The sequence below is a fragment of the Drosophila miranda genome, chromosome XR (genome assembly GCF_003369915.1).
Source record: "Drosophila miranda strain MSH22 chromosome XR, D.miranda_PacBio2.1, whole genome shotgun sequence".
In the NCBI taxonomy this organism is placed as follows: Eukaryota; Metazoa; Arthropoda; class Insecta; order Diptera; family Drosophilidae; genus Drosophila; species Drosophila miranda.
The window spans coordinates 50,772,159-50,916,337 of record NC_046674.1 but is presented as its reverse complement, the minus strand read 5'-3'; the positions used below and the strand labels follow the sequence as shown (position 1 = coordinate 50,916,337).

Here is a 144,179-nt window from a genome sequence, read left to right as displayed (position 1 = left end):
GAGTCTCCGGGAGGCTCTCCTCGCAGCGCTTGCTGCGACTTAGTCTCCGCCCGAACACAATTAGCCAGCATCCTGGCAGACACATGACCGTACCAGGGGCGTATAGTCGCATTTCCACCGGTGTGTACAGTTACGGCAGGTGCCGATTCGTTCGTGACTCCCTGTATCCTGGGAGGTGAAGCACAGTCGCCTCTGATTCAGGGCAAGCCATGAGCCCGAGACGCCTGTGTCCCGTTCCGAGTTTACAGCTGTGAAAAGCCGACTCGTCATCCGATTGTCCTCCTGTAGCACCCTATGGCTGACGGCCAATAGGCTAAATAAGATTGTAGACATAATTTTTGTTAGTTCGGATATAGACTGCCATGTTACATGTTGCGAACAGCCTATCGCAGACTGTGACATGCATAAAATGCCGTTAGAATTCTCAGGTAATTTCCATTCTTACTCGCCTTTGGCGGAACCATATTATGAATACTTCTTTTCTTCTCTAAGCCTGAATGCTATTCGGGGTAGTTTGTTAACCGTTAATTGGGCTTATGTTCTCTCGCATCCTAGTGCTGGCACTTCCTATAGTGTTTTTCTGCATACGGTCCGTCGTATTATTGTTAACAATGCTTCCAAAAGGGTGCAAGGCTCCTATAGGTTACCATGGTATACGAAGGGTCTTGTAAAATATAAGAATCTGCATAACAAGTACTTTAAACGATTTGGTAAGACCCGAGACCCTGTGGACTGGACGAGATATGTGCAGCATAAGAGGGAGTTTGATTTCTTAAGGAAACCTTTGTATAGCCAATATATTCACGACGTTGAAAGGTTACTTAAAATCAATCCCAGGTTGTTTTGGCATTTCATAAATTCCAAAAGGTCGACGAGCTCTCTTCCTTCAGCTATGAACCTGGGTGGCTTGAGCGCTAATACGGATAGTGGTATCGCAAACTTTTTTGATTCTTTTTTTGGCTCAAATTTTGAGCCATACGCAGATTGGCATAGTTTTGATGTATTAAACGGTATTCCCTCGGTGGTCAATATTGGCGCACTTGATGTATTGATGGAGGTGGATATTTTGGAGGCAATTAATCAAATTCAATAATTCTAAGAATGAGAATAATTTACAGTCGGGTGTGATGGCATTTCTGTCTTCCTGCTTCCTGACGTTGCATTCTGTGAACCTCTTAAAATTCTTTTTACAAACTCGCTGCTAACGGGTCGGCTTATTGGCAAGTGGAAAGCTGCCACGATTACGCCAATTTTCAAGAAAGGTACCAAAAGTCTCATCTCCAATTGTAGACCAATCGCCAAACTCAGCAATGTTTCAAAACTTCTAAAGGGAATCATTGACAGAAAGATCACTTACCACATGAAGTCGTACATTAGCCCAAATCAGCATGGTTTTATGCCGGGTAGATCAACGACCACCAATCTCATCGCTTTCAGTAATTTCTGCACTCGTGTCTGTGAAATGCACTCGCAAGTAGATATTGTATATACTGACTTTGCTAAGGCCTTTGACAAAGTCTCCCACTGTACCTTAATAGCCAAGCTTCATCGATTAGGGATTAATTCCTTCCTGCTCAACTGGCTTAGGTCATATGTTGAGCGGCGAGAGTATGTCATGTTGGTAAATGGAAAGCCTTTGGACCCATTCTTGGCTTCTTCTGGCCTTCCACAGGAAATCTGTGCACTTGGTCCACTGCTGTTCGCAATATTTATTAATGACATATGTCTCAGCATTTTATCTTCCTAGCATTTTCTTTATGCTGAAGATCTTAAAATCGTCCGATCTATCAACACCTTAGGCGACAGTATCCTTCTGCAGCGTGACCTGGATGGAGTTGACCGTTGGCGCAGATTTAACACTCTCCCACTCAACATTAGATAATGTTACTTTGTTTCTTTAAGAAAGTTTGTCTCCAATGTGCTGGCCTCATTATCAATAGATGGCCATCACCTCTTAAAGCAGACTGAGATACATGACCAACGGGTCTTATTCGAATCAAAATTTATTTTTGTCGAGCATTTGAAATTTATTTTGCTAAAAGTTCATCGCAGTTCAGGGACACGGGATATGTCTGTACTTATTCCTTATGCGATCGCGCCTTGATTACGCTTCAATGGTCTGGAGTCCCACTGGGGTCGTTCGGATTGCACGCATCGAGAGACTGCACAGAGATCTAAACCGCACGTTTCTATATGATATTAAGCAGATAGTTTACAAATGTAACCCTAACAAACATGGAATGCAAATAATAACGAGGGGGAACGTTGTGAATTGCTGCGGAGACCGCAACTCTACATTTATACACGATACTTAGTCAGTATGGCTCTCCTTCGGCAGACGCCGCGAACATTAAACGACACGACAAATAGTGCGTGCAAGAGAGACAGAAAATCAGTCTGAGCGTGACGTCGGACGCTGCATAGCCACTGCAAATAGATTTGTTCCTTTTGGCTCTAAAATTGATCCGATCTGATCCAGATTCAGCAACCGGATAGATATGGTCATTCTCTATGATTGTGCGTTTTTAGTTTTCTCGAATCTGCAATATTGTGGATGCAACAGATTCTCGTCCTTTGTGGGGGCGGAAGAGGTGAGGCGAAATTTTGAGATATACGTTTTATAGTGAGATCAAACAGGAGTGTGGATACCAAATTTTGTTACTCTAGCCTGAATAGTCTCTGAGATTTGTGGATGCCCCAGATTTTCGTCCTTTGCGGGGGCGGAAGGGGGTGTGCGAAATTTTGAAATTAACTTGTCAAGGTCCGATATCACAGGAGTGTGAATACCAAATTTGGTTGCTCGAGCTCTTATAGTCTCTGAGATCCTTTAACTCACATTTTACAATTGGCAAAACCGACCATAAAACCTGTGTGTTAGAGAGAGACAGAGCGAGAGAGAATGAAATTGTTTTCTTGATTCTGGCTATAATAATTATACGACCTGGTTCAGATTTTGCATTCTAGAAGACATAGTCATCCTCTACGATTCTGTGTTTTCTGTTTTCTCGTATCTTTGAAATTGTGGATGCCACAGATTTTCGCTCTTTGTGGGGGTGGAAGTGGGTGGGGCAAAGTTTTGAAACATTCTTGTAACAGTGACATATCACAAAAGTCCGGCTTGAAATGTCGTTGCTCTAGCTCTTATAGTCTTTGAGCAATAGGCACTGATAGGGACGGACATACGGACAGACGGACCGACGGACCGACAGACAGACAGACAGGGCTCAATCGACTCGGCTATTGATGCTGATCAAGAATAAAAATACTTTATGGGGTCGGAAACGATTCCTTCTGGACGTTACACTCATCAATTTTCACCACAAATCTAATATACCCCAACACTCATTTTGAGTATCGGGTAAAAAAGCGAGGGGAACCTTGTGAGTTGCTGCGGAGACCGCAACTCTACATTTATACCCGATACTTAGTCAGTATGGCTCTCCTTCGGCAGACGCCGCGAGCATTAAACGACACGACAAAGAGTGCGTGCGAGAGAGACAGAAAATCAGTCTGCGCGTGACGTCGGACGCTGCATAGCCACTGCAAATAGATTTGTTCCTTTTTGGCTATAAAAATGATCCGATCTGATCCAGATTCAGCAACCGAATAGGTATGGTCATACTCTATGATTGTGCGTTTTTAGTTTTCTCGAACTTGCAATATTGTGGATGCAACAGATTTTCGTCCTTTGTGGGGGACCTGGCTCAGATTTTGCATTCTAGAAGACCTAGTCATCCTCTACGATTCTGTGTTTTCTGTTTTCTCGTATCTTTGAAATTGTGGATGCCACAGATTTTCGCTCTTTGTGGGGGCGGAAGTGGGTGGGGCAAAGTTTTGAAACATTCTTGTAACAGTGACTGTTCGGAGCAGAACCCAGCCGATTAGCTGCTTGCCAAATAGCACCTAATTCTTGGCCCTCAGCCGCTTATTTTGTTTGTTACTTATGTCTATGTCACTCATTTGTTTGTTAAAGCTTTGCGCTTGCTTGCCCTGCTAAACGCTCTCTGCCAGCTCGCTCTTCGCTATCTCCGCTTTGCGTCTGCCTACCGACGTCGGCCGAGCGAAGCTGCGCTTAGCGATCGGAGCGGCAATGTAAAGGGCAGGCAAGCCACACTTGCAATTTGGATGTCACGCATTAAAGAACATATCGTAATTTTATTTCTGCGCCGAGTTTTATTTAATTCGAAATAATTAGTCGGCCGATTGGGGATAAAAAACATTATCTCCACATAAAATTTGGTGACCCCGACGTGATCTCTGTCATTCGCGATCGACATTCGTTAGCCCTAGCAAATTTTCGGCGGTTAAGCACAATTCGGTGCTAAAACACACTTACATACACGCATTGCTGGCTATTAATTTCTCTGTCGCGACAATTCGGTCAGTGCAGTGCGGTAGGCAGTGCAGCGAACTCACTAATACACACAAGCGGAGTACAAAGCGGAATCGGACAGCTCGCACAGCCGCACAGCTAAAGGCATTAGCTGTAATCCCTTTGCTTTCGGTTCCCACGTTTATACGTATACAGGGTGTCTTTTTCGGTCGTGCTGAGAGACTCTTTTAAAACCTCAACATGGCAGCACCTGAGCCTACCAATGTCGCGAACGCAGCAATGCCGAGTGATGTAGATTTCTACAAGCACAAGGCCGAGTCCATCGCGCGCCAACTAAAGGCCATGGATCGCTTTCTTACCATGGAAGAGCTTGCCGAGTTAGATGAGGCAGAACTTCAAGCTCGCTTAGAGCAAATCGAGCGAATGAATGCGGATTTCGATGCCGCTCAAACGAGCCTTGAAAGGCTGGATTTCCTGCAGTTAGCCCATGATGCCCGGCTGGACTTTTCGAATGTTTATGTCAAGGTTAGGTCCAGGCTGTCGCGGGAGTTGATGGCTGCTCGCACGGTAAATGTTGCCAGTTCAACGGCTCGGCATACTCTCGAGGGGAATTCGTCGTTGTTCGCCTATAATAGTATAGGCCGTTCTCGAATGCCCGAGTTGCAGCTTCCGCGATTCGGTGGGAACTACATGGATTGGCCAGAATTCCACTCGATGTTCTCGACAATGGTGCACAAAGACCATCGTATACCAATCATCGAAAAATTCCAATATCTTCGTGGATGTCTAGATGGTGCTGCGCTGGATACGATTCGTTCCTTGGAACTTTCTGAGGAGAATTACGACAAGGCGTTGAATTTACTAATGTTGCGATTCGATAATAAACTGTTACATTTTCAGGCACACGTCAAGGCTATTTTCGGGCTGCAAGGGGTGGAGAAGGGCTCGGCTATCGGCTTGCGCGCGCTCAGCGACAAAATCAATTCGCACTTGCGTGCACTTCAGACCTTGGCGACCCCGCAGGAGATATCCGATGGGTTGCTGATCTTCATCATAGGCACGAAACTGGACCACAAAACAAAGGAGAAATGGGAAGAGAACTTGCCGACGTCAGGATTGCCTCGGTGGTCAAGCATGGCCTCATTTCTGGAAGCGAGATGTCGGATGCTGGAGAATTTGGGATCAGCCATGGCAACAAGTCCTAGTCAACAGGTGGGAGAAGACAAACCTGTCACCCTTATCACCTCCAGTAACGACCATCCTAACCCCATATGTAACCATTGCAATTCCTCCGAGCATTACATATCTAGATGTCAGGCATTCCTGAATCTCTCTGCGTTTGAACGATACAAAGAAGCAAAGAAGAGCCGCTTGTGTTTGAACTGCCTCAACAAAGGCCATGAATTGCAGAGGTGCAGGTCAGGACTTTGCAGGCATTGCCAGGCCAAACATCACACGCTACTCCACATTCCATCGGAAACTGGTGCTTCATCTTCCTCTTCACCGGCCGAGGAATCGATCCAGCAAGAGGCCGCGACTGTGCTTCTAGCAAGCGGGTGTTCCAGCCCTCCCCCTCGATCCAGAAATCTCAGCCTAGCCAGAACGTGTTGCTACCTACTGCCCTCGTCCATGTAACAGATCGTTATGGAGCACTTATCCCATGTCGTGCCATTTTGGATTCTGCATCACAGGCAAACTTTGTAACATCTAGACTTGCTGATCAGTTGCAGTTGGATCATCGCTCGTCTTATGTTCACATCTCTGGAATCGGAGATTCCATTCTACCTTCGAGCAAGTCTGTACATATAGTTGTACAATCCCAGGACGCAAGCTATCGAGCTTCCTTCGCTGCAATTGTCACCAACTCAATTACGGAAATGCAGCCTAACTTCGGCGTAGACGCAAAGGATTGGCCAATGCCGAATAATCTAAAACTAGCTGATCCTAATTTCTCCAAGCCCCAACGTATCGATCTGTTGATAGGTTCTGGTTTGTTCTTCGATTTAATGTGCGTCGGACAGATTCGACTATCAGCCCAATTGCCAACATTGCAGGAGACAAAACTTGGTTGGATAGTATCAGGAAGCATTGATAGCTCGGAGAATAAGCGTGCAGCTTTAGCCGCTTTTGAAAATTCCTCGTGCATCTCTATTGACGATTTTCGACCCACAACGCTGGAGTACCAAAACTTAGAGCAGCAATGCAGGAAGCAGCTGCTCGAGTGCCAGGTGCAAGTGGAAAAACTGCGATCGGAGAATCAGGAACTGCAGCGCGAACTTTTCCATATATTAAAAACCTACATATCCACGCTAAATGAAATTCAACTTTCAACAATTTCTACATTGCCAAATTTCCTGCCATTCTATACAATTACAGAGGTTCCCGATGATCAAGACGTAATCACGACAAGCTGCCTTCGTAAAGAAGCGCCGATTGCTGCGTTCGACGATCATCCCAGCGTAGCCGCCAGCTGCGCCCAAGCAAGCATCTTCAAGAGGGCCGTTGGAAAAATAGCGGTTCTGCCCCTTCAGGATGGATCTGTTGAAAGCCTTTGCCTTCCAACGGGGGGTGAATGTTCGGAGCAGAACCCAGCCGATTAGCTGCTTGCCAAATAGCACCTAATTCTTGGCCCTCAGCCGCTTATTTTGTTTGTTACTTATGTCTATGTCACTCATTTGTTTGTTAAAGCTTTGCGCTTGCTTGCCCTGCTAAACGCTCTCTGCCAGCTCGCTCTTCGCTATCTCCGCTTTGCGTCTGCCTACCGACGTCGGCCGAGCGAAGCTGCGCTTAGCGATCGGAGCGGCAATGTAAAGGGGCAGGCAAGCCACACTTGCAATTTGGATGTCACGCATTAAAGAACATATCGTAATTTTATTTCTGCGCCGAGTTTTATTTAATTCGAAATAATTAGTCGGCCGATTGGGGATAAAAAACATTATCTCCACAGTGACTATCACAAAAGTCCGGATTTGAAATGTTGTTGCTTTAGCTCTTATAGTCTTTGAGCAATAGGCACTGATAGGGATGGACATACGGACAGACGGACCGACGGACCGACGGACAGACAGACAGGGCTCAATCGACTCGGCTATTGATGCTGATCAAGAATACAAATACTTTATGGGGTCGGAAACGATTCCTTCAGGACGTTACACACATCAATTTTCACCACAAATCTAATATACCCCAATACTCAGTTTGAGTATCGGGTAAAAAAACGAGGGGGAACGTTGTGAGTTGCTGCGGAGACCGCAACTCTATATTGATACCCGATACTTAGTCAGTATGGCTCTCCTTCGGCAAACGCCGCGAACATTAAACGACACGACAAAGAGTGCCTGCGAGAGAGACAGAAAATCAGTCTGCGCGTGACGTCGGACGCTGCATAGCCACTGCAAATAGATTTGTTCCTTTTGGCTATAAAAATGATCCGATCTGATCCAGATTCAGCAACCGAATAGGTATGGTCATACTCTATGATTGTGCGTTTTTAGTTGTCTCGAATCTGCAATATTGTGGATGCAACAGATTTTCGTCCTTTGTGGGGGCTGAAGAGGTGAGGCGAAATTTTGAGATATACGTTTTATAGTGAGCTCTAACAGGAGGGCGGATACCAAATTTGGTTGCCCTAGCCTTAATAGTTTTCGAGATTTGTAGATGCCCCAGATTTTCGTCCTTTGCGGGGCGGAAGGGGGTGTGGCGAAATTTTGACACGAAACGGTCAAGGTCCGATATCACAGGAGTATCCACACTCCATCCAAATTTGGTTGCTCGAGCTCTTATAGTCTCTGAGATCCTTTAACTCACATTTTACAATTGGCAAAACCGACCATAAAACCTGTGTGTTAGAGAGAGACAGAGCGAGAGACAATGAAATTGTTTTCTTGATTCTGGCTATAATAATTATACGATCTGGTTCAGATTTTGCATTCTAGAAGACATAGTCATCCTCTACGACTCTGCGTTTTCTGTTTTCTCGTATCTTTGAAATTGTGGATGCCATAGATTTTCGCTCTTTGTGGGGACGGAAGTGGGCGGGGCAAAGTTTTGAAACATTCTTGTAACTATCACAAAAGTACGGATTTGAAATGTTGTTGCTTTAGCTCTTATAGTCTTTGAGCAATAGGCACTGATAGGGACGGACATACGGACAGACGGACCGACGGACAGACAGACAGGGCTCAATCGACTCGGCTATTGGTGCTGATCAAGAATACAAATACTTTATGGGGTCGGAAACGATTCCTTCTGGACGTTACACACATCAATTTTCACCACAAATCTAATATACCCCAATACTCAGTTTGAGTATCGGGTAAAAAAACGAGGGGGAACGTTGTGAGTTGCTGCGGAGACCGCAACTCTACATTTATACACGATACTTAGTCAGTATGGCTCTCCTTCGGCAGACGCCGCGAACATTAAACGACCCGACAAAGAGTGCGTGCGAGAGAGACAGAAAATCAGTCTGCGCGTGACGTCGGACGCTGCATAGCCACTGCAAATAGATTTGTTCCTTTTTGGCTATAAAAATAATCCGATCTGATCCAGATTCAGCAACCGAATAGGTATGGTCATTCTCTATGATTGTGCGTTTTTAGTTTTCTCAAATTTGCAATATTGTGGATGCAACAGATTTTCGTCCTTTGTGGGGGCGGAAGAGGTGAGGCGACATTTTGAAATATACGTTTTATAGTAAGCTCTAACAGGAGGGCGGATACCAAATTTGGTTGCTCTAGCCTTAATAGTTTTCGAGATTTGTGGATGCCCCAGGTTTTCGTCCTTTGCGGAAGCGGAAGGGGGTGTGGCGAAAGTTTGACACGAAACGGTCAAGGTCCGATATCACAGGAGTGTGGATACCAAATTTGGTTGCTCGAGCTCTTATAGTCTCTGAGATCCTTTAACTCACATTTTACAATTGGCAAAACCGACCATAAAACCTGTGTGTTAGAGAGAGACAGAGCGAGAGAGAATGAAATTGTTTTCTTGATTCTGGCTATAATAATTATACGACCTGGTTCAGATTTTGCATTCTAGAAGACATAGTCATCCTCTACGATTCTGTGTTTTCTGTTTTCTCATATCTTTGAAATTGTGGATGCCACAGATTTTCGCTCTTTGTGGGGGCGGAAGTGGGTGGGGCAAAGTTTTGAAACATTCTTGTAACAGTGACATATCACAAAAGTCCGGCTTGAAATGTCGTTGCTCTAGCTCTTATAGTCTTTGAGCAATAGGAACTGATAGGGACGGACCGACGGACCGACAGACAGACAGACAGGGCTCAATCGACTCGGCTATTGATGCTGATCAAGAATAAAAATACTTTATGGAGTCGGAAACGATTCCTTCTGGACGTTACACTCATCAATTTTCACCACAAATCTAATATACCCCAACACTCATTTTGAGTATCGGGTAAAATAGCGAGGGGAAACGTTGTGAGTTGCTGCGGAGACCGCAACTCTACATTTATACCCGATACTTAGTCAGTATGGCTCTCCTTCGGCAGACGCCGCGAGCATTAAACGACACGACAAAGAGTGCGTGCGAGAGAGACAGAAAATCAGTCTGCGCGTGACGTCGGACGCTGCATAGCCACTGCAAATAGATTTGTTCCTTTTTGGCTATAAAAATGATCCGATCTGATCCAGATTCAGCAACCGAATAGGTATGGTCATACTCTATGATTGTGCGTTTTTAGTTTTCTCGAACTTGCAATATTGTGGATGCAACAGATTTTCGTCCTTTGTGGGGGACCTGGCTCAGATTTTGCATTCTAGAAGACCTAGTCATCCTCTACGATTCTGTGTTTTCTGTTTTCTCGTATCTTTGAAATTGTGGATGCCACAGATTTTCGCTCTTTGTGGGGGCGGAAGTGGGTGGGGCAAAGTTTTGAAACATTCTTGTAACAGTGACTGTTCGGAGCAGAACCCAGCCGATTAGCTGCTTGCCAAATAGCACCTAATTCTTGGCCCTCAGCCGCTTATTTTGTTTGTTACTTATGTCTATGTCACTCATTTGTTTGTTAAAGCTTTGCGCTTGCTTGCCCTGCTAAACGCTCTCTGCCAGCTCGCTCTTCGCTATCTCCGCTTTGCGTCTGCCTACCGACGTCGGCCGAGCGAAGCTGCGCTTAGCGATCGGAGCGGCAATGTAAAGGGCAGGCAAGCCACACTTGCAATTTGGATGTCACGCATTAAAGAACATATCGTAATTTTATTTCTGCGCCGAGTTTTATTTAATTCGAAATAATTAGTCGGCCGATTGGGGATAAAAAACATTATCTCCACATAAAATTTGGTGACCCCGACGTGATCTCTGAGTTGCAGTGTCAATTAATAATCATTCGCGATCGACATTCGTTAGCCCTAGCAAATTTTCGGCGGTTAAGCACAATTCGGTGCTAAAACACACTTACATACACTTACATACACGCATTGCTGGCTATTAATTTCTCTGTCGCGACAATTCGGTCAGTGCAGTGCGGTAGGCAGTGCAGCGAACTCACTAATACACACAAGCGGAGTACAAAGCGGAATCGGACAGCTCGCACAGCCGCACAGCTAAAGGCATTAGCTGTAATCCCTTTGCTTTCGGTTCCCACGTTTATACGTATACAGGGTGTCTTTTTCGGTCGTGCTGAGAGACTCTTTTAAAACCTCAACATGGCAGCACCTGAGCCTACCAATGTCGCGAACGCAGCAATGCCGAGTGATGTAGATTTCTACAAGCACAAGGCCGAGTCCATCGCGCGCCAACTAAAGGCCATGGATCGCTTTCTTACCATGGAAGAGCTTGCCGAGTTAGATGAGGCAGAACTTCAAGCTCGCTTAGAGCAAATCGAGCGAATGAATGCGGATTTCGATGCCGCTCAAACGAGCCTTGAAAGGCTGGATTTCCTGCAGTTAGCCCATGATGCCCGGCTGGACTTTTCGAATGTTTATGTCAAGGTTAGGTCCAGGCTGTCGCGGGAGTTGATGGCTGCTCGCACGGTAAATGTTGCCAGTTCAACGGCTCGGCATACTCTCGAGGGGAATTCGTCGTTGTTCGCCTATAATAGTATAGGCCGTTCTCGAATGCCCGAGTTGCAGCTTCCGCGATTCGGTGGGAACTACATGGATTGGCCAGAATTCCACTCGATGTTCTCGACAATGGTGCACAAAGACCATCGTATACCAATCATCGAAAAATTCCAATATCTTCGTGGATGTCTAGATGGTGCTGCGCTGGATACGATTCGTTCCTTGGAACTTTCTGAGGAGAATTACGACAAGGCGTTGAATTTACTAATGTTGCGATTCGATAATAAACTGTTACATTTTCAGGCACACGTCAAGGCTATTTTCGGGCTGCAAGGGGTGGAGAAGGGCTCGGCTATCGGCTTGCGCGCGCTCAGCGACAAAATCAATTCGCACTTGCGTGCACTTCAGACCTTGGCGACCCCGCAGGAGATATCCGATGGGTTGCTGATCTTCATCATAGGCACGAAACTGGACCACAAAACAAAGGAGAAATGGGAAGAGAACTTGCCGACGTCAGGATTGCCTCGGTGGTCAAGCATGGCCTCATTTCTGGAAGCGAGATGTCGGATGCTGGAGAATTTGGGATCAGCCATGGCAACAAGTCCTAGTCAACAGGTGGGAGAAGACAAACCTGTCACCCTTATCACCTCCAGTAACGACCATCCTAACCCCATATGTAACCATTGCAATTCCTCCGAGCATTACATATCTAGATGTCAGGCATTCCTGAATCTCTCTGCGTTTGAACGATACAAAGAAGCAAAGAAGAGCCGCTTGTGTTTGAACTGCCTCAACAAAGGCCATGAATTGCAGAGGTGCAGGTCAGGACTTTGCAGGCATTGCCAGGCCAAACATCACACGCTACTCCACATTCCATCGGAAACTGGTGCTTCATCTTCCTCTTCACCGGCCGAGGAATCGATCCAGCAAGAGGCCGCGACTGTGCTTCTAGCAAGAGGGTGTTCCAGCCCTCCCCCCTCGATCCAGAAATCTCAGCCTAGCCAGAACGTGTTGCTACCTACTGCCCTCGTCCATGTAACAGATCGTTATGGAGCACTTATCCCATGTCGTGCCATTTTGGATTCTGCATCACAGGCAAACTTTGTAACATCTAGACTTGCTGATCAGTTGCAGTTGGATCATCGCTCGTCTTATGTTCACATCTCTGGAATCGGAGATTCCATTCTACCTTCGAGCAAGTCTGTACATATAGTTGTACAATCCCAGGACGCAAGCTATCGAGCTTCCTTCGCTGCAATTGTCACCAACTCAATTACGGAAATGCAGCCTAACTTCGGCGTAGACGCAAAGGATTGGCCAATGCCGAATAATCTAAAACTAGCTGATCCTAATTTCTCCAAGCCCCAACGTATCGATCTGTTGATAGGTTCTGGTTTGTTCTTCGATTTAATGTGCGTCGGACAGATTCGACTATCAGCCCAATTGCCAACATTGCAGGAGACAAAACTTGGTTGGATAGTATCAGGAAGCATTGATAGCTCGGAGAATAAGCGTGCAGCTTTAGCCGCTTTTGAAAATTCCTCGTGCATCTCTATTGACGATTTTCGACCCACAACGCTGGAGTACCAAAACTTAGAGCAGCAATGCAGGAAGCAGCTGCTCGAGTGCCAGGTGCAAGTGGAAAAACTGCGATCGGAGAATCAGGAACTGCAGCGCGAACTTTTCCATATATTAAAAACCTACATACCCACGCTAAATGAAATTCAACTTTCAACAATTTCTACATTGCCAAATTTCCTGCCATTCTATACAATTACAGAGGTTCCCGATGATCAAGACGTAATCACGACAAGCCGCCTTCGTAAAGAAGCGCCGATTGCTGCGTTCGACGATCATCCCAGCGTAGCCGCCAGCTGCGCCCAAGCAAGCATCTTCAAGAGGGCCGTTGGAAAAATAGCGGTTCTGCCCCTTCAGGATGGATCTGTTGAAAGCCTTTGCCTTCCAACGGGGGGTGAATGTTCGGAGCAGAACCCAGCCGATTAGCTGCTTGCCAAATAGCACCTAATTCTTGGCCCTCAGCCGCTTATTTTGTTTGTTACTTATGTCTATGTCACTCATTTGTTTGTTAAAGCTTTGCGCTTGCTTGCCCTGCTAAACGCTCTCTGCCAGCTCGCTCTTCGCTATCTCCGCTTTGCGTCTGCCTACCGACGTCGGCCGAGCGAAGCTGCGCTTAGCGATCGGAGCGGCAATGTAAAGGGCAGGCAAGCCACACTTGCAATTTGGATGTCACGCATTAAAGAACATATCGTAATTTTATTTCTGCGCCGAGTTTTATTTAATTCGAAATAATTAGTCGGCCGATTGGGGATAAAAAACATTATCTCCACAGTGACTATCACAAAAGTCCGGATTTGAAATGTTGTTGCTTTAGCTCTTATAGTCTTTGAGCAATAGGCACTGATAGGGATGGACATACGGACAGACGGACCGACGGACCGACGGACAGACAGACAGGGCTCAATCGACTCGGCTATTGATGCTGATCAAGAATACAAATACTTTATGGGGTCGGAAACGATTCCTTCAGGACGTTACACACATCAATTTTCACCACAAATCTAATATACCCCAATACTCAGTTTGAGTATCGGGTAAAAAAACGAGGGGGAACGTTGTGAGTTGCTGCGGAGACCGCAACTCTATATTGATACCCGATACTTAGTCAGTATGGCTCTCCTTCGGCAGACGCCGCGAACATTAAACGACACGACAAAGAGTGCGTGCGAGAGAGACAGAAAATCAGTCTGCGCGTGACGTCGGACGCTGCATAGCCACTGCAAATAGATTTGTTCCTTTTGGCTATAAAAATGATCCGATCTGATCCAGATTCAGCAACCGAATAGGTATGGTCATTCTCTATGATTGTGCGTTTTTAGTTTTCTCGAATCTGCAATATTGTGGATGCAACAGATTTTCGTCCTTTGTGGGGGCTGAAGAGGTGAGGCGAAATTTTGATATATACGTTTTATAGTGAGCTCTAACAGGAGGGCGGATACCAAATTTGGTTGCCCTAGCCTTAATAGTTTCCGAGATTTGTATATGCCCCAGATTTTCGTCCTTTGCGGGGCGGAAGGGGGTGTGGCGAAATTTTGACACGAAACGGTCAAGGTCCGATATCACAGGAGTATCCACACTCCATCCAAATTTGGTTGCTCGAGTTCTTATAGTCTCTGAGATCCTTTAACTCACATTTTACAATTGGCAAAACCGACCATAAAACCTGTGTGTTAGAGAGAGACAGAGCGAGAGACAATGAAATTGTTTTCTTGATTCTGGCTATAATAATTATACGATCTGGTTCAGATTTTGCATTCTAGAAGACATAGTCATATTCTACGAATCTGCGTTTTCTGTTTTCTCGTATCTTTGAAATTGTGGATGCCATAGATTTTCGCTCTTTGTGGGGGCGGAAGTGGGCGGGGCAAAGTTTTGAAACATTCTTGTAACTATCACAAAAGTACGGATTTGAAATGTTGTTGCTTTAGCTCTTATAGTCTTTGAGCAATAGGCACTGATAGGGACGGACATACGGACAGACGGACCGACGGACAGACAGACAGGGCTCAATCGACTCGGCTATTGGTGCTGATCAAGAATACAAATACTTTATGGGGTCGGAAACGATTCCTTCTGGACGTTACACACATCAATTTTCACCACAAATCTAATATACCCCAATACTCAGTTTGAGTATCGGGTAAAAAAGCGAGGGGGAACGTTGTGAGTTGCTGCGGAGACCGCAACTCTATATTTATACCCGATACTTAGTCAGTATGGCTCTCCTTCGGCAGACGCCGCGAACATTAAACGACACGACAAAGAGTGCGTGCGAGAGAGACAGAAAATCAGTCTGCGCGTGACGTCGGACGCTGCATAGCCACTGCAAATAGATTTGTTCCTTTTGGCTATAAAAATGATCCGATCTGATCCAGATTCAGCAACCGAATAGGTATGGTCATTCTCTATGATTGTGCGTTTTTAGTTTTCTCGAATCTGCAATATTGTGGATGCAACAGATTTTCGTCCTTTGTGGGGGCTGAAGAGGTGAGGCGAAATTTTGAGATATACGTTTTATAGTGAGCTCTAACAGGAGGGCGGATACCAAATTTGGATGCCCTAGGGGGTGTGGCGAAATTTTGACACGAAACGGTCAAGGTCCGATATCACAGGCGTATCCACACTCCATCCAAATTTGGTTGCTCGAGCTCTTATAGTCTCTGAGATCCTTTAACTCACATTTTACAATTGGCAAAACCGACCATAAAACCTGTGTGTTAGAGAGAGACAGAGCGAGAGACAATGAAATTGTTTTCTTGATTCTGGCTATAATAATTATACGATCTGGTTCAGATTTTGCATTCTAGAAGACATAGTCATCCTCTACGATTCTGCGTTTTCTGTTTTCTCGTATCTTTGAAATTGTGGATGCCATAGATTTTCGCTCTTTGTGGGGGCGGAAGTGGGCGGGGAAAAGTTTTGAAACATTCTTGTAACTATCTCAAAAGTCCGGATTTGAAATGTTGTTGCTTTAGCTCTTGTAGTCTTTGAGCAATAGGCACTGATAGGGACGGACATACAGGCAGACGGACCGACGGACAGACAGACAGGGCTCAATCGACTCGGCTATTGATGCTTATCAAGAATACAAATACTTTATGGGGTCGGAAACGATTCCTTCTGGACGTTACACACATCAATTTTCACCACAAATCTAATATACCCCAATACTCAGTTTGAGTATCGGGTAAAAAAACGAGGGGGAACGTTGTGAGTTGCTGCGGAGACCGCAACTCTATATTTATACCCGATACTTAGTCAGTATGTCTCTCCTTCGGCAGACGCCGCGAACATTAAACGACACGACAAAGAGTGCGTGCGAGAGAGACAGAAAATCAGTCTGCGCGTGACGTCGGACGCTGCATAGCCACTGCAAATAGATTTGTTCCTTTTGGCTATAAAAATGATCCGTTCTGATAATAATTATACGATCTGGTTCAGATTTTGCATTCTAGAAGACATAGTCATCCTCTACGATTCTGCGTTTTCTGTTTTCTCGTATCCTTGAAATTGTGGATGCCATTGATTTTCGCTCTTTGTGGGGGCGGAAGTGGGCGGGGCAAAGTTTTGAAACATTCTTGTAACTATCACAAAAGTCCGGATTTGAAATGTTGTTGCTTTAGCTCTTATAGTCTTTGAGCAATAGGCACTGATAGGGACGGACATACGGACAGACGGACCGACGGACAGACAGACAGGGCTCAATCGACTCGGCTATTGGTGCTGATCAAGAATACAAATACTTTATGGGGTCGGAAACGATTCCTTCTGGACGTTACACACATCAATTTTCACCACAAATCTAATATACCCCAATACTCAGTTTGAGTATCGGGTAAAAAAGCGAGGGGGAACGTTGTGAGTTGCTGCGGAGACCGCAACTCTATATTTATACCCGATACTTAGTCAGTATGGCTCTCCTTCGGCAGACGCCGCGAACATTAAACGACACGACAAAGAGTGCGTGCGAGAGAGACAGAAAATCAGTCTGCGCGTGACGTCGGACGCTGCATAGCAACTGCAAATAGATTTGTTCCTTTTGGCTATAAAAATGATCCGATCTGATCCAGATTCAGCAACCGAATAGGTATGGTCATTCTCTATGATTGTGCGTTTTTAGTTTTCTCGAATCTGCAATATTGTGGATGCAACAGATTTTCGTCCTTTGTGGGGGCGGAAGAGGTGAGGCGAAATTTTGAGATATACGTTTTATAGTGAGCTCTAACAGGAGGGCGGATACCAAATTTGGTTGCCCTAGCCTTAATAGTTTCCGAGATTTGTAGATGCCCCAGATTTTCGTCCTTTGCGTGGCGGAAGGTGGTGTGGCGAAATTTTGACACGAAACGGTCAAGGTCCGATATCACAGGAGTATCCACACTCCATCCAAGTTTGGTTGCTCGAGCTCTTATAGTCTCTGAGATCCTTTAACTCACACTTTACAATTGGCAAAACCGACCATAAAACCTGTGTGTTAGAGAGAGACAGAGCGAGAGACAATGAAATTGTTTTCTTGATTCTGGCTATAATAATTATACGATCTGGTTCAGATTTTGCATTCTAGAAGACATAGTCATATTCTACGAATCTGCGTTTTCTGTTTTCTCGTATCTTTGAAATTGTGGATGCCACAGATTTTCGCTCTTTGTGGGGGCGGAAGTGGGCGGGGCAAAGTTTTGAAACATTCTTGTAACTATCACAAAAGTACGGATTTGAAATGTTGTTGCTTTAGCTCTTATAGTCTTTGAGCAATAGGCACTGATAGGGACGGACATACGGACAGACGGACCGACGGACAGACAGACAGGGCTCAATCGACTCGGCTATTGGTGCTGATCAAGAATACAAACACTTTATGGGGTCGGAAACGATTCCTTCTGGACGTTACACTCATCAATTTTCACCACAAATCTAATATACCCCAATACTCAGTTTGAGTATCGGGTAAAAAAACGAGGGGGAACGTTGTGAGTTGCTGCGGAGACCGCAACTCTATATTTATACCCGATACTTAGTCAGTATGGCTCTCCTTCGGCAGACGCCGCGAACATTAAACGACACGACAAAGAGTGCGTGCGACAGAGACAGAAAATCAGTCTGCGCGTGACGTCGGACGCTGCATAGCAACTGCAAATAGATTTGTTCCTTGTGGCTATAAAAATGATCCGATCTGATCCAGATTCAGCAACCGAATAGGTATGGTCATTCTCTATGATTGTGCGTTTTTAGTTTTCTCGAATTTGCCATATTGTGGATGCAACAGATTTTCGTCCTTTGTGGGGGCGGAAGAGGTGAGGCGGAATTTTGAGATATACGTTTTATAGTGAGATCTAACAGGAGGGCGGATACCAAATTTGGTTGCTCCAGCTTTAATAGTTTCCGAGATTTGTAGATGCCCCAGATTTTCGTCCTTGGCGGAGGCGGAAGGGGGTGTGGCGAAATTTTGACACGAAACGGTCAAGGTCCGATATCACAGGAGTATCCACACTCCATCCAAATTTGGTTGCTCGAGCTCTTATAGTCTCTGAGATCCTTTAACTCACATTTTACAATTGGCAAAACCGACCATAAAACCTGTGTGTTAGAGAGAGACAGAGCGAGAGACAATGAAATTGTTTTCTTGATTCTGGCTATAATAATTATACGATCTGGCTCAGATTTTGCATTCTAGAAGACATAGTCATCCTCTACGATTCTGCGTTTTCTGTTTTCTCGTATCTTTGAAATTGTGGATGCCATAGATTTTCGCTCTTTGTGGGGGCGAAAGTGGGCGGGGAAAAGTTTTGAAACATTCTTGTAACTATCACAAAAGTCCGGATCTGAAATGTTGTTGCTTTAGCTCTTATAGTCTTTGAGCAATAGGCACTGATAGGGACGGACATACGGACAGACGGACCGACGGACAGACAGACAGGGCTCAATCGACTCGGTTATTGATGCTGATCAAGAATACAAACACTTTATGGGGTCGGAAACGATTCCTTCTGGACGTTACACACATCAATTTTCACCACAAATCTAATATACCCCAATACTCAGTTTGAGTATCGGGTAAAAAAACGAGGGGGAACGTTGTGAGTTGCTGCGGAGACCGCAACTCTATATTTATACCCGATACTTAGTCAGTATGTCTCTCCTTCGGCAGACGCCGCGAACATTAAACGACACGACAAAGAGTGCGTGCGAGAGAGACAGAAAATCAGTCTGCGCGTGACGTCGGACGCTGCATAGCCACTGCAAATAGATTTGTTCCTTTTGGCTATAAAAATGATCCGATCTGATCCAGATTCAGCAACCGAATAGGTATGGTCATTCTCTATGATTGTGCGTTTTTAGTTTTCTCGAATTTGCCATATTGTGGATGCAACAGATTTTCGTCCTTTGTGGGGGCGGAAGAGGTGAGGCGAAATTTTGAGATATACGTTTTATAGTGAGCTCCAACAGGAGGGCGGATACCAAATTTGGTTGCCCTAGCCTTAATAGTTTCCGAGATTTGTAGATGCCCCAGATTTTCGTCCTTTGCGTGGCGGAAGGTGGTGTGGCGAAATTTTGACACGAAACGGTCAAGGTCCGATATCACAGGAGTATCCACACTCCATCCAAGTTTGGTTGCTCGAGCTCTTATAGTCTCTGAGATCCTTTAACTCACATTTTACAATTGGCAAAACCGACCATAAAACCTGTGTGTTAGAGAGAGACAGAGCGAGAGACAATGAAATTGTTTTCTTGATTCTGGCTATAATAATTATACGATCTGGTTCAGATTTTGCATTCTAGAAGACATAGTCATATTCTACGAATCTGCGTTTTCTGTTTTCTCGTATCTTTGAAATTGTGGATGCCATAGATTTTCGCTCTTTGTGGGGGCGGAAGTGGGCGGGGCAAAGTTTTGAAACATTCTTGTAACTATCACAAAAGTACGGATTTGAAATGTTGTTGCTTTAGCTCTTATAGTCTTTGAGCAATAGGCACTGATAGGGACGGACATACGGACAGACGGACCGACGGACAGACAGACAGGGCTCAATCGACTCGGCTATTGGTGCTGATCAAGAATACAAATACTTTATGGGGTCGGAAACGATTCCTTCTGGACGTTACACACATCAATTTTCACCACAAATCTAATATACCCCAATACTCAGTTTGAGTATCGGGTAAAAAAACGAGGGGGAACGTTGTGAGTTGCTGCGGAGACCGCAACTCTATATTTATACCCGATACTTAGTCAGTATGGCTCTCCTTCGGCAGACGCCGCGAACATTAAACGACACGACAAAGAGTGCGTGCGAGAGAGACAGAAAATCAGTCTGCGCGTGACGTCGGACGCTGCATAGCCACTGCAAATAGATTTGTTCCTTTTGGCTATAAAAATGAACCGATCTGATCCAGATTCAGCAACCAAATAGATATGGTCAGTCTCTATGATTGTGCGTTTTTAGTTTTCTCGAATCTGCAATATTGTAGATGTAACAGATTTTCGTCCTTTGTGGGGGCGGAAGAGGTGAGGCGGAATTTTGAGATATGCGTTTTATAGTGAGCTCTAACAGGAGGGCGGATACCAAATTTGGTTGCTCTAGCCTTAATAATTTCCGAGATTTGTGGATGCCCCAGATTTTCGTCCTTTGCGGAAGCGGAAGAGGGTGTGGCGAAATTTTGACACGAAACGTTCAAGGTCCGATATCACAGGAGTGTGGATACCAAATTTGGTTGCTCGAGCTCTTATAGTCTCTGAGATCCTTTAACTCACATTTTACAATTGGCAAAACCGACCATGAAACCTGTGTGTTAGAGAGAGACAGAGCGAGAGAGAATGAAATTGTTTTCTTGATTTTGGCTATAATAATTATACGATCTTATTCAGATTTTGCATTCTAGAAGACATAGTCATCCTCTACGATTCTGCGTTTTCTGTTTTGTCGTATCTTTGAAATTGTGGATGCCACAGATTTTCGTTCTTTGTGGGGGCGGAAGTGGGTGGGGCACAGTTTTGAAACATTCTTGTAACAGTGACATATCACAAAAGTCCGGCTTGAAATGTCGTTGCTCTAGTCTTATAGTCTTTGAGCAATAGGCACTGTTGCGGACGGACCTACGTACAGACGGACCGACGGATAAGAATAAAAATACTTTATGGGGTCGGAAACGATTCCTTCTGGACGTTACACACATCAATTTTCACCACAAATCTAATATACCCCAATACTCAGTTTGAGTATCGGGTAAAAAAACGAGGGGGAACGTTGTGAGTTGCTGCGAAGACCGCAACTCTACATTTATACCCGATACTTAGTCAGTATGGCTCTCCTCCGGCAGACGCCGCTAATATTGAACGACCCGACAAAGAGTGCTTGCGAGAGAGACAGAAAATCAGTCTGCGCGTGACGTCGGACGCTGCATAGCCACTGCAAATAGATTTGTTCCTTTTTGGCTATACAAATGATCCGATCTGACCCAGAGTCAGCAACCGGCTAGATATGGTCATTCTCTATGATTGTGCGTTTTTAGTTTTCTCGAATCTGCAATATTGTGGATGCAACAGATTTTCGTTCTTTGTGGGGGCGGAAGAGGTGAGGCGAAATTTTGAGATATACGTTTTATAGTGAGCTCTAACAGGAGGGCGGATACCAAATTTGGTTGCTCTAGCCTTAATAGTTTCCGAGATTTGTGGATGCCCCAGATTTTCGTCCTTTGCGGGGGCGGAAGGGGGTGTAGCGAAACTTTGACACGAAACGTTCAAGGTCCGATATCACAGGAGTGTGGATACCAAATTTGGTTGCTCGAGCTCTTATAGTCTCTGAGATCCTTTAACTCACATTTTACAATTGGCAAAACCGACCATGAAACCTGTGTGTTAGAGAGAGACAGAGCGAGAGAGAATGAAATTGTTTTCTTGATTTTGGCTATAATAATTATACGATCTGGTTCAGATTTTGCATTCTAGAAGACATAGTCATCCTCTACGATTCTGCGTTTTCTGTTTTCTCGTATCTTTGAAATTGTGGATGCCACAGAATTTCGCTCTTTGTGGGTGCGGAAGTGGGCGGAAGTTTTGAAACATTCTTGTATCAGTGACATATCACAAAAGTCCGGCTGGAAATGTCGTTGCTCTAGCTCTTATAGTCTTTGAGCACTACGTGCTGATAGGGCCGGACAGACGGACGGACGGACAGACAGGGCTCAATCGACTCGGCTATAGATGCTGATCAAGAATATATATACTTTATGGGGTCGGAAACGATTCCTTCTGGACGTTACACGCATCTACTTTTACCACAAATCTAATATACCCCAATACTCATTTTGAGTATCGGGTATAAAAATGGAGCGACCAGCAATTGGTGGTATTAAGTAAACATAAGTATGCATGAATTTGCTTGTTTTATGATCAGTGTTTTGCAGCCTTTAAATAAACGAATAATACACGCCGGTCGAAATGGACTTCATAGATGGAAAATCCCACTATATAAGCATTTGGCATGATATTACTGCGGATTTCCGGTGCACCCGAAATAATTCCGTTATTGTCGACCAGGAAACATACAACAACACCTTTAATATTCATTCTGCGAGAGACATTCCAGCAAATTGCGAGTAGCCAAGCCAAAGCCAACTTCCAAACAGAGCTGCTGCAACTCTTAAGGGAGTCAAAAGCGTGACATTATATAGTAATTATCAGCCAGGATCTGGTTTTCATGTTAACAAAAGTATTCCGATTCGCTTTTGAAACCATATTGATGCTCTGGTTTTCACGAGAAAACGAAAACATTTTTCTCCACAAAATGAAAAGTAAACGGCTTTTTATACAACCTCCGCCTAGAACACTACACACCGTCACTACAGTGATCCGTGAGCTTGAAGCAATGACTGATGTTCAGCTCGCTACAGTAGACTCCGCCTCCCACGCGGCCATCTAACTTTGAGCCATCAGTGTAGAAGTGGAACGCACTTGCAGGTCTTGGTTCGCCCATCTCCCAGTCCTCCCTAAGTGGGATAGATACCTGGAAAGGCGTCGAAGGTTGATCACTAGAGATACAGTAATCTGCCCTCTCTGGTAATTGCGGGAGTCTCATCAGGATTCCCGAGTGCCCAACCGAGGACGCTTTCCAAAGTTTGGCTTCTCTCATTCTGAGGGCAGAATGTGTTGCCACCGATATGGCCATATCAATCTTAAGATTTTACAGGAAACGGTTTGCTGCCATTTCCTATTGGCATTTTGCTCGAACAATTCGTGCGTGAGGAGCCTGCACGTAGCCAAAGGCATCGCTACTTTCTCCCTCTTCGATAAGAGAGGAATCGTAGTACCCTGCCTGGCTAGCTCGTCGGAGGCGTCGTTCCCCTCGGAACGGGCGGAATACTCGCCGTGAGATTTAGCCTCAGCAGCCGTTCCATCGAGTTCAAAAGGAAAGACGATAGACTAATGGGTCTGAAATCTTTTGAGGCAGTGTGCGAGGGCTTGCCTGCCTTGGGAATGAAAACGACTTTGGCCTGAAGCCAGGTGTCATGGATGCACCTGTGGGAGGAGATTACCTCGTAAATTATTTTGAGCCAATTAATGTCTTTATGTCCCGCGTGAATCAGTTGGGCAGGGAAAATGCCGTTTGGTCCCGCGTACTTGTAAGGTTTAAGGCTTTTGATCGCCCAGGAAATGTTCTCCTAACTTGTGCATTCCTTTTGAATCATTTTTTCTTAACCCATATTTGGGTCGGACATAATTGGTCAGAGCAACAACCCTTTTCGGATTCGTGCGAACAGCTGACGCAGTCCAATTTGGTTATCGGAATGTAGGAAAGAAACAGCGTGTCAGACATATTTTAAATACACAGGGGTGCATCTTCGATGTCTTGATCTTCTTAACTCGCTCACTTTCTGCCGTCTTTTTTGCTTCATGGAGAACAATTGAAAAAATTAAACCATTTTCATCACTTTGAATTATTTTTGAAGCAAACAGGTCAGCTGTTTTTGTTTGTCAGAATCAATGAGAAAATCAATACAAAAAATGTTTGAAAACGGGAGCACTTAATAACGAAAACGAAAAGTTTTGCCTGAAAACATAATCCACAAAATAAATTTAAAACTGGAGTTTTCATAGTAGCATAGTATTTTACCCTGTTTCTTTGATAACATCAATTTCGTCGATGAAATTAATTGGTGTTTGGTACATGCTGATGTTTTCTTTTTCGAAGAATTTGTAAATTCAAATCATTATGAGCTATTTACACTAACGACCAGCCACCATTCATTTCGAGGATAGTCCGTAAGCTTTTGCCGTTCCGAAAATTTCCCACTTAGTCCACCATCCATTTTGGATGCTCCTAGGCCGCACGTTTCTATGCGGTAGTCAACCCATGGTTTTCAAATGCAACTTTAAATAATTGTCACTCACAACAAAAGAGGGTATTTTACTGCGAAAACGTAAGCAATGATTGTTACCAAAAAATAAAAAAGCAACAACAATAAAAGCAAAAATCAGACCAATAGAGCATAAATATAAAATGAAAGAAGCAGCAGAAAATTCCAGTGGTAAGTTTAATAGTAAATATTGCGTTTGCCAATCAAAAAATTTTGAAACCTATTTTATTTTCATAATTTGCAGGCTTAAAAAATATATAATTTCACCAAGCGGGGTGCTCCATCTGGATGGCAGTATTTCGATAAACTCGTTCCTGGGATCTCTGCGTGTCCACAATATGGAGCAGAAACCATGGGACAACCACAGCAAGTTAAATGAAATATATTTTTTTACAAATATATTAAAAGGTATTCATTACAGATGTTGCTGAATTCTTTACGGATCCTGCAGCTCCAGCAGTTTTTCTGTCAGCAATGGGCCCCCACCAAAGCGCTCTAAAAAGGATGACACTACATGGCGAGCATAGAACGCTTAAGATTTCCTAGAAGAGCAGAAGGAGGAGCATAATGAAAGGCAGGAAAAGCTCCTTCAGGACCTGATCAGCACCCAACAAATATTTAACAATGATCTGTTGGAAGTGTAAATAAAAAAAATTTGAATATAGTCGGGTCTACACAATATTTTGCGATTGCAGATCGTATCTGTTCTACTGACTGATTAGTATTCCTGGCTTTTGTTTTTTTAGGGAAGATACCCAGCATCTCATCCTCGTCAAAGTTATAGTCTTCATCATCATTGTTATTCATTTCCAGTAACACTATCAGTTGGTGCAATAAAATATTTTCTGTTGAATCACAGCCAAAATAATTGCTTAATCTTCATTTTGAGACAACAACAAATTAAAAAATTAATAATATTAATAAAATTATGAACTTGCTATTGGCATCAGCTGTTTTTGATGGATGGTGTATGGTTCCAGTGTAAATCGGAGTTTCACATTTTTAAAAAAATCCCACCGTTCCACAGGGATGTTTTCAGTGTGCAGAGACTATATGTCGCGTTCATTGTGGGAAATGTAATGCAGGTTTATAAGACGTCACAATAAACATCGAAAGAATCGATTGGTGTTTGGTGAAACCAAAGAATCGATAATATCGATGTTTGAATTGATTTTTGCCCAGCTCTATTAAGCAGGCTGCTGTTGGTTATATAAGTAACATGATTCAGAGTGTTGTGTTTCAGCTCGCGAGGCTCCGGTTGGAAACATCTTTCAAATTATCTTTTTCTATATGTTAGCCTATAAATATTTCTTTTTATTAGGCTTGGCAGCTGTATCTTTCCTAGTCCACAAGTACGAGGTAAGGGCTATTTGAGCCGACCCCGCTTAAGGAATCCGTACTGGAATCTTCGAAAAGAACGCACCGTAAGCAAAGTCTCAAAACTTACAATTAGCCATTTTGACATTGATTCTTGAATTTTAAAGAATACGGAAGATTTTGTGACTGCAGAAAATCAACATTTTGTCAATGAGCTAGTTTATGACAAATACGATACTCCAGCTCTTATCAAGACCATACAAGCCCATGCCAATAAATTTATCCAGACCTATGATCCGGAAGATGGCATTCGTCCCTGGACCCCGCAAACTAGGCGTTGCGGTGTAATAGCACGTAAGATTGGTCAGTACCCGCTATGGCTTAAAAATGGCAAAAAAGTGCGCACCACATTGTTGCAGATAGTTGATAACCATGTTATTAAGTACATGCCACATGCAGAATGTCGGCCTCAAAAGAATTTGAGCCGTGTTCATAATTCGAACCAGTATGGCTGTCTCCTCGTGGGCGCTGAAAGTACGAACCCATCCATGCTGACTAAAGAATACTGCGGGATATTTCGAGATGCAGGCGTCGTACCAAAAAAAAATATCATGCGTTTTATGGTCTCACCAGATGGAGCACTAGCACCCGGAACACCTTTAAATATTTCCCGCTTTCGCGTTGGAGAATATGTGGATGTTCGCGGCAAAACGTGAGTATTACGGAGCACTAATAGTTCGAAATAAATAGGACATACATATGTGTAAATATATACAGTGGGGAGCAAAAGTGAGAACATACTCATAATCACTGACTTTCGCTGTTAACAGCCATAACAGCCAAACGAATAAAGCCAAGCAAACCAAATTTTTTCCCCATATAAATACTTGTATTCTTAACAAATAAACAATAATTACAAGAACAAATACAAATTTTTTAAAGACTGAAAAATAAAAAGCGAAAAAAAAACGCATAGACCCATATTAGAAATTGCTTTTCTAATACGGTTTGGAATGCTCTCTAAATTCACAAGAATATCTATTGGAATACGATTGCGTTCCGCATCTACACGTCCTTAGAGATCGCTTAGGGCTCGCGCACACTGTAGCTGAAATCGGAGCTGAGGGCTCGCGCACACTATAGCTGAAAGCGGAGCTGAAAGCTCAGCTGATCTGAGAGCTTTTTTCAGGCAGAATCAGCTTGCAGGTGCGTACATTGTCGGCTGATCTGATTGCTGAAAGCTAAAAGCCACTGCGAATTAATATTACATTTTTCAATTATTATTTATTTTGTATAATAATAAACATTGTGATGTCTTTCGAGCGTTTACTGTACTTGGGGACATAGTATATTATATTTATTATTGACATATGAAAATGGTAATAATAAAACTTTTTTGCCCAATTTATCGCCTTCCAGAAATTATAGAAATAAAACTATTATTCAAATATTTTTAATATATAAATATTATTTATATTATTCATATGTCAATAATAAATATAATATACTATGTCCCCAAGTACAGTAAACGCTCGAAAGACATCACAATGTTTGTTATTATTGTGGAGATAATGTTTTTTATCCCCAATCGGCCGACTAATTATTTCGAATTAAATAAAACTCGGCGCAGAAATAAAATTACGATATGTTCTTTAATGCGTGACATCCAAATTGCAAGTGTGGCTTGCCTGCCCTTTACATTGCCGCTCCGATCGCTAAGCGCAGCTTCGCTCGGCCGACGTCGGTAGGCAGACGCAAAGCGGAGATAGCGAAGAGCGAGCTGGCAGAGAGCGTTTAGCAGGGCAAGCAAGCGCAAAGCTTTAACAAACAAATGAGTGACATAGACATAAGTAACAAACAAAATGAGCGGCTGAGGGCCAAGAATTAGGTGCTATTTGGCAAGCAGCTAGGTTGGGTTCGGCTGGGTTCTGCTCCGAACAATTATAAAAAATAAATAATAATTGAAAAATGTAATAATAATTCGTAAAATAAAAGAAATACGAATATAAACTCAACGGAAATGTGGTTAAAATACACGGAATTTAAAAAAAACGAGGGGGAACGTTGTGAGTTGCAGCGGACACCGCAACTCTACAGTTATACCCGATACTTAGTCAGTATGGCTCTCCTCCGGCAGCCGCCGCTAATATTGAACGAACGAGCGTGACGTCGGGGGCTGCGTAGCCAGTGCAAATTGATTTGTTCCTTTTGGCTATAAAAATGATCTGATCTGATCCAGATTCAGCAATCTGATAGATATGATCATTATCTATGATTCTGCGTTTTTAGTTTTCTCGTATCCTCAATATTGTGGATGCAACCGATTTTCGTCCTTTGTGGGGGCGGAAGGGGGTGGGGCGAAATTTTGAGATATACGTTTTAAAGTGAGATCTAACAGGAGTGCGGATACCAAATTTGGTTACTCTAGCCTTAATAGTCTCTGAGATTTGTGAATATCCCCAGATTTTCATCCTCTGGGGGGGCGGAAGGGGGTGTGGCGAAATTTTGAAGCAAACTCGTCTCGGTCCGATATATTAGGAGTGTGGATACCAAATTTGGTTTCTCTAGCTTTTATAGTCTCTGAGATCTAGGCGCTAATGTTTTACTCTAAGCAAAGCCGGCTATGCTACGTGTGTGTTAGAGAGAGACAGGGCGAGAAAAAATGAAATTGTTTTCTTGATGCTGGCTATAATAATAATACGATCTTATTCAAATTCTGCAGTTTAAAAGATATGGTCATTCTCTACGATTTAGCGTTTTTGGTTTTCTCGTATCTTTAAAATTGTGGATGCCACAGATTTTCGTCCTTTGTGGGGCGGAAGTGGGCGGGGCGAAGTTTTGAAATATTTTTGTAGCAGTGACATATCCCAGAAGTCTGGATCCAAAACATCGTTGCTCTAGCTCTTATAATCTTTGAGCACTAGGCGCTAATAGGGACGGACAGACGGACGGACGGACAGACGGACAGACGGACGGACGGACAGACGGCCAGACAGACATGGCTCAATCGACTCGGCTATTGATGCTGATCAAGAATATATATACTTTATGGGGTCGGAAACGATTCCTTCTGGACGTTACACACATCCACTTTTACCACAAATCTAATATACCCCAATACTCATTTTGAGTATCGGGTATAAAAAACGAAGAAAACTTCCGTCTGGCTACTGTACGTGCTGTGAAGTAATAATTAATTAACAATATAATAATAATAATTATAATGATTTTTATAGATGCCACTTAAGGAGATAGACAAAGGGAGGCAGTGGCTTTCAGCAATCAGATCAGCCGACAATGTACGCACCTGATTCTGCCTGAAAAAAAGCTCTCAGATCAGCTGAGCTTTCAGCTCCGATTTCAGAGCCGATTTCAGGTCCGCTTTCAGCTATAGTGTGCGCGAGCCCTTAGATTAGATGGCCAATCCCCAGCCGTCGTTTCACGATTGACCATAAGTTTTCAATCGGATTAAGTTCGGTTCTTTGAGATGGCCACTCCATCAACTTAAAATTTTGATTAACCAGCCATTCTCGAAAATTTTTCGCAATTTGCTTCGGATTCCTGTCTTGTTAAAAAGTTATTTAAATTCGGGATAAATAAATTTCTCCGGAAAATTAAAAAGTTGGTCTTGCAGAAGTTTTAAATAGTCCTCTTTGAACATAATACCATCAATTATTTGTAGAGGACCAACCTGCTACCATGTAAAGCATCTTTAAACCATAGTAATATGAAATAATCAGGCAGGCTCCGTTTTTCTTTTACGTTTTCAGCTAAAACGTTTCGTTTTGGTTTTAAGGCTCTCCAGTTTTCACATATTTTTGCTGTTTGCACCAAAACAAAAATTGTTGTTGCCCTGGCACATTTTTTCCGAGCCAAATTTGAGGTTGGGTTAAAATAAATTTATTTATAAAGACAGCAAAAGTTAAATTACCCTGATATAGGTGTCAAGTTTATGTTAATGCATCAATAAGTCATCTATTTTATTTCCTTTTGCAATTAAGGTTCGTTTCGTTGTATAAAATGCCGTTTACTTTTCATTTCGTCAAAGAAAATGTTTTCGTTTTGAAAACGAAAAAATTTTGCAGAATGTGAAAACGGGAGCACCAATTTATGCGATTTCAAAAGTAAACCGAAAAAACTTTTGTGAAAACCGGAGCCTGGCTGTATTAGAGCTAGAGCAACCAAATTGTGTGTGCAGACTCCTGTGAGATCATACTGAAACAAGTGCTACGGGAAAACCGAAAACGCAGAATCAAAAACGAGGGGGAACGTTGTGAGTTGCTGCGGATACCGCAACTCTACATATATACCCGATACTTAGTCAGTATGGCTCTCCTCCGGCAGACGCCGCTAATATTAAACGACACGACAAAGAGTGCGTGCGAGAGAGACAGAAAATCAGTCTGAGCGTGACGTCGGGCGCTGCGTAGCCACTGCAAATTGATTTGTTGCTTTTGGCTATACAAATTATCCGATCTGATCCAGATTCCGCAACCGGATAGATATGGTCATTCTCTATGATTCTGCGATTTTAGTTTTCTCGAATCTGCAATATTGCGGATGCAACAGATTTTCGTCCTTTGTTGGGCGAAAGGGGTGGGGAAAAATTTTGAGATATACGTTTTATAGTGAGATCTAACAGAAGTGCGGATACCAAATTTGGTTACTCTAGCCTTAATAGTCTCTGAGATTTGTGGATGCCCCAGATTTTCGTCCCTTGCGGGGGCGGAAGGGGGTGTGGCGAAATTTTGACACAAAACGGTCAAGGTCCGATATCACAGGAGTGTGGATACCAAATTTGGTTGCTCTAGCTCTTATAGGTTCTGAGATCTTTGAACACACATTTTACAATTGGCAAAACCGACCATGAAACCTGTGTTTAAGAGAGAGACAGAGCGAGAGAGAATGAAAAGGTTTTCTTGATTCTGGCTATAATAATTATACGATCTGGTTCAGATTTTACACTCTAGAACATATAGTCATCTTCTACGATTCGGCGTTTTCTGTTTTCTCGTATCTTTGAAATTGTGGATGCCACAGATTTTCGCCTTTTGTGGGGGCGAAAGTAGGCGGGGCAAAGTTTTGAAACATTCTTGTAACAGTGACATATCACAAAAGTCCGGATTTGAAATGTCGTTGCTCTAGCTCTTATAGTCTTTGAGCAATAGGCACTGATAGGGACGGAAATACGGACAGGGGTCTGTAGTTTATGCCCGCAAAGAACGGTCAACACTTTTTAGACCCGATACTCAAAATGAGTATTGGGGTATATTAGATTTGTGGTGAAAATGGATGTGTGTAACGTGCAGAAGGAAGCGTTTCCGACCCCATAAAGCATATATATTCTTGATCAGCATCAATAGCCGAGTCGATTGTGCCATGTCTGTCCGTCCCTGTGAGCGCCTAGTGCTCAAAGACTATAAGAGCTAGAGCAACGACATTTTGTATCCAGACCTCTGTGATATGTCACTGTAACAAGTATATTTCAAAACTTCGCCCCGCCCACTTCCGCCCCACAAACGGCGAAAATCTGTGGCATCCACAATTTCAAAGATACGAGAATGACTATATCTTCTAGACTGCAGAATCTGAACCAGATCGTATTATTATTTTAGCCAGAATGATGAAAACAATTTCGTTCTTTCTCGCTCTGTCTCTCTCTAACACACGTTTCATGGTCTGCTTTGCCTATTGCAAAAAGTGAGCGCCTGGATCTCAGAGAATGATATCGGACTTTGGCAGGTTCATTTTCAAAATTTCGCCCCACCCCCTTCCGCGCCCACAAAAGACGAAAATCTGTGGCATCCACAATATTGAATATACGAGAAAACTAAAAACGCACAATTATAAAAAATGACCAAATCTACCAGATTGTCGAATCTGGATCAGAACGGATGACTTTTATAGCTAAAAGTAACAAATCAATTTGAAGGGGCTACGCAACGCCCGACGACACGTTTTCTGTCTCTCCCGCACGAACTCTTTGTCCGTCAATGTAGCCATACTGACTACTCACAACGTTCCCCCTCGTTTTCTTTGCTGTCTGGTCACTGACAATTTCTCGAATTGTTTCTTGTATCTGTTCTGGGCCTGCTGAATATTTTCTTTTGCCTCTTGTCACATCTTCTGTCTCTCGTCTTCAAAATTATCAACCATCTCCATTTCTATCAGCTGAAGTATGTCGCTATCCGGTCCACAACTCATTTTTACCCCGATCATCAGCTCAAATGGGCATCGCTTTGTAGACACATGAACAGTGCTGTTAATAGCTCTCTGAGCTCGAGGTACGAACTTATAGCATCTTCCAGGTTTCTGCGAAGACAATTTGGAAATGACGCTCAGAATATATCGGTTTACGCGTTCAATTTTTCCGTTTCCTCTTGGTACCCCTGTGGGACTCCATACGTGTTCTTTTCCTTCACAAATTCCTCAGAGCTCGAAGATGTAAACGCTTCAACTCCCTGAGAACTTCGTCTGCTCCTGTTGTTTTTATGGGATACATCCATACGAACTTACTAAAGCTATCAACCATTGCGGAGATGTACTTGTACTGCTTTGAAGTAGCATCCATAGGCCCAAGGTGATCCACATGTATAGTGTACAGCGGCTGTGATCCTTTGTCGATTTGATGCAGAAATCCCTCTTTTTTGCCAAGCTTTTTGTTGTAGATTATACATTTCATACAGTTTCCTATGATCTGCATTACTTTTCCTTCCAGATGTGGAATCCAATAACTCTGCTCTACAGCATGCATTTTTTTTTGGGCGGCAAAGTGTCCTGCGTTGTGAGCATCGGTTATTATTTCTTTCTCTAATGATTTCGGTATTGCCAGCCTCCTGCCTCCTGCTGAGCTTTCTTAATTCTTGCAGTGACTTCCGACGATACCATCATGACATCAATTGGGTACTCAGGCAATCCACATGCTTCAGTCGTTCTCCTGGTCTATGTTCCACCTCAAAATCGATGTCCTGAAGGTACAAGAGCAATTGGGCTACGTCCCGCGAAACGTCCTTCTTGCTTAACGTTTACTTAAAATCAGCGCAATCCGTTACGAGCTTAAAGTTGGTTCCAAGTATGTACTGACGAAATTTTTTGCACGCGATGAAAATTGCTTTGGCTTCTTGTATATAGCTATGCCGTCGTGCGTCAGACTCCGAGGTTTTCTTACTCCAGAATAAGATCGGATGCAATTGTTCTTCGTGCAATTGTAACAACGCCGCTGCAAACCACTGACGCATCAGTGTGTATCTCGGTTTTTGCATTCCTGCGATAGAGTCTCAAGCCCGGCTCTTTAACCAATGCTTCCTTTAATGTGGAAAATGCCTGCTGCTCCTTCAAACTCATTTTAAATTAGACATCTTTTCGCAGCAGATTCGTCAATGGTTTGGCGATTAGCGAATAGTTTCTTATGAATTATCGAAAAACCAGAGTTAATCCTAAAAACGACTGTACAGCCTTTTTGTTTTTCGGCATCGGGAACCTGCTGACAGCTTTGGTTTTCTCCAATCTTTGATTTTGCCTCCTCCAACTTGTTGACCCGGAAATGTAATGGCCGACTGCAGAAATCGGCACTTCATCTTTAGCCCGTATTCAGCTGCTGCATCAAAAACCTTCTTCAGCTTTCCCAGGCATTCGTCGGCATTTCAGCGTGTATAACAATATCGTCCATGTACAGATCAATAATGTTTTCATTTATGAGGTTTTGAAATACAAAACTTATAAAGCGGATGAAAACTGCTGGCGAATTGCAAAAACCGAAAGGCGCACGGTTGAACTCAAAGAGGTCTTCCTTCGTTATGAACGCCGTATATTTTGTGCTGCTTTCCTCCACAGGATGGGAGAACCCATTTTCTAAGTCAATGATGGCGAACACCTTCGCATTTTCCAGTTTCTCCAGCACCTCTTCAACGATTGGAACTGGAAAGCAATCTTTCAAAACCACCTTGTTCAACTGACGATAGTCCACGCAGACCCGACTGCTCCCATCCTTTTTCTTGACAATTACTGTACGACTGGCGAAATTTGATGATGAGCGTCGATTTATCCCAGCGTTGGCCCATTTATCGATCTGCTGCCTAACAACGTCGGCTTCGCTGATGGCCACTCGACTTGGCGAATGTCGAACCGGCGCTATTTTCTTATCCGCTACGATCTTCAGCATGATCGGGCACACCGCAGTCTGCTTCTTTTAAGTAAAGTCCTGAAGCATAGATTGGACGGCATCTCTGTACTGCGAGGGAACGTCTATATCAGTATTTGCTGCAATCACGTTGTAAATACTTATCTGTTTGGTGTCCACAGTTTCCTGCCCAGGCTGGGTAGAAAACGTATATCCTCCTGGCGTTGAAGTCATTGAAGTCGTGTCCCAGTAACAATTCGCATCCGAAGGCATGATCGGCCACCACAAGGAACTTGTGTACTAGACCCATTCCGTCGATCTCCACGTCTGCCATGAACTGCAGTCCCCACAAAGTTGACGAGCTGGCTTTCAGATGGGCACCACTCCTTTTTCCGAGCACAGACATCTTTAATAGGGAAACCTCTGCACCGGTGTCGATGAGCTCCTTGGCTTGCACGTCGTTCATTTTGAGAGACCAGGCGTTTTTCTTCGTATGCAACGTTTACGGTAGCAGCACTCTGGCAATCCTTAGACATGTGTCCAGTCTGATTGCAACGGAAACACTTTAATGCAGCTCTGCAATCCTTGCGTAGATGCTCCTAGGATCCACAATTGTAGCAGTGTTCCTTCCTCTCATATTTGGTGTAATTGGACTTCTTTACGAACGGCTGTGTCTTTTTGTTTAAAAACACCCATCGGCCGCGAGCGTTCTTTCGTAGATTTGGCATTTCTCTCTCAGCTCCTTGTATGCGCTGCATCCAAATAAAGTGTACTTGTAATCCGTTTTTAAATTTAATCCATCGACAATGTATCGAATCACCGACTCCGTGTCTGTTGTCCCACGTGCAGCAATGCTTCAGCGTTCAGTTCGAAGTTATTAAACCACTGCTATACTGACATATATTCTCCACTGAATTCTGGAATAATTTTGGCAAAATTTTCCACTACCAGATTTCCATCATTTTTCTTGTTTATTTAATCAGCACTTATTTTCTTCGACAGAAGTTGAACCAGCTGTTGGAGCGCTGTGTGTTTTCTTCTAGGACTGATGACCTCATCGCTTCCTCGTTTGAATTTTTTTTGGCGATTGATCCTGTCTGCCCCTGATCCACTTGGCCCTTCGTCTTGGTGCATATTCCCGGTTGGTGGTCCCCATTAGTTTTTGTCCATTACCGTTTTTTCTCGATTCTTCTTTTCACCGATTTGCTGTCCCGCTTCCTCTGCTGGCGACTTATGAGAAATGCGACACACAATTTTTGTTTATTCTTATTATTATCGCGGTGGAATGGTATGTGTGATTAAAAATGTTCTTAAGGTTACGACTTATTTCTGCTGAGTTTCTGCTGCTGCTTGAGTCGCGTCCGTATACTGATGTTCTCTCTTTCGACTGCCTTTCTCGGTTCCTCTTTTTCTCTGCTATTGCTGCTTATTATCTGTTCATCTGCTGCTGTTATTACTGCTGTTGCTATGCTGTCGATCCGCCGTTACTGCTGTCAACCACTGCTCCCGCAATGTGTCAGCTTGCCCACTACTTCATACATGTATTGTAATAAATTTTTATAGTTTTGCTTTTTTTTTCAAACTGAAGAGAGATGATGAAGATTTGCGATGATAATGAAGGTTATGCCCGTTAGAAATTCAACTGCATTTTGCATATCTGAAAAATCGATATCAAACATTAAACGTGCACATTATTGTATATGTAGATATATTTATTTTATATATATACAGGGTGCCCCATCTTTTAGTTATATAAACATTGAATAACTTAAAAAAAAAACAACCGATTTCCATAAGTAAGGTATTTTATTTGGTTTGGTTCTTTACAATGTATTTAGACTATGTTTTGAATACAATATCAATTAGGTGGCCTATTAGCAATTACAAATTGGGCTCTCTTTCTTCCTCGACCATCTCGGGTTTTATAACGTTGATTTCGGCACGAATGTTTGCCTTAAGCTGGTCTATACCATGAGACTTGTTGTCGTAAACCTACCTTTTTAGAAAGCCCCACAAAAAGAAGTCGGGGGGCGGGTTTAAAGAAGGCGAACTTTGTGGCTAGTCAATATCGCCTCTTTTTGACAGCAGACGTCCTGGGAATTTTCTTTGGCCTGTTTTGAATATTTAGCCGTACTCCAAGCGACGTGGATGGAACACAAAATTGGTTTGTGTTAATTACACTTTATACGGAAACAATTGTAAATCATCCTTCAAAATACGCCGTGTTGTGCGGCACACATACATACGCAAAAGACAGTTTTTTCGTTCGCTCGCGACAAAATGCTCAGTGAAACACAGTAACAAAAGAGAAGTAAAAAAATTGAAGCGAAGAGCGAATTGAGAAAAAAAATGATTTGATCGGGTCTTTTCTGTCTCTTTTCTCAATGTATCTGTAAGTGAGACTTTTTTCGGACACCCCGAAAGTGTCAACCGTTATTTGCGAGGTCTGAGCTCTAGGTTATTCAGAATTCTTAATATTGTACGAATATCCCATAACTAGCTGAGGAACTGTTTTAGTTTTTAAATTGGTAAGGAATTTCAGAAGATATTTCATAATACTAGTTTCTTGGAGTAAAAAAAGGACGTTTTTTGTCGATTTTTCGGTGTTAAATTAGTTAAGAGTGGAAGAAGATCAAAAGGTTAAAAAAGTAGATGAAAAGATAAGCAATTGTTCAAAATGTGTTAAATTTTTTTTATTGGGGTTACTGCAGAATTTAATGGGTTTATGGCGGTTGGAAGAATCTTTTTTTATGCATCAACCTTGTAAGACCAAGGCGTAGCCGTATATTTATACCCGATACTCAAAATGAGTATAGGGGTATATTAGATTTGTAGTGAAAATGGATGTCTGTAACGTCCAGAAGGAATCGTTTCCGACCCCATAATATATATATATTCTTGATCAGCATCTATAGCCGAATCGATTGAGCCCTGTCCGTCTTTCCGTCCCTATAAGCGCCTAGTGCTCAAAGACTATAAGAGCTAGAGCAACGACATTTTTTATCCGGACTTCTGTGATATTTTATTGTCACAATTATATTTCAAAACTTCACCCCGCCCACTTCCGCCCCCACAAAGGCGAAAATCTGTGGCATCCACAATTTCAAAGATACGAGAATCGTAGAGGATGACTATGTCTTCTAGAATGCAAAATCTGAACCAGATCGTATAATTATTATAGCCAGAATCAAGAAAACAATTTCATTGTCATCGGACCATGACCGTTTCGTGTCAAAATATCGCCACACCCCCTTCCGCCCAGCAAAGGACGAAAATCTGGGGCATCTACAAATCTCGGAAACTATTAAGGCTAGGGCAACCAAATTTGGTATCCGCCCTCCTGTTAGAGCTCACTATAAAACGTATGTCTCAAAATTTCGCCTCACCTCTTCCGCCCCCACAAAGGACGAAAATCTGTTGCATCCACAATATTGCAAATTCGAGAAAACTAAAAAAAACACACAATCATAGAGAATGACCATACCTATCCGGTTGCTGAATCTGGATCAGATCGGATTATTTTTATAGCCAAAAGGAACAAATCTATTTGCAGTGTCTACGCAGCGCCCGACGTCACGCTCAGACTGATTTTCTGTCTCTCTCGCACGCACTCTTTGTCGTGTCGTTTAATATTCGCGGCGTCTGCCGAAGGAGAGTCATACTGACTAAGTATCGGGTATAAATGTAGAGTTGCGGTCGCCGCAGCAACTCACAACGTTCCCCCTTGTTTTTGTTTGTTTATTGGGTTTTTCGTGTACTCAGCAACTCAAAGCCGCCTGCCATTAATTGTTTGTTACCAGTAAGAGGTTTGAGAGATCTAATCAAAGGTATTATTTGGAAACATTAAAATCTTACCTGTAATACCTACATGGCTCGGTAGTATTTTCAGTTTTGAAAGTTCTTGATTATGTGATCAATAGCATTATATCAATAACATTCAGGATTGCAATAGCTTTGGCTGCATATACTGATGCCGGGGGCTCCTATTTTAATTACCGAGGTCTCCGATTACATACATATTTGGATAGTAAGCCGTCTGTGTACAGAAAGCTGTAGTTATTAACATGATCTTTGTTTCCATAAGTTATTTGATGGAATTCTTTCACACACTTTTTGGGGTCATTGAGTTTTCGTACTTTGAGGTTTTGCTTTCGGAGGTTTTCTACCGGGATTATTGTAAGGCCTAATGAATAATTGCATTGTATAATTTTGCATTTGCTAAGGGAATTGGGGAAAATCCAGAAAAACCTAGTTCGTCCAATAAAAACATAAAATTCGTTCGTTCTCTTTCGTAGATCAGACGCGTTTTTGTTTTGCGCTCCGCCTATTATACCCGATACTCAAAATGAGTATTGGGGTATATTAGATTTGTGGTAAAAGTGGATGTGTGTAACGTCCAGAAGGAATCGTTTCCGACCCCATAAAGTATATATATTCTTGATCAGCATCAATAGCCGAGTCGATTGAGCCATGTCTGTCTGTCCGTCTGTCCGTCCCCTTCAGCGCCTAGTGCTCAAAGACTATAAGAGCTAGAGCAACGATGTTTTGTATCCAGACTTCTGTGATATGCCACTGCTACAAAAATATTTCAAAACTTCGCCCCGCCCACTTCCGCCCCCACAAAGGACGAAAATCTGTGGCATCCACATTTTTAAAGATACGATAAAGCCAAAAACGCAGAATCGTAGAGGATGACTATATGTTCTAGAGTGTAAAATCTCAACCAGATCGTATAATTATTATAGCCAGAATCAAGAAAACAATTTCATTCTTTCTCGCTCTGTCTCTCTCTAACACACAGGTTTCATGGTCGGCTTTGCCAATTGCAAAATATGAGTTCAAGGATCTCAGAACCTATAAGAGCCAGAGCAACCAAATTTGGTATCCACACTCCTGTGATATCGGACCTTGACCGTTTCGTGTCCAAATTTCGCCACACCCCCTTCCGCCCCAGCAAAGGACGAAAATCTGTTGCATCCACAATATTGCACATTCGAGAAAACTAAAAACGCAGAATCATAGATAATGACCATATCTATCAGACTGCTGAATCTGGATCAGATCGGATAATTTGTATACCCAAAAGGAACAAATCAATTTGCACTGGCTACGCAGCGCCCGACGTCACGCTCAGACTGATTTTCTGTCTCTCTCGCACGCACTCTTTGTCGTGTCGTTTAATATTAGCGGCGTCTGCCGGAGGAGAGCCATACTGACTAAGTATCGGGTATAACTGTAGAGTTGCGGTGTCCGCAGCAACTCACAACGTTCCCCCTCGTTTTTCCTTTGTTTTACATAAACAACCGGTGTTTTCATAAATAAACATTACATACTTTCCTAATCCACCTACTATCTGGAAATCTATTCTATTCCGCGAGTGCATGCCTTTTGATTTGTGTTTAATTATTATTTATTGTACTTAAAATTTTTCAACGTCGGCTTGTTGTGTTTGTGTTGTTGCCGTGAGTACATTACATTGCATTACATCTCTCGTCTTGTAGCTTTTGTTGTTTTATCACTCTCTCACTATCACCTCAACTTCAATAACTGTTCTTTCTCTCTCACTCTTTAAACTTTCTGAGCAATAGCGCTCTCTGCTTGGTACACTATCACCTCAACTTCAATAACTGTTCTTTCTCTCTCACTCTTTAAACTTTCTGAGCAATAGCGCTCTCTGCTTGGTACCTCTCGCTATAACCGCTCTCCACTCTGCTCTCTTTTTTTACCAATTCCGCTTTGAGCGTTGTCTGGCATATTGGTCTGGTACCAATTTGTTTTGGAAATTTTCTTTCTTTTTTCGCAAATTTTCTTTAGTAAATAAATAAATAATAAAAATGGAATACGCTGTGGTCTGCGCCAAAAAAACCTGTAAGAAGCAGATCAGCCGAATGTCCCCTTCTGGCTCTACGACAGCGTAGTGCACGCAAAATGCGCTGGATTTTCTGGCCTCGTGAGTGATGCTATAGCCAAACGTAATGGGTTGCATTAAAGTTGCGAGGCATGCCGTGCGGTGGAGAATGACATGGTGGCTTTTATGAGGCAGACGCGGAAGGGCTTTAAGGAGCTGACCGTTGGCTTTAAAAAGCAATACGATCGGCTCCTAGCCATGGAATCTCAATATGGCAGTCTGCAACTGCTGAATGAGTCTCCGAGGCGTAAAAAGGTCACTCCGCGGGATCTGCAAGTGCCAACCGTCACTCAGCCGTGTGCCGCCGAAAAACTGACTCCGACCACGCCAAGTGTGCAGCAGTTGATCTCGTTTGCCACTCCAAGGGCAACGACAGCTGCTGGCGATGCAGATTCGGTAGCCGAATTCATCGCCTCGGAGAATGTGCAGCCAAGTACGTCTGCAGCGTCCGTGTCCGCAAAGTTCGCTAGTTGTCCCGTCTATCCCGATCCCATCAGTAAATAGACGTTCCGGACCTCCGGATATTGCCACCACAGGTACTAGGCCTGTGGTGACTAAACCACTGGTGGGAGTCCCACCAAAACGACAAGTTTTTGTTCAAAGCAAAATAGAATCCGTGGAATTAAAGGTGGAGAAATTCAACTTATCTTATGCCAGGGAGATAGCCTCGTTTAAGATAAGCATCTCCCCAACTTAATTTGACACCATTTGCTCCGCCAAATTTTGGCCGGACCATTTGGTGGTGAAGGAGTTTAAGGCTAAGAAGAAGAATAGGCCCCCCATATCCCTTACAAATCTTTCCAGTGTGCCACCCTCAGCCTCAACTTCCTCTTCCTCAACTTCCCGTCTTGCTTCCACTTTTCCAAAAAACTAACTTCTCTTTCAGTAACCTATCAGAATGTTAGAGGCTTACGTAGTAAGCTCAGCATTCTTTTCCGGGATAGTGTGGCATTTGCTTCCCACGTTATTGTGTTTACTGAATCCTGGTTAAAACCGGACATTCTTAGTTCCGAGGTTTTGGCAGGTCGGTACACAACTTTTAGAAAGAACCGTTCGTCTCGACGTGCAGAAGGAGTTCTGATTGCAGTGGAATCTAACTTCACGTCGGAACACTTCACAGTCCAAGTTCAACCGGAACTGGAATTCCTGTGTGTAAAACTGATTCTTCCCGCTTTCGCTATATTCATTACTTGCTCGTATATTCCACCTTCTTCGGATATCTCTATTTATGAGCAGCATTTGTCCGCTTTAACTGCTGTTTCTTCCTCGCTATCAGATAAAGATCGTATGATAGTTGGTGACTTCAACTTGCCAGGAACTGTTTGGTAAACGAGTCTAGTAACCTAGTGCCCATATCACGACATGACTATGTTGACGGCTTGCTTGACCTGTCCCTATCTCAAGTCAACCATGTGAAAAATTCCTTGGGTCGATTGCTTGATCTGTGCTTTGTATCGGATCCGACCATAGTGTTGTCAACCCGAGACCTTCCGCTCACTATACCTGAAGACGCCTACCATCCTACTTTCGAAGTGTCGCTAGATATAGGACCAACTGTATTGGATCGGTCGAGTAGGCCACCTGAACGTTTCCGTTGCTTTCGTAAAGCCAAATTTTAGAAGCTTAATAATCTAATTAGGGATTTTTATTGGTCCGCTTTGTACTTGTGCACTGATGTCAGAAAAGGCACAAACATTTTTTACAATGCTCTTGGCACATTTTTTGATTCTTGTGTCCCGCTTTCTTGTCCGATTAGATCTGTAAAACCCCCTTGGTTTACCAAAGAGTTATCCAGCCTAAAAAAATTAAAATCAAGACGTTATACAAAATTTCAGGAAGTTGGTTCTCCTCCTTCTCACTCTCGCTATGTAATAGCACGGTAAAACTTTTCAGTTCTTAATGCACAATGCTATAAGAACTACCTATCTCGATGCAGGAGACGTTTTTCTCAGGACCCTAAACAGAACCCTAACTGCTTCGTAAACAGTAAGCGTAGAATGTCCGCACACCCATCCTCGCTGTCATTTTGTAATACGTCGGCAAATAATGATCTTTTTGCCCAATTTTTCCAAACCACCTATTCTGAAGAAAGCTACTCTGGTTATCCGTACCCATACGGTTTACCGAGGTCGAACGGCATTTTCCGTCCCTTGTTAAATGAATATTCTTTACTTCATGATCGTCGACTAGTTAAGCCGGTGTTTTCACCGGGTCCAGACGGGGTTCCAGGTTGTGTACTCAGGTACTGCGCCGAGGCTCTGTGTGGACCCTTGCTTAAACTATTCACCCTGTCCATTGAATCTTCTTGCTTCCCCCCGATCTGGAAGGAATTGTTTATTATTCCTCTCCATAAAAAGGGTATCAAGTCTGAAGCAAAAAATTATAGAGGTATAGCAAAGTTATCCGCCATTCCCAAAATGTTTGAGAAGGTTTTAACTCCGCACTTGCAACATCTCTGCAAGTCACTTATATCTCCCCCTCAGCATGGATTTATAAGGCGGCGATCAACCACCACGAACTTGTTAGAGTTTACCTCTTTCATTATTAAAGGCTTTCAAGGTAACTTACAGACGGATGTTATTTACACCGACTTTAGTAAAGCATTCGACTCTGTAAACCACTTCTTTCTAGCGCACAAACTTGACCTTTTGGGGTTTCCGCCCAACCTCCTGGGATGGATGTCTAGATATCTTTGTTCCAGGTTTCAAAGAGTCCTCTTCAAAAACTCCCTCTCTTCACCAGTAAAGGTTTCTTTGGGAGTACCACAGGGCAGCCATTTAGGCCCCTTATTCTTGGTGGTCAAAGGAATTTGACGACCCCTATGTAACAAAGACTCTATACCTCGCTTGTTCGTCCGATCTTAGAATACGGCTCCTCTGTATGGTGCCCTCAATACAAAGTACACCAGGACCGTATAGAATCAGTACAGAAAAACTTTTTACTATTTGCTCTGCGGGGCCTTAGCTGGGATGAAGGTGTGAGACTCCCATCTTACTCTAGTGATTGCTATTAGTAAACCTCCCATCCTTAGTTAACCGTATAAAAATATTTGGTGTGATTTTTATGCACAACTTGATCAGAGGTGACATAGACAGCCCTGATCTGTTGAGCCGCATAAACTTCCCGACTCCTATTAGACTTACTAGAAATTTTATACCGTTGCTCCTTCCACTGTGTAGATCGAATTATTCCTTGCATGAACCGTTTAGGGTCTTATTCTCGGATTATAATTCCCTCTACCATATCATATCCACCACTAATTCTCTTCCTCTTATTAAATTACTAATCCTTATACACCTTTCTAGTAATTAGAAATTGTAGTGGTATTTTCATTTTTATTTTGAATGCATGCCCAGTTATCTTAGAAACTTTAGTGCTAATCTTCCTCGAATATTAGTCTAACAGCTATCTTTCCTGCATGCTCGCGTAACAGCCTTCTGCTGGTGTCACACTTGACGGTGCAGTAATTGCATCGCCTCTTGAAAGATGCAGTCATTGCATGTCAACGTCCACGGAAAAAAATTGTTATTACATCGAAATAACGTTTCTAAATTATAGTTTCTTTAAATTCAGTAATTAACAAGTCTTGAAACATAAAAATAGTAATACATTTGTAGTTAACTAATTTAAATATCTTAATTTGCATTTTAAATTGAGTAAATTCAATTAATCTGTAATAAAGTTTTTATTTTTTTTTGCGAGGTGCCTTTATTCTTTAATCATAATTGGCGTCTTAAAGTGAGAAATCTAACTGCTGGTAGCGGTTTCGTCAGAACATCAGCCAATTGCTCATCTGTATAAATATATTTGACAGAAATTAGATTCTTTTTAATTTTTTCTCGATTGAAGTGATATTTAATATCGATATGCTTAGTTCTCTTGTGGCAGGTGGGATTATTCGCTAAACTTATGCAACCCTGGTTGTCTTCAAATACAGTGATTGGTTCATTAAACTCGAGATTTATTTCGAGTAAAGCCCTGTATTCCGCTTCAGTAGATAAAGCAGCTACCGATTTTGAATTCATGGTAATTCAGCAAATAAGATATTTTTCTAAAATTTTAAATAAGTTGTATCTGTCTGTTTCAATTCCCACCCAATTAGAATCAGCATACACAATAATAATATTTTCAGAATTCACATTCTTTGTAAAAATAAATTTAAATTAGCTGTACCTTTTAGATATCTTAGTACTGTGTTAGACAGTGTCATATTCTTTATTATAATTGTTGGTGTACCTACTTACTTACTTACTTGGTTATGAATAAGTGGACTGTATAAATTTTACTAGGTTTTATTTAATATATTTGGTGATTATATAATATCGGTGATTAGTTATGTGTGAATAGCGGGGGTTGATTTGCGGCTGCACAGCGATGCGGGCTGAAGGAGGTTATGCTTCTATTTTCCAACTAACTTCCACTCAACAAAAGAAGTCGAGCCAAAAGGGAATTGAAAGATCGGTACACATCGATGTATGCGTGTGCAGCTGAGGGCTTTAGCTATACGTGTGAGAACGTTACAGCTAAGTTTTGGGACACAAGCAATAACAACAAAGCTATGCGCGTAAAAATAGTTACTTAAGCGGTGCAATACAATCATGAGCATGTCGTAATATAAATGAACATTGAACTAAAACTACCCGGCTAATTTCTCAACATACCGGCCCCCCTGAACGATTCTTCAGAACTTGTAAACTCCTCGGGCGGTGATCACGGTGACCACTCGAACCCTCTCGTCTTGGCCAAGATGAACTTCGGTGATTCGCCCAAGCAGCCACTTGCTAGGCGGTTGACTCGGCTCCTTCAGTACCACAACAGTGTCCACGGCTATGTTGTTGGACTCCTGCTGCCATTTCGTGCGAGGTTGCCAGGAAGCAACCTGGGCTTGCAGCTGTCTCCAACACTGCACTCTGTTAATGTTGACGTCTAACAAGGACGGCTCCGGCACCAACGTGTGAAGTTCACCTGTAAGAAAATGAGCGGGGGTAAGGGGATCCAAGCTGTGATCGCTGGGCGCACACAGTGGAGGAGAGTTGAGTAAGCCTCCAAAATGCGGGGCAGACGGCGGAATGAAGTGCCAGTTTATTTCCTGACTCGTCAGAAAATTAGCAATCTCCTCGTCCTGACTTTGAGATACAGCTATCCATTGCATCTCCGTTAGTTCCTTTCTGGCTCCATGGATTGTAGTGCCATTGTCTGAGTAAAAATCGGATATATGGCTACGTGGTGACCAAAACCGTTTGAAAGCGGCGATAAATGCAGGAGTCGTCAAATCACTGACGAGCTCGTTATGAATTGCTTTGGTGGACAGATAAACAAAGATGGCAAACCAGGCTTTGCCAAACTTCAGTGTCCGGCCTGCTGATGTCTTGATGGTAACTGGTCCAGCGTAATCCAATCCAGAAAGTAGAAAGCAGCGGGTGGGCTGAACGCGAAAGGCGGGAAGATCAGCCATGAATTGTGTGCTCGCACCTTTGCGCTGGAGGAAACAAATCTTGCAGTTGAATACAATTTTGCGGACTATGTTACGGGCTCCAGGCTATTTCTGTCTCAACGTGTGGAACATAAATTCGACTCCAGCGTGTAGCGATGTGACGTGCTGGTGTCTAGCTAGTAAAACCGCGCCTGGTGATTCCTTTGGAAGAAGTATGGGATTTTTTACATAATAGGTTGCTAAGAACAAGGCACTAACCTGACACCAATCCTCGTATCTGCCCGAAAAGTCGGAATGCGTATTCTTTTGAAGTGCAGCTCTGCGATTCTCGGTGATTCTCCAAAAGTTACATTTGTCCCTCAAATAGGCGTTCCACAGTGTTTGATAGCTATAGATTCGAGTTGTCGTGCTCATTATCGTGACTGCTCCGGTCACGTATGGCTTCATTGCGCACTAAAGAACTTTCTCTCATATTCGAGGATATAGAAGTCCGGATCCACATATTCATCTTCATCATTATATTGGACCAGCTCTTCAGAGAGCTCCATAAAGCGGTTGAAAGTTGCAACCAGTCGGTCCAACTTGTGCTCTAATGTTTGCACAGAAGTACATTACTGTACAAACTCTTGCGCTTCCGTAGTTATCTGGAATTTGCAGGCACCACGTTGCTGAATTAGACTATACACTAGGGCCTTCATGGCGAACAGCGGTCAACGATATCACTCAATTTATAAAATAAAATCAGAAGCGTATGATCCGGCTCGAAAGACCAAAATGTTGTATGTTTATGAATGAGTGAACAGTATAAATTTTACTAGGTTTTATCAAAGACTATACAATACCAAGATGTTGCATGAGCGACCAAAAAGCTGTTCTATGGCGGGTCCTAACATTAGGACCCAAAAGGCACGAGGGAGCGCGCGGGGTTTCAATTCCCTTTTCGCCTGTACTTCGTCTCTACCGCGACCCCGCTGCCCATCGGTTTCGTCTGTTCGGCAATGCCTTCACCAGCAACGAAATAATTCTGGACTCTCGAGCCTCAGCACCGTCGAAGCGGTGGTCGCGGATCGCCGATGTCTTTGGAGCGGCACAGTGGGACCTTTGACCGTCTCAGCTTGCTAAATTAGTTAGTGAATATGAGTTCAATAAATATTTGCACACTGAAAAAATGTTAAACTTTGAGTGCTTATATCTCCTAAACTAAAACTATCTTGAAAATTCGATTGGAAAATTCTCTATTAGATGCGTACATTAAATTTATCTAAAGCACTCATACAATTTTTTGACTATTTCGGCTGAGTCCCCACTGTGCCGCGCCAAAGACATCAGCGACCACGCTGCCCTACGGTTTCGGCACGCAGACACTGACATGCTTTCACACCGACTCGACGCTGACCGAGGCATTGACGAAGCCGAGTAGCATTTCGGAGGCGAAGGTAGCGTAAAAGAGAATTGAAGTACTAGTCCCGCGCGCCCGTACCATGAAGCGTCAAACGAAAATTGAAAAAGCACTTGTTCCTCATGCAACATCTTGGTATATAGTCTTTGGTTTTATTTAATATATTTGGTGATTATATAATATCGGTGATTAGTTATGTGTGAAAAGCGGGGGTTGATTTGCGGCGGTACAGCGATTTGTGGGCGTTTGCTTCTATTTTCCTACTAACTTCCACTCCACAAAAGAAGTCGAGCCAATAGGGAATTGAAAGATCATGCGATGCGACGGTCCAATGCAAAACGGTACACATCGATGTATGCGTGTGCAGCTGCGGGCTCTAGCTATACGTGTGAGAACGTTACAGCTATGTTTTGGACACTAGCAATAACAACACAGCTATGCGCAGTAGGGAAGTCGTAATATAAATGAACATTGAACTATAACTACGAGTCTAATTTCTCAACAATACTTATTGATGTACCTAAATATTTTTCATTAAGCATCCAATTAAGTTACGACACTGCAAATCATGTGTTTTTTTACATTTTATTTTGGCTTCATAGTTCAATTTGCTTGGTGGTGGTGTAATAACTGGATTAAAATCTTCCATATTACATTTCTTAAAACATTTATATGAACTGACTGACTGACATATAATTGATCACCATCACCACCTATCAATTTTTATGTCAATGAAATGTCAGATGTATTTTAAATTACTCATTTTAGATTTTTTCATCAAATAAGATTTGAACTTTTAAATTATTTCAATCTTTTGAGTGACTATCATGCACATTCAAGAGTACATTCAGTGCCGCTCAACTGAATAGGTTCAAAAATTTTCAAGAGTCAAACCACTATATCTTTTTAACCAACTTACCGATTTATATGAAATAATTGTTTTTGCATAAATTGATTCATTGTTAATATAGCAAGAAAGTTTGTGGTTTCCAGGACACGTTATTAAAGGCTATTTATTAATACTTTCAAAAGCATTGCAAAAAATGCCTATTTATTCTAGCTCAACTGAATAGGTTCAGGAATTTAAAAAATTAAAAAAGCACATATTTGGCTGATTTTAACATACAAAAATAACCATGAAGTCTAATTTAGTATTTGGTAGTCCCACCTTGGCTTGGTATTACTTCATATATTCGATCTGTTAAAGACTTGTAATAATTTTCTAGAATATTGATCGATATAGTTGCCCAGGCTGATTTAATGGATTCGATTAGGGTCTCAGTGTCTTGAAATTGCTTTCCGCCCTGATATACTTTTCGAGACAATAGCCCCCAAACGTTTTCTATAATATTTAAGGCCAGTCTAGCAATTCCACATTTTGTTGACTTATCCACTGTTTTACCACTCTAGCAGTATGAATGGGGGAATTGTCGTGCTGGTATTTCTATGGATTCGATCAAAAAATATTTCAAAAATGTGGGAATGCCTTTTGTTTGTATGACATTTTTGTACACATTTGCATTCATTTCCGATGAAAACTGTAGCTCACAAGTCCCATAATAGGAAATCGCAGCCCAATATCATTATGCCTCCCGCGCAGCTGTGGTTTCGACTCAAAAAATATTCCAGGTTGAACTTTTTTTCATCGGAAAGTTCTAATGATAAGTCGTCTGTCTGCTGATGTTGTCGCGTGCTGAGACCCACCTTTCATATTTCTTCATTACGAATAAAGTTGCCAATTAGGCCAGAATTTATATAACCTTTTATTTGACCTTTTTTAAAGTCGTTTAAATGCTTTCCGCGACCCATTTTACAAAAATATCAACGTAAATTACTTTGACTGCAATTTGCACATAAAAAATGACGTCGTTTACTAAGCGATAAGGACGTCAAACACAACAATGCACTTGAACCTATTCAGTTGAGCTAGAATAAATACGCATTTTTATACCCGATACTCAAAATGAGTATTGGGGTATATTAGATTTGTGGTGAAAATGGATGTGTGTAACGTCCAGAAGGAATCGTTTCCGACCCCATAAAGTATATATATTCTTGATCAGCATCAATAGCCGAGTCGATTGAGCCCTGTCTGTCTGTCCGTCGGTCCGTGTGTCCGTATTTCCGTCCCTATCAGTGCCTATTGCTCAAAGACTATAAGAGCTAGAGCAACGACACTTTATATCCGGACTACTGTGATATGTCACTGTTACTAGAATGTTTCAAAACTTTGCCCCGCCTACTTTCGCCCCCACAAAAGGCGAAAATCTGTAACATCCACAACTTCAAAGATACGAGAAAACAGAAAACGCCGATCGTAGAGGATGACTATATCTTCTAGAGTGTAAAATCTGAACCAGATCGTATTATTATTATAGCCAGAATCACGAAAAAAATTTCATTTTCTCTCGCTCTGTCTCTCCCTAACACACAGGTGTTATGGTCGGCTTTGCCTATTGCAAAATATGAGTTCAAGGATCTCAGAGACTATAAGAGCTAAAGCAACCAAATTTGGTATCCACACTCCTGTGATATCGGACCTTGACCTTTTGGTCTCAAAATTTCGCCACACCCCTTCCGCCCCCGCAAAGGACGAAAATCTGGGGCATCCACAAATCTCAGAGACTATTAAGGCTAAAGTAACCAAATTTGGTATCCGCACTTCTGTTAGACTTCACTATAAAACGCCCCACCCGCTTCCGCCCCCACAAAGGACGAAAATCTGTTGCATCTACAATATTGCAGATTCGAGAAAACTAAAAACGCACAACCATAGAGAATGACCATATCTATCCGGTTGCTGGATCTGGATCAGATCGGATAACTTTTATTGCCAAAAGGAAAAAATCTATTTGCAGTGGCTACGCAGCACCCGACGACACGTTCTGACTGATTTTCTGTCTCTCTCGCACGCACTCTTTGTCATGTCGTTCAATATTAGCGGCGTCTGCTGGAGGAGAGCCATACTGACTAAGTATCGGGTATAAATGTAGAGTTGCGGTCTCCGCAGCAACTCACAACGTTCCCCCTCGTTTTTAAATTATAATTCATGTATTTATTTTGTTATTTATTTAAAACTTGATCATTCTGGGTGACCGTTACCACCATCAGAATTAAATTCGACAGTCATTCCAGAATTTTGTATTTGGCGCACAGAGAACAGATTATGCGGGATATGTTTGCAAAATAGCACATCCTCTATCGTTATCTCATTACCTTGAGATTTAATTGAACAATTCCTTTAGCTGTTGCATTGATACTTTCTCCGCATTTGGCAATTGCATTTTCCGTAGGCTTTTCCAAAATGGTATAAAAGGAACACAATATTTTTTCTTGTATTAAATGATTCGAAGCTCCTGAGTCTAAGTTAGAGCCTGGTTGTATTGTACTTTGCAATTCTGGAAAGCTGGTAAATTCAGCTATAAATCGGACTTCAAGCACTTTGAAGCTTAAGCTTACCGTCTGGAAAATATTAAGCTTTCTAATTCAGAACTGATTTTTTCTTGTATATTTTTTCAAAAGTTTGAGTTTAAAAACTCGGGAAAAGTCGAACAAAAATTAATTTCCTTTGTTTTGTTTCTTGGGAGTTACAAAAATCAATTTAAGTGCACTGCTCAGTGCAAAGTGTTCAGGGGTATATTAGATTTGTGCGGAAAATGGATGTGATCAAAGTTAAAAAATAAGATATTTGGCCAATGGTTCCTATAGCAGCTATTCTATATATTGCTCTGATCGGATTACATTTTTTTGTGACTTAGAACATTAAAATATAATCCAGCCCCCAAAATTTTAACTCGAATGGTTAACATTTAAGCCAAAAATAAATAGTTAACATTCAACTTCTCATACTAATGTGCAAATTACACGTGCAGTGTATTTGTCCAATATTGCACACGCAGATGCCATGTCGATGATGCCAATTGAATCGTTTCATTTAATGCCGGCAGTAAGATTATTAGTATATTTTATACATTTTTTTACGTAAACCATCAATATCTGCAGGACGTTTAATATATTCTGGAAGTGAGTGCGAATCTAGCGATTATTCGATGCATAATCATCTGGAAATGGAAATTTCGGATACCGAAACTGAACCGCCTGCAGCGAAAAAAGCACGAAAAATTTGTTTACCCAAAGAGCTTTAATTTTTTTTATATAACTGGAGGATCACTAATAATGCAGCCATGCACTTGATTTCCGCTATAGCTGAAGCTTTAGGCCACGAAATCAGTGAATATGCTATGAATAGGAGAGCAATACAGCGGCTGCGAGAAGATAACAGACAAAAACATCTCTGTCGGCAAAAAAAAACTATCAAAATTTGGTAAAAGAACTTTATATTATTTACTTACGTATTCTTTTACAAGTTAGTCACGTTTATTCTCAGATGTCAGCAGTGGTTCATTGGGATGGTAAAATGCTTCCTGAACTGACTGGGCACGGCAAAGTTGAACGATTGTCAATCATTATTTCACAAATGGAAGGCAAAAACTTCTAGGAGTGCCAAAAATAAGTGCATCTACAGGAGTGGAAATTTCACACGCAACTTTTAGTTTGTTGACCGAATGGGGAATAGTTGGTAAAATCAAAGCAGCCTGTTTTGATACAACTGCATCCAATTCTGGATGACTTAATGGCGCTGCATTCCGTCTAGAGCAACTATTAGACCGAAACCTTTTATACCTCCCGTGCAGACATCACATCAGTGAAATATACTTGCGGGCAGCCTTTGAATCATGTGCCGAATCTATGTATATCAGGTACAAACATTCCACTCTTTGCCAGAAGAAATGCAATAATTAACATCTGTCAAGTTGAATTGAAGCATCATGCGCGTACTGATTATGTTGAGTTGTTGGAGCTAACTCTATTTTTTTTGTGATCGGTTCCGAAAGGTCATCGTTTCCGACTACCTGGATCAATGCACCATGCTCGCTGGATGTCTAAGGTGATTTATACCTTAAAAATATATATTTTTCGAGAGGAGTTTACGTTGACAGCTCGAGAAGAAAAATATTTGCGCGATCTGGACTTTTAATTCATATACGAAATGTACACCTATGATTCGAAAATTGCAAACGTCGTTTTAAAAAAGACTTGCAGCCATTTGTGGTCTGATGAAAATATCGCACTTGCATTGTTTGACGATAAAGTTACTTTTACATACATGGAGAAACGAGAAAAAAAAAATGGTGAAGCAACCTTTGGCACTTTGTGTTGACCATGATGATGTCGAAACTTCTGCAAAACGCCTAATTTTGAAAGAAAAAGATTTGCCTACGTTCAAGACTCTTTGCCTAAAAAGAGACTATCTGATTTTGTGAGACCTAGTTCTGCTACATTTTTTCATCGCTTAAATATTGCCAAAGATTTTTTAACTGACGACCCTTCAGAATGGCATAGACATGAAGATTTTTAAAATGCCGAACGTTCTGTTAAACTTATGCAAGACTATAACCAAATACTAACCAAAACGAGGTGGAACGTTGTGAGTTGCTGCGGACACCGCAACTCTACAGTTATACCCGATACTAAGTCAGTATGGCTCTCCTGCGGCAGACGCCGCTAATATTGAACCACACGACAAAGAGTGCGTGCGAGAGAGACAGAAAATCAGTGTGAGCGTGACGTCGGGCGCTGCGTAGCCACTGAAAATTGATTTCTTGCTTTTGGCTACAAAAATGATCCGATCTGATCCAGATTCAGCATTCTGATAGATATGGTCATTATCTATGATTCTGCGTTTTTAGTTTTCTCGAATGTGCAATATTGTGGATGCAACAGATTTTCGTCTTTTGTTGGGGCGGAAGGGGGTGGGGCGAAATTCTGAGATATACGTTTTATAGTGAGATCTAACAGAAGTGCGGATATCAAATTTGGTTACTCTAGCCTTAATAGTCTCTGAGATTTGTGGATGCCCCAGATTTTCGTCCTTTGCGGGGGCGGAAGGGGGTGTGGCGAAATTTGGACACGAAACGGTCAAGGTCCGATATCACAGGAGTGTGGATACCAAATTTGGTTGCTCTGGCTCTTATAGGTTCTGAGATCCTTGAACTCATATTTTGCAATTGGCAAAGCCGACCATGAAACCTGTGTGTTAGAGAGAGACAGAGCGAGAAAATATGAAATTGTTTTCTTGATTCTGGCTATAATAATTATACGATCTGGTTGAGATTTTACACTCTAGAACATATAGTCATCCTCTACGATTCTGCGTTTTTGGTTTTATCGTATCTTTAAAAATGTGGATGCCACAGATTTTCGTCTTTTGTGGGGGCGGAAGTGGGCGGGGCGAAGTTTTGAAATATTTTTGTAGCAGTGACATATCACAGAAGTCTGGATCCAAAACATCGTTGCTCTAGCTCTTATAGTCTTTGAGCACTAGGCGCTGAAGGGGACGGACAGACAGACATGGCTCAATCGACTCGGCTATTGATGCTGATCAAGAATATATGTACTTTATGGGGTCGGAAACGATTCCTTCTGGACGTTACACACATCCACTTTTACCACAAATCTAATATACCCCAATACTCATTTTGAGTATCGGGTTTAAAAAAAAAAAAAAAAAGTTTCAGAAGTTGCTAAACGTCGCAAAAGAATATGCTAGTCAATATCCACTGAATAATAAAAATGCCTTAATATAATACAAAATGGTCGTTTAACTATTTGTTGATGGCTTAAATGTTAACCAATCGAAATTTTGGGGTCTGGATTATATTTTAATGTTCTAAATCACAAAAAATTCAATCCGATCAGAGCAATATATAGTATAGCTGCCATATAAACCATTGGCCAAATATCGTATTTTTGAACTTTGATCTCAAGTCGCCACCTCTAAGCGTTGTCAAATCAGACTGAAACTTTATATTTTATTATTATTATTATTTTTTTTTATTTTTATATTAAATGTAAGGCTAATATAAAATATTAACTTAAAAAACTAGAAAAACGAGCACTAGATACTAGGGCCTTCAGCTCTGCTTTTTAACAGCTGCTGTTAGATAAGATCGTTTATTTTAAATTTTTGTAAAAATAGGTTAATTAATGTTTTGAAGCTTAGTATGCTCAAGAAATGCTGACGGCTTTTTATTTTTAAAGAGTTACTGTCTTATCCTTGACCATTTTGTACAAACATCTAACAGATGATCCACTGAGAAAGTGTCCCCGCAGGGACAACGTTGTGCGATTTCGCCGGTTAACAGGTGTTCATGAGTCAATTTTGCATGGCCGATACGTAGGCGGATTTTGTACATTTTGCTGGATAGATCGTGGGTGAACCACTTGGGTTAAACATCTTGTATCGGTGGAGGAATTGGTTCCAATCTTCAGAGTGTCTTTGGGTTGAGATCTGGGTGATGAGCCTTTTTATATAATTTACCTCAGTGGTAGTATGTAGGAAAGTTGGGGCCTTTGTGACGTGATTTGCAGCTAAATCCGCATACTCATTTCCTTGGATACCCTGATGACTGGTTACCCAGAAAAGAGTAAAGCTTTTTTTTTACGAATCTCGGCAATTATTTTAGTGCGGTAGTTTAAATTTTTGACAGCTTCTATAGTGGAGAGGCTATCTGTGCAGATCGTAAATAGACCAGGGTTTTCCTTTGCGTATGTGCATGCTTTACGAATGGCGAAAGCCTCTGCAGTGAATATTGAGGAATAATCACAAGGTAAGCCTCCAGCGATTGTGATGTTTTCGCTATTAACCACGGCAAAGACGGAACCAGAGATGTTTTTTGATGCATCGGTGAATAGCCAGCAAGAGTAACTCCTTTTGGAAATGAGGAATTGGAAAACTCCACGCATAGTATTTCCTTTTTATACCCGATACTCAAAATGAGTATTGGGGTATATTAGATTTGTGGTAAAATGGATCTATCCGGACCTCTGTGATATGTCACTGTTACAAGTATATTTCAAAAGTTCGCCCCGCCCACTTCCGCCCCCACAAAGGGCAAAAATCTGTGGCATCCACAATTTCAAAGATATGAGAAAACAGAAAAAGCCGAATCGTAGAAAATTACTATATCTTCTAGAATGCGAAATCTGAACCAGATCGAATAATTATTATAGCCAGAATCAAGAAAACAATTTCATTCTTGCTCGCTTTTTGCTCTTTGCCTATTGTAAAATATGAGTTCCTAGATCTCAGAGACTATAAGAGCTAGAGCAACCAAATGTTTGATCCACACTCCTGTGATGTCGGACCTTGACGAGTTAGTTTCAAAACTTCGCCACGCCCCCTTCCGCCCCCGCAAAGGACGAAAATCTGGGGCATCCACAAATCTCAGAGACTATTAAGGCTAGAGTAACCAAATTTGGTATCCGCACTTCTGTTAGATTTCACTATAAAACGTATATCTCAAAATATCGCTCCACCCCATTCCGCCACCATAAAGGACGAAAATCTGTGGCATCCACAATATTGAAGATACGAGAAAACTAAAAAAGCACTCTATCCACTGAATAATAAAAATGCCTTAATATAATACAATAATACATTCGCTTCTAGCTCTTGCTTAAGCCGGTTGTGTTTTTTTCTTGCTCCCGCATTCTCCGCCCTTTGCCTAAATATCATACAACATTGTTGTGTCTTTGTTTTGATTTATTATCGCATCTCTTTAATTTGATTCTACTTTGTGTTAACCACCAGTGTTTTGTTTGTAAACAAGTGTTTAATATAAATTCAATATTGCAACGTAACACATCGGACTCGTGCAGGCAATTTGTTATTGTTTTTTGCCCAGTCTGCTTTTCGTTATCGCTTCTTCGGTTTGCACTGTTCTCGCGCATCAGCGTTTGCATCGCCCACACTCTCTCGTGAGCATACGCGGGCTTCTCGCATTGTTGCTCTCACTCTCTCTGGATTGCCTATACTCTCCCTCTCTGTGGACTTTTCTTTTGTGTCTCTGCTTTGGTGAGTTTACTGCTCGTTTTCTGCACTTCGTTGGATCATCTGCTTTGAATTATTGCCGCTGCAGCTGATTGTCTGGCTCGCTCTGCTGTCTGCTCTCCTACTTTACCTGCGATCTAACTCCGTTCTCTTATTATTCGTGCACAGTGATTCTACTGCTGTCAATAATGGCAATCGTTTGTAGTGCAAAGAAATGTGAATTCGGTGGTGTTATCATTGGTGATTCATTCCTTAGCTGCTGGCTGTGCGACAATTTTGCCCACATAAAATGTGCTGGTGGCGGAAATTTTGGCCGGCTAAATGATCTGATCTCGAAACGCATGGGCCTGTCTTGGTCATGTCTGGCTTGTCGGGAGATTGAGGCCGAAATGCGCACATTTATGAGACAGACTCGAACTGGGTTTCTGGATGTCCGGAAACAATTTGTGGCTCTCAACGAGAAATTTCTTGCCCTTGAATCACAGTTTCTTGGGCTCAAACTCTTGAGCGAATCGCCTAGACGGAAAATTCCGCATAATGATACCAATCTCTTGCAACCTAATCCGATTGGTACGCCTGCCTCCCACCTTCATCCATCGGAAGCATTTCCGTGTAGTCATGCCACGCCGTTGTCTGTAAATCCGCCAACGGTGGCTCCGGAGTTCTTTACACCGAGCAATGTGCTTCCTTCGAGCACCCAACTCCCCAACAGCATCAATCCCATCCCTGCAGTTTCTGTGGCCGTCACTTCTGACGCGGTGAGTGCTCCTTGTGCGGGTGTGCTGGTTGCTGACGACGTCTTGCCAATTCCTGCTCCAATTCCTGCTCCAATTCCTGCTCCATTTCCTACTCCAATTCCTGCTACAGCCATTGCTGCCAATTCCTCTGCCCTTGTACCGAGATCTCTTTTAGGAGTGGCTCCACCATCTCGATCTCGCTCGGGACTTCAACTTAAAGCAGTGGTCCCTCGGAAAGCAATATTTGTTTCTCGTCTTATTCCTGAGGCTACAACGGAGGATGTTAAACAACATCTTGCCGCTAAACTTAACACTTCGCCTGTCGATATAGTTGTGACTAAATTTACATTTAAACATAAGCGCAACATATCATCCTTTAAAATTCTTCTCCCTGATTCTTTACTATCCTGTTCTCTAGAACCGTCAATATGGCCTGAGCATACAATTGTGCATGAGTTCCTTCTCAAAGATTCGAACTCGAATCCAAGAATTACCGAACATGCTCCAAAAAACTGATGTACTATTTTTCCATGCACTATCAGAACGTTCGCAGTTTGCTGGAAAATTGCGTCAAATTCATACTAATAGCGCGTCCTTTGATTTCGATGCCATCGCGTTTACCGAAACCTGGCTTAACTCCTCTGTCAATGATCACGAAATTTTCATTGATAGTTACACTATTTATAGAATGGACCGCCCATCTTTTGCAGGTGGGGTTCTGATTGCAGTTAAATCTGTTTTCTCATCTGAGTTATTCCCATTCAATAACATTCATGGAATTGAATTTGTTGCAGTCAAAGTTCGTGTTGGCTCCGCATTTTTCTATTTAACCTGCTCTTACATTCCTCCCAGGTCTGATGCTGAGCTTTACTTACACCACCTTTCAGCAATTAATAATGTTGTTTCTACATTAGGGTGCAATGATCGAATTATTGTCATGGGGGACTTTATCCTCCCATTTCTTTCTTGGCTGCCTTGTAATGACGCTAACCTGTTGTTTCCCAATTGCCATAATGACTTTATCAATGGGCTAACGGATATTTCCCTTGTCCAAATTAATGCCGTTAAAAACATTAGGGACAGACTTCTTGACCTCGTTTTTGTTAACGATGGTTCTCTTGCTACTGTATCTAGAGCAAGCCCAATATCTCTCCCTGAAGATCCTTACCATCCAACTTTGTTGATATCACTGGAGTGTACACAATCTGGAGGTGCTGACAGTTCCATGGCTCCTTGTCACATAAAGTGTTTTCGCAAAACAAACTTTATTGATTTAGATCTACATCTCTCGCGTGTTGATTGGTCGTTTCTTTATTCATTACCGAACATAGATGCAACTGTTAACTCGTTTTATAGTTCTATTTACTCCGCCCTTAATACGTTTGTTCCAGATATCACTGTACCTGTATCGTCCAAGCCTCCCTGGTTCTCCAAGTATTTGTCATACTTAAAAAATAATAAATCCCGGCTCTATAAAAAGTACCAGAAGTCGGGCTCCACGTTGGCCTTAGCTCTATACTCCTCCGCTCGCTCTCTGTTCCTTGCCGTCAATAGTCAGTGTTATAATCATTACCTTTCACAATGTAGTAGTAACTTTCGTAGTGATCCTAAAAAATTCTATTCGTTCGTTAATTCTAAGCGCAAGTCAAACGTTTTTCCTCCGTCCCTTCATTACCAGAACAAAACAGAAGCTTCTGCTGTTGGTATTGCAAATTTATTCGCTAACTTTTTCCAAACAACGTACTCGTCTCATATTTACAACGCATCCACTCCGTATCCGTACCAGCTACCTCAAGCTAACAGCATTTTTCTGCCCTTTTTCGAGGAAAGCGTTGTTCTGGAAGGTTTGTCATTTATGGACATATCGTTTTCTGCGGGTCCAGATAAGGTACCAAGTTGCATCTTAAAACACTGTGCCCAGTCCCTTTGCAAACCCTTGACCTTTCTCTTCAACCTCTCCTTGGAACAGTCTTGTCTCCCAGTAATTTGGAATGAGTCCTACATCATTCCGCTTCACAAAAAAGGTTCAAGATCAAACATTGAAAACTATCGTGATATCGCAAAGCTTTCCGCCATCCCGAAGCTTCTTGAGTTCCTGGTCACCCGGCAACTGCAACATCTTTGTTGCAGCTTGATATCTCCGTCGCAACACGGTTTTTTCAGACATCGTTCAACATCGACTAACCTTTTTGAGTTTTCTAACCTAATCCCCCGTGGTTTTCAAATTGGTTTGCAGACGGATGTAGTTTTTACGGACTTCAGCAAGGCATTCGATTCTGTGAACCATGCTCTGCTTATTCAAAAGCTCTCTTTATTAGGGTTCCCAACGAATCTTCTAGATTGGATTTTGTCCTATCTCTCTAACCGTACTCAACGTGTTTTGTTTTCTAACGTGTTGTCAAATACTGTTAATGTTATTTCAGGTGTGCCACAGGGAAGTCATCTGGGTCCGCTTCTGTTTATTTTATTTGTGAATGACCTTCCTCAAGTTATAACATACTCTACTCACTAATGTATGCTGATGATGTCAAAATCTGTCTTTCTTACTCTGATTGGTATTTGCACACACGCCTTCAACTTGATCTAAGTGAACTACTATTGTGGTGTTCAACTTCTTTTTCTGAACCTTTCCAAATGCAAACTTATGACATTTTACCGTCGCGCTCCTCATTTTGTCCCATATGTTCTAGGAAATCATGTCCTTGAGCGAATTTCGAATTAAAATGACCTCGGAGTCCTTTTTGATCATAAGATGTGTTTTAACACCCATATAGCTGCAACTGTAAATAAAGCTAAGGGTGTTTTAGCGTTCATCAAGCGTTGGTCCAAGGAGTTTGACGACCCGTACGTTACGAAAAAACTGTACATCTCGTTAGTACGTCCTATATTGGAGTATTGTTCTTGTGTGTGGAGCCCGCAGTATAAAGAGCAGCAGGCTGTTATTGAATCCGTGCAAAAGCAATTTTTAATTTTTGCCCTTCGGAACTTTAACTGGGACTCGGGTAGAATCTTGCCACCCTACCGGTCTAGGCTAAATCTTATTGACCTGCCGTCGTTGCACCATCGCAGAATATGCAATGGCGTAATGTTCGTGCACAAGCTCCTTCTTGGGACTGTTGACTCCCAAACTCTCTTGGGTCAGATTGACTTGGCCGTTCCATCCAGACCTACCCGTACTTTTAGGCCTATCCGTCTACCCATATGTAGGTCTAATTATGCTGATCATGAACCTTTTAGGGTTTTATGCCATAATTATAACTCCCTCTGTCAAACCCTATCCCCTGAACTGTCTCTTAAACTAATTGCATGCAATATTTATAATCATTTAAATTTAGCTAACTTTTAACTTATCTTTTTCCGCCTTTAGTAACTAAGTACCATTATTAACAGATAATTTGTTAATTTAATAAATAAATAAATATCCGGACCTCTGTGATATGTCACTGTTACAAGTATATTTCAATAGTTCGCCCCGCCCACTTCCGCCCCCACAAAGGGCAAAAATCTGTGGCATCCACAATTTCAAAGATATGAGAAAACAGAAAAAGCCGAATCGTAGAAAATTACTATATCTTCTAGAATGCGAAATCTGAACCAGATCGAATAATTATTATAGCCAGAATCAAGAAAACAATTTCATTCTTGCTCGCTTTTTGCTCTTTGCCTATTGTAAAATATGAGTTCCTAGATCTCAGAGACTATAAGAGCTAGAGCAACCAAATTTTTGATCCACACTCATGTGATGTCGGACCTTGACGAGTTAGTTTCAAAACTTCGCCACGCCCCCTTCCGCCCCCGCAAAGGACGAAAATCTGGGGCATCCACAAATCTCAGAGACTATTAAGGCTAGAGTAACCAAATTTGGTATCCGCACTTCTGTTAGATTTCACTATTAAACGTATATCTCAAAATATCGCTCCACCCCCTTCCGCCGCCACAAAGTACGAAAATCTGGGGCATCCATAAATCGCAGCGACTATTAGACCTGACTGTAGAGCTCTCACTGTTACAAAACTATTTGTAATTTTTCACTTCAGAACTCACTGTTACAAGTGTATTTATTTTTGCTCACTGTAGAGAGCTCACTGCTACAAGTGTGTTTCAAAATTTACGCCAACACAAAGGACGAAAATCTGTGGCAACCACAATTTTGAAGATAGGAGATTATAGAGGTATAGCAAAGTTATCCGCCATTCCCAAAATGTTTGAGAAGGTTTTAACTCCGCACTTGCAACATCTCTGCAAGTCACTTATATCTCCCCCTCAGCATGGATTTATAAGGCGGCGATCAACCACCACGAACTTGTTAGAGTTTACCTCTTTCATTATTAAAGGCTTTCAAGGTAACTTACAGACGGATGTTATTTACACCGACTTTAGTAAAGCATTCGACTCTGTAAACCACTTCTTTCTAGCGCACAAACTTGACCTTTTGGGGTTTCCGCCCAACCTCCTGGGATGGATGTCTAGATATCTTTGTTCCAGGTTTCAAAGAGTCCTCTTCAAAAACTCCCTCTCTTCACCAGTAAAGGTTTCTTTGGGAGTACCACAGGGCAGCCATTTAGGCCCCTTATTCTTGGTGGTCAAAGGAATTTGACGACCCCTATGTAACAAAGACTCTATACCTCGCTTGTTCGTCCGATCTTAGAATACGGCTCCTCTGTATGGTGCCCTCAATACAAAGTACACCAGGACCGTATAGAATCAGTACAGAAAAACTTTTTACTATTTGCTCTGCGGGGCCTTAGCTGGGATGAAGGTGTGAGACTCCCATCTTACTCTAGTGATTGCTATTAGTAAACCTCCCATCCTTAGTTAACCGTATAAAAATATTTGGTGTGATTTTTATGCACAACTTGATCAGAGGTGACATAGACAGCCCTGATCTGTTGAGCCGCATAAACTTCACGACTCCTATTAGACTTACTAGAAATTTTATACCGTTGCTCCTTCCACTGTGTAGATCGAATTATTCCTTGCATGAACCGTTTAGGGTCTTATTCTCGGATTATAATTCCCTCTACCATATCATATCCACCACTAATTCTCTTCCTCTTATTAAATTACTAATCCTTATACACCTTTCTAGTAATTAGAAATTGTAGTGGTATTTTCATTTTTATTTTGAATGCATGCCCAGTTATCTTAGAAACTTTAGTGCTAATCTTCCTCGAATATTAGTCTAACAGCTATCTTTCCTGCATGCTCGCGTAACAGCCTTCTGCTGGTGTCACACTTGACGGTGCAGTAATTGCATCGCCTCTTGAAAGATGCAGTCATTGCATGTCAACGTCCACGGAAAAAAATTGTTATTACATCGAAATAACGTTTCTAAATTATAGTTTCTTTAAATTCAGTAATTAACAAGTCTTGAAACATAAAAATAGTAATACATTTGTAGTTAACTAATTTAAATATCTTAATTTGCATTTTAAATTGAGTAAATTCAATTAATCTGTAATAAAGTTTTTATTTTTTTTTGCGAGGTGCCTTTATTCTTTAATCATAATTGGCGTCTTAAAGTGAGAAATCTAACTGCTGGTAGCGGTTTCGTCAGAACATCAGCCAATTGCTCATCTGTATAAATATATTTGACAGAAATTAGATTCTTTTTAATTTTTTCTCGATTGAAGTGATATTTAATATCGATATGCTTAGTTCTCTTGTGGCAGGTGGGATTATTCGCTAAACTTATGCAACCCTGGTTGTCTTCAAATACAGTGATTGGTTCATTAAACTCGAGATTTATTTCGAGTAAAGCCCTGTATTCCGCTTCAGTAGATAAAGCAGCTACCGATTTTGAATTCATGGTAATTCAGCAAATAAGATATTTTTCTAAAATTTTAAATAAGTTGTATCTGTCTGTTTCAATTCCCACCCAATTAGAATCAGCATACACAATAATAATATTTTCAGAATTCACATTCTTTGTAAAAATAAATTTAAATTAGCTGTACCTTTTAGATATCTTAGTACTGTGTTAGACATTGTCATATTCTTTATTATAATTGTTGGTGTACCTACTTACTTACTTACTTGGTTATGAATAAGTGGACTGTATAAATTTTACTAGGTTTTATTTAATATATTTGGTGATTATATAATATCGGTGATTAGTTATGTGTGAATAGCGGGGGTTGATTTGCGGCTGCACAGCGATGCGGGCTGAAGGAGGTTATGCTTCTATTTTCCAACTAACTTCCACTCAACAAAAGAAGTCGAGCCAAAAGGGAATTGAAAGATCGGTACACATCGATGTATGCGTGTGCAGCTGAGGGCTTTAGCTATACGTGTGAGAACGTTACAGCTAAGTTTTGGGACACAAGCAATAACAACAAAGCTATGCGCGTAAAAATAGTTACTTAAGCGGTGCAATACAATCATGAGCATGTCGTAATATAAATGAACATTGAACTAAAACTACCCGGCTAATTTCTCAACATACCGGCCCCCCTGAACGATTCTTCAGAACTTGTAAACTCCTCGGGCGGTGATCACGGTGACCACTCGAACCCTCTCGTCTTGGCCAAGATGAACTTCGGTGATTCGCCCAAGCAGCCACTTGCTAGGCGGTTGACTCGGCTCCTTCAGTACCACAACAGTGTCCACGGCTATGTTGTTGGACTCCTGCTGCCATTTCGTGCGAGGTTGCCAGGAAGCAACCTGGGCTTGCAGCTGTCTCCAACACTGCACTCTGTTAATGTTGACGTCTAACAAGGACGGCTCCGGCACCAACGTGTGAAGTTCACCTGTAAGAAAATGAGCGGGGGTAAGGGGATCCAAGCTGTGATCGCTGGGCGCACACAGTGGAGGAGAGTTGAGTAAGCCTCCAAAATGCGGGGCAGACGGCGGAATGAAGTGCCAGTTTATTTCCTGACTCGTCAGAAAATTAGCAATCTCCTCGTCCTGACTTTGAGATACAGCTATCCATTGCATCTCCGTTAGTTCCTTTCTGGCTCCATGGATTGTAGTGCCATTGTCTGAGTAAAAATCGGATATATGGCTACGTGGTGACCAAAACCGTTTCAAAGCGGCGATAAATGCAGGAGTCGTCAAATCACTGACGAGCTCGTTATGAATTGCTTTGGTGGACAGATAAACAAAGATGGCAAACCAGGCTTTGCCAAACTTCAGTGTCCGGCCTGCTGATGTATTGATGGTAACTGGTCCAGCGTAATCCAATCCAGAAAGTAGAAAGCAGCGGGTGGGCTGAACGCGAAAGGCGGGAAGATCAGCCATGAATTGTGTGCTCGCACCTTTGCGCTGGAGGAAACAAATCTTGCAGTTGAATACAATTTTGCGGACTATGTTACGGGCTCCAGGCTATTTCTGTCTCAACGTGTGGAACATAAATTCGACTCCAGCGTGTAGCGATGTGACGTGCTGGTGTCTAGCTAGTAAAACCGCGCCTGGTGATTCCTTTGGAAGAAGTATGGGATTTTTTACATAATAGGTTGCTAAGAACAAGGCACTAAACTGACACCAATCCTCGTATCTGCCCGAAAAGTCGGAATGCGTATTCTTTTGAAGTGCAGCTCTGCGATTCTCGGTGATTCTCCAAAAGTTACATTTGTCCCTCAAATAGGCGTTCCACAGTGTTTGATAGCTATAGATTCGAGTTGTCGTGCTCATTATCGTGACTGCTCCGGTCACGTATGGCTTCATTGCGCACTAAAGAACTTTCTCTCATATTCGAGGATATAGAAGTCCGGATCCACATATTCATCTTCATCATTATATTGGACCAGCTCTTCAGAGAGCTCCATAAAGCGGTTGAAAGTTGCAACCAGTCGGTCCAACTTGTGCTCTAATGTTTGCACAGAAGTACATTACTGTACAAACTCTTGCGCTTCCGTAGTTATCTGGAATTTGCAGGCACCACGTTGCTGAATTAGACTATACACTAGGGCCTTCATGGCGAACAGCGGTCAACGATATCACTCAATTTATAAAATAAAATCAGAAGCGTATGATCCGGCTCGAAAGACCAAAATGTTGTATGTTTATGAATGAGTGAACAGTATAAATTTTACTAGGTTTTATCAAAGACTATACAATACCAAGATGTTGCATGAGCGACCAAAAAGCTGTTCTATGGCGGGTCCTAACATTAGGACCCAAAAGGCACGAGGGAGCGCGCGGGGTTTCAATTCCCTTTTCGCCTGTACTTCGTCTCTACCGCGACCCCGCTGCCCATCGGTTTCGTCTGTTCGGCAATGCCTTCACCAGCAACGAAATAATTCTGGACTCTCGAGCCTCAGCACCGTCGAAGCGGTGGTCGCGGATCGCCGATGTCTTTGGAGCGGCACAGTGGGACCTTTGACCGTCTCAGCTTGCTAAATTAGTTAGTGAATATGAGTTCAATAAATATTTGCACACTGAAAAAATGTTAAACTTTGAGTGCTTATATCTCCTAAACTAAAACTATCTTGAAAATTCGATTGGAAAATTCTCTATTAGATGCGTACATTAAATTTATCTAAAGCACTCATAGTATTTTTTGACTATTTCGGCTGAGTCCCCACTGTGCCGCGCCAAAGACATCAGCGACCACGCTGCCCTACGGTTTCGGCACGCAGACACTGACATGCTTTCACACCGACTCGACGCTGACCGAGGCATTGACGAAGCCGAGTAGCATTTCGGAGGCGAAGGTAGCGTAAAAGAGAATTGAAGTACTAGTCCCGCGCGCCCGTACCATGAAGCGTCAAACGAAAATTGAAAAAGCACTTGTTCCTCATGCAACATCTTGGTATATAGTCTTTGGTTTTATTTAATATATTTGGTGATTATATAATATCGGTGATTAGTTATGTGTGAAAAGCGGGGGTTGATTTGCGGCGGTACAGCGATTTGTGGGCGTTTGCTTCTATTTTCCTACTAACTTCCACTCCACAAAAGAAGTCGAGCCAATAGGGAATTGAAAGATCATGCGATGCGACGGTCCAATGCAAAACGGTACACATCGATGTATGCGTGTGCAGCTGCGGGCTCTAGCTATACGTGTGAGAACGTTACAGCTATGTTTTGGACACTAGCAATAACAACACAGCTATGCGCAGTAGGGAAGTCGTAATATAAATGAACATTGAACTATAACTACGAGTCTAATTTCTCAACAATACTTATTGATGTACCTAAATATTTTTCATTAAGCATCCAATTAAGTTACGACACTGCAAATCATGTGTTTTTTTACATTTTATTTTGGCTTCATAGTTCAATTTGCTTGGTGGTGGTGTAATAACTGGATTAAAATCTTCCATATTACATTTCTTAAAACATTTATATGAACTGACTGACTGACATATAATTGATCACCATCACCACCTATCAATTTTTATGTCAATGAAATGTCAGATGTATTTTAAATTACTCATTTTAGATTTTTTCATCAAATAAGATTTGAACTTTTAAATTATTTCAATCTTTTGAGTGACTATCATGCACATTCAAGAGTACATTCAGTGCCGCTCAACTGAATAGGTTCAAAAATTTTCAAGAGTCAAACCACTATATCTTTTTAACCAACTTACCGATTTATATGAAATAATTGTTTTTGCATAAATTGATTTATTGTTAATATAGCAAGAAAGTTTGTGGTTTCCAGGACACGTTATTAAAGGCTATTTATTAATACTTTCAAAAGCATTGCAAAAAATGGCTATTTATTCTAGCTCAACTGAATAGGTTCAGGAATTTAAAAAATTAAAAAAGCACATATTTGGCTGATTTTAACATACAAAAATAACCATGAAGTCTAATTTAGTATTTGGTAGTCCCACCTTGGCTTGGTATTACTTCATATATTCGATCTGTTAAAGACTTGTAATAATTTTCTAGAATATTGATCGATATAGTTGCCCAGGCTGATTTAATGGATTCGATTAGGGTCTCAGTGTCTTGAAATTGCTTTCCGCCCTGATATACTTTTCGAGACAATAGCCCCCAAACGTTTTCTATAATATTTAAGGCCAGTCTAGCAATTCCACATTTTGTTGACTTATCCACTGTTTTACCACTCTAGCAGTATGAATGGGGGAATTGTCGTGCTGGTATTTCTATGGATTCGATCAAAAAATATTTCAAAAATGTGGGAATGCCTTTTGTTTGTATGACATTTTTGTACACATTTGCATTCATTTCCGATGAAAACTGTAGCTCACAAGTCCCATAATAGGAAATCGCAGCCCAATATCATTATGCCTCCCGCGCAGCTGTGGTTTCGACTCAAAAAATATTCCAGGTTGAACTTTTTTTCATCGGAAAGTTCTAATGATAAGTCGTCTGTCTGCTGATGTTGTCGCGTGCTGAGACCCACCTTTCATATTTCTTCATTACGAATAAAGTTGCCAATTAGGCCAGAATTTATATAACCTTTTATTTGACCTTTTTTAAAGTCGTTTAAATGCTTTCCGCGACCCATTTTACAAAAATATCAACGTAAATTACTTTGACTGCAATTTGCACATAAAAAATGACGTCGTTTACTAAGCGATAAGGACGTCAAACACAACAATGCACTTGAACCTATTCAGTTGAGCTAGAATAAATACGCATTTTTATACCCGATACTCAAAATGAGTATTGGGGTATATTAGATTTGTGGTGAAAATGGATGTGTGTAACGTCCAGAAGGAATCGTTTCCGACCCCATAAAGTATATATATTCTTGATCAGCATCAATAGCCGAGTCGATTGAGCCCTGTCTGTCTGTCCGTCGGTCCGTGTGTCCGTATTTCCGTCCCTATCAGTGCCTATTGCTCAAAGACTATAAGAGCTAGAGCAACGACACTTTATATCCGGACTACTGTGATATGTCACTGTTACTAGAATGTTTCAAAACTTTGCCCCGCCTACTTTCGCCCCACAAAAGGCGAAAATCTGTAACATCCACAACTTCAAAGATACGAGAAAACAGAAAACGCCGATCGTAGAGGATGACTATATCTTCTAGAGTGTAAAATCTGAACCAGATCGTATTATTATTATAGCCAGAATCACGAAAAAAATTTCATTTTCTCTCGCTCTGTCTCTCCCTAACACACAGGTGTTATGGTCGGATTTGCCTATTGCAAAATATGAGTTCAAGGATCTCAGAGACTATAAGAGCTAAAGCAACCAAATTTGGTATCCACACTCCTGTGATATCGGACCTTGACCTTTTGGTCTCAAAATTTCGCCACACCCCTTCCGCCCCCGCAAAGGACGAAAATCTGGGGCATCCACAAATCTCAGAGACTATTAAGGCTAAAGTAACCAAATTTGGTATCCGCACTTCTGTTAGACTTCACTATAAAACGCCCCACCCGCTTCCGCCCCCACAAAGGACGAAAATCTGTTGCATCTACAATATTGCAGATTCGAGAAAACTAAAAACGCACAACCATAGAGAATGACCATATCTATCCGGTTGCTGGATCTGGATCAGATCGGATAACTTTTATTGCCAAAAGGAAAAAATCTATTTGCAGTGGCTACGCAGCGCCCGACGACACGTTCTGACTGATTTTCTGTCTCTCTCGCACGCACTCTTTGTCATGTCGTTCAATATTAGCGGCGTCTGCTGGAGGAGAGCCATACTGACTAAGTATCGGGTATAAATGTAGAGTTGCGGTCTCCGCAGCAACTCACAACGTTCCCCCTCGTTTTTAAATTATAATTCATGTATTTATTTTGTTATTTATTTAAAACTTGATCATTCTGGGTGACCGTTACCACCATCAGAATTAAATTCGACAGTCATTCCAGAATTTTGTATTTGGCGCACAGAGAACAGATTATGCGGGATATGTTTGCAAAATAGCACATCCTCTATCGTTATCTCATTACCTTGAGATTTAATTGAACAATTCCTTTAGCTGTTGCATTGATACTTTCTCCGCATTTGGCAATTGCATTTTCCGTAGGCTTTTCCAAAATGGTATAAAAGGAACACAATATTTTTTCTTGTATTAAATGACTCGAAGCTCCTGAGTCTAAGTTAGAGCCTGGTTGTATTGTACTTTGCAATTCTGGAAAGCTGGTAAATTCAGCTATAAATCGGACTTCAAGCACTTTGAAGCTTAAGCTTACCGTCTGGAAAATATTAAGCTTTCTAATTCAGAACTGATTTTTTCTTGTATATTTTTTCAAAAGTTTGAGTTTAAAAACTCGGGAAAAGTCGAACAAAAATTAATTTCCTTTGTTTTGTTTCTTGGGAGTTACAAAAATCAATTTAAGTGCACTGCTCAGTGCAAAGTGTTCAGGGGTATATTAGATTTGTGCGGAAAATGGATGTGATCAAAGTTAAAAAATAAGATATTTGGCCAATGGTTCCTATAGCAGCTATTCTATATATTGCTCTGATCGGATTACATTTTTTTGTGACTTAGAACATTAAAATATAATCCAGCCCCCAAAATTTTAACTCGAATGGTTAACATTTAAGCCAAAAATAAATAGTTAACATTCAACTTCTCATACTAATGTGCAAATTACACGTGCAGTGTATTTGTCCAATATTGCACACGCAGATGCCATGTCGATGATGCCAATTGAATCGTTTCATTTAATGCCGGCAGTAAGATTATTAGTATATTTTATACATTTTTTTACGTAAACCATCAATATCTGCAGGACGTTTAATATATTCTGGAAGTGAGTGCGAATCTAGCGATTATTCGATGCATAATCATCTGGAAATGGAAATTTCGGATACCGAAACTGAACCGCCTGCAGCGAAAAAAGCACGAAAAATTTGTTTACCCAAAGAGCTTTAATTTTTTTTATATAAGTGGAGGATCACTAATAATGCAGCCATGCACTTGATTTCCGCTATAGCTGAAGCTTTAGGCCACGAAATCAGTGAATATGCTATGAATAGGAGAGCAATACAGCGGCTGCGAGAAGATAACAGACAAAAACATCTCTGTCGGCAAAAAAAAACTATCAAAATTTGGTAAAAGAACTTTATATTATTTACTTACGTATTCTTTTACAAGTTAGTCACGTTTATTCTCAGATGTCAGCAGTGGTTCATTGGGATGGTAAAATGCTTCCTGAACTGACTGGGCACGGCAAAGTTGAACGATTGTCAATCATTATTTCACAAATGGAAGGCAAAAACTTCTAGGAGTGCCAAAAATAAGTGCATCTACAGGAGTGGAAATTTCACACGCAACTTTTAGTTTGTTGACCGAATGGGGAATAGTTGGTAAAATCAAAGCAGCCTGTTTTGATACAACTGCATCCAATTCTGGATGACTTAATGGCGCTGCATTCCGTCTAGAGCAACTATTAGACCGAAACCTTTTATACCTCCCGTGCAGACATCACATCAGTGAAATATACTTGCGGGCAGCCTTTGAATCATGTGCCGAATCTATGTATATCAGGTACAAACATTCCACTCTTTGCCAGAAGAAATGCAATAATTAACATCTGTCAAGTTGAATTGAAGCATCATGCGCGTACTGATTATGTTGAGTTGTTGGAGCTAACTCTATTTTTTTTGTGATCGGTTCCGAAAGGTCATCGTTTCCGACTACCTGGATCAATGCACCATGCTCGCTGGATGTCTAAGGTGATTTATACCTTAAAAATATATATTTTTCGAGAGGAGTTTACGTTGACAGCTCGAGAAGAAAAATATTTGCGCGATCTGGACTTTTAATTCATATACGAAATGTACACCTATGATTCGAAAATTGCAAACGTCGTTTTAAAAAAGACTTGCAGCCATTTGTGGTCTGATGAAAATATCGCACTTGCATTGTTTGACGATAAAGTTACTTTTACATACATGGAGAAACGAGAAAAAAAAAATGGTGAAGCAACCTTTGGCACTTTGTGTTGACCATGATGATGTCGAAACTTCTGCAAAACGCCTAATTTTGAAAGAAAAAGATTTGCCTACGTTCAAGACTCTTTGCCTAAAAAGAGACTATCTGATTTTGTGAGACCTAGTTCTGCTACATTTTTTCATCGCTTAAATATTGCCAAAGATTTTTTAACTGACGACCCTTCAGAATGGCATAGACATGAAGATTTTTAAAATGCCGAACGTTCTGTTAAACTTATGCAAGACTATAACCAAATACTAACCAAAACGAGGTGGAACGTTGTGAGTTGCTGCGGACACCGCAACTCTACAGTTATACCCGATACTAAGTCAGTATGGCTCTCCTGCGGCAGACGCCGCTAATATTGAACCACACGACAAAGAGTGCGTGCGAGAGAGACAGAAAATCAGTGTGAGCGTGACGTCGGGCGCTGCGTAGCCACTGAAAATTGATTTCTTGCTTTTGGCTACAAAAATGATCCGATCTGATCCAGATTCAGCATTCTGATAGATATGGTCATTATCTATGATTCTGCGTTTTTAGTTTTCTCGAATGTGCAATATTGTGGATGCAACAGATTTTCGTCTTTTGTTGGGGCGGAAGGGGGTGGGGCGAAATTCTGAGATATACGTTTTATAGTGAGATCTAACAGAAGTGCGGATATCAAATTTGGTTACTCTAGCCTTAATAGTCTCTGAGATTTGTGGATGCCCCAGATTTTCGTCCTTTGCGGGGGCGGAAGGGGGTGTGGCGAAATTTGGACACGAAACGGTCAAGGTCCGATATCACAGGAGTGTGGATACCAAATTTGGTTGCTCTGGCTCTTATAGGTTCTGAGATCCTTGAACTCATATTTTGCAATTGGCAAAGCCGACCATGAAACCTGTGTGTTAGAGAGAGACAGAGCGAGAAAATATGAAATTGTTTTCTTGATTCTGGCTATAATAATTATACGATCTGGTTGAGATTTTACACTCTAGAACATATAGTCATCCTCTACGATTCTGCGTTTTTGGTTTTATCGTATCTTTAAAAATGTGGATGCCACAGATTTTCGTCTTTTGTGGGGGCGGAAGTGGGCGGGGCGAAGTTTTGAAATATTTTTGTAGCAGTGACATATCACAGAAGTCTGGATCCAAAACATCGTTGCTCTAGCTCTTATAGTCTTTGAGCACTAGGCGCTGAAGGGGACGGACAGACAGACATGGCTCAATCGACTCGGCTATTGATGCTGATCAAGAATATATGTACTTTATGGGGTCGGAAACGATTCCTTCTGGACGTTACACACATCCACTTTTACCACAAATCTAATATACCCCAATACTCATTTTGAGTATCGGGTATAAAAAAAAAAAAAAAAGTTTCAGAAGTTGCTAAACGTCGCAAAAGAATATGCTAGTCAATATCCACTGAATAATAAAAATGCCTTAATATAATACAAAATGGTCGTTTAACTATTTGTTGATGGCTTAAATGTTAACCAATCGAAATTTTGGGGTCTGGATTATATTTTAATGTTCTAAATCACAAAAAATTCAATCCGATCAGAGCAATATATAGTATAGCTGCCATATAAACCATTGGCCAAATATCGTATTTTTGAACTTTGATCTCAAGTCGCCACCTCTAAGCGTTGTCAAATCAGACTGAAACTTTATATTTTATTATTATTATTATTTTTTTTTATTTTTATATTAAATGTAAGGCTAATATAAAATATTAACTTAAAAAACTAGAAAAACGAGCACTAGATACTAGGGCCTTCAGCTCTGCTTTTTAACAGCTGCTGTTAGATAAGATCGTTTATTTTAAATTTTTGTAAAAATAGGTTAATTAATGTTTTGAAGCTTAGTATGCTCAAGAAATGCTGACGGCTTTTTATTTTTAAAGAGTTACTGTCTTATCCTTGACCATTTTGTACAAACATCTAACAGATGATCCACTGAGAAAGTGTCCCCGCAGGGACAACGTTGTGCGATTTCGCCGGTTAACAGGTGTTCATGAGTCAATTTTGCATGGCCGATACGTAGGCGGATTTTGTACATTTTGCTGGATAGATCGTGGGTGAACCACTTGGGTTAAACATCTTGTATCGGTGGAGGAATTGGTTCCAATCTTCAGAGTGTCTTTGGGTTGAGATCTGGGTGATGAGCCTTTTTATATAATTTACCTCAGTGGTAGTATGTAGGAAAGTTGGGGCCTTTGTGACGTGATTTGCAGCTAAATCCGCATACTCATTTCCTTGGATACCCTGATGACTGGTTACCCAGAAAAGAGTAAAGCTTTTTTTTTACGAATCTCGGCAATTATTTTAGTGCGGTAGTTTAAATTTTTGACAGCTTCTATAGTGGAGAGGCTATCTGTGCAGATCGTAAATAGACCAGGGTTTTCCTTTGCGTATGTGCATGCTTTACGAATGGCGAAAGCCTCTGCAGTGAATATTGAGGAATAATCACAAGGTAAGCCTCCAGCGATTGTGATGTTTTCGCTATTAACCACGGCAAAGACGGAACCAGAGATGTTTTTTGATGCATCGGTGAATAGCCAGCAAGAGTAACTCCTTTTGGAAATGAGGAATTGGAAAACTCCACGCATAGTATTTCCTTTTTATACCCGATACTCAAAATGAGTATTGGGGTATATTAGATTTGTGGTAAAATGGATCTATCCGGACCTCTGTGATATGTCACTGTTACAAGTATATTTCAAAAGTTCGCCCCGCCCACTTCCGCCCCCACAAAGGGCAAAAATCTGTGGCATCCACAATTTCAAAGATATGAGAAAACAGAAAAAGCCGAATCGTAGAAAATTACTATATCTTCTAGAATGCGAAATCTGAACCAGATCGAATAATTATTATAGCCAGAATCAAGAAAACAATTTCATTCTTGCTCGCTTTTTGCTCTTTGCCTATTGTAAAATATGAGTTCCTAGATCTCAGAGACTATAAGAGCTAGAGCAACCAAATGTTTGATCCACACTCCTGTGATGTCGGACCTTGACGAGTTAGTTTCAAAACTTCGCCACGCCCCCTTCCGCCCCCGCAAAGGACGAAAATCTGGGGCATCCACAAATCTCAGAGACTATTAAGGCTAGAGTAACCAAATTTGGTATCCGCACTTCTGTTAGATTTCACTATAAAACGTATATCTCAAAATATCGCTCCACCCCCTTCCGCCGCCACAAAGTACGAAAATCTGGGGCATCCATAAATCGCAGCGACTATTAGACCTGACTGTAGAGCTCTCACTGTTACAAAACTATTTGTAATTTTTCACTTCAGAACTCACTGTTACAAGTGTATTTATTTTTGCTCACTGTAGAGAGCTCACTGCTACAAGTGTGTTTCAAAATTTACGCCAACACAAAGGACGAAAATCTGTGGCAACCACAATTTTGAAGATAGGAGAAAATTAAAAACGCACAATCATAGAGAATGCCGAATCCGAATCAGATCGGATTATTATTATAGCCAAAAGTAACAAATAAATTTGAAGTGGCTACGCAGCGCCCATCGACACGCTCTGACTGATTTTCTGTCTCTCTCGCACTTACTCTTTGTCGTTTAATGTAACCATACTGACTATGTATCGGGTATAAATGTAGAGTTGCGGTCGCAAGAGCAACTCACAACATTCCCCCTCGTTTTAAATATTTTCTTTTGGTTTTATGTTTGGTTTAGGGGAGGAAGACGGAGTTTGTGGATTTTGTTTGCGGGCTTGTTTTGGTTCTAAGTCGTTCGTTGGGCTGTACTAGCGAGAAAACTAGACGGGGTTTGAACGTTTTGTTTGTTTTCTTTTGCGTTTTCATTTGTCTTTGCGGCTGTAACAACTGGCTCTTAATCTCGTTTATTATTTCGTTTTCCGGAATGTTATTTAGAGATGGGGCGTAAATGGTACCTTTTATGTTATTAAGAGATACATGAAGTTTGCAGGTGATATCACATAGTCCAATAAGCTTTTCGGTGTTTAAGAATTTTTCGGCGATTTCATTATTCTTCACAGGGTGAGAGTAGCGTGCCGTCACGCAGTGTCGAAATAGAGATAATTTCTTTGCTTATGAATTTTATAGATTTATGTACCGCGAAGCAAGAGTATGCAGTTATAGGTTTTTCGGAGTTCTTTTCAGAGAGTATAATGTACTTTGGGTTATTAATTGTCACATCGGGGGGTTCTGGGATGTCTATGTTTGGTTTTTGGTAATGCTTTTGTTTTTGTTTTTGGGCTATCGTCTTGTAAGGAAAACGGGTTTTCACTAGAAATTGGTGGCCCGGGGGACATGGTGTGTGGAAAACTTTCAAGTCGGCGCTGTCCAGCAGAAGCGAAACACGTGCGCGAAAATGAAATCAAAAGGAAGAGCGAAAGAAGAAGTGCGACTGAAATTTTAACTCGAATCTGTGCGTGCTGCGAAAAAGACTGAATTTGTATATCATAGTCATATACTTGGAAACAATTTTTTTTTACTAGGAACTACATTAATTTTTGGCGAGTTTGTGCCTATAAAATGCGTTACCACGGAGTAGTCGGTTTATTCTTGTAGCGTCAATGTCTTTAAGTTTAGTTTGAACCACGGTTTGGACGATGTTGAGGGAAAAGCGAGCAATAACCTCGGTTTTTGACGCTAGCAAACTCGAAGTATTCTCTGTCCCACTCTGCTTTTAAAATTCTGTGTATTTCACACATAGCGTCTTTAAGGTTCCATTTAACAACTGTGTATTTACCTCTTCTATGGGCTTATTTGGCTGCTGCGTCGACTGAAGTGTTCTGAGGGATTTTAGCGTGACCGGGAATGTAGTGAACCTCTAAAGTTCTTGATGTTGATTTTGTTGAATGTTTTCTCTGATTTTGTAGGCGATAAAGTTATCCTGAATGCTCTTCGGCAGAATGAGAGCACCGTTTCTGCTGTCCGTCGATAAATAGCATGGTCTAGTGCCTTCTGGATAGCAAGCAGCTCGGCGGACAACGAGGAAAGGGTTTTGTGCGTTTAATAGCCATCTAAAAAACATTTTTTATCGTGCAGGAAAGAGGCGCTTGAATGCCCATCTGTAACTGACCCGTCCGTGTAATAGATTTCAAAGCCTCCCTTTGCCAGTTGATCCTTCTTTTCCCCGTGGAGAATCATGATACCTGCTTGGTCTATAGTGCGCTTGTTAGCCGTACAATTCTTGAAAAAATCGGGTTCAGAGCTAATTTTTGTGCAAAACGAAGATGTATTCTCGAAAACGTCAACTCTATTTCTTATGCTGCCAAACTCCCGATATGCCTTCGCGTAGCCCTTGTTTTTATCCCTATCTGGAAATTGATTTTAGTTGGTAACTGCTCTCCTCTGAACCAGAGTTTTACCCTACCGGTAGTTACACGTTCCCCGATGTTCTGTTCTTCTCGTAATCCAAACTATTTCCCCAATTGGGATATCCGAGGTTACGAGCTCTGCTAGCCGTTCCGCCGAGTAGTTCCCGGGGATCGCAAAAATTAATCCTTGGACGACGTGCCAAAAAATTCGGGTTGAGTACCCTTGACCAGCGAAAGCAGTGTTTTCTACTGTCACTTTGGCGCACTCTGCCGACCCGCATACAATCTTACATCTGCCATAGCCTATTCTAGCAACCTCCTCGATATCGCGTATGCCCCGTTTAAGGAGCAGATCGGATAGCTCAACCTAATTGATAGCCTTTCTGGCATTATTCGCACTCATTTTATCGATATATACAACGTGTGGGAATTTATGACCCTCATTATACTTGTTAACAACCCTTTTTTGATTATTTCCGTTTATCGTACTTACGAAAGCCACAAAAACCGCGTTAGTCTTCTCTCTCTTTCGTCGTAGACATGTTCGTCGACATGTTCATTTTCTTGCTCGGCAGTTTGGATACCAAAAGATACGTCGCCTTTTTTTCCGCCATTCTAATGTCGTTCGGAATAGCGTATCTAGCTTCTCCTTCCTTTTTCCGCGTCGCAGGACGAATTTTTTTGAGCAATTAAGTAAAATTAAGTAAGAAACGCCGTCTTCATAGGCGTGTAAGGCTTAGAAGAATACCAGCAACAACAGCAACATCGAATCGATGTAGTGGTCTAGCGGGCCACCAATAAGAGACGCAGGAACTAAGAATCAATAGCAACAGTAACGTGTGATAACATCAAATAAAGGTATCCAACGAAGCGCCAAGATCAATCCAATCAAACTTCTATACAATCCAAAAATGACTGTGCAAATCGAGTTTGTCTGTTTTTGTTTATGGACACTGAGAACGGACAGACCGACACAAACACTTGTGCTCTACTTGTCTTTAAATTATAAGTGTTTATACCCGATACTCAAAATGAGTATACAGATTATATAGGTATATTAGATTTGTGGTGAAAATGGATGTATGTAACGTTCAGAAGGAATCGTTTCCGACCCCATAAAGTATATATATTCTTGATCAGCATCAATCGCCGCCTCGATTGAGTCCTGTCTGTCTGTCTGTATTCAAAGCAAAATAAAAGCCGTGGGATTAAAGGTGGAGAAATTCAACTTCTCTTATGCCAGGGAGATAGCCTCGTTTAAGATAAGCATCTCCCCAACTTAATTTGACACCATTTGCTCCGCTAAATTTTGGCCGGACCATTTGGTGGTGAAGGAGTTTAAGGCTAAGAAGAAGAATAGGCCCCCCATATCCCTTACAAATCTTTCCAGTGTGCCACCCTCAGCCTCAACTTCCTCTTCCTCAACTTCCCGTCTTGCTTCCACTTTTCCAAAAAACTAACTTCTCTTTCAGTAACCTATCAGAATGTTAGAGGCTTACGTAGTAAGCTCAGCATTCTTTTCCGGGATAGTGTGGCATTTGCTTCCCACGTTATTGTGTTTACTGAATCCTGGTTAAAACCGGACATTCTTAGTTCCGAGGTTTTGGCAGGTCGGTACACAACTTTTAGAAAGAACCGTTCGTCTCGACGTGCAGAAGGAGTTCTGATTGCAGTGGAATCTAACTTCACGTCGGAACACTTCACAGTCCAGGTTCAAACTTAACTGGAATTCCTGTGTGTAAAACTGATTCTTCCCGCTTTCGCTATATTCATTACTTGCTCGTATATTCCACCTTCTTCGGATATCTCTATTTATGAGCAGCATTTGTCCGATTTAACTGCTGTTTCTTCCTCGCTATCAGATAAAGATCATATGATAGTTCTTGGTGACTTCAACTTGCCAGGAACTGTTTGGTAAACGAGTCTAGTTAACCTAGTGCCCATATCACGACATGACTTTGTTGACGGCTTGCTTGACCTGTCCCTGTCTCAAGTCAACCATGTGAAAAATTCCTTGGGTCAATTGCTTGATCTGTGCTTTGTATCGGATCCGACCTTACAAAGCTCGAGCTGTTGTTAACTCGAGCCCTTCCGCTCACTATACCTGAAGACGCCTACCATCCTACTTTCGAAGTGGCGCTAGATATAGGACCAACTGTATTGGATCGGTCGAGTAGGCCACCTGAACGTTTCCGTTGCTTTCGTAAAGCCAAATTTTAGAAGCTTAATAATCTAATTAGGGATTTTTATTGGTCCGCTTTGTACTTGTGCACTGATGTCAGAAAAGGCACAAACATTTTTTACAATGCTCTTGGCACATTTTTTGATTCTTGTGTCCCGCTTTCTTGTCCGATTAGATCTGTAAAACCCCCTTGGTTTACCAAAGAGTTATCCAGCCTAAAAAAATTAAAATCAAGACGTTATACAAAATTTCAGGAAGTTGGTTCTCCTCCTTCTCACTCTCGCTATGTAATAGCACGGTCAAACTTTTCAGTTCTTAATGCACAATGCTATAAGAACTACCTATCTCGATGCATGGATCTGTGTAACGTCCAGAATGAATCGTTTCCGACCCCATAATGTATATAAGTTAACACAATCGATCGAAAAAATATATAAAAACAAGATCAGCCGTTATACAGGGGATGTTGCCCAGCGACACCGGAGTTTTGGGTACGCAACAATGTTGCAGAACGAGCAGTGAGCGTCGGGAGTGCTGGGAACTTACTTGTAAGCAGTAGATTAGTTTGGGGGGAGAAATCAACCGCGTCGGCCGTCGCCACGCCTATCTCAAACCGAATAAAATAAAATAAAAATTGAAAGAAATAAAATTAAAATTGGCGCCCAACTAATTCGAACCCACGGCAAAACCTGAACCAGCGGCAAAAATTAAAAACCAATACACGCAATTGAACATAAAAAAAAAAACAGATCCAGCAGCATCCAGCACAAAGAAGACACCATACTACCATACACCATAAATTGTACACCATACACCATAAACCGTACACCATACACCTACCAACAAGAAGACATCAAGAAGCAGCTATACTAACATAGTATAAATCCAGCAGCATCTGGAAGACAAAGAAGACACCATACTACCATACACCATAAATTGTACACTATACACCATAAACCGTACACCATACACCACCATACACCTACCAACAAGAAGACATCAAGAAGCAGCTATACTAACATAGTTTATGACAAAGAACATGTGAGTAGAGTGTTCATTAAAAAAAAAAAAAACTCAAAACCCCACATAAAACACAATTTAGTCTTGCAAGTTGATTGATAGTGAAATAAATAAAAACAGGTGCATTTTTTGTTTAGGTTATGAGTGATAAGGAAGTACAAGATTTGGTAAAAGAATTTCAGAAACTAAAAGGAACAAATTATCAGGAAGACGTAATAGAGAACATAAATTTAGAAATGAATATATCAAACGAGCAGCTCAGACTCATGATAGAGGCCGCGGTTTCAAGCGCACTAGCCGTACAGGAACAGAGCTTCACTTCAAAACTACAGGGTATTCAGGAGAGCTTAAATAGTGCACAAATTAACGCTTCTCAAGTGGTGGCGTACAAGGATGCAGAGATAAGAACAGACGTTGTCTGTAATGAGACTCTTGATATTATGAAATCCCTGCCCGACTTTGAGGGAAAGAATGAAACCTATGTCTCATGGAGGAAGGCTGCGCATACCGCATACAAAGTTTATGAGAAATTTGACGGTAGCTCAAAACATTATCAAGCTTTAGGAATACTGAGAAACAAAGTTAAGAACTCAGCTGATATGGTACTCTCTTCTTTCGACACTCCCCTTAATTTTAAAGCCATTATAGATCGACTAGACTTTACGTACGCAGACAAACGACCAATATACTTAATTTAACAAGAGATGTCAACGCTCCGGCAGGGAAATTTGACATTATTACAGTACTATGACGAAGTAGAAAAGAAACTGACCCTCCTTATAAACAAAACAATTATGACTAACGAAACCACTGTAGCTTCTTCATTGAATGAGAAATACAGAGCGGACGCTCTACGAGTGTTCATCTCAGGAACCAAGAAGACTTTAAGTGATGTTCTATTCTCGGCAAGACCAAAAGATCTACCCTCTGCTTTGGCATTGGCTCAAGAAGTTGAGGCTAATCATGATCGATATATGTTCGCTTCAAACTACGCCCGTAGCATAGAAGAAAAAGCTCAGAGAACTGAACAAAGACAGCATGGCAGAGAGAATTTAATGACGGACACAAGGCAAAGACAACTAGGGAAACTCCCACAGTATAGGAAACAAGAATTTTTACCAAAATCAGAACAGGTCCAACCAATGGACGTGGACACATCCTCCCGTTTTAGGCAGACTACTCAGTATAAACAAAATAGCGCGCCTCAGAGACAAAACCAGTGGCAAAGTCAGCAACAAAACAACCAATCGGACTACAACAACCAGGGACAAACAAACAAGCGACCGAACAATAGTAGCGCACGTTTTACGGGACCGAAACAACAAAGAATTAACCACGTAGAAGCAGAAGATACCCTACTCGATCAGGAAGAACAGGATTACCAAACTATAGCAAACGCCGAAGTTGATGGCATAGAAAACGACCTTTCAGATTATGACCAGATTAATTTTTTAGACATAACTCCTTGCTTCCGTTCATAGAAAGGACAGTAGCAGGGAGTACAATCAAATTACTCATAGATACAGGAGCTTCCAAAAACTACATAAAACCATTAAAAGTACTAAAACATATTACCCTAGTAAATAAACCCTTCCGAGTGAAGTCAATCCATGGCTATAGTGGCATAGACAAAAAATGTATAATGCACCTTTTCAATACCAACTCAACATTTTTTTTACTACCAAACCTCACGACATTTGACGGTATAATTGGACTTGACCTATTAAAACAGAGTGACGTTCTACTGGACTTAAAGAATAAGAAATTAATAACAAACTTCGGTTCCGAAACAATCCAATTTTTAAAATGTGCAAACATAAATTTCACAAATATCGAGGAAATACAGGTCCCTGAGACTATATCCCAAAAGTTTCAGCTGATGTTAGGAAACCGAACAGGGGTTTTCGCAGACCCAAATGAAGCACTCCCATATAATACAAATATCATTGGCACTATCCGAACAGAAAATGAAGATCCCATATATTCAAAATTGTACCCATATCCAATGGGCGTTTCAGAATTCGTAAATGCAGAAACTCAAGACTTGTTGAAAGGTGGTATAATACGACCGTCTCGGTCACCATACAACAACCCCGTTTGGGTTGTAGACAAAAAAGCTACCGATGAACAGGGAAATAAAAAAAAACGTTTGGTCATAGATTTCAGGAAACTAAATTTAAAAACAACAGATGACAAATATCCCATTCCCAATATAGTTTCTATATTATCCAACTTGGGTACAGCTAAATACTTTACAACCCTAGATCTTAAATCTGGATTCCATCAGATTTTACTTGCAGAAAAAGATAGAGAAAAAACAGCTTTCTCCGTAGCAAATGGGAAGTATGAGTTCTGTAGACTCCCCTTTGTCTTGAAAAATGCACCTAGTATTTTTCAGAGGGCCATTGACGACGTGCTCAGAGAGCAAATTGGGAAAACTTGCTATGTTTATGTCGATGATGTAATCATTTTTTCCGAAAACATGGAAAGCCATGTCAAGCATATCGCATGGGTCTTAGACAAACTGTACGATGCCAATATGAGAGTTTCGCGCGAAAAATCGCACTTTTTCAAGGAGAATGTCGAATACTTAGGATTTGTCGTCTCAAGTAATGGTATAAAAACATGCCCCAATAAAGTGGAAGCGATTCGTAACTACGAACAACCAACCACTTTGTTCAACGTCAGATCATTCCTTGGACTTGCAAGTTACTATAGATGTTTTATTAAAGACTTTGCATCCATAGCTAAACCCATAAGTGACATCCTTAAGGGCGAAAATGGCAAGGTAAGCGCCGGACAGTCAAAGAAAATACCAGTCAAATTAGACGAAAGTCAGTGCGCGGCATTCAATAAACTAAAAGAGATTCTGGCATCCGAAAGCGTAATGTTACTCTATCCTGACTATAAGAAAGCATTTGACCTAACAACAGATGCTTCGTCCTTCGGTCTGGGAGCCGTCTTATCACAAGACGGGAAGCCAATTACCATGATATCAAGGACACTAAATGATAGGGAACTTAACTTTGCAACAAACGAAAGAGAGCTGCTCGCTATAGTTTGGGCTTTGAAAAACCTCAGAAACTATCTATACGGAGTAAAAAATTTAAATATTTTTACAGACCATCAGCCTCTAACGTTTGCAGTTTCTGATCGCAACCCAAACGCAAAAATAAGACGTTGGAAAGCTCTCATAGACGAGTACAATGCAAATATCTTCTACAAGCCAGGAAAAGAAAACTTCGTCGCTGACGCACTATCACGACACAACATCCATACCTTAGAAGATGATGCACAGTCAGACAGGGCCACAATACACAGCGAAATATCACTTACATACACTATAGAATCAACAGACAAACCAATCAACTGTTTTCGAAACCAAATTATAATAGAGGAACATGAAGTAGCTTCAAATCGCACAACCATTTTGTTCGGTGAAAAGATCCGACATACAATATATTTCTCAAGTAGGGACTCGTTAATTAAAAAAATAAGTGACGCTGTCAAAAAAGATGTCGTAAATGCAATCCACTGCGAATTACCCATATTAGCATTCATTCAACATAAATTAATAGAAACATTTCCAACAATATTCCGATACACAAAACATATAGTAAATGACATTTTGGACAAGAACGAACAAAAAGAAATAGTTATTACAGAACACAATAGAGCCCATAGGGCGGCACAGGAGAATGTAAAACAAATTTTACAAGACTATTTTTTCCCGAAAATGACCAAATTAGCAGTCGAGGTTGTTGCAAATTGCAAAATTTGTCAAACGGCCAAGTACAACCGACACCCACAAAAACAAATACTTGGGGAAACACCCATACCCTCGTATGTGGGCGAAATGCTACATATCGACGTATATTCAACCGATAAAAAATATTTCCTCACATGCATAGACAAGCTTTCAAAATTTGCAGTTGTCCAACCCATCGCTTCAAGAACAATAGTTGACATACAATCAGCAATTTTACAACTTATCAATTTTTACCGGAACACCAAGACGATCTATTGCGATAACGAACCTTCCATAAAGTCCGAGACAATAAAATCATTATTAAGTAACCAATATAACATTCAAATTATAAATGCTCCACCACTTCATAGTACTTCCAATGGACAAGTCGAAAGATTCCATAGCACCCTTAATGACATTGCGAGATGTTTAACAGCCCAAAGGAAGCTTACAAATACTGTGGAAACGATACTTCAAGCAACTATTGAATACAATAACACAGTTCACTCCGTAACGAAGAAACGTCCGGTCGATGTAATTCACTCGTCCTCCCCTGAACTTGAGGTGGAAATCAGGAATAGAGTTCATAAAGCACAACAACTCCAAATGAAAAAACTGAATGAAGTAAGACATGATAGACAGTTTCAAGTAGGTGACACAGTCCTTGTAAAAGCAAACAAACGATTAAGAAACAAACTGACACCTTTGTACACCGAAAATAAAATCGAGGCAGACTTGGGGACAACGGTCCTAATAAAAGGAAGGGTGGTCCACAAGGACAATTTAAGATAGACATCAGTTCATAATGAGTTCATATTCCTCTTCACTATTCAATATACAACAATAATAGAGGATAGAGAAGAGTTAAGAAACCAATTCCTACAATCGCAAATGAGACATTACTTTCAAGAAACAGAATAATTATTTCAGAATTAAAAGCATTAATGTTATCAGTTACACTTGCAAAGATAGGAATTGTTAACCCTTTCGTATTAGACTCTCACGATTTGAGAAGAATAATTAATGAACACTCTACGAATTTAACTATTACTGATTTAATAGAGGAAGCTAAAATCAAAGTTTTATTTAATAATGAATTCTTTCCTAAGCCTTACCTAGTTTGCAAAAAAAAAAATATATATTCTGTAAGATTAATCTGTAATCACCCTGTTGAGCACAACGGCATCACAATTACCTTCGCCGAAGACGAAAAATTGCCGACGGTGGTAACCATGTTACAGCTATCGGAAACTGCGCTACCACTCTTACAACAACATTCTGTAAAAAACTTCCCTACACAACTTGTGCGCAGCAACTACACTCCGGTGTCATCGCGCACTGTCCAACTCGGCCCAGCCATCTCGAACCTGTAACACGCATCGATGATGGCATAATCATCATAAACGACATAGTGGATACAATCGATAAACAGAACTACGCGAGGAAGTCTCCAGGATCAACAGTATCCACATTCCTCGACATAACAAACCATGAAGACGTACCGAGCTTGCCGTACTTATAAAGGTTAAGTATGGAAACTTACGACACATCGACCAACTGGAATCAGGACTCGTAAGAAGACCGATAATATCTGGATTGGCTCCGAGAAACAGACGCCAACGTGACCTCCAAATGCTAATTGACGGCTTAAAGGAATCCGAGGACGTCTTCCACTTAAGTGAAGGAGGAGTTAACACAATCGATCGAAAAAATATATAAAAACAAGATCAGCCGTTATACAGGGGATGTTGCCCAGCGACACCGGAGTTTTGGGTACGCAACAATGTTGCAGAACGAGCAGTGAGCGTCGGGAGTGCTGGGAACTTACTTGTAAGCAGTAGATTAGTTCGGGGGGAGAAATCAACCGCGTCGGCCGTCGCCACGCCTATCTCAAACCGAATAAAATAAAATAAAAATTGAAAGAAATAAAATTAAAATTTATATATTGTTGATCAGCATCAATGGCCGAGTCGATTGAGTCCTGTCTGTCTGTCCGTCCCTATGAGCGCCTAGTGCTCTAAGACTAGAGCTAGAGCAACGACATTTTGTATCCAGACTTCTGCGATATGTCACTGTTACAAGTGTATTTCAAAATTTTGCGCCACTCACTTCCGCTCCGCAAAGGACGAAAATCTGTGGCATCCGCAATCATAGAGAATGACCATATGTACCAGACTGCCGAATTTTGATCAGATCGGATTATTATTATAGCCAAAAGTAACAAATCAATTTTCTGTCGCTACGCACTCTGTCGTGTCGTTCAATGTTAGCGCTGTCTGGCGGAGGAGAGCCGTACCGACTATGTATCGGGTATAAATGTAGAGCTGCGGTCGCTGCAGAAACTCACAACGTTCTTCCTCGTTTATTTATTGCAAAGCTTGCAACATAGAAACTTTATATGACAATAAATGGCTAATTCCACTCGAAATTTCACTAGAATTATCGTAAAATCAAAATAAAGGGATTACAAAATATAATAAATAAGACAAATCAGAAATTCAAAAACTATGAATTAAAAGTGCTTTGAGCAGAGCTCGAAAATAGCGGTCAACACTTTTTTCCTGTGTGGTCGGTCTGGTCACTGACAAAACAGAAAACCACGTACACTCGCTCTCTCACTGAGCAGAACATTTTCTGTGTCTTCGCTTGTGTTATATGTTTTTTGTGTCCGGTCGAGACGACAACACTAACAACACTTTACACACATACAAGATACAAACATAAATTTCACAAATATCGAGGAAATACAGGTCCCTGAGACTATATCCCAAAAGTTTCAGCTGATGTTAGGAAACCGAACAGGGGTTTTCGCAGACCCAAATGAAGCACTCCCATATAATACAAATATCATTGGCACTATCCGAACAGAAAATGAAGATCCCATATATTCAAAATTGTACCCATATCCAATGGGCGTTTCAGAATTCGTAAATGCAGAAACTCAAGACTTGTTGAAAGGTGGTATAATACGACCGTCTCGGTCACCATACAACAACCCCGTTTGGGTTGTAGACAAAAAAGCTACCGATGAACAGGGAAATAAAAAAAAAACGTTTGGTCATAGATTTCAGGAAACTAAATTTAAAAACAACAGATGACAAATATCCCATTCCCAATATAGTTTCTATATTATCCAACTTGGGTACAGCTAAATACTTTACAACCCTAGATCTTAAATCTGGATTCCATCAGATTTTACTTGCAGAAAAAGATAGAGAAAAAACAGCTTTCTCCGTAGCAAATGGGAAGTATGAGTTCTGTAGACTCCCCTTTGTCTTGAAAAATGCACCTAGTATTTTTCAGAGGGCCATTGACGACGTGCTCAGAGAGCAAATTGGGAAAACTTGCTATGTTTATGTCGATGATGTAATCATTTTTTCCGAAAACATGGAAAGCCATGTCAAGCATATCGCATGGGTCTTAGACAAACTGTACGATGCCAATATGAGAGTTTCGCGCGAAAAATCGCACTTTTTCAAGGAGAATGTCGAATACTTAGGATTTGTCGTCTCAAGTAATGGTATAAAAACATGCCCCAATAAAGTGGAAGCGATTCGTAACTACGAACAACCAACCACTTTGTTCAACGTCAGATCATTCCTTGGACTTGCAAGTTACTATAGATGTTTTATTAAAGACTTTGCATCCATAGCTAAACCCATAAGTGACATCCTTAAGGGCGAAAATGGCAAGGTAAGCGCCGGACAGTCAAAGAAAATACCAGTCAAATTAGACGAAAGTCAGTGCGCGGCATTCAATAAACTAAAAGAGATTCTGGCATCCGAAAGCGTAATGTTACTCTATCCTGACTATAAGAAAGCATTTGACCTAACAACAGATGCTTCGTCCTTCGGTCTGGGAGCCGTCTTATCACAAGACGGGAAGCCAATTACCATGATATCAAGGACACTAAATGATAGGGAACTTAACTTTGCAACAAACGAAAGAGAGCTGCTCGCTATAGTTTGGGCTTTGAAAAACCTCAGAAACTATCTATACGGAGTAAAAAATTTAAATATTTTTACAGACCATCAGCCTCTAACGTTTGCAGTTTCTGATCGCAACCCAAACGCAAAAATAAGACGTTGGAAAGCTCTCATAGACGAGTACAATGCAAATATCTTCTACAAGCCAGGAAAAGAAAACTTCGTCGCTGACGCACTAACACGACACAACATCCATACCTTAGAAGATGATGCACAGTCAGACAGGGCCACAATACACAGCAAAATATCACTTACATACACTATAGAATCAACAGACAAACCAATCAACTGTTTTCGAAACCAAATTATAATAGAGGAACATGAAGTAGCTTCAAATCGCACAACCATTTTGTTCGGTGAAAAGATCCGACATACAATATATTTCTCAAGTAGGGACTCGTTAATTAAAAAAATAAGTGACGCTGTCAAAAAAGATGTAAATGCAATCCACTGCGAATTACCCATATTAGCATTCATTCAACATAAATTAATAGAAACATTTCCAACAACAATATTCCGATACACAAAACATATAGTAAATGACATTTTGGACAAGAACGAACAAAAAGAAATAGTTATTACAGAACACAATAGAGCCCATAGGGCGGCACAGGAGAATGTAAAACAAATTTTACAAGACTATTTTTTCCCGAAAATGACCAAATTAGCAGTCGAGGTTGTTGCAAATTGCAAAATTTGTCAAACGGCCAAGTACAACCGACACCCACAAAAACAAATACTTGGGGAAACACCCATACCCTCGTATGTGGGCGAAATGCTACATATCGACGTATATTCAACCGATAAAAAATATTTCCTCACATGCATAGACAAGCTTTCAAAATTTGCAGTTGTCCAACCCATCGCTTCAAGAACAATAGTTGACATACAATCAGCAATTTTACAACTTATCAATTTTTACCGGAACACCAAGACGATCTATTGCGATAACGAACCTTCCATAAAGTCCGAGACAATAAAATCATTATTAAGTAACCAATATAACATTCAAATTATAAATGCTCCACCACTTCATAGTAATTCCAATGGACAAGTCGAAAGATTCCATAGCACCCTTAATGACATTGCGAGATGTTTAACAGCCCAAAGGAAGCTTACAAATACTGTGGAAACGATACTTCAAGCAACTATTGAATACAATAACACAGTTCACTCCGTAACGAAGAAACGTCCGGTCGATTTAATTCACTCGTCCTCCCCTGAACTTGAGGTGGAAATCAGGAATAGAGTTCATAAAGCACAACAACTCCAAATGAAAAAACTGAATGAAGTAAGACATGATAGACAGTTTCAAGTAGGTGACACAGTCCTTGTAAAAGCAAACAAACGATTAGGAAACAAACTGACACCTTTGTACACCGAAAATAAAATCGAGGCAGACTTGGGGACAACGGTCCTAATAAAAGGAAGGGTGGTCCACAAGGACAATTTAAGATAGACATCAGTTCATAATGAGTTCATATTCCTCTTCACTATTCAATATACAACAATAATAGAGGATAGAGAAGAGTTAAGAAACCAATTCCTACAATCGCAAATGAGACATTACTTTCAAGAAACAGAATAATTATTTCAGAATTAAAAGCATTAATGTTATCAGTTACACTTGCAAAGATAGGAATTGTTAACCCTTTCGTATTAGACTCTCACGATTTGAGAAGAATAATTAATGAACACTCTACGAATTTAACTATTACTGATTTAATAGAGGAAGCTAAAATCAAAGTTTTATTTAATAATGAATTCTTTCCTAAGCCTTACCTAGTTTGCAAAAAAAAAAATATATATTCTGTAAGATTAATCTGTAATCACCCTGTTGAGCACAACGGCATCACAATTAACTTCGCCGAAGACGAAAAATTGCCGACGGTGGTAACCATGTTACAGCTATCGGAAACTGCGCTACCACTCTTACAACAACATTCTGTAAAAAACTTCCCTACACAACTTGTGCGCAGCAACTACACTCCGGTGTCATCGCGCACTGTCCAACTCGGCCCAGCCATCTCGAACCTGTAACACGCATCGATGATGGCATAATCATCATAAACGACATAGTGGATACAATCGATAAACAGAACTACGCGAGGAAGTCTCCAGGATCAACAGTATCCACATTCCTCGACATAACAAACCATGAAGACGTACCGAGCTTGCCGTACTTATAAAGGTTAAGTATGGAAACTTACGACACATCGACCAACTGGAATCAGGACTCGTAAGAAGACCGATAATATCTGGATTGGCTCCGAGAAACAGACGCCAACGTGACCTCCAAATGCTAATTGACGGCTTAAAGGAATCCGAGGACGTCTTCCACTTAAGTGAAGGAGGAGTTAACACAATCGATCGAAAAAATATATAAAAACAAGATCAGCCGTTATACAGGGGATGTTGCCCAGCGACACCGGAGTTTTGGGTACGCAACAATGTTGCAGAACGAGCAGTGAGCGTCGGGAGTGCTGGGAACTTACTTGTAAGCAGTAGATTAGTTCGGGGGGAGAAATCAACCGCGTCGGCCGTCGCCACGCCTATCTCAAACCGAATAAAATAAAATAAAAATTGAAAGAAATAAAATTAAAATTTATATATTGTTGATCAGCATCAATGGCCGAGTCGATTGAGTCCTGTCTGTCTGTCCGTCCCTATGAGCGCCTAGTGCTCTAAGACTAGAGCTAGAGCAACGACATTTTGTATCCAGACTTCTGCGATATGTCACTGTTACAAGTGTATTTCAAAATTTTGCGCCACTCACTTCCGCTCCGCAAAGGACGAAAATCTGTGGCATCCGCAATCATAGAGAATGACCATATGTACCAGACTGCCGAATTTTGATCAGATCGGATTATTATTATAGCCAAAAGTAACAAATCAATTTTCTGTCGCTACGCACTCTGTCGTGTCGTTCAATGTTAGCGCTGTCTGGCGGAGGAGAGCCGTACCGACTATGTATCGGGTATAAATGTAGAGCTGCGGTCGCTGCAGAAACTCACAACGTTCTTCCTCGTTTATTTATTGCAAAGCTTGCAACATAGAAACTTTATATGACAATAAATGGCTAATTCCACTCGAAATTTCACTAGAATTATCGTAAAATCAAAATAAAGGGATTACAAAATATAATAAATAAGACAAATCAGAAATTCAAAAACTATGAATTAAAAGTGCTTTGAGCAGAGCTCGAAAATAGCGGTCAACACTTTTTTCCTGTGTGGTCGGTCTGGTCACTGACAAAACAGAAAACCACGTACACTCGCTCTCTCACTGAGCAGAACATTTTCTGTGTCTTCGCTTGTGTTATATGTTTTTTGTGTCCGGTCGAGACGACAACACTAACAACACTTTACACACATACAAGATTTTTATAGATTTGCAAAGTTTCTGACTTTTGCTAGTTTTTTTAAGCGTCAATAGTCAAATAGGAACCACTCTAACAAGCACGCATATGTTCATACGCAAAAGACACCTTTGTCGTTTGTTCGCAACAAATTGCCCAGTGAAAGACAGTAGCAAAAGAGGCTAAAAAATCTGTCTTTGCTTGAGTGAATTGAGCAAAAACTGATTTGATCTTTTCTCAATGTGTCCCTCAAATAAGAGATTTGCTCAGACACCACGAAACTGTGAAACGATATCTGCGAACTGAGAGATGGCTTCGTGTCATTGTGATTGCCAACTATGTATAAATAAAACCTGCTTAACAATTTAAATGCAAAATTCTTGATGAATTTTTCTGTACTATCTAACTTTGCAATATTAAAATGGAATTTTAGTTATATTTAGATTAATGAATGGTCTAATAGCTTTTAATTTGTCTGGCTTTTCGTTATAGCGTGGACCACGGCTTCCAAGGTGTAGTCAAGCGACACGGCTACAAGGGCATGCCTGCTTCACATGGCGTTACCAAGACTCATCGCCGTCCCGGTAACATTGGAGGTGGTGGCGAAAAGGGACGTGTCTGGCCTGGTACAAAGATGCCTGGTCATATGGGTAATCGTTGGCGTGTTCTTAAAGGCCTGCGAATTTGGCGCACTAACGCAAAGTACAATGTCATGTGGGTGCAAGGTAGCTCAGTGCCTGGACCTACCGGTGGCCTCGTATATATATACGATACGATTTTGCCCCTGCGGAAGCTGAAGCAAGCTCCGCCATTTCCGACATTTTGCGGTGAGGTGGACACTACTTTTGAGGACATTTGGTATGAACAGATGCACAAATTTAAGGATGAAACTATTATATACAAGAGTGATTAGTTTTATTTTCTATCAATTATAAAAGTCTTTATATCTAATAAAATGAAAGTTATACAAAATAAACTATATAAAGCCATGAAAAAGAACAAACCAAACGTAAAAAGAGTATGGTAAGTGTCGTCGGACGATAATTGACCGCTATAGGCGGGGTAGTATTAGATCTAGTATTTAATGTATATCGATAAAAGGTGAATTTCTAGCTACAAACGAACGGACATACTTTCGGCTACCATGAGGTGCCGCCTGGGTTTTAAGCTTCACTGTTTCACTGTCTCGTGGTTAAAGCAGGAGGACATACTGCGGTAAGAATTTTTTGGCGATATTTTGCTAGGTTATGTATCGATGTACTTCATAGAATAAAACAGCTTAGCAGCGGTGCGGCAGCTCAGAACCAGCAGGGGCCAGCAGCAGCAGCTGCATGCGACAATAACTGTTGCCGATTGATTGATGCTGTTAAAGGCATCTCCGCGTGACCACCGACATGGTATTTTCATCACAGTCCCAGGCAAGGAACTGCAAGGGCAATTTGCGCTGGAGTACAGGCAGTCAATCACCTCCAGTTAGAGAATTTCTAGGGATGCAGGCAGCGTCGATATGAGCTGGGCTGCAGGCAGCGCCCAGAGGAACGCGGACAGCGTGGATATTTGGACTGGGCTGCAGGCAGCGACCCAAAGCAGACGCAGGGAGCGTCGATTATCTGGAGCTTCTGGGAAATAGAAGGATGCAAAATTCTCCCAGAAAAAGTAACCGAATAATGGAGGGGCAATCCACCTCCACAACAACTAGTGCGTCTTCGCAATCTGGAAGTAGTGGTGCAGGAAACAGGCCGCCGAAGTCGAAAGTAATAGTTACGTCGGCTCCGCTGATTCCTAGCCAAACCATTACGGCCACCTTGGTAGTTTTACGACCAGAAGTTTTACGACCACAGCAGGAGTTTCCGCACTTGGACAGAACGAGCCACCTCTACTGCTGGATCTCTTGGAGAGAATTGCATCGTTGGAGCAGGAGCTGAAAAGGACAAGGGGCAAGAGCCCAGAACAATGTGAGCACGTAATACCTAACGGGGACGGAGTGAGCAGTCGCCATCCTATAGCGGACCACCACTGCTTGCGAGTAGCAGCTATTTTACGCCATTTTGCGCAGCCAGTACAGCGCAGACAGCGCATGGAGTCGTGCCGCCGTGTGTAGGCATCTGTAACGTCACGACGCCGACGCCACTAGCTGGATCGTACGTCTGGACGACACCAAATGGAAGCAGTGGAAACTATATGCCCCGCAAGCTTCCTGATCTGCCAGTATTTGAAGGTCAGCCCGAGGATTGGACGATCTTTCTTTGTACATATACTGAGACAACGCAAGCGTACAACTGTACAAATCCGGAGAACAACCAACGCGTGTTGAAGGCACTGAAGGATGAAGACCGCGAGACCGTCAAGTCTTTCTTGATTCATCCGAGCAACGTGAGAGCTGTTGTGGAGCAGCTGTGTTTCAGATATGGTCGACCGGAGTAGCTTGTACGCAGCCAGCTGAGTGGAATACGAGAGGTGCCCAATATTTCGGAGCACAGCCTGACGAAGATTATTCCCTTTGCAAGCCGTGTGAGTAATCTCACTGCCTTCTTGCAGTCAGCGAGGGCAGATCAGCATTTAAGCAACCCAACACTTCTGAAGAACTTGTGGCCAAACTCCGTACAAGCAAGCGAGTGGAGTGGGCAAGGCATGCTGTGACGATTATACCTTTCCCAACTATTGTGCATTTTAGTGCGTGGTGCGCTATCGTGGTGTGTACTATCGTGGACATCGAAGGGTGGGAACCAAGGCGCCGATTGCTACATGCAGGGATCGACCAATACCGCGGCGAGCAAAAAGAGAGCCGTCTCAGAGGTTGTCCAATCTGTGGGGAGGGCAACATGCAGTTAAAGGCTGAGGGACTTCAACGGAGCTTCTCCGCCAGACATCTAAATATTCAGTGGTTTGGAGGTGGATCCTCCAGGGAGCTAACCATCGTGGAACAGGCAAGCCAATTCGCTATGCGTTGTGAAACGTGTATTCCGTTTCGAGCCTGAGCATGCCGATGCTGACTCTACACCGACGAGATGTTTAAGGCGTTAATGCTAGCCTGCCAATTAGGCCCCACACAAACGCAGTGACGAAGATATTCATTGGACTGGATCACGGACATTTGGGATTTCCAATTAGATCGTGACGTTTGCCGGACAGGGACCATATGCGGCTGCAACCGAGCTGGGCTGGGTTGTCTTTGGGCCGGTAAGCGGGAAATCACACTTGCCTTCACCGCGGTCTTGCCTCCTAGCTGTATCATTGGATGACATTATTCAGAGGATGGTGGAAGACTATTACGATGTTACCAACGTTACCAGACAGGACGTTTACATGCTTGTTGTTGTGGACGTTGACATGCAATGACTGCATCTTTCAAGAGGCGATGCAGTTACTGCACCGTCAAGTGGCCCGTGTGTCGCCAGCAGAAGGCTGTTACGCGCGGATCCCAGGCAAAACGCAGCCCTCCTCCCGCCCAACCGACCGAGGGGCGCTGCCGCATGACGCGCGGTGCGTAGCCGAACCAAACGCGAACATGCAAGAAAGATAGCTATTAGACTAACATTCGAGGAAAATTAGTACTAAACTTACTAAGAAACTAAGCATGCAATCAAAGTACAAATACCACTACAGTTACTAATTAATAGAAAGGTGTGTAAGGATTAATAATTTAATAAGAGGAAGAGAATTAGTGGTGGATATAATATGGTAGAGGGAATTATAATCCGAGCATAAGACCCTAAACGGTTCATGCAAGGAATAATTCGATCTACAAAGTGGAAGGAACAACGGTATAAAATTTCTAGTCAGTCTAATAGGAATCGTGAAGTTTATGCGGCTCAACAGATCAGGGCTGTCTATGTCACCCCTGATCAAGTTGTGCATAAATATCACACCAAGCATTTTTCTACGGTTAACTAAGGATGGGAGGTTTACTAATAGTAGTCTACTAGAGTAAGATGGGAGTCTTACACCCGCATCCCAGTTAAGGCCCCGCAGAGCAAAGAGTAAAAAGTTTTTCTGTACTGATTCTATACGGTCCTGGTGTACTTTGTACTGAGGGCACCATACACAGGAGCCGTATTCTAAGATCGGACGAACAAGCGAGGTATAGAGAGTCTTTGTTATATAGGGGTCGTCAAATTCCTTTGACCACCTCTTTATAAACCCAAGCACGCCCATGGCCTTATTTACCATGGTAGAAATGTGTTCGGAAAACTTTAACTTGGGGTCTAACATAACACCCAGATCATCCACCAGGGTAATTCTCTCAAGAGAACCACCAAACGATGAAATGTCATAACTTTGCATTTCGAGGCATTAAGGTGTAACAATTTTGCACAACACCATGACTGAAAGTTATTGAGATCGGATTGCAAGCGAGAATGAAATGAAATGTCCTTGTACTGGACACAGAGTTTAACATCATCCGCATACATAAGTACTCGAGAGTATGTTAATACTGAAGGTAAGTCATTAATAAAGAGTGTGAAGAGTAAGGGGCCTAGATGGCTGCCTTGTGGTACTCCCGAAGAAACCTTTACTGGGAAAGAGAGGGAGTTTTTGAAGAGGACTCTTTGAGACCTAGAACAAAGATAGCTAGAAATCCATCTCAGGAGGTTGGGCGGAAACCCTAAAAGGTCAAGTTTATGCGCTAAAAGGGAATGGTTTACAGAGTCGAATGCTTTACTGAAGTCGGTGTAAATAACATCCGTCTGTAAGTTACCTTGAAAGCCTTTAATAACAAGTTCGTGGTGGTTGATCGCCGCCTTATAAATCCATGCTGAGTTGGAGATATAAGTGACTTGCAGAGATGTTGCAAGTGCGGAGTTAAAACCCTCTCAAAAATTTTAGGAATAGCGGATAACTTTGCTATACCTCTATAATTTTTTGCATCAGACTTGCTACCTTTTTTATGGAGAGGAATTATAAACGATTCCTTCCAGATCGGGGGGAAGCAAGAAGAATCAATGGATAGGGTGAATAGTTTAAGCAAAGGTCCACACAGAGCCTCGGCGCAGTACCTGAGTACACAACCTGGAACCCCGTCTGGACCCGGTGAAAACACCGGCTTTACTAGTCGAAGATCATGCAGTAGGAAACATTCATTTAACAAGGGACTGAAAATGCCGTTCGACCTCGGTAAACCGTATGGGTACGGATGACCAGAGTAGCTTTCCTCAGAATAGGTGGTTTGGAAGAATTGGGCAAAAAGATCGGCAATTGCCTGATCATTATTTGCCGACGTATTACAAAATGATAGCGAGGATGGGTGTGCGGACGTTCTACGCTTACTGTTTACGAAGCTGTAAAACTGTTTAGGGTCCTGAGAAAAACGTATCCTGCATCGAGATAGGTAGTTCTTATAGCATTGAGCATTAAGAACTAAAAAGTTTGACCGAGCTAATACATAGCGAGAGTGAGAAGTAGGAGAACCCACTTCTTGAAATTTTTTATAAAGTCTTGATTTTAAGTTTTTTAGACTGGATAACTCTTTGGTAAACCAAGGGGGTTTTCCAGATCTAGTCGGACAAGAAAGCGGGACACAAGAATCGAAAAATGTGCCAAGAGCATTGTAAAAAATGTTTATGCCTTTTATGATATCAGTGCACAAGTACAAAGCGGACCAATCAAAATCCCTGATGAGGTTATTAAGCTTCGCAAACTCGGCTTTACGAAAGCAGCGGACACGTTCGGGCAGCCTACTCGACCGATCCAATACAGTTGGTCCTATATCTAGCGACACCTCGAAAGTAGGGTGGTAGGCGTCTTCAGGTATAGTGAGCGGAAGGGCTCGGGTTAACAACACTATGGTCGGATCCGATACAAAGCACAGATCAAGCAATCGACCCAAGGAATTTTTCACATGGTTGACTTGAGACAGGGATAGGTCAAGCAAGCCGTCAACAAAGTCATGTCGTGACATGGGCACTAGGATACTAGACTCGTTTACCGAAGACCAAACAGTTCCTGGCAAGTTGAAGTCACCAAGAACTATCATACGATCTTTATCAGATAGCGAGGAAGAAACAGCGGTTAAAGCGGACAAGTGCTGCTCATAAATTGAAATATCCGAAGAAGGTGGGATATACGAGCAAGTAATGAATATAGCGAAAGCGGGAAGAATCAGTTTTACACACAGGAATTCCAGTTGAACTTGGACTGTGAAGTGTTCCGACGTGAAGTAAGAGTCCACTGCAATTAGAACCCCCCCTGCCCGTCATGACGAACGGTCCTTTCTAAAAGTTGTGTACCGACCTGCCAAAACCTCGGAACTAAGAATGTCTGGCTTTAACCAGGTTTCAGTAAACACAATAACGTGGGAAGCAAATGCAACACTATCCCGGAAAAGAATGCTGAGCTTACTACGCAAGCCTCTTACATTCTGATAGGTTACTAAAAGAGAAGTTAGTTTTTTGGAAAGGTGGAAGCAAGACGGGAAGTTGAGGAAGAGGAAGTTGAGGTTGAGGGTGGCACACTGGAAAGATTTGGAAGGGATATGGGGGGCCTATTCTTCACAACTGTAATCTCGGAACGGGGCACAGGCGTCTCGGATTCTTGGCTTGTCCTGAATCCGAGGCGACTGTGCTTTACGCCCTAGGGAACAGGGATACCTGTAGACCTCCAGTTTACATCAGACTTCCCGGGGCACGCGGGCTATGCCCCGGGTGACTAAACCCTTCCCGTCTACTCGTGGGACCAACAATGCCAAACAAAGCAGTAGATTAGTTCGGGGGGAGAAATCAACCGCGTCGGCCGTCGCCACGCCTATCTCAAACCGAATAAAATAAAATAAAAATTGAAAGAAATAAAATTAAAATTTATATATTGTTGATCAGCATCAATGGCCGAGTCGATTGAGTCCTGTCTGTCTGTCCGTCCCTATGAGCGCCTAGTGCTCTAAGACTAGAGCTAGAGCAACGACATTTTGTATCCAGACTTCTGCGATATGTCACTGTTACAAGTGTATTTCAAAATTTTGCGCCACTCACTTCCGCTCCGCAAAGGACGAAAATCTGTGGCATCCGCAATCATAGAGAATGACCATATGTACCAGACTGCCGAATTTTGATCAGATCGGATTATTATTATAGCCAAAAGTAACAAATCAATTTTCTGTCGCTACGCACTCTGTCGTGTCGTTCAATGTTAGCGCTGTCTGGCGGAGGAGAGCCGTACCGACTATGTATCGGGTATAAATGTAGAGCTGCGGTCGCTGTAGAAACTCACAACGTTCTTCCTCGTTTATTTATTGCAAAGCTTGCAACATAGAAACTTTATATGACAATAAATGGCTAATTCCACTCGAAATTTCACTAGAATTATCGTAAAATCAAAATAAAGGGATTACAAAATATAATAAATAAGACAAATCAGAAATTCAAAAACTATGAATTAAAAGTGCTTTGAGCAGAGCTCGAAAATAGCGGTCAACACTTTTTTCCTGTGTGGTCGGTCTGGTCACTGACAAAACAGAAAACCACGTACACTCGCTCTCTCACTGAGCAGAACATTTTCTGTGTCTTCGCTTGTGTTATATGTTTTTTGTGTCCGGTCGAGACGACAACACTAACAACACTTTACACACATACAAGATTTTTTATAGATTTGCAAAGTTTCTGACTTTTGCTAGTTTTTTTAAGCGTCAATAGTCAAATAGGAACCACTCTAACAAGCACGCATATGTTCATACGCAAAAGACACCTTTGTCGTTTGTTCGCAACAAATTGCCCAGTGAAAGACAGTAGCAAAAGAGGCTAAAAAATCTGTCTTTGCTTGAGTGAATTGAGCAAAAACTGATTTGATCTTTTCTCAATGTGTCCCTCAAATAAGAGATTTGCTCAGACACCACGAAACTGTGAAACGATATTTGCGAACTGAGAGATGGCTTCGTGTCATTGTGATTGCCAACTATGTATAAATAAAACCTGCTTAACAATTTAAATGCAAAATTCTTGATGAATTTTTCTGTACTATCTAACTTTGCAATATTAAAATGGAATTTTAGTTATATTTAGATTAATGAATGGTCTAATAGCTTTTAATTTGTCTGGCTTTTCGTTATAGCGTGGACCACGGCTTCCAAGGTGTAGTCAAGCGACACGGCTACAAGGGCATGCCTGCTTCACATGGCGTTACCAAGACTCATCGCCGTCCCGGTAACATTGGAGGTGGTGGCGAAAAGGGACGTGTCTGGCCTGGTACAAAGATGCCTGGTCATATGGGTAATCGTTCGCGTGTTCTTAAAGGCCTGCGAATTTGGCGCACTAACGCAAAGTACAATGTCATGTGGGTGCAAGGTAGCTCAGTGCCTGGACCTACCGGTGGCCTCGTATATATATACGATACGATTTTGCCCCTGCGGAAGCTGAAGCAAGCTCCGCCATTTCCGACATTTTGCGGTGAGGTGGACACTACTTTTGAGGACATTTGGTATGAACAGATGCACAAATTTAAGGATGAAACTATTATATACAAGAGTGATTAGTTTTATTTTCTATCAATTATAAAAGTCTTTATATCTAATAAAATGAAAGTTATACAAAATAAACTATATAAAGCCATGAAAAAGAACAAACCAAACGTAAAAAGAGTATGGTAAGTGTCGTCGGACGATAATTGACCGCTATAGGCGGGGTAGTATTAGATCTAGTATTTAATGTATATCGATAAAAGGTGAATTTCTAGCTACAAACGAACGGACATACTTTCGGCTACCATGAGGTGCCGCCTGGGTTTTAAGCTTCACTGTTTCACTGTCTCGTGGTTAAAGCAGGAGGACATACTGCGGTAAGAATTTTTTGGCGATATTTTGCTAGGTTATGTATCGATGTACTTCATAGAATAAAACAGCTTAGCAGCGGTGCGGCAGCTCAGAACCAGCAGGGGCCAGCAGCAGCAGCTGCATGCGACAATAACTGTTGCCGATTGATTGATGCTGTTAAAGGCATCTCCGCGTGACCACCGACATGGTATTTTTATCACAGTCCCAGGCAAGGAACTGCAAGGGCAATTTGCGCTGGAGTACAGGCAGTCAATCACCTCCAGTTAGAGAATTTCTAGGGATGCAGGCAGCGTCGATATGAGCTGGGCTGCAGGCAGCGCCCAGAGGAACGCGGACAGCGTGGATATTTGGACTGGGCTGCAGGCAGCGACCCAAAGCAGACGCAGGGAGCGTCGATTATCTGGAGCTTCTGGGAAATAGAAGGATGCAAAATTCTCCCAGAAAAAGTAACCGAATAATGGAGGGGCAATCCACCTCCACAACAACTAGTGCGTCTTCGCAATCTGGAAGTAGTGGTGCAGGAAACAGGCCGCCGAAGTCGAAAGTAACGTTACGTCGGCTCCGCTGATTCCTAGCCAAACCATTACGGCCACCTTGGTAGTTTTACGACCAGAAGTTTTACGACCACAGCAGGAGTTTCCGCACTTGGACAGAACGAGCCACCTCTACTGCTGGATCTCTTGGAGAGAATTGCATCGTTGGAGCAGGAGCTGAAAAGGACAAGGGGCAAGAGCCCAGAACAATGTGAGCACGTAATACCTAACGGGGACGGAGTGAGCAGTCGCCATCCTATAGCGGACCACCACTGCTTGCGAGTAGCAGCTATTTTACGCCATTTTGCGCAGCCAGTACAGCGCAGACAGCGCATGGAGTCGTGCCGCCGTGTGTAGGCATCTGTAACGTCACGACGCCGACGCCACTAGCTGGATCGTACGTCTGGACGACACCAAATGGAAGCAGTGGAAACTATATGCCCCGCAAGCTTCCTGATCTGCCAGTATTTGAAGGTCAGCCCGAGGATTGGACGATCTTTCTTTGTACATATACTGAGACAACGCAAGCGTACAACTGTACAAATCCGGAGAACAACCAACGCGTGTTGAAGGCACTGAAGGATGAAGACCGCGAGACCGTCAAGTCTTTCTTGATTCATCCGAGCAACGTGAGAGCTGTTGTGGAGCAGCTGTGTTTCAGATATGGTCGACCGGAGTAGCTTGTACGCAGCCAGCTGAGTGGAATACGAGAGGTGCCCAATATTTCGGAGCACAGCCTGACGAAGATTATTCCCTTTGCAAGCCGTGTGAGTAATCTCACTGCCTTCTTGCAGTCAGCGAGGGCAGATCAGCATTTAAGCAACCCAACACTTCTGAAGAACTTGTGGCCAAACTCCGTACAAGCAAGCGAGTGGAGTGGGCAAGGCATGCTGTGACGATTATACCTTTCCCAACTATTGTGCATTTTAGTGCGTGGTGCGCTATCGTGGTGTGTACTATCGTGGACATCGAAGGGTGGGAACCAAGGCGCCGATTGCTACATGCAGGGATCGACCAATACCGCGGCGAGCAAAAAGAGAGCCGTCTCAGAGGTTGTCCAATCTGTGGGGAGGGCAACATGCAGTTAAAGGCTGAGGGACTTCAACGGAGCTTCTCCGCCAGACATCTAAATATTCAGTGGTTTGGAGGTGGATCCTCCAGGGAGCTAACCATCGTGGAACAGGCAAGCCAATTCGCTATGCGTTGTGAAACGTGTATTCCGTTTCGAGCCTGAGCATGCCGATGCTGACTCTACACCGACGAGATGTTTAAGGCGTTAATGCTAGCCTGCCAATTAGGCCCCAAACAAACGCAGTGACGAAGATATTCATTGGACTGGATCACGGACATTTGGGATTTCCAATTAGATCGTGACGTTTGCCGGACAGGGACCATATGCGGCTGCAACCGAGCTGGGCTGGGTTGTCTTTGGGCCGGTAAGCGGGAAATCACACTTGCCTTCACCGCGGTCTTGCCTCCTAGCTGTATCATTGGATGACATTATTCAGAGGATGGTGGAAGACTATTACGATGTTACCAACGTTACCAGACAGGACGTTTACATGCTTGTTGTTGTGGACGTTGACATGCAATGACTGCATCTTTCAAGAGGCGATGCAGTTACTGCACCGTCAAGTGGCCCGTGTGTCGCCAGCAGAAGGCTGTTACGCGCGGATCCCAGGCAAAACGCAGCCCTCCTCCCGCCCAACCGACCGAGGGGCGCTGCCGCATGACGCGCGGTGCGTAGCCGAACCAAACGCGAACATGCAAGAAAGATAGCTATTAGACTAACATTCGAGGAAAATTAGTACTAAACTTACTAAGAAACTAAGCATGCAATCAAAGTACAAATACCACTACAGTTACTAATTAATAGAAAGGTGTGTAAGGATTAATAATTTAATAAGAGGAAGAGAATTAGTGGTGGATATAATATGGTAGAGGGAATTATAATCCGAGCATAAGACCCTAAACGGTTCATGCAAGGAATAATTCGATCTACAAAGTGGAAGGAACAACGGTATAAAATTTCTAGTCAGTCTAATAGGAATCGTGAAGTTTATGCGGCTCAACAGATCAGGGCTGTCTATGTCACCCCTGATCAAGTTGTGCATAAATATCACACCAAGCATTTTTCTACGGTTAACTAAGGATGGGAGGTTTACTAATAGTAGTCTACTAGAGTAAGATGGGAGTCTTACACCCGCATCCCAGTTAAGGCCCGCAGAGCAAAGAGTAAAAAGTTTTTTTGTACTGATTCTATACGGTCCTGGTGTACTTTGTACTGAGGGCACCATACACAGGAGCCGTATTCTAAGATCGGACGAACAAGCGAGGTATAGAGAGTCTTTGTTATATAGGGGTCGTCAAATTCCTTTGACCACCTCTTTATAAACCCAAGCACGCCCATGGCCTTATTTACTATGGTAGAAATGTGTTCGGAAAACTTTAACTTGGGGTCTAACATAACACCCAGATCATCCACCAGGGTAATTCTCTCAAGAGAACCACCAAACGATGAAATGTCATAACTTTGCATTTCGAGGCATTAAGGTGTAACAAGTTTGCACAACACCATGACTGAAAGTTATTGAGATCGGATTGCAAGCGAGAATGAAATGAAATGTCCTTGTACTGGACACAGAGTTTAACATCATCCGCATACATAAGTACTCGAGAGTATGTTAATACTGAAGGTAAGTCATTAATAAAGAGTGTGAAGAGTAAGGGGCCTAGATGGCTGCCTTGTGGTACTCCCGAAGAAACCTTTACTGGTAAAGAGAGGGAGTTTTTGAAGAGGACTCTTTGAGACCTAGAACAAAGATAGCTAGAAATCCATCTCAGGAGGTTGGGCGGAAACCCTAAAAGGTCAAGTTTATGCGCTAAAAGGGAATGGTTTACAGAGTCGAATGCTTTACTGAAGTCGGTGTAAATAACATCCGTCTGTAAGTTACCTTGAAAGCCTTTAATAATGAAAGAGGTAAACTCTAACAAGTTCGTGGTGGTTGATCGCCGCCTTATAAATCCATGCTGAGTTGGAGATATAAGTGACTTGCAGAGATGTTGCAAGTGCGGAGTTAAAACCCTCTCAAACATTTTAGGAATAGCGGATAACTTTGCTATACCTCTATAATTTTTTGCATCAGACTTGCTACCTTTTTTATGGAGAGGAATTATAAACGATTCCTTCCAGATCGGGGGAAGCAAGAAGAATCAATGGATAGGGTGAATAGTTTAAGCAAAGGTCCACACAGAGCCTCGGCGCAGTACCTGAGTACACAACCTGGAACCCCGTCTGGACCCGGTGAAAACACCGGCTTAACTAGTCGAAGATCATGAAGTAGGAAACATTCATTTAACAAGGGACTGAAAATGCCGTTCGACCTCGGTAAACCGTATGGGTACGGATGACCAGAGTAGCTTTCCTCAGAATAGGTGGTTTGGAAGAATTGGGCAAAAAGATCGGCAATTGCCTGATCATTATTTGTCGACGTATTACAAAATGATAGCGAGGATGGGTGTGCGGACGTTCTACGCTTACTGTTTACGAAGCTGTAAAACTGTTTAGGGTCCTGAGAAAAACGTATCCTGCATCGAGATAGGTAGTTCTTATAGCATTGAGCATTAAGAACTGAAAAGTTTGACCGAGCTAATACATAGCGAGAGTGAGAAGTAGGAGAACCCACTTCTTGAAATTTTTTATAAAGTCTTGATTTTAAGTTTTTTAGACTGGATAACTCTTTGGTAAACCAAGGGGGTTTTCCAGATCTAGTCGGACAAGAAAGCGGGACACAAGAATCGAAAAATGTGCCAAGAGCATTGTAAAAAATGTTTGTGCCTTTTATGATATAAGTGCACAAGTACAAAGCGGACCAATCAAAATCCCTAATGAGGTTATTAAGCTTCGCAAACTCGGCTTTACGAAAGCAGCGGACACGTTCGGGCAGCCTACTCGACCGATCCAATACAGTTGGTCCTATATCTAGCGACACCTCGAAAGTAGGGTGGTAGGCGTCTTCAGGTATAGTGAGCGGAAGGGCTCGGGTTAACAACACTATGGTCGGATCCGATACAAAGCACAGATCAAGCAATCGACCCAAGGAATTTTTCACATGGTTGACTTGAGACAGGGATAGGTCAAGCAAGCCGTCAACAAAGTCATGTCGTGACATGGGCACTAGGATACTAGACTCGTTTACCGAAGACCAAACAGTTCCTGGCAAGTTGAAGTCACCAAGAACTATCATACGATCTTTATCAGATAGCGAGGAAGAAACAGCGGTTAAAGCGGACAAGTGCTGCTCATAAATTGAAATATCCGAAAAAGGTGGGATATACGAGCAAGTAATGAATATAGCGAAAGCGGGAAGAATCAGTTTTACACACAGGAATTCCAGTTGAACTTGGACTGTGAAGTGTTCCGACGTGAAGTAAGAGTCCACTGCAATTAGAACCCCCCCTGCCCGTCGAGACGAACGGTCCTTTCTAAAAGTTGTGTACCGACCTGCCAAAACCTCGGAACTAAGAATGTCTGGCTTTAACCAGGTTTCAGTAAACACAATAACGTGGGAAGCAAATGCAACACTATCCCGGAAAAGAATGCTGAGCTTACTACGCAAGCCTCTTACATTCTGATAGGTTACTAAAAGAGAAGTTAGTTTTTTGGAAAAGTGGAAGCAAGACGGGAAGTTGAGGAAGAGGAAGTTGAGGTTGAGGGTGGCACACTGGAAAGATTTGGAAGGGATATGGGGGGCCTATTCTTCACAACTGTAATCTCGGAACGGGGCACAGGCGTCTCGGATTCTTGGCTTGTCCTGAATCCGAGGCGACTGTGCTTTACGCCCTAGGGAACAGGGATACCTGTAGACCTCCAGTTTACATCAGACTTCCCGGGCACGCGGGCTATGCCCCGGGTGACTAAACCCTTCCCGTCTACTCGTGGGACCAACAATGCCAAACTCAAATTTAAAAATTAACGAGGGGGAACGTTTTGAGTTGCTGCGGAGACCGCAACTCTACATTTATACCCGATACTTAGTCAGTATGGCTCTCCTCCGGCAGACGCCGCTAATAGTAAACGACACGACAAAGAGTGCGTGCGAGAGAGACAGAAAATAAGTCTGAGCGTGACGTCGTGCGCTGCGTAGCCACTGCAAATTGATTTCTTGCCTTTGGCTACAAAAATGATCCGATCTGATCCAGATTCAGCAATCTGATAGATATGGTCATTATCTATGATTCTCGAATGTGCAATATTGTGGATGCAACAGATTTTCGTCCTTTGTGGGGGCGGGATATCTTATATCTTCTAAAGTGCAAAATCTGAACCAGATCTTTTAAATATTATAGCCAGAATCAAGAAAACAACTTCATTCTCTCTCACTCTGTCTCTCTCTAACACACAGGTTTCATGGTCGGCTTTGCCTATTGCAAGATGTGAATTCAAGGCTCTCAGTGTCTATAAGAGCTAGAGTAACCAAATTTGGTATCCACACTCCTGTGATATCGGACCTTGACAAGTTTGTTTCAAAATTTCACCCCACTCGCTTCCGCCCCCACAAACGACGAAAATCTGTGGCATCCACAATATTGAACATACTAGAAAACTCATAGAGAATGACCATATCTATCAGATTGCTGAATCTGGATCAGATGGGATCATTTTTATAGCCTAAAGGAACGAATCAATTTTCAGTGGCTACGCAGCGCCCGACGACACGCCCAGATTATCTGTCATTCTCGCACGCACTTTTTGTCGTGTCCTTTAATATTAGCGGTGTCTGCCGGAGAAGACCCATACTGACTAAGTATCGGGTATAAATGTTGAGTTGAGGTCGCCGCGGTCACAACGTTCCCCCTCGTTATACCCGATACTGTAACAGATAACGAAGCAGGAGGCTAGGATCTGAAGCGGTAGACGAGCAGATGGAGGGTATGATCAAGATCCATGCACGCGTTGCTGCCGGTCTCATGGTTAGTCGGGTAGAGTGGGGGTGGGGTAGGGAGAGATCGCGTCACGAGCTCGAGCACTAGGAGCAAAGACAATAAAAATAAGTTTCGCGTGCGGTTCAAGGTTCAGACGGAAGAAATTTACAGAGAAAATGACAGTGTAGGGAGATGAGTCAGCGGAACTAATTCGAGCGGGAGTTGCTTGCGGTGTCATTGCAACTCGGTATGCCCACCCTTCCTTGATCGCACCGGTCCAAATAGGCTGAGTAATGGGTAACGATCCCTAAAATAAACGCTCTACTTCTGCTAGGTTACGTCATCTCGGCGCCACATGATCCTTAATAACGGCAACAATTAACGGGACTTCATTACAAACAGTTTATTCATTAAACTTTTCTACAAGCTCTCATGGCTGCTAAGAGGGTAGATATATATGTATAAAGGCTACTAAAGTAATAAGGATAATATGTTCAAATAAGCTGCAATTAAGATTAATTATATATATAACGAGGGGGAACGTTGTGAGTTGCTGCGGACACCGCAACTCTACAGTTATACCCGATACTAAGTCAGTATGGCTCTCCTCCGGCAGACGCCGCTAATATTAAACGACACGACAAAGAGTGCGTGCGAGAGAGACAGAAAATCAGTCTGAGCGTGACGTCGGGCGCTGCGTAGCCACTGCAAATTGATTTGTTCCTATTGGCTATAAAAATGATCTGATCTGATCTGATCCAGATTCAGCAATCTGATAGATATGGTCATTATCTATGATTCTGCGTTTTTAGTTTTCTCGAATGTACAATATTGTGGATGCAACAGATTTTCGTCCTTTGTTTGGGCGGAAGGGGGTGGGGTGAAATTTTGAGATACACGTTTTATAGTAAGATCTAACAGGAGTGCGGATACCAAATTTGGTTACTCTAGCCTTAATAGTCTCTGAGATTTTTGAATATCCCCAGATTTTCGTCCTTTGCGGGGGCGGAAGGGGGTGTGGCGAAATTTTGAAACAAACTCGTCTCGGTCCGATATATTTGGAGTGTGGATACCAAATTTTGTTGCTCTAGCTTTTGTAGTCTCTGAGATCTAGGCGCTAATGTTTTACTCTAAGCAAAGCCGCCTATGCTACGTGTGTGTTAGAGAGAGACAGGGCGAGAAAAAATGAATTGTTTTCTTGATGCGATCCAATTCAGATTCCGCAGTCTTAAAGATATGGTCATTCTCTACAATTCTACGTTTTTGGTTTTCTCATATCTTTAAAATTGTGGATGCCACAGATTTTCGTCCTTTGTGGGGGCGGAAGTGGGCGATGCGAAGTTTTGAAATATTTTTGTAGCAGTGACATATCACAGAAGTCTGGGTCCAAAACATCGTTGCTCTAGCTCTTATAGTCTTTGAGCACTAGGCGCTGAAGGGGACGGACAGACGGACGGACGGACAGACGGACAGACGGACAGACAGACAGGGCTCAATCGACTCGGCTATTGATGCTGATCAAGAATATATATACTTAATGGGGTCGGAAACGATTCCTTCTGGACGTTACACACATCCACTTTTACCACAAATCTAATATACCCCAATACTCATTTTGAGTATCGGGTATAAAAATATCATGATGAAAGATCTTAGTAGACTAGGGTCAACTAATTATATATAATTATATACACAAATAGAAATATATTCGAAGGGTTTTCAGTTTAAATGCAAAAACAAGGGACGGATGGATGCATCTTTAAAGTGCACAGCAATTGCTTGTGGGGTAATCCCAATCACAAGTTCGGTTGTCGATAGATTCGGAGTTGCAGAAAGTTACATTGCTTGCGAAAGAGCAGAGCAAAACAAACACGTGAACAATTGGATTGGTCAGCGTTACAGTACGGCTGGGAAGTTTACGGTCGAGGCATGGAATCTTTAAGGTTGCTTCGACTTGCGTAAAATTTTGAATTCACATATAGCAAACGTTCACAGGTTATCACTCACATTACGATCAAATCCAACGATGAAAGCGCTTCCATGTGGTCGATGAGGGTGGCTGAAAACTTGTAAATATCAGTGTGTCAGAGTAGATAGGCGATATGCGCGAGTATTAGTTTTAGTTCCTTTCCTTCTAGTTGCACATTTCTTTATGATAAACCAAACAAACCGAATCACACGAATTTAACTTTTAATGTTAATCCTAGGGTCAGTACAATAGTGGGGTTCCAAAGTATTATTCTAATATGAAGAAATGCATGGGCATAGCCATCATGATCGAGACACCGAATGACTTCATCAGCAACGCAAACAGTATTACGGCACCGGTAATTGTCTTCTCCTTTAGCGTTATTGTTCGTATGCAGGCGGCGTAAGCGACTTAGCAATGACGAAAGTCACTGAAGAGGGAATAGTCAATTTCACACATATGTACATATGTATGTCACTGCACGCGTAGATATAAGCCAATCGACCGTTTTTCACTGGTGTAGGCCGAGCAAGGCTTGTATGTGTGTGGACCCACGCCGGTAAACGCTGCGGTAAATACAGTGATGCTCACATGTATGCAGACGCCACGCCGAAAGAAGATTTGGGGGCGAAGACGGCTAACACATACTGTAGTCGATCGGTACGATGGGTACTTATATGTGTGGTAAGGTGACGAGACTGTAGTGGGTACGGCTTACGGCACTACGACCGGCGTTTCGTACGGTATTACGTACGACCAAACCTATGGTTAGGTTTTTAAGAAAAAAAACGAACTTTAATTTTCTGTTGGCCGGCAGTTGGGGTACAATTTCACTCACCCGATGGGTTCGGCCTTCGCTTAATAAACGTAGGAATGGTCGGCTGATCTTTTGACTAGATCTTAGCCACGATGGACACGCGGTAATTACGGTCGAGGTTAGAATTTTTCCTTTCACTGCACTACTTGAGTATTTTCCTCAGACGTCCGTCTGGGATTGCGAGTAAAATTGGAAAGAACATGCCTAAGCCACTCTCCTTCCGCTTGAGCCCTTGGTTCTCTCATTCCCCTTTTCTCACCACACCTTGACAGTAGCCGCTGTTAACTTGTGTCATTTTTTTCTTGCGCGTAACTGCCCAAAAGGTGCAAGGTGCATGTCTAAGGAAAGGGGAAACCGTGGGACGGTTATCCGATATTTTTGGTTGGACAGGCGCCACTACAATACTCAAAATGAGTATAGGGGTATTTTAGATTTGTGGTGAAAATGGATCTGTGTAACGTCCAGAAGGAATCGTTTCCGACCCCATAAAGTATATATATTGTTGTGTGTGCCGCCGTGTGTAGGCATCTGCAACGTCACGACGCCGACGCCACTAGCTGGATCGTACGTCTGGACGACACCAAATGGAAGCAGTGGAAACTATATGCCCCGCAAGCTTCCTGATCTGCCAGTATTTGAAGGTCAGCCCGAGGATTGGACGATCTTTCTTTGTACATATACTGAGACAACGCAAGCGTACAACTGTACAAATCCGGAGAACAACCAACGCGTGTTGAAGGCACTGAAGGATGAAGACCGCGAGACCGTCAAGTCTTTCTTGATTCATCCGAGCAACGTGAGAGCTGTTGTGGAGCAGCTGTGTTTCAGATATGGTCGACCGGAGTAGCTTGTACGCAGCCAGCTGAGTGGAATACGAGAGGTGCCCAATATTTCGGAGCACAGCCTGACGAAGATTATTCCCTTTGCAAGCCGTGTGAGTAATCTCACTGCCTTCTTGCAGTCAGCGAGGGCAGATCAGCATTTAAGCAACCCAACACTTTTGAAGAACTTGTGGCCAAACTCCGTACAAGCAAGCGAGTGGAGTGGGCAAGGCATGCTGTGACGATTATACCTTTCCCAACTATTGTGCATTTTAGTGCGTGGTGCGCTATCGTGGAGTATACTATCGTGGACATCGAAGGGTGGGAACCAAGGCGCCGATTGCTACATGCAGGGATCGACCAATACCGCGGCGAGCAAAAAGAGAGCCGTCTCAGAGGTTGTCCAATCTGTGGAGGGCAACATACAGTTAAAGGCTGAGGGACTTCAACGGAGCTTCTCCGCCAGACAGGTGGAGGTACGTGAGGAGGCATTGACTATGCTCTTCATGCCTACGAAGTGCTCATACGACTAGATCCTGCAAGGTCGCAGAAGGTTAGCGAAACCAGCAGACAATAGTTTTTAGACGTAGCCTGTACAGAGGGGCTTTGCAGGCGGATGCGGCCGCACAGATGATCTTAAATTGTGTCGACGCAGAAAGAGGCCGCCTACTGTTCACTATACTGCCAGTAACGCTGTACGGAGCAAACCGACGAGTGGATACATACACACTTCTGGATGAAGGATCATCTGTTACGATGAACGACGACTTCCTCAGAAAGGATGTGGGCGTGCAAGGTGAGCGTCGTCATCTAAATATTCAGTGGTTTGGTGGTGGATCCTCCAGGGAGCTAACCATCGTGGAACAGGCAAGCCAATTCGCTATGCGATGTGAAACGTGTATTCCGCTTCGAGCCTGAGAATGCCGATGCTGACTCTACACCGACGAGATGTTTAAGGCGTTAATGCTAGCCTGCCAATTAGGCCCCACACAAACGCAGTGACGAAGATATTTATTGGACTGGATCACGGACATTTGGGATTTCCAATTAGATCGTGACTGTTTGCCGGACAGGGACCATATGCGGCTGCAACCGAGCTGGGCTGGGTTGTCTTTGGGCCGGTAAGCGGGAAATCACACTTGCCTTCACCGCGGTCTTGCCTCCTAGCTGTATCATTGGATGACATAATTCAGAGGATGGTGGAAGACTATTACGATGTTACCAACGTTACCAGACAGGACGTTTACATGCTTGTCACAACTGTAATCTCGGAACGGGGCACAGGCGTCTCGGGTTCTTGGCTAGTCCTGAATCCGAGGCGACTGTGCTTTACGTCCTAGGATACAGGGGTCACGAGAGAATCGGCCCCCGCCGTAACTGTACACACTGGTGGAAGTGCGACTATACTCTCCCCGTGAGGGCGGCTGGACACAGGTCCTTGTACGGTCATGTCTCTGCCAGGATGCTTGCTAATTGTAGTCGGGCGGAGAGAAGAAAACTCTCAGTGAAATAACCCCAATCCAAGGTGACACTGTCATATGCCGAAGGATGCATGGCCGAGGGGGTGCTCGGTCGCTAATATGCGAACTCGGGATACCTGTAGACCTCCAGTTTACATCAGACTTCCCGGGGCACGCGGGCGGGTGACTAAACCCTTCCCGTCTACTCGTGGGACCAACAATGCCAAACTCAAATTTAAATATTAGAAACACCGCAAAGGAGCTCGGTACTCCTCTTAAAGTGCCGGAGGGCAAAGACCATGCCTCTTCAAGCGCATGTGGGAAACCAGTGCCCAAAACGACGGGGAAGGAGACTAAGTTGGTCCACTGTCTCGAGGCAGCAAGCGCTGCGAGGAGAGGTCCGAAAACACAATCGGGACAATCCATGTCGGGGGACCCCAAGGGCGACTCAATAATCGCGGCTGGCAGACCCCTTGGGGCCGGGGACCCCTTGACTACCCCGGATGGTGCAGCTTCTGCCTCGAAAGATAGGCCCAAGGTCGCCTGCCAAGATGCTCGCTCGGCGACCCTCTATATAAAGGCGGTCACTTCGCTCGAAGAGGTTTACCCAGGAGCCAAGCAGTCGGTAAGACTTCTCCATGATATGGAGGGTACTGTGGACTACGGTTACAAAAAGGTAGTCATAGTCTTGTACAAATCCGACTCTAAGGGCATGCCAACGGAGGTAGACCCAGACCTGGAGCCCCCGGAGACCCCAAGCATGGAGATCAAGCCTGCGGTGTCGGACGTAGCATCAGTGGTGTCGGATGACATCCTTGATGGCTATGTGTCCGACGTGAGCGACCTTGCTAGGGATCTCAATCACATCAGGGTCGGGGAGGAATTAGACTCCTCGGAAAGCGACCATGACAAAACAACAGCTGATACTCCTGCAGATAAACCTCCACCATTGCAATGCGCTGCTCTCTTGCTCCACCTATCCAGGGGTCGAGCCGACATAGTTCTCATTCCGGAACCCTGAATCCTCGGAAACAGGCTCTCCGGTCTGAGGACTGCTGATTATAAGCTATAAGTAGCTGACACCGCAGGTAAAACCCGCACCTGCATCCTGGCAAAAAGAGATTTTCACTTATTTTTGCTCCCAAATTTCAGCAATGAAGACCAGGGGCGCTCACTGAGGATCTGCTCCACGTACATGGGTCACGACCAGATGGTCCTATTAAATCGGGGGAGTGATCCCACCTTCATTATTAAAAACTGCAAGGGGGACCTGTACCTCACACTTGCCTCTCATGAGATACAGAAGAACATCGCATCCTGGATGGTCGTGGAGGAGCACTCCTTCTCGGACCACAGGTACGTGGAGGTTAGGTTAGGTTGACCCGGACGCCCTCAGCGGAGCCCCACATAGGCCAATATGGCACTTAGTTGTCCAGTTAGGGGGGTATATATCGTCGCGGCAGTGCTTAGGGGATTTGAAAGTCCTCGAGAATCGAGGTATTTTTCGCATAGGCCAGTAGTTGCTGTGGCGTCCTCTTGGAGGCCGCTTCCAGTAATGCCAGCACCGGTGCGCCCAGGTATTTCCTCCTTGCCCTTAAGAGATCAGGACAGTTGCAAATGATGCAGGGTTTCGGTTGCCCCAGTTTCATCACATTTCCTACAACTGTCTCTGTTGGTGATGCCTAGCTTTTTTGCATGCCCCGCAGCCAGACAATGGCCTGTCAATATTCCCACTAACAATCTGCAGTCCTTCCATGGTAGGCGCAGTAGGTAGTGGCTGAGTTTCTCATTGCGGTCTTTGCACATGATTTTCGAGGTTCTGCAGGTGGTGGTACTCCTCCACCTACTTTCGGTTTTGATCTGGCCTGCTTCTCTAGATCGCTTTGCAGCGTTCTAAGGGAGACAGGCACGTTCTCGGTTCTCGGTTCGCCAGTCCGACGCCTTCATTGGCTGGTACGTCCGCCGTCTGGTTTCCTTCGATGCCCTGGTGGCTGGGAACCCAGGAGATCCGCAATGTCGTTGTCGTGCTTAGGGTGTCTAGCGCCGCTCTGCTCGCCAAGACACTTCTGGAGCTGAGCGCGGACGACTGCATGGATCTTATCGCCGCTTGGCTATCGACGAATAGATTGTGAGAAGAGCGACCTCTGCTGCTTTCCTGATGGCAAAAACGTCTGCCTGGAATATGCTGCAATGGTCCGGTAGCTTATATGACAGCCTTATCTCAGGGTCTGTACAGTATAGGCCCGCTCCTACTCCTCCGTCCATCTTGGAGCCGTCCGTGTATATATTGAGGTGCTCAGTTTGGTCCCTTCCAATTTTCCAATCTTCAGGTCCCAAAGATGAGGTTGTTTTACCGTTGGGGGGTCATGTAATCAGTTGATCTGATCATTTCCCTGCCGATTAAACTATGCCCTTATCCTTGTGGCGACAGATTTCCTGATGCGATGAGGTGTTGTGCTGCCTTTCCTGCAGTCAGACGAGCGTCGATTCCAAGTAGGGTTTCGAGTGCTTTTGTTGGGGAGCTGAGGTTCGATGGACATACACCTGTAATAAGTATGCTTATGTCGTCCGCATAAGCTGTTATTATTGGGGCCTTCCTTTCGTATCTCTTGATAAGGTCGTCGACCACCAGATTCCACAGGACGGGCGACAGGACTCCACCCTGGGGTGCCTCTGTGTGCCTCTTTTACCATGGAAGCGGTGCCCCACTCTGATTGCACCCGTCTGCAACCTAGGAGGTTCCTTATCCACAGGTTGATCGCTAGGTGTGTATAAGTCGTTACCAGGCAATTTTTTATTGCTTTCGTAGCCACGTTGTTAAATGCTCCGGAGATGTTCATAAATACTCCTAGTGCATACTTTTTATTGTGAAGGGCTTTCTCCATGGTAGCTACTACCGAGTGTAGTGCAGTCTCCACCGATTTCCCTTTGGTATAGGCATGCTGGTTGGTTCACATCAGTCCTCCTACCTCATTCCTGATGTGTAAATCCAGCAGTTTTTCTAGTGTTTTTAGTATAAAGGAGGTAAGGTTTATCGGTCTATAGTCCTTGGGACTCGCATGGCTGCACTTTCCTGCCTTTGGGAGGAAGACAACTCTCGAAGTTCTTCATTGGACAGGGATGTAGCCTTAGACAAGCTGTGAATATTGCGGAAAGCCATGGGGTAATCACCTCTTTGGTCATCTGCATCATGGCTGGGAATACCCCGTCCAGTCCTGATGCTTTTGTGCCCGCAAAGGAGTCTATTGCCCAGCGGATTCGCTTTGTGGTTAACAGATCTGTTGGGGGGCGTTGTTCCTGGGTTGCTAAGTCCTGGTGCTTTTTGGCATCAGCGACCTCGGTGCAACCAGGGAAATGCTCCTCCATTAGTGCTGTTAGGGCTTCATCACTGCCCTCTGTCCACTGTCCGTCGTCTAACTTTATTTGGCTTTGTATGGTAGGCTGCTTAAAGAGCAGCTTCTGAAGCCGTGAGGTTTCTGGTACTTTCTCGATGTTGGAGCAGAAGGTCCTTCTTGTTGCTCCTAAGTAGCAGTTTCTATTCCTCATAGACGATCCCTTCGTTCGCTTGTTTGGCGATCTTAAAGAATTCCCTGAAGTTGTTCCTTTGAAGAGAGATATCCCGGTTCCACCAAAGTGGCTTGGATGTCTTCTTCGTTCTTGAGGGTTTGCACGATGTGTGGTAGGCGTCAAGTTACACGTTGGATAGGGTCTCTAGGGACTTCTCTATATCTTCCGTGGATTTCACTGGGCCCGGATTCGCGAGCTTCGAAGTAACTGTCTTTTTAAGCATTTCCCAGTTTGTATTCCGGGGTTTTCTATAGACTGTTATCTTCGAAGAGTATTTGAATTCGCACTTCAACTGAATGTACTTATGATCTGAGATGGAGGGTCTCTCAAGGACTCTCCAACTAGATACCAGAGTACTATTTCCCGTCTTAAGTGTTAAGTCTAGCATGTTGGTTGAGGTGGGACCTACGAAGGTGTGCTCCTCCTCAACGTTTTCTATGTATAAATTAGTTGCTAGTATAAAGTCTAAGAGTGACTCACCTCTGTAATTGATGTCGGGGCTTCCCCACACATTGTGGTGGGCATTGGCGTCTGTCCCGATGACGAGTTGATGGTTTTTGGTGCCGGCTTCTGTCACCAGACTCCTCAGTTCGTCGGGTGGTGCGGGTCTGTCATGAGCCATATAGCAGGAAGCTACCAGAAGGCGCTTCTCCTCACTTTCCAGCATCACTAACGTCAGGTCATCCGTGCTGTAATGAGACATAAGGTAAGCATGGATTTTCTTTGGTACGAGTACGACGGTTCTGTTCCTGCTTACCGATGTTGAGAAGAAGAAGTTGTGATTTGAGAACTTTAGTCCGGCAACTGAGTTGCCTGTCGCAATCCAGGGCTCCTGGACTAGAGCTATGTCGGCAAGCCCTTGCTCCATGGCAATGAGGAGCTCCGCTGACACCACCTTGCTTTTATGTAAGTTGAGCTGCAGCACACTCACCATCATGGGTAGCTAGCTCAGTTGCACCTGACGGGTTGAATACCAGCGTCAGGTCACCGTCCTCGTCTTCTTCCTCTGCGTCCTCGAGCGCAAGACCTTGAGCGGCCTCTACGATGGACTCAAGACCTAAGTCCTTTTCCACCTCGCCTGCCTGTAGGGTATGCGCGTCCTTGGTCCTTGTCTTCGGAGTGGCGCTTTTTGAGGCGCAGATAGACACTACCCATGACCCACGCCATCTTCCCGAAATTGGGCTAGAGCAGATCTTCTGCGTCTTTGTTTATTTGGAGGATAACATATGGGACCCCTTGTTTGGGTAGTGGGCTACCAATGTGAAGGATCCTCCAATCTGCAGTTGGCACGTCCGCGTTTTGCCGCTGAAGGAGCTTCAGCGCTTGGTCCCCCTGGATTGTGATGGGGGAGTGTACCTTCACCTTAGGTTTTGACGGGATAAGCTCCAGGTCCACGAGCTCCAGCTTGGCCCCCTCCCACATCGCCTCCAGTTGGCAGACCGTGCGCGTCAGCCACCTTAGGGTTGGGTCGTCGTTGCACTTTACGATTTTCACCTCATTGAGCCACCCAGCACCAACGAAAGTGGGCATTGGGGCCGCGGGGTCTTCCTCCATGTGCGCAAACAGTGTGTCGACAAGACGTGCATAAACCAGCTTCCACTGTAGCGCTGTCATCTTGCCATTCTCCTCGCTACGTGTCTGTGTCGACTACGGCATCTGTGCGGCTCAGCTTGCAGGCTGCGGAGTTGTTGTTGTTGTGGCAGTAGCTTTGCAACTGACCTGGCCTGCTCCCGCCAAGTCCGAGGTGTGACCGCTGGCGACACACAGAGAGGATTGCTCCTCCCCGTGCCTGCCGGTAGCAGTCACGCTTCCCAGCGACGTTTGGGTTGACATCCCAACCCGTGTTTGATCGTTCCTGGCCTCCATAGTTGGCCCGAGCGTCCATACGGGTTAATATTTTTCGGGGGGACCACCCCCTAGCGTTTTAAACCTGACCGCCAGGCACCTCTAGGCATGGCCTTGGTTCGGTTCCCCCGACTTTTTATCGAGAAGACGTCGGACCATTGCCTTAGCTAGACACTGCATTACCCCGGACAGAGCAAGCAACAGTGCATTACCCTTGCCCGGGGTAATGCAGTGTCCATTGCACAACCGGCACCCTCGTAGAGGGTTCAGCTGGAGGATTTTCGCCAGCCTAGGAACGTGGAAGCTGTAGTCTCTTTTTCACTACCGAGACCAGTTGAATTCCGGAACCTAAGGTGGACAAACTGGACTCGCTACTCAGACCACTTCTTTCGTGTTCTCCCTGAGACTCCACCTGAGGAGGAGATTTCCAGGGAGGCCACGACTCATCTCGTTTAAACATTTACCGACGCCTGCAATGAGGCGCTCGATAAATCCTGCCCCGCTGACAAGATCAGAGGCCGGAAGAAACCTGAATGGTGGACTCCTAAACTGGGGGAATTCCGGAAAGCCCTCTGGAGACTCTTTACCAAAGCTAAGTCTGAGAACGTTGAGCGGAACTGGGCCGAATACAAGGTCAGTCTGTCAACTTATAATAAATAGCTTAGGAAAGCCAAACGCGCCTCATAGAAAAGTTCTGTAGAGAAATCGAAAATAACTCAACAATAAGACAACACCCATTCTGGGCTACCTGAAGAATGCCGACCAGTCTTGGACAACGTCCAGCAATGAGTCGCTAAATCTTCTCTTTAACACCCCCTTCCCCGGAAGCGGTGAAAACAGTCCACACTACTTCGCGGCTCCTTCCGTTGCCTCAAGTGATATTACTACCCTGCTAAGCCAGGAGAACATTTCATGGGCAATCAAAAGCTTTAAACCATACAAGTCTGCGGGGCCAGATGGCATTATCCCTGCCCAACTGATTAACGCTGGACAAACAGCCACTAATTGGTTCAAAAGGATATACGAGGGAATCTTCTCCCATGGATACATCCCGGAGTCTTTATACCCAGGCAGGCAAGCCCTCGCATACTGGCCCCAAAGATTTCAGACACATAAGCTTATCCTCCTGAAGAGGATGGAACGGATTCTGGGGCTACATCTCACGGCGAGTATTCCGCCTAGTCTAATCTGAGACTCCCAGCATGCATATCGGAAGGGAAGATCCACCGAATCGGGCCTCCACACGATCACATCGATCAAGCAGCGTCCCTTAGCTGTAAGAAATACACCCTAGTAGCCTTCCTCGACATAGAATGCGCCTTTAACAACATCCTCCCGATCGCCATCACGGGTGCACTGACGGACCTGGGGGTTGACTCCCGGACGGTGAGTCTAATCGATCAGATGCTACAATGCAGGAAATTTGAGGCATCACTGGGGACGTCAACGTCCACCAGATTTGTCAGCAGAGGTACTCCGCAGGGCGGAGTCCTCTCGCCCCTCCTATGCAACGTGGCAGTGAACGAACTGCTGCGGGAGATAGAGGGGGTGTCTGCCGCGTAGTGGCGTATGCGGACGATGTTGCCATAGCATTCTCCGGTAAATTTCCGCAGACGTTGTTGAGTGCATGACAAGTACTCTCACGAAGATGTCAAGATGGTAAGACAAATGCGGGTTGGGAGTCAACCCGTCTAAAACAGAACCTGTGCTCTTCACTAAGATGTACAAACTTTCCGGTACTGACTCCCCCAAACCTCTGTGGGGAAGCATTAGCCTTTAGCAACAATGCCAAGTATCTTGGCCTTATTCTCGACAGAAAGCTCGATTGGAAACTGAGCATAGAGGATAGAGTAAAGAAGGCCACAGTGGCCATGCAGGAACACATGCAGGAAAGCAATCGGACTAAAATGGGGAATGACCCCGTATATATGTAGTTCGATGGATGTACACCGCCATCATACGATCATGCTCTATGGACTGGTTGTATGATAGCAAGCCGTAGACAAAAGAGCTTGAGGCCATCTCCATTGTCTACGAACTACCCCTACACACTCACTTTGTGATGGACCTATTTCAGGCTGAGGTAAACTCAGTCACGTCCAGGGGTCAATCCACAAGAAATTTGTATAAATAGATGGAACTTTGAGGAAGATGTCGGGGTTGGCTTATCTTAGAGAGGGTGGATCGTGGCTTGTGGTGGGGTTCTCTTGTGGGCATGTATGCTGTAGTTACAGCTCGAGCCCACCTTGCTACTCTACCATATGGGCTCTCGAATGTATTCTGATGGTCGTTGACGAATTGGGCGATCATGGTTTTCACCGTTCGATTGGCTCTCTCCGTTGGGTTCTCTTGTGGGCAATACGGGGCCGTATGCTGTAGTTCGACTCCTGTGGTCCGTAGAAATGCTTTAATTGACCGGCTGGTGAACTGGGTCCCGTTGTCGCAGACGAATAGGTTTGGGACGCCGAAGCTGCTTAGTATTCGTTCTCTGAAGGCTCGTTCTAGGTTCGCTGCTGTTGCTTTCTTGAGTGGGACTAGTTCTACCCACTTTAAGAAAGTATCGAAGAAGACCAGTAGGATGGTGTTCCCGTGCTTGGACCGTGGTAATGGTCCGACGAAATCGGCACATAGGGTGGCGAAATGTTCCTCGGTTTTGCGTGTGAGCATCCTGCCCACGGCCTTGCGTTGTGTGGTCTTGAACTTCTGACAGCTAACGCAGCCCTGCACGTATCGTCGTACGTTCCGGTGCAGTCCTGGCCAGTAATACCGCTGTGTTATCCTCAGGTTGGTCTTCCGGACGTCGAGGTGGCCAGCTGTTGGCTCGTCGTGGCATTCGCGGAGTACTCTTACTCGGCCGTTCTTGGGCACGCATAGTTTCCACGGAATGTGGTCGTCGTCGTCGGCTCCGTGTCCTAGGTTGCGGTACAGTTGTCCGTTTTCGTACGCGTAAGCCGGGTACTTTTGGGGCTCGTTTTGGACCTGTTGGACCCTTCGTGTGAGCCAGGCGCAGGCTGTGTTGTCTTCCTCCTCGATGCGTGAGAGGGTTTCCAATGGTTGTCTGGATAGCGCGTCAGCGACGACGTTCTGGTTGCCGGCCCGATAATGCACGTCATACTGATACTGCTGCAGCTCGAGTGCCCACCTTGCTACTCTACCATATGGGCTCTCAAAGGTTTTCAGCCACTTTAGTGCGAGGTGGTCGCTGATCACATCGAATCGGTTGCCTTCGAGGTAACATCGCAGTTTCCTGATCGCCCAGAGGACGGCTAGGTATTCTTTGTCGGTGGCAGAGTAGTTTTCCTCTGCTTAGTTGAGGCGTCGACTGAGGTTTGCGATGACCCACTCTTTCCCTTCGATCTCTTGGGTGAGGACTGCGCCCACTCCATGGTTGCTTGCGTCCGTCTGCAGGGAAAATTTGACATTGAAGTCTGGGCAGGCTCATCGATGGCGTCCTGTTGTTCTTGGCCTGCTTGCTTGTTTTCCCTTTCTTTAGTAGTTTCGACATTGGTTGAACCACGGTGGCGAAGTTCGGGATAAGTCTGCGGAACCAATCGGCCATGCCTACGCATTGTCGTAGTTCCTTTAGATTGGTCGGCGGCCTCAGATCTTTCACGGCCGCGATTTTGTCGCGGTTCGAGTGGATACCTTCTTTGCTGATCATGTGGCCAAAGTATTTTATTGTAGGTTGACAACCTGCCTTAAACTTTTTACTCTTTGCTCTGCGGGGCCTTAACTGGGATGCGGGTGTAAGACTCCCATCTTACTCTAGTAGACTACTATTAGTAAACCTCCCATCCTTAGTTAACCGTAGAAAAATGCTTGGTGTGATATTTATGCACAACTTGATCAGGGGTGACATAGACAGCCCTGATCTGTTGAGCCGCATAAACTTCACGATTCATATTAGACTGACTAGAAATTTTATACCGTTGTTCCTTCCACTTTGTAGATCGAATTATTCCTTGCATGAACCGTTTAGGGTCTTATGCTCGGATTATAATTCCCTCTACCATATTATATCCACCACTAATTCTCTTCCTCTTATTAAATTATTAATCCTTACACACCTTTCTATTAATTAGTAACTGTAGTGGTATTTGTACTTTGATTGCATGCTTAGTTTCTTAGTAAGTTTAGTACTAATTTTCCTCGAATGTTAGTCTAATAGCTATCTTTCTTGCATGTTCGCGTTTGGTTCGGCTACGCACCGCGCGTCATGCGGCAGCGCCCCTCGGTCGGTTGGGCGGGAGGAGGGCTGCGTTTTGCCTGGGATCCGCGCGTAACAGCCTTCTGCTGGTGTCACACGGGCCACTTGACGGTGCAGTAACTGCATCGCCTCTTGAAAGATGCAGTCATTGCATGTCAACGTCCACAATATACTCGGCCCAGTTTTGTTCATCGTTTTCAGCCTTAGCTTTATGGAAGAGTCTCCGTGTGGCTTGCGGGAGTTCCCCCAGTTTCGGATTCCACCATTCAATTTTCTTCGGCCTGTGTTCTTGCCAGAGGGGCAGGCTTTATCGAGCGCCTTATTGCAGGCGTCAGTGAAGATCTTAACAAGACGAGTCGTGGCCTCCCTGGAAAACTCCTCCTCAGGTGGGGACTCAGGGAGAACACGACAGAGGTAGTCAGAGTACCGAGTCCAGTTTTGTCCGCCTGAGGTTCCGGAATTCAACTGGCTTCGGTATTGAGAAGGAGAATACAGTTTCCACGTATCTGTGGTCCGAGAAGGAGTGTTCCTCCAGGACCCTCCAGGATTCAATGTTCCTCTGTATCTCATGAGAGGCAAGCGTGAGGTCCAGGACCTCCTCGCGGTTTTTATACCCGATACTCAAAATGAGTATTGTTGTATATTAGATTTGTGGTAAAAGTGGATGTGTGTAACGTCCAGAAGGAATCGTTTCCGACCCCATAAAGTATATATATTCTTGATCAGCATCAATAGCCGAGTCGATTGAGCCCTGTCTGTCTGTCCGTCCGTCCGTCTGTCCGTCTGTCCGTCTCACTATAAAACGTATATCTCAAAATTTCACCCCACCCCCTTCCGCCTACACAAAGAACGAAAATCTGTTGCATCCACAATATTGCAGATTCGAGAAAACTAAAAACGTAGAATCATAGATAATGACCATATCTATCAGATTGCTGAGTCTGGATCAGATCAGATAATTTTTATAGCCAAAAGGAACAAATCAATTTGCAGTGGCTACGCAGCGCCCGACGTCACGATCAGACTGATTTTCTGTCTCTCTCGCACGCACTCTTTGCCGTGTCGTTCAATATTAGCGGCGTCTGCCGGTGAGAGCCATACGGACTAAGTATCGGGTATAAATGTAGAGTTGCGGTGTCCGCAGCAACTCATAACGTTCCCCCTCGTTTTGTTTTGTTACATTTTCTTTTGCTTTGAAAAAAAGAACAGCTGGTTTTCAGACAAAAGTTTGAGGTCAGTGACCGACGGACAACGCTGGCAAAAGTGAAGCTTTCGCCATAATCGTAGATTCGAAGTTACAAGAATATAATATAGGTAAAGCTCACTTACAGTTGGTTTCCCGCGGCGAAAGATCTTTCGTAGCTGGTGACTCTGTGTGGGTGGGAGATTTAAATCTGAGTTTACCTGCAAAGTTATTTCACCCGCTTCTGCTGGCTGACATTAGCTGACTGGTCGGACACGTTTGATCTCAAACTTGCTTATTTTTAAACCCGAGTTGCTTTATCAATTATTTCTGTTTTTACTTTACATTCTTTTCGAGCTTCACACAAACGAGCTATTTTCCGAATATATACGGGCCTCCTCGCTATCCTACTGAGATTCCGCTGGGATGTACATGGCCTAGATCTTCGGATCGGATTATATTTCGGTGGAGGCTGGCAGCACCGTGACACATAGACACAAGTGACACTGACACATATATCGAACGGCTAGGCAGAGGCCGTTACCAAAACATTCCACGGAAGGCTCTAATAGAACAAGATCTACGGGGGCTATATGAACAAGTATTTATTGTGACACTGCTACTAATTCCATTTGAGGTTAGGCTCGCACGCGGTTCCCGAATTTCGCACTGGCAGCGTCGATTTGGTTTCGCTGACCCAGCCTGACCGTGGGAACATGGGATTTCGGAACTACGATGATTGCTTAGGCCATTACACCGCCAGTCACACGGCAAATCCTTTCTCTTGACCCGATCAGCCGGCCGGCCCCGCGCAGCAAAAGTTCGCTGATCTGACGAGCTGATCAGCAGGCGGTTATTACATGACTTGAAAGCTCCGGTAGCAGCTTTTTGACTTTGCTCCTATTAAGTCGATGTAAAATAGCCACTATTCTGTGAAATATGCAGACTAGGTGCCAATTCTATGTTTGGGAAAAGCAGAAAACGAAAATAGGGATAAGCTACTTTTCATGACACAGTTAAGTCACACACTAATATTTACCCCTTTTTGGAATAGGCACCGCACCGATAGAGGGAGAGATGGTTTTAGTTTTTTATAACCGATACTAAAAATGAGTATTGGGGTATATTAGATTTGTGGTGAAAATGGATGTGTGTAACGTCCAGAAGGAATCGTTTCCGACCCCATAAAGTACATATATTCTTGATCAACATCAATAGCCGAGTCGATTGAGCCCTGTCTGTCTGTCCGTCGGTCCGTGTCTGAACCTGAACCAGATCGTATAATTATTAAAGCCAGAATCAAGAAAACAATTTCATTCTTTCTCGCTCTGTCTCTCTCTAACACACAGGTTTCATGGTCGGTTTTGCCAATTGCAAAATATGAGTTCAAGGATCTCAGAACCTATAAGAGCCAGAGCAACCAAATTTGGTATCCACACTCCTGTGATATCGGACCTTGACCGTTTTGTGTCAAAATTTCGCCACACCCCCTTCCAACCCCGCAAAGGACGAAAATCTGGGCCATCCACAAATCTCAGAGACTATTAAGGCTAGAGTAACCAAATTTGGTATCCACACTCCTTTTAGATCTCACTATAAAACGTATATCTTAAAATTTCACCCCACCCCTTTCCGCCCCCAAAAAAGACGAAAATCTGTTGCATCCACAGCATTGCAGATTCAAGAAAACTAAAAATGCACAATCATAGAAAATGACCATATCTATCCGGTTGCGGAATCTGGATCAGATCGGATCATTTTTATAGCCAAAAGGAACAAATCTATTTGCAGTTTCTATGCAGCGTCCGACATCACGTGCAGACTGATTTTCTGTCTCTCTCGCACGCACTCTTTGTCGTGTCGTTTAATGTTCGCGGCGTCTGTCTAAGTATCGGGTATAAATGTAGAGTTTCGGTGTCCGCAGCAACTCACAACGTTCCCCTTCGTTAATAATCAAGGTGGGGTCACTACCCCGGTTTAATAAGACCATCTGAGTGGTCAGAAGGTAACTGAAAAGGTGCTCACCATTCGTTTGTGTCAGTGCTTCCCCACTGGCAGTGATGTGCGTTGGCGTCGCACCCCACAATTACGCCGATGTCCTTGGCCGCACAGTCTGCGATTAAAGCCCGGAGAGGCACGTGTTCAGGGAGTTAAGGCTCTGCAGTTACTCGAGCAATCACGGGACACTGGCAGATCGGTACTTACGCAGGAGTTGTCGCGACGATGAAGAGGAGGAATCAGTCTCCCACTTCTTCTGTCATTGCCCGGCCCCTGGATCTCGTCGTCTTCGGTTTCCCGGGCCTGGAGACTAACGAGGTTCCAGTGGAAAACGACAGGCTATTGTACTTGCCACACTTTGGAGTCAAAACCCCGGACAAGCCGAGTAATATTCGGCTGGTTTTTGACGCTGCAGCCAGAGTTGGAGGAACATTGCTAGATTCGGCGCTGTCCAAAGGACCTCAACATTATAAACTCTTGCCAGCTGTGCTCTTTCATTTTAGACAAGGTGCCGTTGGAGTCTGTGGTGACATCAAGAAGATTTTCCATCAAGTTGTGACCCGACCCGAAGACAGATGTTCCCAACTTTCTGTGGAGAAATGGCGATGACAGATATCTTACAGACTTGACATCTACGAGATGATTGTAATGACCTTTGGAGCAGCCTGCTCGCCAAGCGTAAAGACTACGAATCTGGAGAGTCACCTATGAGGACGGCAAGACGCCATACATAGACGACCATTGATTTTTGCGTGCATACGGCAGAGTGGAAGCCGCATTGTGTACGCCATACAGTGCGAGGAGGCCGATAATCCTGTCACACAAGCACAGTCTTATGGAGATGATTGTTCATCATTTACACGCCAAGATGAAGCATAAAAATGTGGATGCCAAGATTGCGGAGATCAGGACAAGGTTCTGGAATACGAAGCTGAGATGTATACTACGGAAGATGATCTCAGCATGCAACGTGTGCAGCGGCGCGGAGTACGCGGGCGCGGGCCACGCCGCCAATAATGGGAAGCCGAAGGATCGCCACTATTGGTAAAAGTATCGCGGGATACATCTGGAGTTGGCACAGGACCTGTCAACTGATTCCTGTATAATTGCGATACGAAACTTTGTCTGCCGTCGAGGCCCAGTACATAGACTGCGCAGTGACAACGGCAAGAACTTCATAGGAGCTGACAGGGAAGCCAGACGATTTGGCGACGTGTTCGAGTCAGAAAGGATTCAGAGCGAGCTATCTGGCCGAGGCATCGAGTGGGTTTTCAATTTCCCAGTAAATCCATCTGTTCTGTGCTACACATTGCAGGAGGTAGTGCCGAGGGATCACGTGAGTTTTCTGATCGAAGCAGAGAACATTGGGAATTCGCGTCCGCTCACCCACCTGCCCACGGTGGATGCGGACCAAGAAGCCTCCCTGAAGCCAAATGATCTGGAGTAGCTATCCTGCCTGATACGCCTGGCGACGATGTGGAGCTGCCAAGGAGTGCGCTTCACGCAAGCAGTGGCGTGTAGCGCGACTAACGAGTGACCGTTTCTAGAAGAGGTGGGTCTTGGAGGACTTGCCTACACTTGTGCGCCGAGAGAAATGGTGCCAGAGGACGGAGCCGATTCGCCAGGGCGACATGGTCTTCATCTGCGATCTAGCTTTGCCCCGAAGAGAGTGGCACAAGGACATCGTGGAGGCCGTTCACGAAGGAGTCTATGGAGTCATCAGACGCGCTATTGAGCGCGTGAATGACAGTGGCCTACCTCGGATTATGATGCTTACCGTCTCCAAACTTGCGGTTTTGGATTTGAGTAAAGCGGCTCTTCCCAGGGTCGGGGATGTCGTCGGACGATAGTTGAATGCAATAGGCGGGCAAGTATTAGATCTAGTATTTAATGTATATCGATAAAAGGTGATTTTCTAGCCACAAACGAACGGGCATACTTTCGGCTACCATGAGGTGCCGCCATAGTTTTAAGTTTCACTGTTTCACTGCCGCGTGGTTAAAGCAGGAGGACATACTGAGTTAAGAAATTTTTGGCGATATTGTGCTACGTTATGTATCGATGTAATTTATAGAATAAAACAGTTCAGCAGCGGTGCGGCAGCTCACAACCAGCAGTGGTCTGTAGCAGCAGCAGCATGCGATAATAACTGTTCTTGCCGATTTAATTGGTGTTGTTAAAGGCAACTCCGCGGGACCACCGACAGTAAGTATGTATTAGAGGTGGGATTCGCTTCGTTCGGTCAGTTAAAATTCAGCAATTCGGTTTTTTCATAACATCGAATCGGTCGCCCAAAACGTACTGAACGAAGCAGGTATCGTAATTATACCCGATTCTCAAAAAGATAATAGGTGTGTACTATGATATGCTACTGATGTAGCTCAAAGAGGGCCTAGCTGAGGACACCGGTCGGGTCGCAGGTTGAAGATAGCGCACGACCTACCTACATAGGTAGGTCAGCTGTGAATAAGCGGGCATACCTAGGGAGAGTACTGAAAATAAGCAGCCCCTGACAGCCAGCGGATGTTCGCGAAGTGGCAACACTGACGATGCGCTTGTGGTGCCGCCTCGTAAAAGGAGCTCCCACACTCCTCAATCCCTACACATTTCCTACCCACATTCCAAGCCCGACACACCTGACACCAGGCCGGACTAAGTGTGTTATTCGACCCGTGCCGAGAGTCGGCCTGGCTGGAAGCCCGGTATATAAAACTAGCCCAGTCGTTAACGGAGAGCTCAGGGAGTTGGCAGCCCCCTGTTGCCTTATCTGGGTAACGCGGATCTCTACCCGGACGGAACTTACCCCTTTTCTGCAGCTCGTGTGAAAGAATGAAAGAATTAAATAAAAAAAAAAAAAAAAAAACAAAAACGAGTCTGACACTTCCCAAATTCCAATAGGGGGCAATCCCAAACAGGGAGAGAAAACCTGCGCGGTGGAAGGCGTCCCATCCCGGACCCGGGGTGGGTGGTGAATCGACTCCTTGGCCGATACCGATACCTTCGCAGAGTAGCTATGCAATCCTGTGGCTGCTCTACCTGCTGGTAAAGTGGCGGGGAGGAGTTACCATCTACTACTGTCTAAGAAAAAACATATACATTTGCTGAAAGGAGGAGTGATGGAAACATACTCCGTCGGCAGAACGCAAGCCAGATGTCCAGCCCAACATATAAATGGCTAAAAAAGGTTGAGTGGGCTTCGAAGGTGCTGCCGACCGACCTATGGCAAAGAAGCGCCGAAGAAGGGAGCCCCTTAGCCAAAGTAGCAGCTCTCGCAAGAGACTCCTGCACCAGCACCAAAGCGCTCCAAATTACTGCCGAACACATCGTTCGCGCAGATTTGCAGAGAGAGGACTGTTCATCCTTAGCTCAAATCTATTTATTTGTAACTTTCATCGACAGGAGGTTATTGACCTCACATTAGTGTCACACAAGCTGTTAGACATACTCGAGAGTTGGGAAGTAATAAATGACCACGCCTTCTCTGACCACAGGTATATCGAGACCACACTATCCCTTGAGAGTTCGAAGCCTACATTCATCCCAGGAAAGCCAACTGGGAAATATATAGCTCGGCCCTGGAGGACTTACTCACCTCTAAAGCACCAACATGCCCGGACACAATAGACGCGGCAGCATGCCCCTCTAAAAAACCTATGGGGGAAAAGAAACCCCCTGGTGGTCAAAACAAATAGACCAAATAGACCAGAGCCGGACCAGGAAATCCCGGCCCAACTTCAGAAGACGGGGGAAACGGCCATCAACTGGCTACAAAGTATCTTCAGGAAGATTCTAGCTGTGGGTAAAATCCCGCAAACTTGGCTTAAGGCAAAGATAGTCTTCATCCCCAAAGCAGGAAAGCCTCGCACTCTACTGCAAAAGACTTTACACCAATCAGCCTATCGTCCTTTCTCCTCAAAACCTGTGAGAGACTTGTCGGGCTGCAACTGAGGACAACTATACAGCCTCAGTTGCTGTCAGGCGCACAGCATGCCTACCGGAAAGAAAAGTCCACGGAAACTGCACTTCACTTCACTTCACTTCACTGGACCGTCACTTGGTAAAGCTCATTTATCAATTGCTCATATGCAGGACGGTGACGTCATCGATGGGAACGTCCGACCAGTCAATGTATGTCAACAGAGGTACCCCGCAAGGTGGTGTCCTGTCTCCTCTTCTGTGGAACATAACAGTCAGCCAGATTCGGTAAAGTCGTGGTCTATGCAGACGACGCTGCTACTATCTTCTCGGAAAAATACCCCCAAACACTCTGCGACTTAATGACCGTAAAGATAGCGCGGCCTGGGAGTAAATCCCTCAAAAACGGAACTAGTATTATTCACAATCAGATAAAAGGTCCCTCCCTCAACCCATCAATATGACATGGATGCAGGCTCTCCTTTAGCAACTGTGCCAGCTACTTAGGGTTGGTAATGGCCAAGAACCTTAACTGGAACCTGAATGTCAAATAGAGAAGAAGGCAACGACTGCACTCTACACATGCAAAAAAGCCATAGGGATAAGTTTGGGCATGAACCCAAGTATAGTCCAATGAATATACGTAGCAATAGCCAGCTCCAGAGCCTTGACCTCGCAGGAAAGGAACGCGCAGTAGCAGCAGCAATACGTCTAAGAGACTCAAATCAATGGTTGCCACAGCGAATAGGTCATTCATCCATATTAAACAACAGCAATATCATCCCCACTAAAAGAGACTACCAAGTTCTAAGGGAGTATACAATTACTCCCCACAAAATACCTTATACCTCTCAGAGACGAATGGCTCGAGGGACTCCCAGGCCCAGATGGGGCCATAAACATCTTCACGGATGGATCGACGCTGTACGACAGGGTCGGAGGAGGAATCTACGTACAATCTACAGAAACAGAGAGAGAGAGAGAGAGCCACAGGATTGGTTTGGTGTGGCATGTGTTGATTTGCTGTTGATTTTGTCTTGTGCCTCGGCTCGAAACTAATTACCGATAGTTCAAGGGTCACTCCTTCCTTTTGGAGGCCTCCCTCCCATTAGGGAGACGAAGACACGGGGGCGAGAGTCTCTTTAAACTCCAATTAAGTGGCATGCAGAAGCAGGAGCATTCTCTGTGGCGAATGAACTTTAGAGACTTTTTTCTTGGACGATTATAAAGAAATCAAGTGACTTCGTTACCGTTTCCCCGCCGTCCACAGCCAGCAACAAGCCCCCTTCCCGTGCAATTCCACATCATTTGCAAAATTATAATTCGCGTGTTAAGCGCGCATTAGTCTCACGTTGATTTATCACAGCGGCAGGTACGACAGACACAGAAGACCCCAGAATGGAGCAGCGGATTGGAGCAACGGATTGGAGCTGCGGATTGGAGCAGCGGAAACTGGGTCTGGGTCTCTGCCGCTGCGGCTGGCTCTGACTCTGCCGCTGGGTTTTGGATCTGTGGCAACAATCTTTGGGTCCTTGCTCTCATCCTCCCTTGCATGCTGCATGCTGCATGCACCGTACTGCATGCTCTTTTAATAACCGAAACCGAACCGGCTAATTTTGTGTGTGCTGAAAAGATCAATTGTGGCACCACACCAGAGGCGGACGTTGCGGTGGGTACGGCCGGCACGGGTGCTCCCAAGGAGCGCCAGTTCTCGATGGGGCAGAGAAGCATATACCCTTGGAGAAATGGTAGTAAGAGTCAAAGAAAGTCTGAGAACTCAAGAGGCCACCAAAAGTATGCTACAATCTCTGGAATCGCCTTAGAGATCTCGCGAGGAGTCCCCTCCAGCACTGGACTACACCCATGTGCCGTGTGGCTCCAGCAGAACAGCTGGAAATTCGTAAAGCCAGCGGCTTATATTTTTGGCCAAAAGAAAAGAAAGACTTATCGGGAGAGCGGTAGAGCGGGAGAGATGCTGGGCCGCTGGTGGCTCCAAAGTGGAGCAAATTTATGCCCAATTCCATGCGAACGGCAAATGACTTAGGCGACAGGCGGGCAGTGAGGCAATGAGGCAGTGAGACAGAGGGTCGCGCGCATTGGCATTGCAATTGCCAAAAAGGATATGTGCGTTGATTTCACATGGCCGCAGGACAAATAACTTCATTACGTTTCTGCGGCATCGGATGGTGGAGCGGAGAGGAGAGGGGAGGGGAGCTGTGGGCCCCCTTTGGTAATGATGTTTTTTTTTTGGGAGAGAGAAGAAGAGATGCTGGTTCTTTGTGTGGAATTGACTGGAATTGTGGGGACTGCGACTTGGATTTGGAACTGAGGCTGGGATTGGGATTGGGATTAGGGATTGGCTTTTGGGATGAGACGATGAGAGGAGGGCTGTGGGCTGTGGGGATGGGTATGCGGATTGGGGGATTGTAAAATATTTATTTATTTGTATATATATATTCCTAACGCGACAGTATTTCTACTTTATGTTAATGCGCTAGTCACATGGAGTTCACATAGTTGTGTGCTTTTAAGCAGAATGATTTTCTTATTCTAACATTTTTAGTATGACTAATATTTTTATTATTATGACTAATATTTGTATTATTAATACTAATAATAATTCTAATTCTAATTTTTTTGTTTTTTTTTTTTTTGTTATTATTTTTTATTATTATTATTATTATTTTTTTATTTTATTTATTTTTTTTTTTTTTATGGGTTTATCAAGTGTTTTTCTAATTTCTCCCTAAATTAAAGGTAACTCATTCCATAACCGAATAGCATTTGTTAAAAATTGTTTTCCTGAATTGGCAAGTTTGTACCTTATGGTTACCAGATTCAACGTTCTATTTGATGAAGCAAAGGTTAATTTATCATATAAGTAGCTCGGCTGTCTGGTATAGATTATTCGATGTAGAAAAATAATTGTTCTGTACCCTATCCATGTCTTTAAATCCATTTTGAATATTTGTCTTGCTAAGATTGAGATATGATCGGTTCGTCTCTTGTTATATATGTAGCGGGCAATGTTGTTAAATGTTACTTTTAGTTTTTTTGAGATTCAGCGTCACAATTTCCAAATATTTCAATACCATAGAATAAGGTGGGTGTCAAATATGTCTTAGCTATCATTAGTTTGAGTATATCTGGTAGGTATTTTTGTGTCGGTGAGAGTTTTCTTAGTAGACTATATGTTCTACCAGTAGCTTTCACTACTTGGTTACTCCAAGAAAGCGTATTGTTAAATGTTAATCCTAAGTTTTCCACATAATCTACGTAATTAATTTGTTTTCCTTCGATTTCAAGTTTTGGATAGGCCATCGTATTTAGTTGCTTCTTGTATATAATTACACATTTACATTTATCTGGATTAAGTGCCAGACCATTACGCTTCGCCCAGCTACTCACATTGAACAAATCACTGTTACACACACTTATACACTCATCAATTTTACTCAATGGACGACTAACATACATTTGGACGTCATCCGCATACATATGACTTTTACAATTTAACAGGACGTCTGGCAGGTCATTCACATATAATGAGAACAAAAGCGGCCCAAGAACTGAACCTTGAGGCACACCACGTGTAGTGCTCATCATTAACGAAATTCTACTTCCACTTACTACTACCTGTCTTCTATCCGTTAAATACGATTTTAATAGCTTTATAGCTACCTTACTAAAATTGAAAAGGTTAACTAATTTACTTAATAAGATTTCGTGGTTAACCGTGTCAAATGCTTTACTGAAGTCAAGTAGGACTAATAGCGTCTCATTTCCTTCATCTTGTGTTAATCTAATGTCTTCCGTTATATTTACTATTGCCGTAGTACAGCTTCTTTGTCTTCTGTAACCTGACTGTTTGTCACTTAGTAGTGCATTTTTATCTAGGAAAGTTCGAATTTGTTGTGACATTAATTGTTCAAGAACTTTTGACAAAAACGATAGATTTTATATTGGTCTATATTCATTTTTTCCTTTAGGGACCGGGGTTATTTTCGCAAGCTTCCATGTACTTGGAAATATTGATTTTGTTAAGACAGTATTGCAAATATATGTAAGTCACATGTGGTAATATTTTCGGAAGTAAGATTTTTAGAAATTTTGGATGTATTTCATCCAGTCCGATTGCATTTGACTTAATTTTAAGCACAGATTCAAGGACATCACACTGACTGGCACACATGAAGCTAAAGTTATTATCACAGGAACTATTCGGTATATTGTCAAGATAATGATTATATGCTACTTCAGGTACCCCGTTTATCACAAATTTTCTATTTAATTCATCTATGTCTACATCAATTTTGGTGTTATTTGTCCTCTTCCCTATTCCCAAGTCTTTGAGCTCCCTCCATGTCCTTCTTGTTAATATTGCAGTTTGAAACCTTACAGAATAAAAAGACTTTTTAGCTGTCAGTATTAATAGGTTGGTTTTTTTCCTTAAAGTTTTAAATTCTTGATACTGAACAGACGTTCTGTAGCGTTTCCATTTGTTATATGCTTTGTCCCTTAATGATATATTGTGTGCAATACATTGATTGAACCATGGATTTTTCTTTGGTGCAATCTTTAATTTACGCAGCGGTACGAATTTTTCATAAAGACATGTTATGTGAGCTCGTAGTTGTTCTACTTGAGAATTAACATCATCCATGTTAAATATTATATTCCAGTCATATGTATTGAATTCGTCATTAAGTTTGGTAATGTCAATGCTCTTAAAATTTCGGTACCATATGTCGTAGTCAATCTTTTTACAATTAAAATCATAAGTCAGGAAAAGTAGGTCGTGTCTGGAAAATGTTGGGACAGATAACTGATCATAAAGAACGATTTTTTCTTTATCATTGACAAAACAAAGGTTGACTAGATGCAAGCCTAATGATGCCATCGCTGACTCCATATGTCGTTCCTTCAGTATATTGCTGTTTAGATCCCCGATTATAATTATGTCAGTATAGCTTACAGATAGGTCTGAATGCATCCATTGTTAGTAGATTGTATTGCGGTGTTGTCTGTACAGACAGCCCAATAGTAATTTAAGAGAACTGTTAGAGGCCGATAATTCTATAAAAAGGTATTCTATTGCACTTTCTGGAGGGTGCTTGCATATGAATTTGGATTTGAGTTTCTTGTTTATACAGCAACACCCCCACCATTTCCTTCCCGATCAGATCGGTATAGATCAAATCCGGTACACAAAATGACATTATCACATAGATGCGGCATGAACCACGTTTCCGAAACACAAACTACATCAACATTCGATTGTTCAAACATATATCGGAACTCATCAATCTTACCATACAGACTCTGAGCATTTATATGACAAATATTTATGCCATCTTTTTGTTTAGCCAGCGTACGAATCAATATCCTACTATTCGTTGGAAGTCTATTCATATTATGGACCATTTAAAAGATACTAAATAGCATATTAGCAGCACACGCAATATACACAAATCACTTATAACTATATAAAAACATAAAACCTTAAACTTCAACATTATATTACTATGGCTAAGGGAAGTTTTACTAACGAAAAAGGTTATTCTGGTCAGTCTCAACTGGCCTGTTAACTGCACCTGGATCAACTGCTGCAAGCTCATCCTCGGAAGTATCCCACAATGTTTGCAGGTCATGCATGTTATCCACTCTAAAAATCTCTCCAGCTGGATGCTTCTTAACATGCACGATCGCCCGACGAGTGAAAACAGCCGATAGTGCTTTTCCTTTTTTCATTTTCATCGCCTCTTTGAAAACAGCCAGATTCTCTTTAGACAGCTGCTCATTAATATAAAACGCAGCCTGCGAGTCGAATTCCATTAGGTCCAGTGATAGCAGTTTTTTCGATTCCCTGCGATAGTTGCCAACAGCTCGCAACAACGCCGCCTTCTCTCTCACACTCTCTAGTCGCAAGATTATCACTGGATCAACAGCTGTTCCTTGAGTTCTCTGTCGGATCCTAAAGATGTCTTTCACCCTTGGGAGGGGTGTTAGGTTAAGGGCAAAGCACATCTTGTTGAATCGGACCTTCAACATTTCACCTTCTTCAAAGGGTATTCCATGAATACGGAGATCACACGCAATGTCCGCTTTGGCGCGCTCAACACATTGTGTGCTTAGATCTCTAACTTGCGCACGTATTTCTTGCATACCATGTACCTCATTTTTGAGTTTGATAATTTGCTGCTCCATTTCGTGGATTACCTCACCCGCCTTTTCCAATTGCAGGACACGTTCAGTATGTTTCTTCACATCTACTTCCATACCAAGAATTTGATTGGTCATAGCTGTGAACTTTTCCTCTATGGCCTGCAATACACCCTCAGACTTTAACGTATTTGCCGTGATTAGTTCAGCCTGCTTAGCAAACATTCTGTCCAGGGCTTTCTGAATATTTTCTGTTATTTCCTCAGAACTCTTCGAGCCCTTGAGATCAGTTCCAGATTTTTCTCGCAGACGTTTTGAAACTGGAGCCATGTTCAAAACGTTTTTCCGTTACGGTGCTGCTTGAAATACTGCTTGATATACTGCTTTGCCGACTCTTTACAATGCGTTGCCAATCACTTTGCTGTCTGCACTGCTTGCAACCTTTTATTGGGTATGGCTACGTTATTCTCTCAGTGACTCCGAAAGATGAAATGCTGGTTTACTGAGAGTGGTTCAGAACAATAACAAATATTCTTCTTCCACAGCACAACCAATAACAAATATTTTTCCACTGTATTTTATTAAAATTGGCGTTGTAGCGTTAACTTCAATTATTTCCACCGTCAATTGTTGTCTTTCAATGCGGACACAGTTTATGATGTGAACAAAACACTCTGTTTAATAAATAATAGTGTATCATATGAGTTTTTCACGATTTTGTTCCTCTGTATGTTGTACACGACTTGCTTGCTTGGCGCTTTTTTACGATTACGATATATGCAAGGCAAATCGCACGATTCTCGTGATGTTGCTCATATTTGGGCACCATAACAAGCGAGGCAACACGCGACAACACAGCAACAGCAACAACAAACATCTCTCGAAGCGAGAAAATCACATTCTACTTATGGCGTGAATTTGGCGGTCGTCTTTCCGTTCGATATACCTTTTTCTTGTGTGTGTGTTGTTTTTGTTGCTTTTGTTGCTTCTGTGGCATTGGTGGCACTTGGCGCCCAAATCCAAAATCCCAAATTAAAATTTAAATGCACCTTCGAACGGGAAGCGAGGGAATGGCCAGGAAGTCACGGCATTTGAACCATTTGTTCGTTCCACAGATCCACACCGACACACACAACCATGCGGGATAGACGTTTGAGTGTTTTCCAAGTGCGGTTGTGTTTATCACGAGCTCCAAGTTTTTCGGCAAAAAAATCCGCGCCACGCCTGGCAACTGAAAGGAAAGCTGTTAAGAGCAGGTCACTGAAGCACCGGTACGTACTGCGTACGTCGTCGGCCCTCGCCGACCACCCGTTCTGTTGCAGGGGCATATCCAGTGCGCTCCGTGCAGGTGGGGGAGAGGGGTGAACTCTTGTTTGGCGCCTTCCGCTATACACATTGTTGGTGGAGTTGAAGCAAAACAATTTTCTCACTCAAATTTTTCTTTCTTTTTCTGTTTACGGTTCTCGCCGGGAGCCTCCCACTCAGCAGCTGATCACTGAGCTGCCAGTCAGGTGATCGCGCAAGGTGGCAACTCGGCCGGTGTTGCCGGACAGCCTCGTACGGAACAGGGCTGCCGGAGTGCAGGAGCAGAGTTACGCGCCAAACGAAATTTGAAATTTCAAATTAAAATCGACCCAGAATTAACTGGAACATCGAGCAAAGGAATGGAAGAGGACGAAAACCTGGCTTTCATGAAGGGCAGCAAGCTCGCCCGATCGCCAGCAGCTGCGTCAGCTCCAGGAGCAGAGTTACAGAGCATGGACCCGGACGCCCGGGAGACCCCTAAGAGGGTACGGGACCCAGCCAGCCCAGAGAGCGTGCAAAGAAAAACGCCGCCTAAGAGAAGTAAGGCCTGCCAGGAGGCAACCTGCCTCGAAAACCTCCAAGAGCTGGGAAATATCTTGGATGAAGTCCATAGCAGAATGATGGATAAGAATACGCGCCACATCAACAAGGCGACGAGAAACATGTTCGTGCGAATGAAGGAGCTTCACACGAGCATCAATGAAGCAAGCCAAGCATCAGCAGCGGGCAGAAGCGCCAGGCAGGAAGGCCTTGACGCCGCATTCCTGTGCTCAAAATGCTCTCAGAGCACCAAGAGCATGAGCATGGACAAAGAGCAGCAGACAACGACAGTCTGGAAGAAGGATGCCGCGGCGCAAACGGAGCCGTGGCGTAGGCTAAGCCAGCCACTGGTGGACCCGGGCCCCCCCCTCCCCCCACGCGCCCAAGGCAGCCAAAAGGCGCCAACGCAACCAGGAGGCCGCAGAAGAAAGCCCCGTTGCCGCCACAAGAAGACTTGGCGACGCCCAGCGTTATGAGCCAGACTAAGAGCCCCGAGATTCCGGTCAGCGGATGGAGGGAGGTGGCCAAGAAGACGAGGGCAGCCAAGAAACCTCACTGCCCGGACGCCGTGGTCGTCGAGGCGAAAGGAAAAACCTACAGCGAGGTGCTGGCCCTGGTTACCCGGAGAGAAGACGGTCAGCTTCAGGACCTGAGTACGAGCGTCAACAAGGTCCGCCGTACCGCAAATGGTAACCTGCTCCTTGAGCTGAACAGAGGCGATAAAGAAAGCGCAACAAGGATTAAGGAGAGCCTCGAATCGGTACTGGATGGAGTAGTGGAGGTACGAGCCCTTTCCGAAGACACGAGGACGAGGGTGCTAGCGATCAGCGACCTGGACCCGCTAGTAATCGCGGAGGACCTTGTCAAGGCCTTAGCGGAACAATTTGCCATCAAAGCCGACTCGGTGAATGTGAGAAGCCTACGCCCATCATACCGGGACACCCAGACAGCCGTAATTGGACTGCCGAGCAAGGATGCTCAAGTGGTCCTCGGCAAGGGCAAGGTCAAGGTGGGATGGACGGTATGTAAGATCAAGGAGAAGGACTCGCAGCCTAGGTGCTACAAGTCCTTGGAGATTGGGCACATTGCGCCAAACTGCCATAGTGCGGTGGACCGAACTGGGTGCTGCATTCGCTGCGGCGTCAATGGGCACAAGATAGCAGACTGTCCAAACAAGGCAACCTGCTTCGTCTGCGCCGGGAGAGGCCGAGAGGACAGAGGCCATCAATCGGGAAGCCGGCAGTGTCCCTTCTCGAAGCTAGGAGAGGTAGCCGGAACAAGAGGATGGAAGTGATCCAGCTCAATCTGAATCACTGTAGGGCCGCACAGGACCTGCTCCTGCAGACGGTGAGAGAACTCAAATCGGACCTGGCCATACTCAGCGAGCCGTACAAATCAGGTGACAACGAATCCTGGGCGACCGACAGAACAGGGAAGGCATCCCTGTGGGCATGTGGAGGCGATCCCTGCAAACTCAGCAATGAGCTGGCAGGAGACCGATTTGTGCGCGCGAGAGCTGGCAACCTATGGGTATACAGCTGCTACCTAGCGCCCAGTCTACCCCTCGAGTCCTTCGCCCGAATCATTGAGGAACTAGCTGAAGACGCAAGAAACCGCGGGGCAGTCCTAATCGCCGGGGACTTCAACGCGTGGGCACTTGAGTGGGGCTGTCAAGTCACCAACGCAAGAGGCCGAATCCTGCTAGAAACTTTAGCATCGCTAGACCTAGCGCTGCTGAACGAGGGTTCCCAGCAAACCTTCTGCAGGGGTAGCGCTGGGTCAATCATTGACCTAACGTTCGCGAGCCCTTCGCAGCTGCGCAATGCAAGGTGGCGAATAGGAGACGTGTACACCGGAAGCGACCACGAAGCCATAGTATGCACCATTGGTGAACGCCCCAGACCCAGCAGATCAAGCGCGAGGAGCAAAGCCTACATCGTGGACACGCTCAACACCAGCGCTCTGGCTAGAAGCCTCGAGACGTGGGAGGCCCTCGGAGGCTGCTCAACAATCCAGGAAAACCACCAGGCGAGCCTTCCTCGTACAGACCAATTTGTCTCCTGGACAACGCGGGGAAGGTATGCGAAAAGCTCATTGCACGTAGGCTCAGCCGTGCCATTGAAGATGCCGGCGGCTTGTCGCCCAACCAATATGGCTTCCGGAAAGGCAGATCAACCCTGGATGCCATTGGCATAGTCACCAACATAGCGGAGAATGCAATAAGTGGGACCCGCTGGAGAGCGGGCCAAAAGCAGTACTGCCTGCTGGTTACCCTGGATATAAAAAACGCTTTCAACTCTGCGGACTGGGGTAAAACGATGGAAGCCCTACGGAGGCTACGGATCCCGGAATACCTCCTGAGAATAGTGGACAGCTACCTCAGTGAGAGAGTGCTGCTGTACGAGACGAGCGAAGGGATAAGATCATATAGAGTGACTGCTGGAGTCCCGCAGGGGTCGGTGCTGGGGCCGCTCCTGTGGAATACGATGTATGATGGAGTCCTGCGACTGAACCTTCCCGAGGGCACGACGGTCGTCGGGTTTGCCGATGACGTCGCCATCGTAGTGGTGGCCAAGGACCTTGCAGCAGTTGAAGCAGCTGCAAACGGGGCAATCCGTGCCGTGGAGACGTGGCTCGCCATAGCGGGAGACCGCTATGGGCTGGCGGCCCACAAGACCGAGGCTGTTCTGATTAGCAGCAGGAAGAAGGTGGAGACGGCCCGAGTGTCGGTCGCAAAGGGCTCTTAAATACCTAGGAGTAATGCTGGACACTAGGCTTTCATTTAGAGAGCACTTGGAGTACGCCAACACAAAGGCCGCACAGACTTGCCGAGCACTCTCGCGAATCCTGCTCAACACCAGGGGGCCAAAGCAAGCAAGGAAGAAGCTGATCACCAGCGTCGTCTCCTCTCAGCTCCTGTATGCTGCCGCAGTGTGGTCCAAAGCGACGAAGGTGCCGAGCTATATGCGAGGAGTCGAAGCAACGCACCGCTTATGTGCCATCAGGATCGCCTGCGCGTTTAGAACCATATCTGACGACGCAGCACTGGTCATCGCGGGACTAGTCCCAACAGCAGAGCAAGCGAGGGAAAGGGCCGAGGTGTACGAGCTATCTCGCAGGGACACCCACAATCCTCCCACCGGAGTCGAGAGAGAATCACCCAGGCACGAGACCGTCAGGAGGTGGCAGATGAAGTGGGATTCCTCGACTAAAGGACGCTGGACCCACCAGCTGATTCCGGATATCAAGCTGTGGTTGGAGAGAAAGCACGGACAGGTGGACTTACACCTCACTCAGATGCTGAGCGGCCACGGATGCTTCAGATCGTACCTGAAGCGGTTTGGACACGAAACGGAGGACTGGTGCCCATCATGTGGTCGAGGTATCGTGGAGGACGCTCACCACGTCTTCTTTGGATGCCACCGTTTCGAGTACGAGAGGCGCCAGCTAGAGGATGAGCTAGCCACCAGCATTAGCGTCGGAGGGATCGTGCCGCTCATGGTAGCGAATCCCAAGGCGTGGGATGCCACCACTAGGTTCGCCGCCACTATAATGCGGGAACTACGGAGAGCGGAGAGGGAAAGGAAAGTGTCGGAGGAGTAAGGAGGAACGGCTGTGCGAAGCAATGCTTTGCGGCCGTACCGCATAGCTACGCCCCATTACCCCACCAACAAACCACAGTCCCAGACCCCCACAACTAGTTGCTAACCTTATATAAGAACTAGTATTAAAGCATAATAAAAGTAATAGAATACAAAAAACACACAACCATGCGATATATGTGTACATATGACAACGTGCCCCATTAGGCGACTGTGCAACACACAGTGTTTCCTGTTAATTGCGCCAAGTGCAAATGCAAATGGAAAAATATGTTAATAAATAATTGGCAGCACGAGCAATGTACAGCGCGGCATCGGAGCCTTGCAACAGCAACTGCCACAGAAAGAGCAGCGGCAGCAGCAGTGGCATCCGCATCTGTGACCTGCATTCAGGTATCCCTGGCGCTGCCTGCTGCCTGCCGCCTGCTGGCTGCTGCTTTTGGCCATAAAACAACTTCGGCTGTCGGCTTATGGGATTTCCAATGACAGCAACGCGAAGCCGCAGTCAAAACGTCCTTAAATGCCATGCATTTCCTTTGCCTCTTCGCTCTTCCGTTCACCCCTTGTCCGCTGAGGGTATCATGGTTTCAGGACGTGCTTTGCCACGCAGAGAAAACAGAGATAACGTCTGTAGAGAGAGGCAAGAGATTCTGGTAATTGTAGTATTTTCTGGTATATTTCAGTATTTTCTAGTATTTTCCTATATTCCCATGAGTCTCATATTTTTAGTTTTCTGGTACTCTTGGTATTTTCTGGTATTTATTCTAGTATTTTCTGGTATATAAAACCGCAAATGTCTGTCATTTTTGTATTATTTTCTAGTGTTTACCTTTCACTACTAGTGCCTGATAATTCTAATACTTTCTGGTATATTTTAGTATTTTCTGTTAAAAACCATTCGCCACGAGTGTCTGGTACTTTCTGGTATTTTGTAGTATTTTCTCACATTTTCTGGTGGAGACCTGTCGGCATAGATGTGTGGCTTTTCCTGTATTTTCTAGTATTCTCTGGTATTTTTCTAATAAAATTCTATCGAAGATCTTCCCCCAGTTCCCCCAGAATAGCAGAAGAGTTCCATAGTTCAATGGCTCTTTGAAGAGTATCTCCTGCTGCGACCCCCCAAATCTAGCCATTCAACTTCATATTTTTCTCTCCTCTTTTTTTTTTGGTGGCTCTGCGGCTCTGTGCCCCTGCCCCTGCAATCTGTTGCGGCTCTTGCAACTGACTTTTTTTGCACGCACTTAATTAAGACGACAAGTGAACGACCTCAGCCGTCAAAAGGGTCTTCTGCGGGGTCGGCGGGGTCCTGCCGTATCAGGCGTCTTAAATATGAATTATGGGGCCAAAAGCGCAGCTAAAGATGCGCCCCAGATGCAGGGGATAAGATGCAATTAGGCGTAGTGGGGGGCAAGAGAAATTGATTCCCCAAACAGCATTCTGATGAAGGGGCAACATTTATTAGCTCCATTAAATAGCAATCGCTTGAGTCACGCTAATCAACTCCGCTCTCCCCTCTCCGCTCTCCGCTCTCCACTCCGATCCGGTCCGCTTCGTTCTCTATTAGATTCGCAATCCATAAAAAAAGATATCCTCATAAAAAAGCAAACAAATCTTTTATGGGGAGAGGCAACCACAAATCGACACGAAACGATCCTCGAATAAATAAAGAATATATGTTTTTGCGAATTAATAAAAAACAAAAACAAGGAGACTAGAGAGGAGAGAGGAGGCAGTAGGAACGGCCAAAAACACAACGATTGCACTTCACACCTCATTGAGATTGGCTATAAAGATGGCTTAATAGCTCACGAGGAAAAAGAGTTCATTAGATTCAAAGCTAAATGGCCTGAATGTGAATGTGGCCAAGACACGGCCGCGGATCCCCACTCCGGAGGTGGCAAAAGACGGCAGCACGAATTCAGGTGAGCGGCATGCGTCTCCCCCCCTCTCCGAGCACCCCACTCATGCACCGTATTGTGTATCCGTATCCACTGTAACCTCTAGTGCCGTCATAATGGCGCCATCACAACACCAAAGCACACCACAGCAGCTCCCGCCACAGCCACAGGGAGGGGCGCACCACATGTACCCCTCCTCCTACACCACAACCAACACCACGAGCACGGGCATGGGCATGGGGATGGGCATGGGCATGGGAGGGGGCATGCATCTGGGGCACGATGGCGGCGGCCAGGTGCTGGGCACCCTCCTCCTGTCGCCCATCAAAGAGATGGACAGCTCCTCATCGAATAACACTCTGATTCCAGGACACCCAGCCACAGCGGCCCTGGCGCAGGTCATCAACATGAAGGATGGCTTTCCAGCAGTCAGCAGAGAGTACCGGGCACAGATACTCCCGCAGATGCAGATGCAGATACTCCAACCACAATCTCTCTCCCCTCGATTCTCGATTCCGAAGCCTTCTCCGCTGCCACGAACATCACCACGCTGTCGTTTCCCTTCACGATGGCCAACAGCAGCGGCGGCGGGGACACCATTCCCACGGGGACCCTGAGCATCCTTCCCATCGCGGCGAACGCCCAGCTGCCGACCATCACGACAACGGCCAGTGGCTACGAGCCCAATGACGTCATCACCACGATCCCCGTCTCGCTCTCCATTCAGCGCTCCCCCTCGTCCCTGTCCATCGTGGACCTGGCCCAGGAGCAGGACGGCTACAACGGCTTCAACCTGCAGGACTCCACAGTGCGCTCCTCGGTGCGTTCGGCAGGAGCCCCCACAGTGGATACAGTAGACAACTCTTCATCCGGTGGCACGATCGCCCTGCCGCAGAGCGGCGCCACGGCAACGGCAACGGCCACGAGTGCACCCTCAACCCTCGCCAAACACAGTCCCGAGGCCAAGACAGGAGTGGTCTATGTTTGAGCGGAGGAACAGGACACCTATTCCGACCCATCCACTGGATCCACTGGATAGCTTTCGTCGTAGGTTTAAGCACCCCCTTCCAGAACCACTGATACGATATTATCATCTAGGAAAGAGAACAAAACAAGAGTAATCCTCTCTTCGGATTGTACATACATATGCACACATCAATATACATACATATATAGCCAACAGACGGATAGTATCGTAATGGATCGTATCGTACGGCACACGCGAGTCTTTCTCGATAGTTGTGCGAATAAATTACGAATAAAATCTTTACCAAGAGAATCTCCATTATATTACCCGTGCAAACATTGGACCGTGTAAGTACTTTGGAGCCCCCCCTCCCCCTCTTCCCCTCTCACCGCTCCCCAAAAAACATAATCAGGCAGGCTCCGTTTTTCATTTACTTTTGCGGATTACGTTTTCAGCCAAAACGTTTCGTTTTCGTTTTAAGGTGCTCCAATTTTCACATATTTTTTTTATCGATATGTTTCTTTTTTCATCGTTTCTGGCAAACAAAAACAGCTGACCTGGCTGCTTTGTAAAAATACAGCGTGATTAAAATGCCTTTTATTTTTTCAATTGCTTGTTTTGAAGCAAAACGATTGCAGAAATTACGTGATCTAAGAAGATCTAGACATCTTAGATGCAACACTTGTGTATTTATCATGTCTGACGAACTGTGAGTAACAGCATGCGTATTGAAAATTAAATTGCTAATGGTAAAGCTTTCAGATTTGTGAAGTCATTTCGGATCGACAAAAAAACTTTCAAAATGATTTTGGAGAAAGTTCAACCCCATTTAGGTGTTACCAGGAAGTTATCTCCCTCTACGCAATTGGCTTCAGTAATGCGATATCTCGCCACTGGCTGCTACCAGTGGGCAGTTGCCAAAGACCACCATATAAACATTGGACGCAGTACATTTGGAAAGATTCTTCACAAACTTATTCCGTTGATGGACAGGCTGTTATGTGTTGAGTTCATTTCGTTGCAGATGAATAATCATCAATTGCAACAATCATATGAATATTTCTATCGAAACTTTAAATTGCCTCGAATTGGTGCCTGTGTGGATGGAACTCACATCAGAATACTAAAGCCTGTACAAAACCACTCCGTGTTCTATAATAGGAAAGGATTTTATAGCATGAATGCCATGGTGGTGTGTAACTACAACATGGAGATAATTGCTATTGATGCCACGCACCCTGGTTCCTGCCATGACTCCTTCATTTGGAATCACTCCCCTGCTAGGGAATATTTATCCACGACCATTAATGGGTTTGTTTTGGCTGATTCGGGCTACGCTCTAGAGAGTTTTGTTCTGACTCCTTATAGGAGCGCGGAGATAGCCACCTATCAGCACAGATTCAACATAAAGCATACTGGAGCACGAAATATTATAGAACGCACCATTGGAGTCCTTAAAAGCCGTTTCCGTTGCTTGCAACGCACTTTAAATTACCCACCAATATTTTGTTGCCAAATTATAAATGTATGCTGTGCCCTGCACAATATTTGTAGAAGACGTAATGTCTTAATCGAGGAGGATGTTCGATTTGACGACCCTTTAGACACTGAAAATGAATTCGACGACACTGAAAATAATGGATCATCTATACGCGATGAAATAGCTCAGGCCATTCCTTATTAAAATGCAAAATTTTTTAATGTTTTCTTCTTTATGTCATTCGATATTCTTTATAACTAATAAAGCTAAGTTTCACAAAAAAACTAATAGGAAACTAATTATTTCGCAAATTTGTCCAAAATTTGGCTAAATTTGTCTACAAGCGCCTTTTGGACCTCGAGCTTCTCCTTCTCTAACGATTCCATTCGTTCGAAATGTTCCGAAATTTTCTTGGAAATTGCCGACATTTCATCCAGCTGAGCAGCGCAGAGATCGTTGAGGTCCATGGTCTGCGCTGGTCTAGTTCGACGGCGCTTCGGCATGGGCTCCTCCTTCTCTGAGGGTTCGTCCTTCTCTGAGGGTTCCTCCTCAATGGGGTCTTCCATCACGCACTTAACCCCAGTGCCGGCCTCCTTGGTCGTACGGGGGGAAGTCCATACGCTGGCCCACCTACTCCTTCCACCATTTCGTAGAGGCCACATAGCTTGGCCACTTCCTCCTCCAATTCCCCAAGCGATTGCTGAGCGAAGGGCCCTCCACCTGTAGCTCGAGTTTCTGATTTGTTTTTCGCCATCTTCTTGCGGATGTTTGTTTTCCAATCTGCCCAAACCTGAAATTGTAGAATTGAATATATGTAGTAGTGTGCTACCTTTTGTTGTGCAACACATACCTTTTTCCAACCCAATGCGTCCTTGATTGGCGGCCCAACAGCATTGAGAGCGCCGCAAAGCTCTGCCCACTTGGCATCGACAACAACTCGGTCGCCCTTCACAAATCCTTTTGCCAAGTCCGGGTTGTCTTTCATAAAACCCACCAGGATTTCATCTTAAAGAGATGATTTATGCTTTCCCCTGGATATAAAGAACAAAGCGGTAATTTTGAAATAAAAAATTAATTTGCTGCACTTACATTTTGAAGTCCGAATTAAATTGGGCGGGAAACAGCTGTGCTCACCCAGATGTTCTGTTAAGCGCATGTTACAAGCACAGTCTGAGCTGTTACATGCACATTTGTGCTGTTATACGCAAAAATTGATTACTTGCCAACGTTCCGATAGCCAAATCGGAATGCGTCAGCTGCTTACACCAAAACGAAATTTGTTGTTGCGGTGGCCAATTTTGTCCGAACCAAATTTGAGGTTGGGTTAAAATAAAATTATTTATAAAAAAAGCACAAGTTAAATTATCCTGATATAGGTATCAAGTTTATGTTAATGCATCAATAAGTCATCTATTTTTTTCCTTTTGCAATTAGGGTTCGTTTTGTTGTATAAAAAGCCGTTTACTTTTCATTTCGTCAACGAAAATGTTTTCGTTTTGAAAACGAAGAAATCTTGCGGAATGGGAAAAAGAGAGCCCCAATTTATGTGATTTCAAAAGTAAATCGGAAAACTTTTGTGAAAGTGAAAAACGGAGCCTGGCCGTATATGTGATATGCGATTATTGTATGTTTTTTTTTTTTTGTTCAAGTTATAAAATTTGTGCATCTTTAGGATTAATGTGGAACCACTCCATGTAGAGGATGGTAGAAGAACACAGATCTAAGAAATT

General features: G+C 43.5%; 3 protein-coding genes and 2 long non-coding RNA genes across 6 annotated transcripts; 3 read left to right on the top strand and 2 right to left on the bottom strand.

Annotated features, from left to right (window-relative positions):
• Positions 1-25,430: 25,430 nt before the first annotated feature.
• LOC117186141 (39S ribosomal protein L3, mitochondrial-like) lies at positions 25,431-90,473 on the top strand. The gene is made up of 4 exons (XM_033386319.1): positions 25,431-25,536; positions 25,601-25,703; positions 25,764-26,308; positions 89,990-90,473. The coding sequence occupies exons 1-4, from the start codon at positions 25,499-25,501 to the stop codon at positions 90,408-90,410; spliced, it is 1,107 nt and encodes a 368-aa protein (XP_033242210.1). The 5' UTR covers positions 25,431-25,498; the 3' UTR covers positions 90,411-90,473.
• A 5,496-nt stretch (positions 90,474-95,969) lies between these two features.
• On the top strand, positions 95,970-98,021 carry LOC117186110 (39S ribosomal protein L3, mitochondrial-like). Its single transcript, XM_033386205.1, has 2 exons — positions 95,970-95,993; positions 97,509-98,021. The coding sequence occupies exons 1-2, from the start codon at positions 95,970-95,972 to the stop codon at positions 97,956-97,958; spliced, it is 474 nt and encodes a 157-aa protein (XP_033242096.1). The 3' UTR covers positions 97,959-98,021.
• Positions 98,022-104,661: 6,640 nt separating this feature from the next.
• On the bottom strand, positions 104,662-107,779 carry LOC117186844. Of its 2 annotated transcripts, none has more exons than XR_004471718.1 (3): positions 107,521-107,779; positions 106,721-107,444; positions 104,662-104,693 (listed from the first exon to the last, which is right to left on the bottom strand). It is a non-coding gene; the product is annotated as an uncharacterized LOC117186844 (long non-coding RNA). The 2 variants fall into 2 exon arrangements; XR_004471717.1 differs by lacking the exon at positions 104,662-104,693 and adding an exon at positions 106,432-106,620.
• Positions 107,780-141,488: 33,709 nt separating this feature from the next.
• LOC117186208 (putative nuclease HARBI1) lies at positions 141,489-142,737 on the top strand. Its single transcript, XM_033386548.1, has 2 exons — positions 141,489-141,678; positions 141,732-142,737. Exons 1-2 carry the CDS (start codon positions 141,560-141,562, stop codon positions 142,651-142,653), a joined length of 1,041 nt encoding a protein of 346 aa, XP_033242439.1. The 5' UTR covers positions 141,489-141,559; the 3' UTR covers positions 142,654-142,737.
• LOC117186214 lies at positions 142,673-143,664 on the bottom strand. The gene is made up of 3 exons (XR_004471346.1): positions 143,539-143,664; positions 143,300-143,480; positions 142,673-143,239 (listed from the first exon to the last, which is right to left on the bottom strand). It is a non-coding gene; the product is annotated as an uncharacterized LOC117186214 (long non-coding RNA).
• Positions 143,665-144,179: the final 515 nt, after the last annotated feature.

Coding starts and splice junctions, on each gene's coding strand:
- LOC117186141 (XM_033386319.1), top strand. CDS start 25,499: ATGATTCAGAGTGTTGTGTTTCAGCTCGCGAGGCTCCG. Junction 25,704..25,763: donor ATCTTCGAAAAGAACGCACC/GTAAGCAAAGTC, acceptor TGAATTTTAAAG/AATACGGAAGATTTTGTGAC. Junction 26,309..89,989: donor GTGGATGTTCGCGGCAAAAC/GTGAGTATTACG, acceptor TTTTCGTTATAG/CGTGGACCACGGCTTCCAAG.
- LOC117186110 (XM_033386205.1), top strand. CDS start 95,970: ATGGGGGGCCTATTCTTCACAACT. Junction 95,994..97,508: donor GGGGCCTATTCTTCACAACT/GTAATCTCGGAA, acceptor ATGGTCTAATAG/CTTTTAATTTGTCTGGCTTT.
- LOC117186208 (XM_033386548.1), top strand. CDS start 141,560: ATGCCTTTTATTTTTTCAATTGCTTGTTTTGAAGCAAAACGATTGCAG. Junction 141,679..141,731: donor TTTATCATGTCTGACGAACT/GTGAGTAACAGC, acceptor TAAAGCTTTCAG/ATTTGTGAAGTCATTTCGGA.